We start from the raw sequence: 144,179 nt of genomic DNA, 5'->3' as shown, positions 1-144,179 counted from the left end.
CTTCAAAGAATTCCAATTCTTTGTTATCCATCACAATTTGCACTAGAGCTCTGAATTTAGTACACTCCTAAATCTCATGACCTCCTTTAGCGTGGAACTCACAGTAGCTCCTCACTCCTTTGGACATCTCTTTTGAATCTTGAATTATTAATCACACATCTATCAATTTTTGTCAAACCCATTTTAGTGGGGATTTCACCTCTACAACATTGGTTTTGGTCCTCTTACCTCTACCCTCGATTATCGTGATTACCCCTTGGTCAAAATGACTGGTTAACGGATTTCCTGCCATATTAAGTCCTGAGGGATCATTGAACCTTACAATCCCCATCTTGATAAACCTCTTGATCAACTTTTTGAATGCAGTGCGGTTCTCAATCGAGAACCTCGTTATTCCTACATGGTACTGGCATTGAGCATTCACATAATACCACTTTAAGAATGGAGGTTGAATGGGTTTCAAGTAAAACATGGATACTACATGTGCGTGTGAAAAAATTCTAATATAAATTTCCATATGTCATGGAGATAGGTGTGAATTTGAGTTTTTCCGTGTTTGGCTTTCAGTTAGGTTCTTGCCTCGAAGGGCAATGATGGCTAGTTCTCATGGTCCTTAGTTGGCCTACAGTGACCGGTTTTGAATAACTCTTATTGTAATAGCCCGATTTAGGCTTAGTCGGAACAGTGGTTTCGGGACCACAAATCCGACGAAAAAAAAAATGTAATGGCTTGAATTTTCAGAGGTGTCGGAACGGTGATTCGAGATCACTAAATTCGACAAATGGGTAGAAAATATTATTAATTTAGTAAGTATAAGTTAAATATGAAGTTAGGAAAATTTTTGAAATAGTGAATAGTGCACTAGAAATAAATATTAAAATAATTAGAATCGAAATGAGGTATCAAGACCTCGGGGATTTTAAACTGAGCCATAAATATTTTTATAAATATTTATGGAGTGTTAAAAAGTTAGTATTAAAGTTTCGTTAAGAAATTTTAAAGTTCCGATAATTAATTGAACTAAAAGGACTAAATTGTAACAAATGCAAAATTTTGGGAAATGATTAAATAGCTTAAATGATAAAAGGAAGAGGGCTTAAAAGGAAATAGACCCAAGGTCTATTTGGGCTGGACGGCAGAGGCATGAAATCAGCAAGAAAGTAAGGAGAATTAAGGGCAAAATTGGAAAATTGCAAAATTTGCTTAATAAAGTTAGGACCCAAGTGGAATTATCTAGATTTCTCTTCATTTTTCTGAATTCTCATCAGCTAAAACACCATGGAAGGGCTTCTTCAAGCTGGTTCTTCATATTTTTATTACAAGTAAGTTCAATTCTTGACTATCTCTTGAAATTTTTGTATTTTTATGACTTTTACAACTAGGCCCACTTGTTAAATCCATTAGTTTTTGATTTTATGAAAGAAGTTAAAAGTTGATATGAATATGTGCTGGAAGTATATGATGATTTAGCATGAAATTAGAGCTTTAAATTGTTCATATGCTGATTTTATTGAAAGAATTGAATAGAAAGTGAATGTTTGGGACCTAATAGTAAAAGAGTTTGAAGATAGAGTTATATGTGGAAATTCTGAATTTCAATAGTTGTGTAACAACTTATAATGTCTAGTAAAGTACTAATTGAGAAAATTAGATTAATTGAGGGGTTAATTGAGAAAGGACCGAATTGTATAAACTGTGAAATTTGGGGCAAAATGGAAATCAACATTTTGCACTAAAGCAGTTTTGGACAGCAGCAGTAGTGTAACTTTGAAAAATCACCAAAAATTGTATAGATTGAATTAGAGGATGAATAAAATATGAAACTAAAGCTTATTGAGTCTAGTTTCTTATAAAAGAAATGATGTGAGCAATGGAATTGTAAATCATGAGATATAATAGATTTTGTGAGACAAGGTCAGAATGAATTCGGGTTCCCCTGTTCTGACTTTGGAAAATCATTAAAAATTGTACAAAAATGATTATGAGTTATAGTTTATATGGTTAGAATCCTTAATGAGTCTATTTTTAGAAGAAACAAGCTAAAACATCATCCAAATTCTGTACAATGAGATAATTAATTTTTAGTGAAGAGTGGTCGGAACTGTCAGACAGCAAAACAGGGGAAACTTTAAAGAATAAACTGTACTATTTGGCTGAACCAAAAATTATGAAAATTTTATGGTATGAAGATATGTGAGTCTAGTTTCAGGGAAAATTAACGGATCTTAATTTGGAGCTCTGTAGCTCCGGATAAAAATAATTTAGTGACTCTGACTCGGATAAACAGCTTTGAATATACATGTTAGTGAATATTGAAATTATGGTTAATGTTGTTTAAGTGTGTTATACACATTAAGGATGTGGAATGGAGAGGAGGAGGAGGAAAATTGGGAAATATATGAATGATTCGTGTATAAATGGTCATATGTTTGATTATAACTCATAAACGATGAAATATGAATGATGCTTATTTTTGTGCATTATTGATCATGTTTTAAGCTCATGTGTGAAAATAAAGTTTCATAGTATGTGTGTATGGTATATTCAGTATATGATTTGGCATGAAATAATACCATGAATGGTTTATGAATTAACACATGTTGGTAAGCCTGATATATGAATAAATGATCAAATTGAGCGGAACGCCGGATTTGAGTACTTCTGATCAAGTGACAAAGTGATAAGTGGTAGCTTTAGCTACACTTATCTGATCAAGTGACAAGTGGAAAGTGATAAGTAATAGCTTTGGCTATACTTATCTGATCAAGTGACAAAGTGATAAGTGATAGCTTCGGCTACACTTATCTGATCAAGTGACAAGTGAAAAGTGATAAGTGATAGCTTCGGCTATACTTATCTGATCAAGAGACAAAGTGATAAGTGATAGCTTTAGCTACACTTATCTGATCAAGAGACAAAGTGATAAGTGGCTACACTTATCTGATCAAGAAACAAAGTGATAAGTGGCTACACTTATCTGATCAAGAAACAAAGTGATAGGTGGCTACACTTATCTGATCAGGGACAAGTGATAATTGATCATACGTAAGACCATAGTTATACTATGGCAAAGTGAAAGTGAAGTACTCAATTTTCCGTGACCGTTCCCTAATTTGATTAAGGATGGTAAGTGACAAATGGGCCCAAAAGAATTAAAGTAAATGGATAAGTGGTAGTGTATTTATATCAGGACGATGTTGTTATTCAAACTAAAGTGATATTTTCATTGCTAAATTGAGAATTTCATAAATGTGTTATTGAATGGTATAATCAATAAACATTGAGTTAAATGGTAAATACGTATTAGTTTTGAATTTGATGTCATTGAATTGTACGTGAATTAAATGGAAATTGCTAGTGATATGATTTAAATTATGAGCATGAGAAATTGCGAATTGAATGAAATGGAAATGAAGCATTAAATTGCATGAGTATGTATCGGGTCTCGCAGGCCCTAATTATTATGATTATAATATTTTGAGGATATATTGTGAAAAGTTATAGAAACATGTTAATTATTTTGAAAGTTTTAATTTTGATGAAATTTTATAACTCGGTTAAATACGTTTACAAGTGTATGTGTTTTGGTAATGCCTCGTACCCTATTCCGGTGTTGGATACGGGTAAGAGGTGTTACACTTATTATACACACTCGCAATGTTTACTTCATTTTCTTTCTTTCTTGGGGTAGACCTTTTAGCATTTTTCCTTGTCTCTATTTTTCCACTCTTTACTGCATTCTCAACTATTTATCCAAACATTACTATATCTGAGAAGCTCTTGGTAGCACTACCTAGCATATGGTTAATGAACGAGGCTTTCAAAGTGTTTATGAAAAGCATTGTCGTCTCCTTTTCCAGAAGAGGTAGCTGAACTTATGTTGCCGCCTCCCTCCATCTTTGAGCATATTGTCTAAAGCTTTCAATTTACTTCTTCTCCATGTTTTGCAGTGTAATTCTATTGAGTGTCATGTCGGTCACATAATTGTATTGTTTCATAAAAGTCTGTGCCAAGTCGTTCCATGAATTGATTTTGGCATGGTTAGCTGATTGTACCGTTTGGCAACCAACCCGATCAAACTATCCTGGGAGCAATGGATTAATAATTGGTTGTTATTGACATATCTCGTCATTCTTCGACAGAACATTGTGATATGGGCTTCAAGATAACTAGTCCCATTGTATTTTTTGAATTCTGGAGTTTTAAATTTTGGTGAGAGTACTAGATTCGAGACTAAACTCAATTTCTTGGCATCGTCCCCGAAAAGGTAGTCAGCACTCTCCATAGAATTTCTCCTCCAACCACTTGCACCGATCTTCTAGCTGTTTTGGAAAATCTATTTTTACTCTATCCATTTCCACCATGTCGTCCAAATCTGGAATAAAAGGGTCGGTCAGATTATCTTTAGGATTGGAATCTGAACCCGTTGGGTAATTCATCGATCCTGAGGTGCCGGCCTGGTATTGTTGTGGTCTTATAGTATCGGGTACTCTTTGTGGATATGTATTCGGTTGGGCTTGGGCATTCAATGGGGTAAAGCCTAGGGGGTATGTAAGGTCTTCATTATCATCCCTAGAGTTAATCACAATACTCTTCCATTTTTCAATCCCTCTGGCCAGTAACTAGGTCAACTGGCTTATTATACTTCGTTGGGACTCTTGTATTTGGACCTTAATATCTTCTTGTACCTTAGCTAATTGGTCTTGCAATTGCGCTTGCAACTGATCTTACATGTCTTTCTGAATTTATTCTAGTATCTCTAACCTTTGATCTATGGTTTTGGTTTTACAACGACTACCGTAACGATATTCGGTTGGTGGATTCTTGTTGGTTTCTAGAGTAACTGTCATAATTTTAATTAATTAGGGTCCTTTTATGGAATTTAATGCATGTGATGAAATGTAATGCTGAGATTGAAAAATGAATACAAAAAGAGGCATTGATTCTGATTCAATTCTATTAGAACAACTTTACTAGAAAATAAATTTCTTTACATAAAACGAGTACATTTTACATATACGGCATTACTCTAATACTCAAAGCCTTGTCTTTTCTAAGAAGCCAAGCTAATTCTCTGTCATGATCTGATTCTGATTCTTATCTCAAGCTTAGCATGTCAACTTGAACCGCTAAGGTTTACAAATGGTTGGCTACTTCTCGTACTTAAGTCAAAGCTTTGCCTATGATGTGATCTCTATCCCTGATTTGACCTTGAGACTGTTAAAGTTTCTCTTTCTAATATTCATTATTCATTTCAAGAAGCTCAACTCGAAGTTCACAATTTTATAATTCGGCCTCGAGCTTTTCTATCTTTCCCTTCAACTCTTCAATTGCTTTCAACTTAATCACAGAGTTGCGACTACGATGTTAATGCAGTGACCTTTTTAATTCCGCTACCCGAGCTCTCAATCCAACTTTTTCATTTTGGCTTTCTAACAAATCCCTTTTTAGAGCATCTTTTCAGACTCGAGCATCTTGGAATTTCTTTTCCCATCGATCAGCTCTAATATTTTCTTCTTAGATTTCTGGTCATTATTGTTCCGATGTTTTATCCAACCCGGCGGTCTTTATTGACAAATGCAGTTTCTTATAATCTATTTTTAATCTGTCGAAGCCTTCCTCAGCCTTGTTTTTCCTTTCCTCATTTTCTCGGCTTCTAACTTTTGGACGTTGACGTCTAATCCTAGCTGAATCTTTCCCTCTTCTAATTTTCCTATCCTTTTCTTTAGCTCCGAACTCTTCTTTTCTACATCTTGCTTTACGATCTCTAATTTAGATAGGATCATTTGCAAGTGTTCTTCTATCGGCCGAATACATCATTTGCAAGTGTTCTTCTATCGGCCGAATACTTTCTTGATTTGATGAATGGACATTGTCATTAATTCGTTTACGCCACCACCAATCATATTCGGGGTTCGACATGGGATTTGCGGTAAATCTTTTAATTTTGTGAGTTTGGTTTCAGGCGTTCGATATTTCACAAACTTCATTTTTGTAATTATCACCTTTGTATGCAAACTCACATTGAGCCAGCCCTTGCGTTACCAGTATAAATTGCCTCGACCTATACTGTCTTGATATAAGTAGAGGGGCATATCCAATAGCTCCATATATCCCGAGTAGAGGAACCTAGTCAAAGTCTCTACATCGATACAAAATTTTATTAGGGATCATCTAAGGGTCCCTTCATTCAACGTCATCGTCTTGGAGACTCTAGAGAATTGCCATCTACTTTTCTTCAGAAATGTTGTCTCATCTTAGGATAACCACGAATTTTTTCAACAGAGAGTAGTCCTCAGAGAACACTCGATAAGAGACTTTTTCTACCTTCCAAAAGTGGCTATGAAACCAGGCTAGCAAGAGTTGTGCACATCCGATAAATCTTTCTTCTCCCGCTCTCTGGCATACACTTAAAGATATGAAAGTTTCAACTAAAATTGCTGGGACGGGTATGGCCCTTTTGTCAAGCCAGTCAAATAGATATGAAACTGCATCATCAATGTGCCCTAGTGCTTTAGGGAAAATGATTAACCTAAAAATACTCAAGGAAAAAACGTCGACTCTTTTTTTCGCATCCGGATGTACCAAAATCAAATCCCATAAACTTTCAAGGGATGCATTTACTATCCCCTTTTTTCCTTAATTTGGGCCATGACCCATTGCTCACTTATCCCAATTATGTTCATTAATCTCTTTAAGAAAGTCGAGACGTTGGCGGCTCTAGAATAAGCTTTGTTGATTTAGATCCTTGGGCAACGGAGCAGAGTTGTGTACTTTTCTATGGTGGGCACCAAGTCTACCTTCCCAAAAGTGAAGCAGCTATAGGCAGGATTCCAATACTAGGAAAGAGCTCGAAATAGGTGTTTATCCACTTTGACATTGATTAAGTAAGGCAAATCACCATATTCACGGTAGAGTAATTGCTTGATTTTGTCATCCCATTGGTCTCATATTACTTTCAACTCTTGAAGATTATTCTAAGTCACACTAATGCGGGTGAAATCCATAATACCAACATGTACCCCTCCATCAGGCTGTCACCTTTCTATTGTTGTATTTTTTTGAACCATATTCGTACGGCCGCATTGTCTTCCACTTTATCAAGAAATCTCTTTTCCATGACGAACTCTCTATTTAGCAACTGAACGCGAATCAACACCCTTTTCTATGATGAAAATGAAATACAAACACATGCAAAACAAAACGAAACAAGTCATACATATCATTCAAAGCTAGAATACACAACAAGAAATAATAAATAGAATCGGGTGAGCATTAAATATTTGATATGGTTCTACCTAGGGTAGGTTCTTTAGGGCTCATTATATACTGCTCAATTCTAAAGTAAGGGTACCTGAACCAGCAGATTCCTTAATCCTCACCCATTATAGGCTCATACGGATTGAGTTTAGTTCAGGGGAATACATTTCCCTATGGCTGTACGGAGATGAAGACCTCACGAAGACATAGGTACGGATGTATTCCGAAAGCGATCCACTATCCTATACAGAGGTTAAGACCTCACGAAAGAATAGCTTCCCACTCTCACTTAAGGCTAAAATGGAACGATTATGCCATGCAATATATGTGAAAATATACTAAGAGAAACTCAAACCAATAAAACAGACATACTAAATCATTATGTAACCTGAGATAACAAAGACATTACTTACCATTAAAATAAAACATGAAGGATGAAATATAATGAAGGGATCGTCAATTTAAACCGAATTATCAATTTGCGACAAAAACACCAAAAAGTAATCAACTTGCGGCTTGACTCTCTTATTTGTCCCCAATAGAGTCGCCAAGCTGTCGAAACCCTTTTGGTGATTCGACTTTTTATTTTTTAAAAACGAAGATGGAGTCGCCACCAATCCTTTTTATTATGTGTGATCGGATCACCTCGTAATTTGATCATTTTAATAAAATGTTAGATTTACTAAAATGATGATTTTCGGTCTTCAAAATCTAGGAAATGAGTTCGGGAGTCGGTTACGCATGAGGAAAGATTAACACCCTCATAACGCCCAAAATAGGTACCTAGTTGATTACTTAATATCTTAGTGTCGAGAATTAAGAATTCAAATAAAATTTAAAGTGCGATCCCCTTTTTTGCATGATGTTATTTGATTAAAATATCGCTAACTAAATTAAATTTTATGAAAAGGCCTTCTTATTTCGAATTAATTTAGAAAAAAAATCATGTCCTGTAAGCTAAGGCACGATATCTCGAACCCCCAAAAATAAGAATACTCATCATTTGATTATTACCTAAATCCTACGTGTCTTGAATTTTAAATAGGATCTTTGGTTATTTCGGCTCTAAGAAGAGTCCATACTCCGTAAGTTAGGAGCATGACTCCTCGAATCCTGAAAATAACGAATATTCCGTAAGTTAGGAGCATGATTCCTCGAATCCTGAAAATAACGAATATTGCCTCGGTTTTAATTATTGTTCATGCGCTTGTGCTGAAAAACGGATGAGTGTATGTAGCAATATTTACAATGTACAACGATGGCAAAATTATTGTTTTAAAAAAATAACAACATAAGCAATGAAATAAAATGACAATACTATAATGAATACAATACTAAGAAATAATAATAACAATAACGAAAAATATTCAATTAATAATACTATATGATAATAATAGTGAAATAATATAAAATGTATGATAATATAATTATATCCAAAATAAAATATACTAATAGTATTAATAGTATTAATAGTATCAACATTTAAAAGTAAATGACCAAAATAAGATAAATAGGGAAATTTGAGGGAAAAATAGTAAATGACTACAATATAATAATAATATCCAATGACAAAAATAAAAATAAAATAAAAAATAACAACATGTAAATAAAATTGCATAATTTAGACAAGAGGAAAAATATAAATAACCATAAAATAAAAGTGCTCGAAATGATAAAATAAAATAATGAAATAAAAAAAATAATTAGGCAAAGGACTAAATTGAAATCCAAAAGAAATTCTAAGTATAAATTAAAAAAAGGCAAAAACAAAGGATTAAATCAAAACAAAATAAAAAGTACAGGGATCCAAGGTGTTATTTTCCCCAACCTAGCATACGTGTCATTCCTTTGGTAGGTCAACAGTGGGTTAAGGGACTAATTTGCAAAGAAATTAAAATTATGGGGTAAAAATTAAAACAATTAAAAAAGAAATAGGACGAAATTAAAAAGAAGCAAAAAACGGAAGACAAAAATGCCAATTAAACCCTTCCCTTGAAAACACGTGGAGCCTGGATGGATCCGGGTTGAGTCATCAGGCGGCTCCAAAATAACGCCATTTTGGGGTTTCTAAAGCCAGGCCAAATTGACGTCGCACCGAGGCCCTATATAAGTCAACAATTTTTTAAAAATTTCACTTCTCTTCTTTGTTTAAAAAAAATCCTCTTCTTTCCTTTTTTTCTCTGAACGCGTCTTTGAGTCTGGCCATAGGGCCGTCGTCGCCCCACCGTGGCCACTGATCATCCACGACAGTGATTGTCGCCTCCGGTGACCGAAGTTACAAAAAAAAATGCTTTTTAGCCCTATTTAACCCCTTAGGAGCCAGATCTGAAGGCTAATGCCTTCTAAAAATCAGAAAGAAATGAAGAAAAAAAAACTCTCATCCTTACGCGCTCATCAAACCCTCGGCAGAACCCTAGTGGGCTCTGAGGTATTTTGGGCCGGAGATGGTCCACGACGGCGACAGAAGGCGAAACGGCAGGTAAAAGGGTCTTATATTTTTTTATTTATTATGCTTTTTTTAAAAATAAGAAAAAATTAAACTACCTTTTGTTTTCTTTGTTCTCTGTTATTGCAAAATCTCGTTTTTTTTTGTATTTCTCTGTAAACGATTACATGCATTGTTATAGCTTTTATAGCCAATATTACAAAATATTTTATCTCTTTTCCCTTTTTTTTTTGGTTTTCTTTTTGTCCTCAGCTTTTTCTTTCTCCTTTGCAAGTATTCATGGCAAGGTCAATGGTGCTAGGGAGCCGCGCCTTGCCATTTTGGTGAAAGGAGTGAGAAAAGGCCTCGGGCGGTGCGTCGACTGACGTGGCGAGGGAGCGACGTTGAAGCTCTTAAGGTGACATTAGGGTTTCTGTTAGTTTTTTAGGGTTTTGGGCTTGGGTTGATGTAATATTGGGTTTTTAGGGTTTTGAGTTAGGTGATATACTTTGGGCTTGGTTTGGGCTTGTAAGATGGACTTGTTTATTTTTTTAATTTACCTGCTTTGTTTATTTTTCTTTGGGTCGGATAAATTGGCTTGTTACAAAATAAATTTATAAACTGCATGTTTAAAACTCATTAGTTATCTTAAATTCTAAATATTTTTAATTGAAAAGTTACAAGTGATCTATTAAATAATTATGTTTATTCAAGTAGACATCTATTAAATAATTATGTTTATTGTTAAAAGATATGACTATCTATTTAGATAGTTATGTCTCTTCATAGAGACATGAGATCTCTTATAAATATGAGTGAAATTTCATACTAAGAAATATGGAGACAAATCAAAAAACTCAAAACTAAAAGTGCCTCTATTCTCCTCCATCATCTAATATTTCTAGATTATTCTCTAAAAATTATTAATACAAAATTTTTTTACAGAATTTGATAATTTTGTTATACTCCACTCGATGCTCAGTACACTATTTTCATCAGTCCAAAACACCAGTAATCATTTAGTTTCATTGTATCCTTGAGATTTATTTGTCAATGACTCTTTTGCACACCAAAATATAGGTGATGACAAATGAACCTTAAAGAAAGTGGCATAGTTAGACACCTTGAAGCATTCGTTGATTTCTTATAAGTTTATTTTTGTCCCCATGCTCCAACAATTTTAAGGTTTTAATCTGTTTTCATGATAACTACTACAACACATGAAACTGGAACACTAATGAAGTTAACTTCCATCTTTGTCAAGCTTGATTGGTTTGATAGTGGCTTGATACACACCTTAGAGTTTTGTCCTATTGATTATTTTTTTGTTTGAGTAATTGTTCGTGTTCCATTTGTGTGTTCGAGACCTTTCTCAACAACATTTTAGAAATCCCGCACCAACAATTAGGAGAAAAATGAAGGCACACGTTTTATATCCAATGTGACAAATCATATGACAAATATTCAAGTTCTAGGTAAATATATTTCGATACTAAACCTAGTACATATCCATACTAGTGTGTATATATGTACTGTTTCAAATTTATTGGTATGTTTTAAATATTTTTCACGCATATATACATATAAATATAACTTATTTACATACATATAAATATATTTATATGAAAAAATTAATTATAAAATTATTAATTATGTTCAATAATTTGATTAAATGATTATATTTTATTTTTAAATGTAATTAAAAATAATATTAGTTAAGATAAAAAATTATTAAAAATTAGTTTAAAATAATATTCGATATGCAATGGTACTAATTAAAATGGACCAAAACCCATTGGTGCTATCGGAATTTACATCGGAATGAAAATTAGAATTTGTTATTCAGATCTACCATTGAAACACAATGTTCCAATTGGTATGGGCGGTATTGGTATGAAATTGACTTCCTTAGAATATACCCAAAAATAAAGTGATATAACTTTTGATATGTTTCATATTGGAGCATTAGAGTTATAAGAAATGATCAAATCTCTCTATTATAGAGATCGAATTAAATTGATCCCTCAAATATTAAATCAATTAATTCTTATATTATTAAAAAAAATCAAATTTATCCTTATGAAAGTTAACAAAAATGTTGTTTACATTTTTTTTCTAAACCATTAAAAGATTTATTAATAGAAATCATTATGCAAGCTATAAAGAAAAAAACTCTACAGACTTGGACAAGCCGACATGTCAAAGAACAAAGACAAATAAAACTTCAACCTGCACAGCCAACAGCAGAGCCTTTAATACATATCAAATAACCAAAGCAACTCTACATGGAAAAAACTAAAACAGTTAACCACCTCAAAATGAACATTGTTGATTACATATTCCATGTTGTTTGCCTCACTCCAGACATTAGCAAAAATCACTTCCGAAATCCCCCATACGCAAATTAAACTCAGAAACCAGACTTGCTACTTGAGCCATACATATCAAGCAATCACGTCGACAGTAGTTTAAGTGGCCTGCAACCCATCCATATTTGAGACACAATTTTTGGTACCGGCGCTAAATGCGTCTCATGACTAATATCTAGATTTCTAGCTTGGTACTGTGAATCTCATCCCATGATTCCTAAAGCCAAGTTGAAAACAGAGAATCCCTACAAACACCCGATTTTGCCAAAGAGTCTGCAAAACCATTAGCCTCCCTAAGCACATTCACAAACAAGAACTCTTTAATAACTTCAACTAAGCTATCAATCTCAATAAGAATGTCCCACATCCTCCATGTTCTAGAACCCTTTTTAGTAACCCACGAAATCGTAAAATGGAATTTGACTCAATAACAAGATACCAAGGAAGCTTAACAAACAACTGAAGATCTATTTTAATTGCCCATGACTCTGCATTATTTGAAAAAATGAACACCCAAAAACATACCTAAGATCAACCCTTCAAAATCTCGCAAGACACAACCACAGGCTGCAAACCTAGTTTGCCTTTAGATGACTCGTACACGTTAAATTTAAAAGAGTCCAAAATAGGGGAGTATGTTATCAAGCATGTTCTGCCTCTTAGGGGAGACATATTCTAGTTGGCTTGCTAGTTGATTTGTTTGGATTGTAGGTTAACCATTTGTTGCAAGTTTTATAAAAAAATGCCTAGGGGAGATTGTTGGAGTTTTTTTACCTGCTCATTCCATGTTTTGTTAGAACGAAAATAAATTTTCCTTAGGCAGTGGGCTATTGCATCCCCATGTGTGTGTGTGTGTTTGCCAATTAAGGAGCAACATTTTGACAAAATAACTATTGGTTTTTGGTTAGATCTCTTTAATTGGTCATATCGAGAGGTTTAAAGTGAAAATAATGTTTTATTCTTATCATTATCTTTATCTTTTTAGAGAGTTTTGGAGCAGTAGAAAAACCGATTTATGAATATTTTTATTTGATAAATAATCCTCTTGTATTAGCCTATAAATAGGTTGCTTGTGGCGTCACTTAAAGTGTTATTTTTTTAGTGTTTTTATCAACAACTTTGCTCTGTTCTTCTGGTTATTTTGTAACATTTTTTAGGTATTATTTGGAAAGGGGTATTATTTGAAAAGGTTTATTGATTATATTATGAGGTATGAGGGTAAGTAATTTGTGACAATTAGGGTTGGTACGAGAGCTGCAATTACTTCTTTGTTTAAGGTAGGTTGGATTTAAGCCAATAAGTGATCTGGACAATTGTTGAATAAAATCATTCACTAGACAAGGCTACTGTAACACCCTTAACCTATCTCTATTGCCGGATTAGGGCTACGAAGTATCACAGCAAATAATGAAACATTTAACAACTTAAAACTTCTCAAATATTAATTTAAATATAAACAATCAAATCATTTGTTAAACATAGCAAACATACACTTATAGACCTTAAATTGAGTTTAAAAGACCTTAAAAATAGTTTGAAAACAATTAGAAACTAATTTAGATTAAAACAGAAAAATGTGAAAGATATGTAAAATTTTGGAAACAGGGGTCACACGGCTGTATGACAAAGGCTAGCCCATGTGGCACCAAACATGGTCGTGTGGCTACTCTACATGCTCGTGCTCTCAGGGTCACACGGCCGTGTCGCTAGGCCATTTAACTCACTGTGCCCGTGTGAAACAAATCCAACACCTAAAAATTAACATCCACACGGCCGCATGAACAGACCGTGTGTGGCACACGACCGTGTGACAACCTATGTCCCAAACCTTGTGCAGCCTAAAACTTCATAAGCAAGCCAAATTTTCAACCCTTTCTTAAGTACCAAGTAAAATCAATATCAACTATTTTCATGCCTTCAAAACACATTCAAAACATGCTTGGAACATACCAAAACATCCAACCTAAGTGCCTAACCAATATATCTTCATTAGCACCACATTTCATACACCAAACTAATTCACATTCAAGGATCTCAAGTCCTTCCCTTATACACATGCCAAACAAACAATCATCCTCTCCATTCACATTCAATTTTACCACATTTCAAACACTTCCAAGAATCTTATACCAAACAACTAAAGACATACATATATGGACATATACAAGCCAAATCCAAAGATATATACACAATATGCTTAAACCAAGTTTAAATAACATCATTATAGTAAAAGAACTTAAATGCTCCTAGAACATGCCACTTATAACCTAAATCAAAATAATCACAATTTATACTGAATCGTTGAACGGATAATGTGATCTCCAAAAATAATCCAATCGATAGCTCAAATCCGACGATCTACAAAGAAGAAAAAACCAAAACGAGGTAAGCTTGCATAAAGCTTAGTAGGTTCGTATTGAACATAAAATTTAACTTACCAAAAAGGACTTAACCTAAATCTTTCATAACGAAAAATTATAATCAAGGTCATGAGTTCATTTAATTGCCTATACACATCACAAGTCTCACAAGGTTAGTAAATTCGCTAGTATAACCATATAATCTTATCAAAACATAACATTTATAAGTAAACACGCATATAACCTCAATTCATCCATCATATGTTCATTTAACATATCACATACCATTTCAATGATCCATCTAAAAACTTTTCCCATTTACATATTAAATTTCATATAACCACCTCATATATCCATTTATACTCAATAAACCACGATTAAGGGACGAGCAATTATGAAACAAATGACTTTATTATGGCATAAAATATTACAAGTAAACATATTTAAAACTCAATTCAACCTTCTATTTGCATAATAAACTTCAAACCATTAATATAATACTCATTTAATTTGTCTACCTTTCCGGATAATTCATTGTTTAGAGGATGTTGTGGTATCTTCCAACTACACTTGCACATTTCCGAAGTGATGTTATAATATCTTTCAACTATGGTCTTATTCATTACTGATGTATTGTCATAGAATCTTTCAACTATGGTCTTTCTTATTTCGGGTATAATGCCATGATATCTTTCAACTATGGTCTTTCTCATTTCTCAATCCAAAGAATTTGATGAACCAACCATATATAGATAAACATTAAATTACAAAACAACAATCAAATAATTACTTTTATTAACATACGAACATACCTAATCAAAAATGGCTATGAACGCAACACGATATTTACTTTGCTAACCCTTATTTTCCATGATTACTGCCCGATTGATTCGTTTCTTGATATAAATATAATAAATTTAATTAAATTAACTGTTTAAAACAATTAAACAATTCAACTTATGCATATAAGCCCTTTTATTATCATTTTACACAATTACCCCAATATTTTATATTTTTTTATAATTTAATCCCTAAACTCGAAACTCACAAATTAACCACAATTAAAGAAAGCTCATGCTAGTTGATTTTTACCTAGTCCCTACTCAACCCACTTTTATCAAAATTTCACTAAAATTTCATGTAGTTTTCCTATTTTAACGATGTAATCCTTAAACATTGAAATTACTAAAAATCACTTAACAAAATCTTTATATTTAGCTATTAACCTCAAGGATTTAACAACAAGGTTCACAAAACGTAAAAATCGTTCACGGTAAGTCCTTAAACTTTTAACAGTTTTACGAATTAATTCTCAAGTTAGCTAAATTAAGTTAAAATGAACTCAAAAACATAAAATTTACGAGGAACAGACTCAACACAAACTTACATGCAAAGGAACATCAATGGTCGAACCTCCCAACTTATTTATCCATGACTTTTCAATGAAGAAAATAAAAATGAAGAAGATGATGTTGTTTTGTGTTTCTTTTATTATTATTACTTTTTATTAATTTAACATATTTTATCACATATGCATAATTTAATGATAATTTACTTAAAAACCACCTATGTACCGTCCACCATAATTTAATTATGGTTAAATTATCATATAAAACCCTTTAAAACCATTTCTATGCTCATTTAACCAATTTTAATCAATAGCGATTAAATTTTATGATTTGTACAACTTAGTCCCTTTTAATTAATTAACCAATTAAACAATGAAATTTCTGAACCAAATCTTTAGATACCTAAACAGTAACTTACAAACTCGATTTACAGAAATGAAGTCCAGATACCTCATTTTTCGTAACCACTTGACTTTCAAGCCAACCACCTATACTTAACAATTTATTCAATTAGCTAAAATTCATCAAGTCAAAATTTAATATAAAATTATTGTTGAATCGTATAATTTAAATACTAATTATTATGGACTTACTCATCGGATTTGTGTCCCCGATACCATCATTTCCGACAGCACTGAAAAATAGGTTGTTACAGCTATGCAAACGTAGGACCGTTGTGTCCAAACTGCTCTATGTTAACAAATATCGTGTGTTAATTTTCTATTTACTTTACTCATTGTGTTACTTTGCATTTAACCTTTCCATTTGTTTCGGTTCAAATAGCAGATGGAGCAAAACTATTTTTTAAATACAAACCAAGGCACTACACATCAGAAAAGTGAACCTTAAAATGTTGCCAAATTTCCTTCTTAACTAGACTCAAAAATCCACTCCCCCTATATCATCAATCCATTAATTCAATTTCTTCGAGCTTAAAACTTTACTTTTGTATGAAAAAAAAACTTGTATTGCAACTCCATCCTTTAATAGTTCTAACTCTATATTTTTGCTTCCAAAGTATCTCATTGTACCTTCCTAACCTCCATTTTCTATGAATAGCTTCATTTCTTTTGGCCAATCCTACCTCAGTCATATCATAGATATCACCCAAATTTTCATACTCTCTAATAGTGTTCTCAACAAAAGTAATATTCTTATCAAGGTTATTAAATGATTCTTTATTCCATACCTTCAAAAAGTTCATCAATTTCATCAAACTATTTGTCCTCCCTTCCACATCAATATCTATTTACTTATCTGCAACCATCTTCAGAAATCATTTACTCTGCAACCAATAATCAAAAAACTTAAACGGCTTGGGAAACGCACTTTGAATCACTCAATTTTGAGTTCGGGAGCTCAAGTTATTACTGTTTTAGTGAAGATTGCAGGAGTAAAATTTCTGGATGGGAATATGACGAGAATTACGAGTTTTAGGCTTTTAATTCAAGTTTAAATCATATTGGATTCGGATTATAGGCTTAATTTTTATTATATATGAGCTCAATATTGTATTTATTAACTCTTATTATTTATTATTCTAATTTTTTTATAATTATTAAGTATTTTAAGTTATTTAGTTATTTTATGTCAATAAGAAAGTTTAGTTTAGAACTACTTATTTAAATTAATTAGAGTTTCAGTATACTTTAGAGTTTTATTTGAATGTACTTAGCTAGCCTATATAAAGGCTTCTTTATTGTTCATTAAGCAAACAATTGTTCTTATTAATAAAGTTTTCTATTCTGAGAGTTTGTTTATTGTGCAAGATTTTTTTCTTGTAATTTTTAGGAGTAGTTTTCTTCTCAATTTTATTCAAGAAGTCGTGGAAAATCATTCTTCACCCTTCAATTTGCCAAGGATTATTTATTAGAGGGTTAATTAGAGTGATTAATTGAGTTTGTTGGGATTTATATCTCAAAAGGTTCGATTGGACATTTATCTTTCTATCCATCATGTCCATCGATTTATCGTTCCATCTTCTATTTTACTTTAATATATATTTTCACTATTTAGTTATTATTTTGAATATTTATCCTTTATTTTTTTAAGTTTTCTTATTTTTCTTATTTCCTTTGTTATTTTCTAAATTTATTTGGTTTTTTCCTTTCAGGTTACATCCAAATCTTTCCTTCTTGAGTCAAACAACTTGAATTCAATCATTCTTTTGCTTCCTCTGCTCCAGTTCTTTATCAGTTTCCAACATAGGACATTTGCGTTTCGGTGCTCAAATCAAAGGCGCTCATAGAATGTTGTGTCGAGATCTCCATGTTTGAGTTACCAACTAACCTCAACTGTACGCCAAAGTTGCGATCGAATGTTGAAATCGAGGAATGCCTTCCAGTTGATGATACCGATATTCCCTGATACGAGCTTTGCAACAATACTGTGAAACCACTGCACAACCGTGTGGTTGGACCTTTTACTTCTTGATCTTGAAACAAATTAATTGGAACAGTTGTCGAACTCAAACCACTTTTCTCTACATTGACAAATTGGACATATAACTCTATTACATTGAGTAACGCCCCAAAACCCGACTTAGGAGTTTAGCCTGAATTTCGGAGGTCACATTGATCACCGAAGTGATCGTAGGAAAGAGAGAAAAAAATTTAGTTTAACCAGCTAGAAAATAATGGTATTTAAGTTGCTTTAAACTCTCAGTTGTAAAATTCCGATATTACAAAAATACAGTTGTTCAAACCAGATAACGTCTACTTGCATTAAGTACAAAATTTCATACCACAGTATTAAAAACAAAACTTTCAGTCCAAAACCGTTTACATAAAATTCAAACTTAAAAGAATACTTTATTAACCAATAAAAAAACGTGACGCTTCCGAGACTTCCAGTATGCCGAGTCCGAGCTATAGATAACGGAATTGTACCTGAAAGAGAAACACTAAGTGGGTGAGCTACACGAGCTCAGTGTGAGTCCGAAACAAGATTAAGAACGGAATTATGGAACTCAGTTCAATAACGAAACAAACTTACTTATTTACACAGAGTCAGAAAGTTACCTTGAGACCAACGTCCCAACCGAATGAAACAACTCATGCACACCAAGTCACACACAGACACTCAATCACAAGTGTTATTCAATCAAATAAGCTTACACTCAAAACACTCAAAAAAATGCGTATAAATGTAGTCAGATAATAAAAAAAATCATCCTTCCAGCCAAAACACCTCTCCATCCCCCGATCACAACCCAAAAGAGTTGTTTAAGCTCATCCAACAAAACACACCATATAGGACCTTGAAAGGCCCATCCAACCCTACACACCATGCATGTGGACTGAACCACTCAGATATTAATACGCAACAGAGCTGACGTACGTGTGGTGCAGTACGATAAATTGATGTACGAATAAGTTGCAGTAAAACTGCCAGATTAGATAATAATACGCAGCAAAACTGATGTATATACGATACAGTGTGGTAAACCGCTATACAAATAAGTTGCAGTTAAACTGCCAGATCAAATCAGAATTAGTCTTCCTTCTCTTCACAACCAACCCCAAAAGTTTTATGCAAATGTATGTATGCAGACAGACGTACTTAATCAAAATACCAAATTTCCAGACAGACATTCAGACACAGAATCTCACATCCAGTCAATCAATTACAGAATTCCCATGCAGTCACAGAATGCACAGAACATACAAACATTCACACATCAATCACTTTGAATCACCAATGCGTACAATCATTTACCTGAATTCAGAATCAATGACATAGTAGCCTCAAGTAACAATCAAACAATCTGTTTAAAATAGAGGTTTATCTATACAAAACACACTAGTCTAGGCAGAATCAAAGTCCCGATTACCATTGCTAAGACTTAGCTAGGAGTTGGAACACACAGAATCACAATCAAGCTTAAATGTGGCACAGAACAAAATTTAGTGATGTCAGGCCACATGGCCATGTGGGGGGTCAACAAGTCAATGTGGAGGGACACACGCCCGTGTGAAAAGGAGGCACACACCCGTGTGACCTAGGGACATGGCCGTGTGATCCGATCGTGTAACTCTCTGCCCATTTGTACTAAAATAGAGTGCAGGGCAGACACGACTTTGTGAGGGTCTCACAAGCCTGTGTGCCCACCAGACACGGCCGTGTGTCCAAAACACATGTCCGTGTGGGATCCCTAAATCTCCAAATTAGCCACACGGCCGTGTGGCACCAAATCACTAAATCACTAATTCCTAATCACACACGCCTATGTACTCAAAGGACACGACCGTGTGAAAATTAACTAAAATCCCCAAATCGGCCACACGGTTGTGTGGCACCAAATTTTGCTTGGAACCTTAATTCCTAACAGCACAAGTCCGTGTAGACCTTCCGTGTGGCCACCCGTGTGATAACGAAACCACCCACAAACAACTTGAAAATCGAGTTTTCTGGCCACTAAACCGACCCTTAATCGATGGGATTCAGAAACACACCAACTTATACAAATTTCCATGCCATTCAACAATATTACCGAACATCGACAACCAATTTCCAAAAAGGCACATAGATTGTCGCATTCTACCAAAATCAAACTTACAGTTCACAAATGTAATTGAAAAGTCTCGAAATCAACACCTGATTCGAGCAAAACCGTTATCCAAAAAGAGAAAAGGGAGAAAAACAAAAAGAAAACAAAAAAAAGGGGATAGGGAGAGGAGAACGTAAAAACAAGCAGTAACCCCAAAAATAAAATAAACTTAAAAACAATATTACTATTGAACAAAATAAAAATATTTCTCCAAAATGCACACACACAGAGGTTCAAACACGTGACCTAAAAATTCACTAACACACAACTAACCACCAGACTAGCAGGCCCATTCTGACACTTAAACGCTTAACTAAACACAATAGTGCAACTTTCTCACTGACCTTAACCACAAAACTCAAAACTTTTAACCCTAAAATTTGGGGTGTTACACATCGTTTCCAGTCTAGCAATGCACCTCAAGCATTAATTTGACATCCGCATCACTTTTGAGCTCAAATGTATCATATCTTATAGGGTTCATGGGCGTTAGGTTAGGTATCTATATTTCTAGCGTGAAATTCTCCTTTGGCTTGAAACCAATACTTTCTTTTTAATTTTTAGCAAAAGCTCATTTTTTTAATGATTCCGTTGAAACTCAAATATGTCGATTGGGCTTGTACAAAAATGATCCCCAATTTCGATGTCACAAATTTGACCTTCATAATAAATAATGACTCTAATTCTTTTACTCATCTTCGCCAAAAAAAACATGTTTAATAAGTTTAATAAAAATATAAAACGATAACATTATACAAAAAAACAAATACTCATTAACTAAATTTAAACAACCAATCCAAATTTATTTACTTGAACTAATTTAGTTTGTTTGATCGATTTTCTAACTTCAAATTTTTAACATCAACAATCTTCTCCTCAACATACAAATCTTCTACTCAAGATTTAATCGTGAAAACCTCTCCATATCAATCTTCATTTTATAAAAAAAACTCTACCACCAGATATGAAACATTTTTTCAAATTGTTGAAAAATATCAGACATGACTCACAAATCAGAAAAATGCTTCTAACAAAATACATTTTTTTGAAAAGTTTTTCTTTCCCAAGATTCCTGTGTATTCTTGTGACCTAAAAATTCTGCCATGGAAATGATGAGAAGAACTGCAAATTTTATCTTGGGATTCTCAGGTTTTAGAAAGTTATTAAACTTTTCTTAATTTTTTCAAATTTAATCCAATGGCTATTTTATTTAAAATTAGTATAATTTTTTTAATGTGTAGCATTTTCACTGATGTGGCAAAGCAGAAGCAAACTCGAAACGAAAGAGCAAAAAACAAATAGAAAAGTCAGAAAAATAACACACACCAATTGTTTGAGTAAATACTCTTAAAAGTATTCTATTACTTTGAAATTTTACAATTGAGTGAATAAAATAAAGGGGAAATGCCTCTATTTATAGTTGAGCTCCCCCAGATCCAACAATATAGATTGAGTTACATCGACGGTTACAATTTGTGCCTATCGACAAAATGAGAGTCCTAAGGGATTTAAACTCTATACATATTTGTCACTTAGTATTTACATTAATTACCTAAGTAATTTTAGTTTTACTGGAGTATTTTTTTGGGCCACCAAGATTTCATGTAGATGAGTTTATCCATATGTTCCACAAGTCGGGCAAATTCAAGTGGGTCAAATGAGCCCCATTTAATAAGTTGACCTCCATGAGACATTTTGTGCGTAATGGTCATAGCCTTTAATCTATGGCCTGTGACATTTGCTTATACATGTAGTCTTGCTTTTGCAAGTGATTTTAGGGATGACTTTGTCGATGTCCCCTCCAATTTGGTTAATGCTCGGTTCTTTTGCCGATTTTTTGCCCACCGCTTTGCATTATCCAAAGTTCATTTTCTTATCGTATTAAGTGTTTGCAATCACTCCACAAATGCCGTACTTGAGTTGTGATAGAGTCAATTGTCAACGTGCCATAATGTTCTATTAATACTAAGATTGAAACATATATTGTGTTGATGGAGTTTGTCCTTCACCACTTACGACAAATATTTATTGTCTCTTCCGAACTGTATGATCTTATTCCTGAAATAAATTAATATGACCTAAGAACTGCTTATCATTTTTGTTTTAAAAAATAAGCAATAAATTATGATCCATTGATTAGGCATGGCACACATGTGGGATCCGGTTTTTGAATGATTGTTGTGTAGAAAGTAGAAACAAGATACGCAGCCTAAATGTAGAAGAAAATAGACAAAGAAACATCTTAAACTACCCTTCAAACTTCCAGTGTTACTGGATCTATCATCTTAAACTCACTTCTTCCAAACCTCTCATCACAAGATCAACGGTCTGATTTAGCTCTCAATACCATCCTTATTATACATTCATCCGATTCAGATTAAACCCTCAATTTTCTTGCTCGATAAGAAAAAAAGGTCAACAAATTTAAAAATATCATCTCAATTCTCACCTAACACGACTCCACGTGTACGGATACGATCCACCAAGAATCCCGCTAATCTAATTCAACACTCTGAATAAAGAGTTCAGGTTGGGACTCTAGTTTTTCTGCTCAGTCTGTTCTTAAAAATTGAAATCATAAACAAAAACGTAAGAAATTTCTTTTCTTTTTTGTAAAAATTCTTGACCTTGGCTTATTATGTAATTTCTCTTTACTTTTCTCTATTATTTGTTCTTATATATGCTTTTGATTTCTTTTTGAGTGTTCTTTTTGTAGTGATTTTGCATTTCTTGGGCAGGAATATTGTGTGATATTTAGGTTTTAGAATCTTAGAAAACTGAAATTGCTTGAAAAAAAGGGTTATTGAGTGAATATCTAGTTTGATCGATAATAGTTTGGAGTTGACCGTGTAACATTCGTAGAAAACTGAAATTGCCTGAAAAAAAGGGTTATTGAGTGAATATCTAGTTTGATTGATAGTAGTTTGGAGTTGACCGTGTAACATTTGAAGTTCGGATTATCCGTTTAAGTTTCTAATAATTTTTTCAGTTTTTTTCCTGTTGGGTTGGTTAGATATTGAGGGATTTTCGGTGTTTATTACCTGAGAAAAGTGAAGGTTAACTAGTTAACTTCGATTGGCATCCGTTTTGATTTCCATTATTTTTAACTAATTTGGATGGAGTAAACATTTGAGCCTAATTAAGATTCCTCATAGCTCGAATCAAATTATTTTGACCTTAGTAGTATTTATAGATGTGTTTATGTATGTTTATTGTGTTTTCTCGGCACCAAAATTATGTGATGTGAAAATTTGATTATAAAAAAGAATGGAATGGCCATGATGTCACTAAAATTGAGCATCTGTTTACTCTTTGAGGACAGAACTTTACTTGGCAGTGAATAAATGTTCTAGACTTAGGTCAACGGTCAATGGTTTTTATCCCATGTAGTTGAAAAGTGGCTTGTTGCCTACCTGTTATGAGACAAGACTATATCTAGTTGTGTGTTGATATCTTGTTTTTTCAGCTTGCCATTTCTAGTTCTAACTGTATCTGGCAAAAATCTTTGAATCATTGCCTTTCAATTGCAGACTTGCAGTTTTCTGAATGGGGACGATAGTTCAAACTACCGTTGTCACTGTTTTTCTTTGTCTTCTTTTTCCTATTGTCTTTTCCACATCCAATGACGGATTGTTCAGAATTGGACTGAAGAAGAGAAAGTTTGATCGCAACAATCTGTTAGCTGCCCAACTTGATTCCAAGGAAGGAGAAGCGTTGAGAGGTTCTTTTAGAAAGTATCTTCATGGCAACTTACAGGAGTCAAAGGATATTGATATAGTGGCACTAAAGAACTACATGGATGCTCAGTACTTTGGTGAAATTGGTATTGGCACGCCTCCACAGAACTTCACTGTAATTTTTGACACTGGGAGTTCTAATTTGTGGGTGCCTTCATCTAAGTGTTATTTCTCAGTGAGCTTAATTCCTCAAATTTTTCTTGGTGTACTTAAGGGTTGGATTTGTGTAAATTTGGAATATTTTAAGGTTTTACTGGTGTCTGGGTGCAGATAGCTTGCTATTTCCATTCAAGATATAAATCAAGCCACTCAAGTACCTACAATGCTAATGGTTTGTTTCTGCTTCTTGGTTCATTCTAGGTTTCCTGAAATCCATGTCTTCTTGATTATGATTATGATTTTCTTTTTCCATTCATAAATTGGGTATTGTCTTTAGATCAATCTATAAGTACCGCTTAGAACAAATTCAGTAGTTTGATTTAGGTGTGATTATTCTTTTCCTTATGCATTCTTTTAACTGCTTTATATATATATATACGCCTCATCTCCTGCATTTGAAAAACTCATGTCTGCTGCTTGTTATTCATAATCAGTTCTATTGTGCTTTAGATTGGAGAAACTTGGATAAAGGTGACCGGAAGGATATTAAAACTAACTGTTGTTCATTTCAGTCAAAGTGAGTATAATAAAGTAGCTGCCTATATGTTTTCTTTTAAATGATTCCACTTGCAGGTAAACCTGCGGATATTAAATATGGTACTGGACAAATTTCTGGATTCTTTAGTGAGGACCACGTAACAGTTGGTGATCTTGTAGTTAAAAATCAGGTATCATCAATAATTTTTTTATTATATATGTTTGCAGTGTAATTCACCATCATGGCTGTTGGTGATGGTCCATGTTGCTCAGTAACTTTTCTTCTTTCATCTGTTTAGGAATTTATTGAGGCAACAAGTGAGCCCAGCTTAACATTCTTGCTTGCCAAATTCGATGGTATACTTGGTCTGGGATTTCAAGAGATTTCAGTAGGAAATGCTGTGCCTGTGTGGTATGTAAAAGCCTCTTTTTTGTTTCTTTGTGCTTTTTGTTTCAGTTTTATTGGCGTAAGATGTTTATATTGTGAGTATTAAGAATGCAACTGCTACTGGTTTAGGATTTTGATTCTGTAAGTGCTCCAGGTACAATATGGTCAACCAAGGTCTTGTTAAGGAACCGGTTTTTTCATTTTGGCTTAGCCGCAACTCCGAAGATAATCTTGGTGGGGAATTGGTATTTGGCGGGATGGATACTAAACATTTCAAGGGGAATCACACTTATGTTCCTGTAACACAGAAAGGATACTGGCAGGTTAGGATTTCAAACATTCCTTGTTTTATACAATATATTTGACTTCATGTATTCCTTTTATAATGCTACTGTTTCTTTGTCTCGCAGTTTGATATGGGTGATTTCCTGATTGGTAACGAAACAACAGGTGAGAAGTCCTCAAAGTTATCTTCTGGAAATAATTGTCGAGCCTGTTCCACAATATTCTGCTTAACTGGATTAATATAATTCATAAGGACATGCAAATATTTTGTAGTCTTTTATTTGTTTCCTTATATTCTTACTCCTTCACAGGATTTTGTGCCGGTGGCTGCAGTGCTATTGCTGATTCAGGGACTTCTTTGTTGGCTGGTCCTACGGTTTGTATTAATTTGTGTCTATTTATGTGTGTATGCATTCTTCTGTAGCCGTGCTTCTGTAGCAAGTTGCTGTCAAGTATCAACCATGTTTTGTCCATTCTATGATTGTTTCTCATGGAAACATTGGACGTATCATTCTGCCCATACTCAAATCTGTCCTTTGACTAACAACTCTAAGCATATAGTTGCACTCCTATCCTTACACTAAACAATTATCTGGATGTAATTGTACTGATGTTCATGACTGAAGTAACAATTTGCTCCTTCCTAATTCGGATATGGATATTGTTTGTTACTCATTCAAGTTTCACTGTGTAACCTCTATAAGGTTGTTTTCTATCTTATGAAATGCATATTCGAGCTTATCCCCCTAGTGTCATTGCTATAGTGAGAGCATATATTCAGGAGCTTTTGTACATGTTTACCTTGATATGTAGTAGGGCAATCTGATTATAGATGTCTATGATTATAAGTGATTGGCAAGTGCTAATAGAAGTCGTTTAATTGATCCTGTGCATGCATTGTCTATTTGCTGCCAAAAATGGACTGTTAGTCCTGGTCTTTTGTCAGTGATTGTTTTTCATACCATGTTTTCAGGGTATTATTACTCAAATCAATCATGCTATTGGAGCATCTGGGGTTGTAAGTCAAGAATGCAAGGCTGTAGTTTCTGAATACGGAGAGAAGATACTTGATATGCTATTAGCGAAGGTACATGATCTGTTTTAACTTGCTTTAATTGTAATGCAAATGGTATCTGGAGATGGTTAACTTTAGAGTATGATCTGGTAGTTTCTTGCTGGACTTCTTCGTTATTCTATTTATTATTCTGCATTGACAGGATGAACCAAAGAAAATCTGCTCACAAATTGGTCTATGCTTATTTGATGGAACTCAAGGTGTAAGGTTGTACACAAGTCTCTTCTGTTTTCCCCCTGATTTTTTCCCTAGAGTGAAGTTGCTTTAACTCAAATCATGGAGCTTAGAAATATTTGTAATTGTCTGAATGAATGTGTTCTCTTGCTTAATTGATTTTGTAAATTTATCTTGTTCAGTATGAGGATTGAAAGCATTGTGAATGAGAATGCTGGAAAAGCCTCTGGCAGTTTACGCGATGCTATGTGTTCTACCTGTGAGATGGCAGTTATATGGATGCAAAACCAGCTTAAGCAGAACCAGACACAGGACCATATAATTGACTATGTCAATGAGGTGAATAAGCATCCCCTTTGACAACCTCTGAGCATATTTTGGCAAGTTCTTTTTTGGACTCATGTTTTCCCAAATTGATAATTGCAGCTCTGTGATCGGCTGCCTAGTCCAATGGGAGAATCAAGTATTGACTGTAAAAGTCTATCTTCTATGCCCAGCGTCTCTTTCACAATTGCTGGAAAGTTATTTGAGCTCCGTCCTGAGCAGGTATGATATACAATGCTGAATTTGTGTTACGGTACTTTGGTCTCCTTTGATTTGATTCATGATAATCCTGGTTGTCATCATTTCACCCTCAAAAAAGAAAAAAAAAAATCATGGATATCAATATTTATATGTTTTGGGTGGGTCTAAGTAATAAACTATTAAGTATCTCGAGTTGGTTGCAATGTTAGTGTTCAGCAGGGGCGAAGCTAGGGGAAAGCAGAGGCCTTGGTCCCTCTTGGTTAAATGGAACAATAATAATTTTGGTCTTCCAAAAAATTAATAATTTAATTTAAGCTCATTGATGCAAAATTTTTACCGTTGGTACCCCCATAGATGTTATAATTTTGTTTTGGCCCCCAAGTTTAAAATTCTTGCCTTTGCCCTTGGTTTTTAGTGATTCTTTCTTTGTTCCTGACCTCTGTCCTTCTGGTGTTGGGAATCAGTATGTCATGAAAGTGGGCGAGGGAGATGGGGCTCAATGCATTAGTGGATTCACTGCTCTGGATGTACCACCTCCTCGCGGACCTCTCTGGTATTCTTTTTACTGGTTCATAGATATATATTGAAGGATAATTATGTTTTCTACAATTAACTTATATTCACACTAGACGTTTACTTTTAGGCTGGAAAACATTTGATGCTATGATAATCATGCTAGTATTCATTGATGAACAGGATCCTGGGTGATGTATTTATGGGCCAGTTCCATACAGTATTTGACTATGGGAACATGCAAATTGGATTTGCTGAGGCTGCATAAGCTAATCTTTTCTAAATCTGAACACCCGAGTGCCATGCTCTGTTCAAGTAGTACACTCCTAAACTTATGGGATTAAGTATCAAAGATGATTGTATGTAAATACTTGTGCAAAACATGATCTGTGATTTAATCCGGATTGTATCGTATTATGGCATTTTGACTAAGAAAGGATTTCGCGGCATCCGTTCCTCTCTTTACCTATAATAGCATAATGATGCAATTGGTTTAAATAGCATTTGTTAGAGAGCTAAAGATGATTTCGGGGGCTATGAAAACCAGGAATGCTGGACATTAATTTTTTTGAGGGGAGGGGTTAAATCTCAAAACGTGATATTGCTTGTTATTGCTTCTTGTTTTAAATGTATGTCGCGGGAGGTAAATCTCAAGTCTGTTTGATCATTGGGTCAAATGTTCCTTATAATTGTCTGCGGTCATAGGCGTTAGTTCAAAGTGAAATTTGATTTTAAAAAATGATGCATTTTTTTAGTTAATAAAATGTATTTTTTATACGATAGAGAACAAGGGTAACATAATTTGAATTTGTATAGTTACTGTATCATACAAGTCAAGATATGATATGGTCAATGCTTCTTTATTTTATTTTATGAAACTTGAGAACTTAAGTTCAATTTTTAACTTCATCCTTATGCCAGCATTGCATTTTCTTAATAAAAACTTGAAAAATAGATGCAAATGCAACATTCCACTGAACAACTAAGAAAGAATTACAATACTGCGATTGTTGCAAAATAACTTAAACAAAGTGTCCCTCCCCCGCCCCCAAAATCCTTGTTCTCAAGGATTAAATTGAGGAAATTGTTGTTACGTGGCGTCTTCAAGGAAGGAGTTTGTCCTTCGAACCAGCACCTAAGTGACAGCTCCATTAAATTTGAACCGGTACTTTTCTTACATGCTTCTTGAGCTATGGCTTTGTAAATTTATGACTAGGAACATACTTGGCCCCACACCAACACCATAAGCCTCTTGTCCTCCTATATTCAATCTCAGCTTGGGAAGGGAGTTTGTTGCCAAGTTTACTATCACTTAGTAACACAAACTGGTTAACAGATTTAGTTATTGCTTCAGGAGCGTTAGCAGTTCTAGGACCAAAAAAAAGAAAAAAAAGAAAAGTGAGGACTTATTAGAAGAAATCGAAAGAAAACTAGCATTTGATCTAGCAAACTGGGGTTAAGCAAAAGATTTCCTTTGACTCGGCTAAAGAATTACCTCCAATTGCTTAGCCATATGCAATGCCTCCAACAAATTCTTAGACTTAAAGGTACTGGGCAATATCTAGCCTCAAGTTACCGACAAATATGCTAAGAGCATGTTGAGAAGATAAAGAAATTTGGTTAAAGAGACTTACAAACTCCTTATGAAACTACTCAACTAACTTGCTCTTCTGCTTTAAAGATACCAGCTTGCCATTGAATCCTCGAAATCCATTAGGGCAAACCTCTCTTGCAAATTCCTCAAGTAATCTTTTCCAATTCAACTAATTTATACCACCATTGTTATTATCATTCAAATGATGCCACGGTAGGGCACATCCCTGCAAGACAGATACTGGCTCACCTTAAAAAAGTTGCCCCATTTTTGCCCACTATCAACGAAAATCAGTACCATCAAACTTAGGGCACTTCAAGTTATAGGCGTGATTATACTAGTCATTGGAGTCTGCACAACTTACTATAGCCAATTCCCCTATCATTGGTGACGCACCACTCTCTGTCCCTTCAGAAGTCTCTCTAACTACTTCCAATTCATTAGAACTCGGAGGAGGACCCAAAATGCCCTTCCCTTTAACAGTACTAATAGCCGCCGCTATGGTTTCATGTTTACCTAGAAAAGCTTCAAAAAAATGCCTTGTCCACACACCATCTCCTATAGTCATGGGCAAGTCGCAGCTCTAATACCAAAATTGATATGAGCGGCATTGTGAAAGAGAGTTATAGAATTGAGAAAGAACGTGAGAGAAACAAAAGAAAATCTAAATGATTTTCCTTTTTTAGCATTGATTCTTATTAAAGAACGTTGGTTAGGAAACAATTACAATTCTATTGCCAGCTATTGTGCAGTAACATCAATTATAACAACTAAACGCTACAACACTGTATCTAAAATCTCGTTCCACTAAACAAATACAATATTTTCGTTATTGCAAAATAACCCGTAACCAACTTTTTTTTTCTATATTGGAATTAGAAATTTAGTCTCTCCATCTTAATTTAGCATAATTTGCTTTCTTTTACTTTTACATTGGTCCAAATATATAATACTATTGTTTCCATTTAAGTGATAATATATTTTCTTTAAAACAAGTGTTAGCATTTGGTTGATATTTAATTTTATTATTGATTGAACGTGATTGGTTGAATTTTCACATGATTTAATTGTATGACCGATTAATAAAAAAAAAACCATATAATCACTTTAATGCAACAAACTTATAAGTTTAGATCTAATAATAATATTACAAACGCAAAAGATCAAATTATGTTGTCAATTAGACACTAACTTAGCTTTGGGACCTTGAGTTCTTAGGTCCAAGCCTCACTATGTATAAATATCATGTGTGAGTTTTGTTTGCATATATTTTACTTTTCAATTCATTGCGTCTAATTCTAAAATAATAAAGGGAAAATTCATGATTAGATTAACATGTAATTGGATTTCTTTTCAATTTTTGATTTGGTTTCGTATCTTGTATCCCATGTTCTCATCAAACAAACATGAAAGGGAAAACTAAAAAGCTTCTGAAGAAAAAGAAAAATGAACCAAACTAGACTTTTTCTACTGCAGGGTATTGACAAAAGTTGGAATTGATATAGTATGTCCAGGATGATTCAAGCTGGAATTGGAATTGGACTTGAAGTAGAACTTTCGAAATTGACTTATTCGTCAACGAATTAATTATAATAATTTGAATAAAAGAATTGGCCAAGGAAATTTGAGAAGAAGGTTTCTTCAGATTTTTAAAATTTGAAGTACGAACAACTCCTATTAACAATCTTTGAAACAACTTTTGAAAAATAACACAAACGAATCATTCAATTCTTTTAAAAAAAATTCAAAAAGTAGAAAGCAAACTCCTAACTCAACATAGAATTCTAAAAGTTGGCTGTTCAAGAATGTATCCTTCTTGAATTCAACATTCTTGATGAGCAAGAAACACTCTAAAACAACTTTAAAACCTCTTAAAATTTGAAATATAACCCTTACTAATGTAGTGTCGGACTTTTATATAAGTAAAGTTAAAGCTTTAAAAATTTAAAAGTGCATTCAAAGTCAAAAGTTTATGTTTTAAGCCCATCCAAAAAATGCTGCTATCTTGAGCTTCCGAATGTAAAGTGTATTTGGGTTTGAACTTTACTACTTCATTCGGTTCCAACATGGATCATCTTAGACATTCATATCACCTTTGATGGCCTCAAGACATCTCAACTCAAAAATACTTAGATCCCAATTAAAAATGTATAACAAGTTGGCTAATCTTCCAAACTTACAAATTGTCAACTTCAGTAAATTTAATTGAATGGCATATCTAATTTTACTATTAATTCTATACTTTACCATTGCAGGACATTAATGTCTAATTTAAGGCATGCATGATGGCATGAAAACAAGGGATTAATTGAAGTTATTGCAGTCAGGGATTTAACTGTTGGGATAATATTAGCCAGCTACGTATACTAAAATAGATAGCTGGCATGATGAAAAGGATGAGTGGATGTGCCATTTTGATTTTCACTTGTACTTGGGTCCAAAACAATCGAATTAAACTGAGTTTCCATTTTATAGGATAAAAGTTATCCAAACAGAGAAATATATAGATTCGATCGAAAACATTGATTGGAACAATGATTAGCAAAAAATATGTTAGATAAGGTTTAGGCTGTCATTATTTTTATTTGAGTCCTCAATGTCTAAATACAACTGTCATCATGTAAATGGGAATTTATACAGCCAGCCAATCTGGGAAAAAAAGGTAGCTCCCAATCAAAACACAAATAAATTGATTAGTCATAGCTGTTTTTGATTATTAAAACAACATTCATTGTCAGTAGTCTTTTAAATTTTGGGTTCCTTCGGTGTTAGTTTGTACAGCTAAGACTAAATTGGCAATGGACAATGTTCAATGTACAACCAATTTCCCTCATCATTAAGCAACTAAGTAAAACTTATAAGTATTTTTATTTTATGGATTGTTTTTACAAAAATAAATTAATCCTTATATATTAGATTAAAGAATAGATTAATCCTTTTGTTAAAAATTTCATCTATTTTTACTGTTAAAAATTAGTTTTTACGTATTAGCATGAGATACACATGGCATACTATTTGTCACTATTTGATTATCTGTTTGCTATACAGTTTTTTACATTATAAATGAATGAAATTTTTAATTAAGATGACCAATTTGCTCTTTAATCTAATATATAGAGACTAATTTATCTATTTTTTGGGTAGAGAAAGCAATATACAATGTGACTTCTAATACAAGGGCTTCCATGATACTTTTAAAGAAAAGTTTTGGTAATAAGAGGCTATCTTGATTTAGGATCAAGATATGCCATTAACTTTATAGAAAGTTGAAAGAGATACGAATAAATTACTCTTTAAATGAAACTGTCGATGAAACTCGAACTTCATTCCTCGTTTAAGTGCTAATAAATTGATTGCCAGATTAAAAAAGAGAAGAAGAGTGGAACTGGCATTGTTGGTATCTACCAAATTCAGATCAAAGTAAAAGAATGGATCATAAATTCATGTGTTCACCTAGCTGTAAAGGGTGAGCTTGAAAGGTCAGTAAACGATGTCAGCACCGACAAGATGCAATGAAAGAGCCCTACACTACTATTCTAAACCCAAAAGTGACAAAAGGTTTAAGTTTTGAGTTCAGATTAGAGATGGGATTTCATCATTTCATGAGAAAAGTTGACTTTCATATATAGTTCGGAATTGCTTGAACCTCACTCAAGTGTTCCATTAAAAACCCCTAAATTTTCTTTTCTTCCAAACACCTTATTCAACACAACTTTGCAGACTTTGGAAAATGAAAATAACAGTGTGTGCTCTTTTTTAACTTTAATTTAATTTTTTTTCTTGATGTTGGTTGCAACCTCTTTTGTTGGCCTTATTTACTTTTGCTTTGATTCCTCCAATCAATAGGCCAACTCTTGAATTTTGATTGCCACTGGAACAACAACATGCTTTTAAGCCTTTATGCCAAAAAAAAAGCTTTTGTTGTTTTCACATTGCAAAAAGAATATTGATATTTTCAAATTGTCCTTCTACCTACTTAAACCATTTTTATTTATCCAAATTTAAATCAATTTCTGAAATCAGATAATATTAAAAATTTGATATTAAATTGCTCGAAATAAAATTATAAAATTTCATAGGTCAAAAGATGAAAATTTTATTTTAAAAAGAATGAGATTTTATACTAATCAAACTAAAAACTTTATAAATTAAATATATTTTAGGACAATGATTAATAGCTACTCTTTTAGTATGATCTAGAATAGTTCCTTAAGTTACTAAACATATATGATTCATGCATGCTTTCACATCCACGCCTATCCAATTAAGCCCCCCAAGAAAAGCATAGTAAAATACAATGGGTTCCCTCTGTTTTATCCTTTGCCATCAACTATAAGCAATATATATACATATATGTGTGTGTGTGTTTACAGCTTGTAAGTTAAGCTACACACAAAAAAAAAAAACTAAAAAGTACTTAATTGTGTTCACATTGTTAAGATTGAAGATTAATCATCTTTGCGCCGCAAAAAATCACAATGTTAATGGATTAAAAAGATTAAAATTAGCCAATAATAGGATAATTGTAATTAACAACTCGCAATCTCGGCACGTGCTCATGTGTCTTCATGTGAATGGCTTTATTACAAGCATAAGGAAACCGCCATGGCGCCGTCCATAGGCGGTCAGCATTCACTAAATTCGCGCCACGTGTTACATTCTTGCTCTATGTACTCAAAAGAAAGCCATGACAGATTTTTGTCATTAAGAATCTTTCCTAAGTTGTTGCATATGCTTTGGTATTTGGATTAAGTCACCAAAACCAAGGGTTACCCCAAAGTTCATTTATTTATTCATATGTATATATATCCTTACATGTCATAGCATTAGTCACCAGTCCCATATTTTTGTTTTCTTTGTTTCTTGGTGGCTTCTTTTTTTGCTCTAATGGAGTGGATCAGAGGGCCTGCCATAGGCAGAGGATCCACCGCCACCGTGTCTCTAGCCACAGCAGTCCCTTCCGGCGAGCTTTTTGCCGTTAAGTCAACCGAGTTATGTCACTCTATGTTCTTGCAGAGAGAGAATTATGTCTTGTCAAAATTAAGCTGTCCTCACATTGTTAAGTACATAGGGTACGATGGTACGAATGAAACGAACAACAAGCCGACGTACAACCTTTGCATGGAGTACGTCACCGGCGGTACGCTTTCCGAGGAAATCAAAAGAGTTGGAGGAAGATTGGGTGAAGAGAGAGTTAGGTTGTATACGCAACAGATTTTACAAGGTTTGAGTTATCTTCACGTTAATGGGGTGGCACATTGTGATATCAAGAGCCAAAATATTTTGATCGGTAAAGAAGGTGCGAAGATTGCTGATCTGGGGTGTGCTAAATTAATGGGAAAAGATGGAGAAAATCAAGGTTTTGACACGTCAGCAATTTCCGGTACACCAGCTTTCATGGCACCGGAGGTGGCACGTGGGGAGGAGCAGGGTTTTGAGGCTGATATATGGGCGCTTGGATGTACGATTATAGAGATGAGCACTGGGAATTCGCCATGGCCGGAGCTGAATGATCCAGTGTCGGCTCTGTATAAGATTGGATTTTCAGGCGAGGTACCTGAGATTCCAAGTTGGTTTTCTGAGAAAGGAAAGGATTTTCTGGGAAAATGTTTGAAGAGGGATTTGAAAGAGAGATGGACAGCTAAAGAATTGCTTCAACATCCATTTTTGGAAGAATCAGATACCCTTTTGAAGGAAGTAAAAGAATCCACCATGGATTCTCCAAATACTGTGCTGGATCAAGGTTTCTGGGATTCATTTAATGTGGTGGAAAGTCCTAAGAATTTGATTCCTAAAGAGATTTCCATGAATTCCCCCACTGATAGGATCAAGAAATTGCTTCAATCAATTCTGTCACCACCTTCTTCCAATGCTTCCAATTGGACATTCAGTGAAGATTGGATGACAGTAAGAAGCGATAATATCACAGAAGACGACTTTTCATCTCCAACTGTGTCATTCATGGAGTCATTTGAAGAACAACTTGAAACTGAAACCCCAATCTTAGATGAGGATTTCTTCTCAGCCAATTCTGCAGAAAACACTATTTATTTCAGCAGTATTTTGGCATTTAACAGTGTAACAGATGATTATTTTGTATCAGACAATCTCAATTTCGAGACAGTTAATGAAATTTCTTGTTCTATTATTCCAATGATCCAACCCCATCTTTTTCATATTCGAATCAAATCCCCATTGTAGCTGTTAGTTTATCCAATTGTTTTCCTTGGTTTCAAAACGTCCGGCAGAGACGACCGGCCGGTAGCATGCCAACACCGCCGCCGGTGATGACTAACTTATCTATTGACTATTCATTGTGTGAGCAGAGGAGACTTAAAGGGTTAGGCAGATCCGATCAGAAAAAAGAAGTCAACTTTGGCTTCTCCTTACATTTATGGGTTTAGGTAATGATCATTAATTAATCTTAACATATTCTTCAATCCAATAGCCAATTGTGCATATGGCTAACTCAGTTCATTACTGCTCTACTTTGCAAGTTGAAGGCCAAATTACCTGCATAAACAAGGATTTAAGTACATTAAATAAATACGAGTTGAGAAACGAATACTTCAAAAAGAATGAAGGATCGAAGCAAACATAGAAAATAAAAAACCTTGCATTTATTCCCTTAGATATTTGATTAGTTGCATCAGTTCCTTCTAGTGACGGAGTGGGTGCTTGGGGGAGACTGCAAGGGGGGGTTGACTCCATTATTTTAATGTATGGGGCACTGACTTTTAACAAAGTCAAGCTATGAGAAAAGTCAACTAATCACAGTTTTTGGTTAAAGCTTTAGGCTTCCCATGTGAAACCAAAAAAGGAGGTGTTTAATCTTCAACAATGGAGTTTACCAATATGTTGCAGTTTACCAACTTTTGTTTCAAGTCAGTTGACCCAAGACTCGGTATTAGCCTTTTACAATGTCTTCATTTCTTTAAATTGTTAGCTCATTAGTTGTTAAGACCAAGTAAATCAAATTAGGTAGTTCAAATTTGAGCAAATGATCATTACACAATTACGTTCTTATTTCTTCTTATTTTTTGTCAACATATGACCTTGTCTTATGCATGATTACACCTTACATGAAGAGGAGGAATCTTCATATTTTTTTAAAAGTTCAAACATCAATTGTTCATTTTGAAGATGTTGCATTATTCTTTGGGGGTTCTAACATCAATTGTTTATTATCTTCAGCAGCCTCCAATGTCCTCGATCCTTCTAGCCCTTTGATACAGTAGTGCAATCCATATGTAGCCAACGCAAGGAATAAAGCAAACCCTGAAACATATACATAATATCTTAGGATCAAAACATATATATAGTTAAAACCTGAAGTTTCAGACATGTTAGGAAATTACACATGGATGCTTTCAAAACTTGTTTCGCCATTAGAATCTCATCGGCAGGATTAGGAACAGCGCCTTCCAACCAACATTTTTTGATCTCTATCACATCGTATAACATTGAGGTGAAAACAAGAAGCAAAGTTGCTGCAACAGTCTTTAAAATCAGATCGGCTTTCCCTACTGTTATTATGTCTAATATCCTCATCACCAGTTCCCTTAGAGGAGAACTGAAGATAAGCCCTAATACAAGGACCGTTTCAGCTAAAACAAGCATAGACAAGAGATACATGATCTCAATCAACTAGTATTAAACAAATTACTACAATGGTTTGTGAGAAAGAGAACATCAGTTTACATTTTATATGGTGAAGAAAATGGAATAAAAAATCAGGAAATCTTGGTGACTCAATTAAAGAATTGTGCTTTACCATTAGTGTAGGAAAGATTAAGAAGGAGAAACAGAATAACTTGCAGCCTCAGTTTTGAAGCAACATAAGTTGTGTTACTGCAACTCTTTGGCACATTCAAACATGAGTATAGCGCACATGGGACGGAAGTCAACTTGGGCTATTTAGAAATCCACCAAGCTCTATAGAACTAAGCTTGGGTTGGAATCAAAGAAACTAAAAAAAGTGAAGGGAACGAAAGAATGAGTGAAAAAGTGAAATTAGAGGGTACTTAATTTGAAAGAAAAGTGATGGAAAAGAAAATAGTAGGGGTGATCATTTTTCATCAATCATTAGAATGATGAGAGAGAGAAAATGAGATAAAAGTGTATTTCTTTTTACTTTTCAACTCCACCAATTAATGAAGGGGTATTTAATTTCTTTCTATTTTTTCATTTATACACACCTATGAAAAGAAAATTTATATTTTTCATCCTTCTAGTTTTCCATCATTCCAATTTTCCATCTTTTCAATTTTCTTTCCTCCACATCAAGCAAAGCCTTTGTGACTCCGTGAGTCCCATTGTAGGCTATATTTAAAATCACTTTTAATTAGGTTAAAGTACTTGGAGGTCCTTGTATATAGGGACAGGACCAAATTAATCCATTTATTATTAAATGGAATAATTTAGTCTCCTATACTATTAAAAAGAATAAAATAAATATAAATTCTAACATAATTAGCATTTACTGTATGAAAAATATCTTGAAATTTATTTTGTTCTATTACAATTCAATTCCAAATAAAATATTTAATTTACAAAATCATAAAAAAACTTAAAAAATAATAACTCTATGAACAAATAAATGACATTTTTTATATAGTAAATATTAACTTTATTTCAATTTTGCGTTATTTAATTCTTTTTAATAGTATAAAGATTAAATAATATATAAACAATTTTAGAGAAACTAATTTGATCACGTCTCTATAACCGAGGAACCTCTCAAATACATTCACTTTTTTAATGATATATAAGCAATTTTAATTAGATTAGGAGTTGAATAAGCAAGGGGTCGTCTGAAGAGTGAAAACCTCACTAAAATTTTAGGTATAATTTTGGAAAGAAAAGGTTAGGAAGTGGGAGGAGTTACCATTAAACTCAACCGCTTTGATTTAAATTATTACTTAATTATAGTAATTATCAAGTAAAAGTAATTATTTAATAGTAATTACTCAAAAGAAATAAAATTATTTAATTTATTATAAAATTAAGGACTATTAATGAGTAAAATATTTATTTAATAATAAATATTCCAGCATTCTCCCATTTAATCTAAATTTTATATTATTGTCCTCAATGATAGTTTTAAATACCATATGTTTAAGTAGCAAAGTAGAGTTACACAAGTCATGGCAGTAAGTTCTCATTTAATTGAGTATTCCCTTTTATGTATTACTATGCAATAAACTCATACATGTGGGAAATCACGTTATGAATAAACCTTCCATGTTTGCTCCAGGTCCTATCCTGATGGTTGTTTTTTCAACCAAATGTATAAAATTAGAATAAGAAAACAAACTAAAGAACAAAGTATTTTATAGTGACTTGTTTGAGAATAATCCATTTCAACCACATGATCCTTCAACGACTTTAGCGGCGTGCCTTCTATCTGAGGATCTATTATTATTAGCTTGTTATTTATGTGTTCAATGAGCAATTTCATGAACCTAATGTGATATTTGATTGCCAAGTACTTAATGTTGATTTGTTTGTTTTAACTTCCACTTTTTGTTATTCTTAGTAAAGAACACAAGTGTTGTATTGTCATAATATATCTGCAAGGGCCTATAGATGGAATCAATAAGTCTAAGCACGTAATTGAACTTCTCAATCAAATACCTTATTAAGTAGCTTCAAAACATTATACAAATTCAACTTCTATAGAATAAAGGCCCACCAATGTTTGTTTGACACTTCTCTAACATATGATTGCTCCAAGAAACATAAGATACACCTTGATATTGATTACAGAGAATCAACACAGCTAGCAAAAATTTGAGTTTGAAGATCTGATGACTTCTAGAATGTTAAGTCTTCCATATGTAAGCATGTGACTTTAGTTCCTTAAAGATATCATTATTTTATTTGCAACTTCCCAACTGTCTAATACAATATTGCTTTGTTATCTTCCCAACATTTCTGTGCTAATGCAATGTTAAGCCTAGTGTCACGAGCCACATATCAAAGCCCATGACGAATGTACATAGAGCAACCCATGGAGGTCAATTGATTAAATGAGGCTAATTTGTCCCACTTGAATTGACTCATTTGTGGAACATATAAAGAAACTCATCTACTTGAAGCCCTAGTAGCCCAATGGAACACTCCAGTAAAACTAAAGTTACTAGAGTAAAAATTTTGTAATCTTAAGGGATAAGATTGTATAGAGTTTAAATCCCTTAGGACTCTCATATTGTAGATAGGCATTAATCTCAATCATTAATGTAACTCAATCTGTACCATTGGATCTGGGGAAGCTCAACTATAAATAGAGTCCTCCCCCTTTATTTGTAATCATTCCATTCATAGTTATTGTCGGAGGATGTTCATTGTGGTAAGAACATTGACTTGGGAGATTGAAGTGTTAATGAGACCCCATTGGAAATGTTAGAGGTGCGACAAACTAATATGAAGCCTGTTGAGTTATCTGTGAGGCTACCACCTATGAGAGATGTAGGTTTTGCATCAAAATTTTTAGGAAAAGTGAGAATGCAAACTAGGCAGGCAAAACGAGTAAATGCAATGAGTCAGGTACATCTCAAATACTTTCCTAGTGTTCTACATTATGGCTTACCACTGGCTTGGAAAAGATATAAGGGCCATTTTAAAGTTCTGAAGTGAGTAAGTTGAGGGGCTTACAAACCAAAGTTGATGCCTATACTCAAGGTTAACCTAGTGTTCAATGTGAGAACACCTAAGCCTATTTGTGCAGATTTAGGGGATCCCAATCGAGTCAAGTCACGATAGGAGCAAGTAAGAGTAGTGGGGATCTTACGAACAAAATGTACAAAAGAGAGAAACGATCTGAGTTAGGCGATAGTGGAGACATAAGCTGAGGCAAATGTTTCGAGGGGTGGAACAACTTGACAAAGAGACTAATTGGGAATTGACTAAGGCATTGAGACAATTCCAAGACCATTCAAGCCAGTGTCATTCTAAGGACGTGACGAGGGTGTCACAAGAATGGGTGGAGGACAACGTCACGAGTATCGGATGAAAGCTCGTGAAGAATGCATACGGAGCGTCCCATAAAGGTCATTTGATTAAATAGGGCTCATTTGACACACTTGAGCTAGCTTGATTTGTAGATCCTATGGAGAAGTCCATTTATTTGAAGCCCTAGTGGCCCAATGCAACACTCCAGTAAAACTAATTCCTAGGTGTAACACCCCAAAACTCGGCCTAGTCATTATGGCTGAATTTGGAAAGCTTTATTGGCCACCGGAATGGTCCAGAGAAACTTTTCTTGATTTCAAACGTACTTTTTTTAAACCATTACGCAATTTGTTCAAAACTAGTAAAATCGAATGTTCAACTATATTTTCAATCTCATTTCAAAAACCATTTGTCCATGAAAATGGTCGAAATAAACTTTCAGAATTAACAAAATATTTTAAAACTATTGGCTTATCAATTCAAAACAAATGAAATAAATCGTTTATTTTAATTTCATAAAAACTGTGCAATTTTCAAGAATCAAAATAAATAATATATCAATTGTGAACATTCAATCATTTATTTAAAACTATTTCAGTTTTCAATTATACTTCTAATTCATTTGTCTTTTTATTCAAAATTGGAGAACTTGGTTATTCGTCATTATTTCGGAAATAAAAAATATATTAACTTCATAAATCAAATGTCTTTAGAAAACTCATTTGTAAACATTAATAATTTTGAAAGCTAAGTCTAATTTTATTAAAAACTCATTTTTCAGAAATGCAGCGAAAAAATATGTTATTGACAGATTCTATTTTAAAAACCGAGTTTCAAGCAAAATCTTATCAAATACTAATTTATGCATTTTTTTAAAACTTAATGTCATGCAAGCAATTTATGCAAATTAGAATGAAACATCCCCAAAATAAAGTCCCATGTCACAGTCCATACTCAAACTTATGACAAACCCAAAATATCAAAATATCAAAATAAAGTTTAATTACTTTAATTTTAAAAAAATTTCGAGAAACTCCTCCAAATGTCGTCATCGAAACCTAACCTTGGGGTTATCTGTAAAATCAAAAAACTAAAGGGGAGTGAGCTATAAAGCTTAATGTGAGATTAACATAAACACAACCATATATGTATAAACATATACATTATACAATCATAATCATCATATCAATTTCATATAACTCAATATTTCACACTTATACTATGCATGATCATGTCAATGCACATTTCATAAAATGATGCAAATTTTATAAAAACGGTCCTACCCATCTCCGTTACACACCAAAATTGAGTTCCCCAGAACTCGTCCATCCAACACACCAAATTGTTTCTTGTATCTCAACATGTAATATATAAGTTTGTTGTATTGTTGATTAATCCTTCAATATTTTGCATCATTTTCTATTTCTGTGTGATTAATATTTTTGATTTATATTAGTAAACTATTTGGTTTCTTTTTGTTCATTCTGATTAGCTTAGATACTTTTTTCAAATTATGTTGGAAGTAATTTTTGTATTTTAGTCATTTATTTATTTCAAATAAATGAATTAATGTTGGATTTCTCATTGCTTTAGAAGGAAACAAAGTTCATCATCTAATCCTTTCTATTTGTGTAGTGAACTTATCAACAACAATGAAATTAGCTGCATTAAACTTAGTTAATGCCACTTTAAATTGGAACACTTTTGCTTTGGATGCCCTCCTGCACAAGTTGTGGTGTTTGGAGTTCACATAGGCGGTACACTCTTTTACTCCTGTTTACACCATGCTATATTTTTCTATGTTGGATTCCAGTGTGAGTATTAGAACAGATGAGTGTCGGACACGAGAATGTTAACTGTTCCTAGAGTTCTATGTATTTGGAGGATCCTTGAGAATCATTTCCCAATACTCATGTCTAGATACATGTCAGACATGGATGCTTCAAGAAAAAAAGTCGAAGCAACATAAATCTTTTCTCTCATTCATACTTGACATGTATACATTATCTTTTATTTTATTTTTATATTACAGGGCATTTATTTGTGGAAGTTCTTCTTTTGGTGGTCATTATTTGTCTGCTTTCCAGAAAAGTTACAAGCCTCCTAAGCGGCCATTAACAAAAAAGGTTTGGTTGCAATTCTACTTCAAATTAATGTTTCTTTGGATAGATATTGCTTCAAGTTTATGTAGGCTCAGGTCATAATTCTCGGAATTTATGACTACTATATTTCTATTATAACACCCCTAACCCGTGTCCGTCGCCAGAATAGGGTTACGAGGTATTACCGATCGAAACACAACATTCAACATTCATTTCTCAATCAAATAATCCAACATTAATCAATATCATTCAATCATACACATATTGTCCCTTTTAGAGGTCTACGAGACCTTAAACATACATTAAAGAAGGTTCGGGACTAAACTGATCACATATAAAAAATTTTGAAACTTGTAAAAATTTTCTAAGTAATAGAGGTAACACGGTCGAGTCACGCGTCCGTGTGCTCAGACCATGTGGCATGAAAATAGACTTGGTTTAAGCCACATTTCTCACCTTTCACATGCATACCTAAACCACATCATTTTGGCATCAATTTCACATTTAATAAGCAACCAAAAATGACCATTTCATGTACATTTCATACCATTGTATATCCATTTCTTTACTACTCATCAAATGTCCATAAACTAGCTCAAAGCATTCCAACTCCACATGATTCATCATTCACCACTTACTATCAATTGCATTTATCACATGCCTTAAATTCAAACTAAATATCCAACCAAATTATTCAATCTAAAACCAAACCAAGGCATACCAAAGTATCATTTCTAATTCATATTTAAACATACCATTTCTTTAGCCACATTGCCACCACATTTGCATTCATGGTCAAGCCACAAATAACCAAACATATACATGTGACTTACCAAATGTTTATTGAGCTATTTGAACCATAATCAAACATACCAAGATATACCATTTCACAAGGAAATTTACATACCAAACTAATATGAACATAGCTTATACACATTAAACTTTACATCATTATTAAGCCAAATCTCATGGCTAAATACATATCAAACACATATGCATAAATAGCTAAAGGTCACTTATACACTTCATAAACCAATTAGCCTATACATGCCACATAACCAAAATCACAAAGCTTTTGAAATACCAAAATGATAGCTGAATAGTGTGATGAAATCTCCGACGACTTCCAACCCGAGCAAGTCACCGAAACACTATAAACATAGGAAAGAAAACAAAGTAAGCTATACAGCTTAGTAAGCTCGTATGATAATATACTCAACTTATCAAATAACACATATTAAGTATTTACAAATTACAATGTTATTCATTTGCTTTCACCGTTATACCATGAATCCATACCATAGCTAACCAAGGGTCTCACAAGCTTATTCATTTCCATGTTCATATAGATCTAATATATTCTCACCAATTCATTCACATTTACATATGCATAAGCAATTTAAGATATCCCACATTCAATTCAATATTTATAATCAATATAACCATATGGATTTCTCATAATTATCCACTTACTCATCATGTGAAATTCAATACCCTCAATAAGCATTTATATAAATCAAACACTTACATAAGCTCAAACCTTCCCATGTAATATACACGAGCTCACATCTATTTATCAATCTTCTTTCATTCAATATACGTATAAGTCTCATAAGTACCTGTACCACTTATTTCGTTTACACTTTTATTCTCGTCTTGACTTTGCCCGTTGAACCATTCAGAATCTCTAAGGATACTCAAAAATCTCGTATAACTCGCACAATGCCATATTCCAGATTTGGTCTTACATGCTATCATATATCGATGCCAATAGCCAGCTATGGTCTTACACGAATCTCATATCGATGGCAAAGTCTTAGACATGGTCTTACACGAATCTCATATCGATGCCAATATCCCAGACATGGTTTTACATGAATCACATAACGATGCCAATGTCCCAGACATGGTCTTACACGTAATCACATCTCAGTATCCTAAGCTATTCCTAATGTTCGTATGGGACTTTCGGACGTCGTAACTTTGTCAATTCATGATCGTACTCATCCAATCAACATTCAATTCAATTCAATGATAAATGAACATTTAGAACATGATTTAAGAACATTATTTAACATACGAACTTACCTCGTTCGTTGAAACAACGAATTAGGTCAACTAATCTAATACGTAGTTTTTCTCTTATTTTTAGGTCCAAATCTTGTTTTTCTTAATCTATATAATAACAAAATTTACTTATTTAATCACTAATTCACTCAATTTAACACAATTTACACATTATGGAAATTTTACACTTTTGCCCCTATACTTTCACATTTTTGCAATTTAGTCCTTATCACATAAAATCACAATTTCATGAAATTAAACACAAAACCAAGCTACCCGAATTTTTATTATTTCCATATCAGCCCACATGTTTCATTTATTCACACTTTTACCACACGATTTATCATTTTTCTCAATTTAGTCTAAAATTGACATTTTTACTCAAAATCACTTTACCAAACATGTAAAACTATCATCAAAATTTCATTTTTCATCATCTAACATCAACTAACACATGTATTCAACAATGGAAACTATCAAAATCTTTAATAGTTTCGAAATCGGAGGTACGGGCTAGCTAGATTACGAAGCAACGATCTCAAAAACGTAAAAATTATTAAAAACCGAGCAAAAACGACTCACCAAATAAAGCACAAAACTTGGCCGAATATTAAAGCTTCCATGGATGTTCATCTTTCTCGTTTTTGGTGGAAGATAATGAATAGAAAGATGAAATTTGGTTTTATTTTATTTATTATCATTATTTACCTTTTTACTAAATTAACCTTTAAAATTAATCAAATTTACACAAATGCCAAACCAAATATCATCCACTAACTCAAAATTGGATTAATTATCACATAAGGACCTTTACTTTAATGTTCTATAGCTATTTGACACAAGTTTTACGCTTTACACGATTTAATCTTTTTTATCAAATTAACCACTCAAACAGTAAAATTTCTTTACGAAATTTTCACACTAACATTCTATCATATTGTAAACATTAATAAAATAATAAAATAATTATTTTGACCTCAGATTGTGGTTCCAAAACCACTATTCTGACTAACTCTAAAATCAGGTTGTTACATCTGTTAAGTATTTTGTACCTAGGATTTGGGCCAATATGCCTGTTAGAACTGTTAGCCACCTTTTCTAACCAAAATCATTTCTCGACCACATTTGATTAAAAGCTATATCTCGAAAGTTCAACAATAAAAAACTATTATTTACTACTTTAACATAGGGATCTAAATGAGACACTTGTACTTGCAAGTTGCTCGGTATGGTTTGTAAACTACTAAAATTTGACTTGGACATTGTTGAGTAAAGATCAAGCTTAAGTTATTGAGCTAATTGAATTCGAGTATCCTAATGCTTGACTCGAATAACTAACGAGCCTAATCAATTTTTTCTATTTTAATTGGCACTGACAAATCTCTATTTTATCTCGAGCTTGAGCATATATAATTGAGTTTGAAGCCGATCTTGGGAATCACACTTATTTTTTTACTAGATAAACAAGCTTAATCAAGCCTACTTAAGTGAGTTTGAGCAGTTTGATTTTTATCTTGAAACAAGCTTGAGTTTTAGAAGTAAAACTAAATCAATTTTAAACCAAAATCCCATCCTTGAATTTCGAGTTGTGCTTGGCTCGATAACACCCCTACTTTAACATGTATATAGATACATTGCAATGTTTAATCCTTTCTACTTGTTCAAATTGTCTTTTCAGTCTTCCATAAATTTTATTTTATTAAATAAATAATTTCAAGTTTGAATACACATGTCATCAAGGATTGTCACAAGGGTAGCCATATACACTTTGAGCTTTATGTTTGAGCTTGAAACTTTCTTCTTTAGTGTTTGATGACTTATGTTGGATCAAGTCCTTCTTGTGTTTTAAGTTTTAACAATTGATATGTTTTTTTTTTACTTTTACGTTAAGTTAGATATGGTGCATTTGTGTCAGATGTTAACTTTGTGTTGTTCTACTATTGGTATGCTTTCTTCATCCTTGTAGTGTTTTACTGTTTACATATTATTCATTTTATGTAGATAATGTTGCATTAGCCTAACATTCGAAAAGGTCTCCTTATTGTTTGTAGGAAATAGATGAGCTCTGTGATGAATGGGTCCTAGAATCCCTTAATCCTCCTATCACACAAAATATGTTGAGTGAACACCCAGTGTTAGAAAGGTGAGTATAACTGTCAGTTTTGCAAGAAATTTATTGGACTTTTGAAAAAAATATATGGTTCGACTTAATATGCTTAGCTCTGCTTTGAAGATTTGGGAGATACACATTTCAACCAAATATATTTATTTTATTTTTTCTTCCAAAAAAATGTGTAACATTTCCTTTTTCAGCCTTTTATACTCTCTTCTCAAATTTCCTTTTCATTAGGAATCATAATTATTAGTTATTCTTTAGGTTATGTTTACCGATGTATGCTTTTACAATAGATTTTATAGAATTTTGGCAAATACTCATGATTTGTTATAGTAGTTTAAATACTCAAGGCAGATTCTTTTTCGAAATGGCATAGTTTATTAGTTCATCTTTATGCAGGGCTATAGGGCCCCGTACTATAATCAATGGGAAAGAAGTTGTGAACTTTGCTTCTGCAAATTATCTCAAATTTATGGGGCATGATAAGTTACTTGTAAGGATTTCATTGCAATTATTAATTTATTCTACCGTTTGGTCGACAGGAAGAGAGAATAAATAAACCATATACCAAGATAGCATGATTATAATCCTTTCTAAGTATTCCTCGAAACATACACTTTTATTCCATTTACCTTATCAAAAAGATGTTTATGTAGGCTGTTAAGTGATATTAAAAGGTAGTTTCGCAAAGGAGAAACATATGTTTTCAAAATTTCGGGTAAGTTATAATGACTAGTTCTTAAGGTTTTGTTTCTTTTGGCTATGAAATAAAATGTGTTTACCAGGAATCATGTAATTTTGTGTTGGAGAAATATGGTGTTGGTTCTTGTGGTCCTCGTGGATTCTATGGCACAATTGGTAAGTATCAATACCTATACAATTTTGAATGGTGTGTTTTGGACTCTCTTTCTAAATCTTCTATAAGAACAAGATTCAGATTGTGACAACCTTCTCTTATTCAGATGTCCACCTTGATTGTGAGTTCAGAATAACAAAGTTTTTAGGAACACATGATTCTATCCTCTATTCTTATGGGCTTTCCAGCTTGTTCAGTACAATCTCATGTTTTTGTAAAAAGGACGACATAATTGTTGTGTAAGTGAAAAATGTCATTACCTTAAATGGATACATATATATGGCTATTATCTTGGATTTGACATTGTAAGCTATGGTATAGATAACTTATGAATTTTTTTTTGTTTTTACCTTGTCTTTTGTTCTTATTTTTTTATTGCATGATGCACTTGAAATTCCCAAGAATGGAAATTAGATTCCCCCTACTTTTTTTTTATTTTGTGGAGCTTTTTCTTTTACCGAATTAACAGTTAGATCATCTTACTAGTAGATGTTATTCACAGGCCAGATTGTAATATATTCTGCAATGGGCCTCCTGATACGTGAGGCCCCACCTCTACAATATTTTAAAAACTAAACTTATTAATGTGATGCATGGTTTAGAATTGTTAGATCATCTTACTAGTAGATGTTATTCACAGGTTGTAATGGGCCTTCTGATACGTGAGGCCCCACCTCTACAATATTTTAAAAGCTAAACTAATTAATGTGATATGGTTTAGAATTGTTAAGCAAATTCATAAAATTATTTACCGTAGGTAGAATGCATTCTTGTAGGCTTGGAGGAAACCATATGAAGATTGGGTTTATTGTCCTTTGTGTGCATTTTGACAGAATAGAGCTGCTGAATTTTGAAGGGTGTTTAGGGGCCCAAATTGCTTTTTGAGTTGTCTTGTTTTATTGCACCTTCCTTAGCATAAATGTGTACCTCTTCTTTTAATATTACAATTTTAGAAAATTTAAGGCGTAGATTTGTATCTTGTTTATTAGTTACATGTTTTTTATTTTTATTTTTTTGTTTTTGGTTATCCAGGGATGAGGGAGTCCATTGGGGAATACAAAATGGCCTCTACCTTTCTAGAAGCACCATTGTTTATTTCAAGCACAATGATATGGAATCTCTAGAAAGAACTCTTGAGAAAATTACAGCACAGAATAAGCGGGTTAAGAAATTACGGCGCTACGTTGTGGTTGAATTTGTGTATCAGGTATGTTCTGTCAAGTTCTCACAACCTTCAACGATTGTATCCTTAAGCGTGCCCATGTTGTACATAAATAGCCGTGTTTGTAGGATTTGGCTAATAAATACAGTTGTTGCCTTGAATTACTGCTCATGAGCCATAACTGTCTTGTTCACTGTCTTTGACATTGATAAAACGGAGCAAATTCTCCATTATTTGTCAAGTAGAGCCTTTACAGCCGCCTTCAAAAAGCTATGCATGAAGGTGGTGAGTGGCAGTTAAGCCATAAGCATTACTAGGTTTCTTGTTAGGTTGACCAAGAAAGTTGTCGAAAAGAATGCGGAGCAATAGACTATCTATAAATTTGTCTGACAAGAACTTGTTTGGTGTCAGAAATAGACTATTTATAAATGGTCTTTCTATGGTGTCTGCAATAGACTACTTATAAAATTTGTATGACAAGAAATTGTTTGGAGCAAGTTTCTAAAATCAACCCGCTTGTGGCATTGCATGTCAATGCAGTGGACTTTGTACATTCATTTCAGACATATTCTTCCTTGCATAATTATGATCTATTACGACATTCTCATTTAAACCATGCTCATCTTTTGTTAATACATCAAATTCAGAACAAAATAGGATGAGTGAGTGCTATAATAAATCAGTAGTGATGCGAATAGAATATTTTTTTTTTCTTAATGAAATTGCCTAGAATTACATACTTACCAAAAAGAAAATATCATTCTTTGGTCTTAGGGAATCATTCTTAATGGAAATTTGTTAATTGTTTACTATTTGTTTTACCCGGCTGCGTGTTTGTAAAATAGTGGTACATATGAGGAAACTTGGAAAAAATGTAGGAGAGTCCTTTTGAGTAAAAATCTGTGAGGTCCAATGGTTCAAAGTTGATGATACCTTGTATTGGTTGGTTCTTACTGATTTTCCTAATTGTAGTTTCACCATATCTAACATTTTGTTGGTTAAATATGTAGAATTCGGGTCAAATAGCTCCTTTGGACAAGATCATCAAGTCGAAAGAGAAGTATCGCTTCCGTGTCTTATTGGATGAGACCAACTCATTTGGTGTACTTGGTCGTACTGGAAGGGGTCTCACTGGATACTGCGGGGTTCCGGTGTGTTTATAATTTGTTTAAGTTACTATTTTATAGTTGCTTTGGTTTTGTCGGTCACTAACAGTTGAACGTACTGCAGATAGAGAAGATAGACATTGTTACTGCTGCCATGGGACATGCATTGGCAACAGAAGGAGGATTCTGCACTGGAAATGCTCGAGTCATAGATCATCAAGTTTGTAGTCTATGGACCTTTTAGTGTTGAATATTGGAAGCTCTACCTAGTTTTACTCGTCATAAACATTATTTATAATAGATAGACTCAAAATAGTGAAGACTATACCAGTGGATTTACCTTTTCTGTTCTGGTATTGGTACGTGTATATCGCTGTGTTTAGGCATACCATCTTTTATACGAGTATTTTTCAAATGTTCTTCATATATATATATTTATTTGTTTATGTTTGTATGGTACCAACCACCCTGGATAGACTCCTAATACACTTGTAAAATGCTAATGGTAATTCTATGATTGGTGGCAGCGGTTGAGCAGTTCTGGCTACGTCTTCTCCGCATCTTTACCACCATATTTGGCTAGTGCTGCAATTACGGCTATTGACATCCTAGAGCAAAATCCTGACCTGACATCAAAGCTGAAGGAAAACATTGCCATTTTATGCAAAAGGTTGGTTTCGAGCTTAATATTTTCTTTCTTGTATGGTTTTAAGGATTTCCTTTGTTTCTGTGATGATGCTCTTGTCCTCTGGCTTCAACTTGTCTGTTACATTGGTCAGTAGTCCATAGTAGATAAAAGACAATGTTTATGATTGACAAAACCTTTTCTGGTTCTAAATAGAAGTCGATATGTCATTAACCTCTGTAACATGCTAACATCTTGTAACAAAGCACATCGGTGTATCTTTTAGTGCAAGCCCTTGTTTTTTAGTAGATAAAAATGCAGATAATTTTTTGATGATCATTGTATACTTGACCAAACCATTTCCGGTTCTGAACTCGTGATAGGAATTTATATTTTTTCTGATTAATCTCTGCAATATTCTAACATCGGATCAAAAAGCACGTTGTTGTACTTTGTAGTGCGATCCTTTGTTAGGTGGTTATCGTGTAATTGATCTAATCACTTCCGGTTCTGAACTTGTTGTGAAAACACAGGACTCTCCGATATCCGGGGGCTTTAAATAGCAAGCAATCCAGAATCACCAATTGTTTTCCTTGTGCTTGAAAAATCAACTGGTTCGGTGAAAAGTGACCTCCAGCTCCTTGAAGACATTGCTGATCGTGTAAGTACACCATTCTCATGTTTCCTTCTTATTAGTAGTGCCGAGTTATATTATTCTGAATCTTTATTTTTCTTGAAATATTTGATATTCGTACATGAGTCTGCAGATATGATTTTTTAAATATATATACAACTTAAAAATCATTGTTGCTTTAACTCTTCATTTTTTTAAAATACCTTTATCTGACACATTTCTAGATATGTAGATGACTTGACTTTCCAAAGACCTAAGCACATAGGAAAAATTCAACATCCAAGTAATACAAGTCTATGCTACTCTGACTCGATTGTGAGTTGCGGATATGGGTATGTTTCCAACGTGGATATGTTCAACTTTTTTTTATACATTTGGAAGATCTATGGAGGGTCATATTTCCATATTCCTACTCAAATGTCTCAGTTATAGATATTTCAAGAAAAATAAGAAAGGTGAGGCAATATATAATTCAGACATATATCAAAATGTGACTGACATTCTCGAGTCCAGGTAACATGGAAAAGTGGGTATGGATAATTGAAAACATTTACATTTTACAGGCCTTGAAACAAGAACCCATTTTTGTAGTGGCTTCAAAAAGATCAACCCTCGATAAATGCCCCCTTCATGTCGGAATTCAGAGTCTGACCTGCTTAAGCCTTAAGGCATGTGAATCACTCAAGCGAGTCGCAGCAGCGATGCTTAGGTGAGTGATACCCATTATATATGTGCGTATGTATGTATGGATTAGTATCTACAGTCAGTATAGTTTTTTAACTTGAAAATCCAACATGTTTTTATATTATATTTGAAAAAATAAAAAAAAATACATGACAGCTTTTTGTAGAGCTAAAAAGACTTTATTAGCAGTTCAAGATTTTGTTTTTCAGGTCACTTTTCTTAAATTTTCTCTAGCAAGAAAACAAAAGGTAACTACAATTTAAACGTTATACTTTATTGTTTATAATTTAAATAAATGTTTGTCATCTTTTCAAGCTATTTATTTACTTTACGTAGCTTTGTAATTTCATATGTTGAAAGTGTATTTTCATGTGTAGGAATTAACAAGTTGGTATTGTATGTTTAAAATTTTCTTGAAAGGCCAAGATATTGTCCCGAGGACAAATGCATTTTCATTTTTATTGCATTTTATATGTTTTATAAATTGAAATCAAACCATTTTTTATTTTATTTTTATTTTATAAAATGCCTATTTTCATTTATAATTTTTAAAATTTTAAATTAGAGGAAAAACATGATTAAATAAAAGATTTTTTATTCATTTTTACAGTTAAAAATTAATTTTATAATTAATATAAAATAAAAATAGATGAAATTTTTAATAAAAAATATCAATATATTTTTTGATTTGATATTAATTTATTTTTTATAATATAATTGAACTTTTAGTATAAGAATACAAAAAAAAACATGATGGCTTGGGTTGTTGTTACAATAATAATGCTGCAAATTGAGTTTAATTTAGTAATAAAAAAATATCTAATTATAAAAATACTTTTTTAAGAAAAGAGAAAAATGAAGGAGAAAAAAAAAAAAAAGAGAGAGGGTAGATTTGGGTTAATGCAGAGAGATGAGTGCTTTTCTTTCTTATTTCTGATCAAATTCTCTCTCCATGCTTACTGTGTTTTCCTTTGGGTTTCGTGCTCTCTCTTCTGTATTTTTTATTTTTATTTTTTCACGTTTCCTAAATTCCTTCTTTTTATTTCCAGTCCACCAATTCTATTTTTTAAACCATGAACATTTTGGGAATTCAAAGTTTTTATTTAATAGGTGGAAATTTAATTATGAAAAATTGAAATTAAATAGACCAAGGGCTGAATCAGAATGAAATGATGTTAAAAGTATAAATTATGATAAAATAAGTAAATAATGACTAAAATGAAAAGTGTGAAATTACACAGGGACTAAATGTGAAATTACCCCAACTCTCAGGACATGCGTCCTTTCTCTAGAAGATCAACGAACCGAGGACTTAATTGAAAACGGGATAAAATTGAATGGCCAAAATTTCTAAAAAGAAAGAATAATGAAATTGAGACCAAATTAAAACAACCCAAAAGGTTGAAGAACCAGGAGCGCAAATATCCCCTTCACTTTAAAAACAATCGGATCCTAGGATCCGGACTGGGTCATTGGGTTGGCCTGAAACGACGCTGTTTTAGGCGTCTGAGGTCACTCCCAAAACGACACCATTTTGAGAGTCTATATAAACCAAAAAAATTCAGAAAAATTTCATTTCCTTCATGCCTTTAAAAAAAGTCTTCTCTTCTCTGGTTTCTCTCTGAAGCAAACCTAGAATCCAGCCATTGTTCTAACGAGCCTCCACGATGGCCATCGGTCGCCTGCGATGGCTCCACCGTCCACAGTGGCAAAAAAAAAACCAAAACACCCCTCTCACTCACCTTATAGCGTAGGACTCCGATTTGGAGTAAAAATCACCAAAACCGAAACCGATCTTCTAGAAAGAGGAAAAAACCTTTTAGTTTTCGACGTTCTCCGCCGTGCGACACCGGTAAGTTTCTTACCTTTCCTTTTTTATTTTATATTTTTATAAAAATAAAAAATAAAAAAATAGATATAAAAGATAAAAAAAATGTCAATTTCTTCTGTATTCTGTATTTTATTTTTTTTCTGTTTTTTTATTGATTTCTATTTTAAAAAAAAACCAGCCTTACAATCGATTTTTCTAGGCTTTTTATAGCCGATTTTACACTATTATTATTCTATTTTTCTACTGTTCTTGCCATTATTTTCTTTGCGTGTTTGTTCTTGTTTTTGCAAGTAGTGGTTGGCTGTGGCAGAGGCCCGATATAATAAATATATTTATTTTTTTAATTTTAAAATATTTTTTACATACTTTTTTTAATTTTTTTAATTTTAAAATATTTTTAAAATACTTTTTTAAATTTTTAAAAATTTTTAAAATAAAAATGGGCCGGGCCGGGCCGGGCTTATGATTTTTTTCCTGGACCGGGCCTGGGCAAAATCTTAGGCCCATATTTTGGGCCGGGCCGGGCCCGGGCCTAGGATCCGGGCCAAAATTTTTTTATGGGCCCAGCCCGGCCCATGAGCACCTCTACTTGGAAGGCTTCTAAGCAATTTTTTTTGATATTATAAAATAATGGTTAAATTTCAAATTTCACATCTTTATTTTTTCTTTAAAATTATATAACAATGGTCAAATTTTTTATTTAGTTTAAAATTTAATCTTTATATTTTAATTTTTGACATAATTTAGTACTTTAACTTTTACAATTTCATTAGTCGGTTTAAATATTTTATTCTAATTAACATGTCTACGTGATTTTAAGAACTGTTAGCATCGTTAAATTTGGGCCTATTACACTGTTATTTTTTATCACATGGCTATCAAGTAAGTATTTTTTTTTTAATTTCAAAGTATACCCCCACAATTTAGTAGAAGAATTTCAATGGTGATGATTATTAAACTTGAGTTTTTAAATTTAAAAAGTAAAGAGATTAAATTCTTGAAAATAAAAATATGGAGATTAAAATCGAAAATATTAAACGTATAAGAAAGTTAGGCATATTTTAACCAGTAGTTTATAATTTACTCAATAAAAATTAACCTAATGCAAAAGGTATGAAAACCATATTAGTTATTAAGAACACTGCTACGAAAGAACATAACAATAAATCATGCGCAAATGATCATTAGACCACACTGAAACGATGATAGTAATAATAACTTAAGCTTATCGGATGATGTTCTAATTTTACTTTGCAAGGCAAAAAGAGAGATACTGAAATCTAAAATGCAGATTTATTTTATTAGAACATATGACATTGTCTTATTGTGGATGTTTGTACTCTACATTTCATTTATTTGGAAGTAAACAAGGTATAAAAGATTAGGCCATGAAGAGGAATCTTCCTACTTTCATGTCCTAACATTTCAGTTATTGCAATATTTGGGTGTACGAAGCTTTATATAGATTTCTTCTCTTCAGCTGCCTCCCATGGTCTGGATCCTTTGATATATTTGTGGAATCCATATGTAATCAGTGCAAGGTATAAAGCAAACCCTGAAACATATAGATAATATTTTAGTATCAAATCCTAAGCTTGATATCTGTCTATCTCTCTCTCTATATATATGTATAATTAAAAACTGAAGTTTCAGGAACTTATAAACTAAGTTGAGGAATGTAAATTACCCATTAGGGTTGCTTTTAGAACTAGATTCACCATTAGAACCTCATCGGCAGCATTAAGAACAACATCTTCTGTCCATATCCCTTTCGCATCGTATACCATGGAGATGAAAACAACAGTCAAAGTTGCCAGAACAGGCAATGAAATCGCACCACCTTTCCCTTCTACTATTTTGTCTAACATCATCGTTATCAGTTCCCTTAGCTTAGAAGAACTGAAGACAAGCGCAAAAAGAAGAGTCATTTCAGATAAAAGAAGCAGAGACAAGAAGAGATGCATGTTCTCAGTCAACGGGTATTCAACAGATTAATACAATGGTTGGTTGGTTCCTGAGAAAAAATCATATCCATTTTATAGGGGGAAAAAACGTTTAACATGTTTACGTATTGGCATCTGCTTCAAAACTTCACCTTCTGCCTCAATTAAAGAATTATACTTTCCATTAGTAGAATCAGAATAACTTGCAGACTCAGTATGAAGCACATTGGTACGGATAGTAAACTTGGGCTCTTTAAAAATCCACTAAGCTCTATACAATATTAAAGCTGGGGACGGCTTGGTCCAGCAAGGGAACTCAAATGGAAGAATTTAAACATAGAAATTATCTCCATTGATGGCAAGTATAATTTGAGTTGAAGAATAAAAAAACCAACCACTCGTTACTTGACCTGGTTCCTACCACTGAGAGTTTAAATAAAAATATTAAATCCGAAAAATTAGTTTAGATAAAAAATTAGGCTCGTTAAAAATATAAATCAGATTCGGACTAAAACATTCAAGACTTGAACTCAACCTGATCTGTATTTTTAATTTGTCATGTTTTATATTAAGTTATTTTTATATATTATGTAATTTCTAACACATAAAAATTAAATCTATAATATGACCATAATTAAACATTAAAAAAATGTTAAGATGACTACATAAAATTTCAATAAATAAAAAATATTAAATTAAAAAATAATATAAATATAATTTTCAAAAAAAATAAAAAAAATAATATGGGCAGTCTTAAAATGAACTTGGGTTAACTATTTAAAAATATAAGTAGGTTTGAGCAAAATTTTAAGCTCATATTTCGGGTTGGGCTGGGCTTGGACAAACATAAATTGTGTTAATATCATGTCTAGGTCTAGCCCAAATTTGATCTGTCCGGCCCATATTCACCTCTACTCATCATCTTATTGGCTAGAGTTTTTTCAAGGGTTAATTTCACTAGACCTTCTCAAGCTATCGCCCTTATTCTAACTTGGTCCTTAAACTTCAAAACATTCTAATTGCACCTCCAAACTATCGATTTATATCAATCAAGCCCTTTCATTATTAAAATCCTTAATTTAACCGTCAAATGACATGTTAAATATTATGTGACGTAATTTTAAATGAAAATTTTAAAGAAAAGTAAAGCATTGTCGTATAATTTTTAAAAGTAGAAAAATAAAAACAAAGTAAAACAAAAAAAAGGAGTGAATGATAAAACTTCTGTAAAAGCTTCAAAAACTTTGAAACAGAATTATTTTTTCAAATAACTATAAAATCAAATAATTATTTCAAATATCATTATATTTCACCTACATCGTGAGTATGATAAATTCTAATATGTATAATCAATTATTTTTTAAATATAATTATTTTTAGTAAATATAATTTTTATATGTGAAATATTTGTTTTATCCTGCCTACATTTTGGGTATGGTATATTCTAATATCATAAAATCAAATAATTATTTCAAATATCATTATTATTTTTATATGTAAAAATATTTCAAATATCATTATTTTTATATGTAAAATATTTTAAATAATTACTTCAAATATTATTATATTTTCACCTACGTTGTGGGTATGATAATTTCTAATATTATAAAAATGATTATTTCTAATATCATTAATTTTTTTGAACAATCTCATTATAGGTTCTAATCATATCTGTTCTTTTTGACACAATACCTAGAACTACCCATAGCCCCCACCCAACCCATAAATAGGAGGATTGTAACTAGGGTTGAGTGTTTAACCGAATCAAATCGAATTGAATGAAAAAATTTTGAGTCAATCGAGTTGACGAATCCTATTTTATCATCCTAACTCGATTTGAAATTTTCTCGAATTGAGTCGAGTGAGATAGAATTCAGATCGAATCGAATCGAATATATTTGTTCGAGTTAAATTAAAAAATGATTTTGAGTCCTTATAATCACTGTCACCCACCATAATCAAATTTGCCCACTGTAATCAAATTTGTTATTAACTTTCATCCCCTCATAATTTATTTATTAATATTTTATATACGGGTTTAGCTTCTTTGCTTCATCAATTATCTTCTGATTCTTGTCTCTATATATTTTGAAATTAAAAAATATATTAAATCTAAAAAATGTAATTTTTTTAATAAAAGTTATCTTAAAGATAAAATGTAAAATTGATACCAACATAAAATTTTAACACGGATATTTTATGACATCATCAATAATTCAATTTTAACAAAAATATATAAAAATTCAATATGATTAAACAATTCAATAATATAAATAGTACAAAATGTGAAATTTAATTTAATAATATAAATAGTAGATATAAATAAAATTATTGCTATTTAGGTTTAGGGATTTTTTGGGATAATTTTTAGTTTTGATTTAGGGGTAAAAGGTGAGAAGTAAAATGTAACAACCCGATTTTCAGTGGTGACGGAATAGTGGTTTCAAGACCATAAATTTCCATCGTGTTGACTTGTAAATATTATCTAGAGAATATTTATAGTCATTAGGGTCGTATTAAAATTTGGTTAAGAAATTTTAATGTTTAAATAATTAATTAAAGAAAAAGGACTAAATTGAAAAAGGTACAAAATTTAGTAAATCTTAAATTTTATTGATTTGATAGCTTAATTATTAAATGAATAGGGACTTAAGCAATAATTAGTCCATAAGGTTATTGATGGACAATAATAGGTTGTTGATTTATAAGGTTATAATTAAGGATAAATTTGTATTTTAGTAAATTAATTAAAGATTAATAAAACAAAAAGAAAATTGCTATCATCTTTTTCATGTTCCACCTAAAAATCAAAGAGAACTCACCATTTTTGGAGCTTCAAATTCGGCAACACATTAAGTTGAGTGATTTCTTTACCCGTTTATTGTAATTTTTATATTTTTGAGATCGTTGCAACTAGGTTCAGCTAGCCCGTACTTTCGTTTTAAAATCTATTAAAAATTTTAGAAGTTGTAATTTATGAATCTTGAATGTTTTTTATGATAACAATGTATTTGAAGCTTTGATTGTGTTATTTGGTGATTTTGTGAAGTGATTTTTGTTAGATTTTGATTTAGGGATTAAGTTGTGAAAATGTCAAAATTATAGGGTTTGATAGTGAATTTGATGTCTAGTAGGGACTATTTAAGGGCCTAGTATATGCAGCTATCATGTTGACTTGAGAAAAATGGTTAATTTGATGATTCTCGGGTTAATGGACTAAATTGCAAAAATTATAAAAGTTATGGGTAATTATGTAAATTTAAAAAAAGTATAAAATGTAAGCTAATAATTGATAAATTTTACATTTTATATCAAGACCCAATTAATACTTGTGGAAAAGGAAAAATTGCATAATAGTCCCTGAACTTTTGTAACTACTACAATTCAGTCCAGGTAAGTTCGTACAGTTTATTATTTAACATCTATATGAAATGTTTGATGGTATACTGTGATATAATAGATATATTTTATTATAAATGATGTAAAGATATTTAAGAAGTTGTTGAAATTCAATACTTGGATCGAATCGAATGTGGGATAGAGTACAATCGAGATATGGTGTGTTATGGGGATTGGAGAGGATATTGTTGTGGAGTATTGTATATATTTGTTTCCTGAGTAGACCGAGGTTCAGATTTGTTGCAAACTCTCGTGTTATACTCCCTATTCTGGTGTGTTTCGGTTGGATTAGCTCTTCGGAGCCACTAGTGTGTCATCGGGTAGATTAGCTCTTATGAGCATCTGGTGTGCATTGGATGGAATATTGATGTACTCATATCCGTAAGTCGTTCATCAGATTGTAAATCTCGGTAAGGTAACTTGTTTATTGATTTTGATGATTTTGTCATGCATTTGAATTTGAATTGAATTTTACAACTCATCGGTTGAGATTGTGGATGACAGGGAAAACATATGGTTGTATTATTATTAATTGACTTATTGTACTTACTTCGGTAAGATTTACCGTTTTAGTACGTCGAACTTACTAAGCTTCATTGAGCTTACTTGTGTTATTTTCTGTTCTTGTAGATATTTTGAAGGTTGGACGATCGGATCGGCACTCAAGTCACACTATTCACCCATTTTTTTTGTAGTTTTTGGAATTTTGATTTCAGATTATATGCATATAATAGGCTTATATGTCACTATTATTGTTTTGATATGTAAAACGTTAAAATATGATTTTTAAGTGCAAGTAGTTAACTTAAAATGACATGTGAACTAAGGAAGATGTTTAGTGCAATTATATGGTATGTGTTAATTGATTGTTGTGATTGATGTGTCTATGTTTGGCATATTGATTGAATTTTAGATGGTGTGATTCAACATACTTTGAATGATAGTTCATTTTGTGGTAAAATTGTATATACTTGTGGTATCGATGATGATACATTGGTTAGACACTTAGGATGGTTGATTTAACATGTTTTTAGCTTGTTTAGTGTTACTTTGAATAAGTCTTTTGGCTGGTAAATGAATTACTTAGAGTCCAAGTAAGCTTGAAATGGTAAACTTATTGTTTAAGGTTCATTTTGGGTCCACACAGCCTGAGACACGGGCGTGTGACTCAGCCGTGTGAGACATATGGCCTGGGGTCATAGCCATGTGTCATCTGATGAGTTCTTTAGGGTACAAGTTAGTGAGTTACACGGCCTGGTACACGAGCGTGTGACATGGCCGTGTGACTCTACTCAGAAAGTTACACGAGTGAGGACATGGGCTGGGACACGGTCGTGTGTCTCTAGTTCGATTGTTACACGGCTTGAGACACAGGTGACTCTGGAGCTCGGTTTCCACTTTATTTGTTTAGTATGTTTTGGACTTTTATGGACTTTTCGGACTTTTGGACATTTAGTTCCGTTTGGGACTTTAAAATTTTATTTTGGTATTTGTTTCATAAAAATCTTAATTTTTAAACAGTGTTTTAATCAAGACAACATGATTAACAACAAACTAAGGTTTTATAAGATCGAATTGCTATAATATTTTTTTGCTGCAAAGTTCTAGACTAAATTGTTATGACATTTTATCACTCAAACAATTTAAGAAAAAGGGATTGAAAAACGCGATTTCCATCAAAGTATTCTTGGGTGTTTCGAAATAAGTATGTTTTCAATGCGTTAATCAATTCTATTTTCCTTTATGTTAAAATGAGCTAATCACCAAAGTTAAGTATTATTGTTTTCTCGTATGATGTAATCCTCAAAATTTGACCGTAACGTCTAGGCCAGTTTTGGGGTGTTACAAGGATAATGCACTTCAGCACACTCGAACTCACGTCCTCCTGTATTAGCAACTATTAATGTCCATACTAATTGAGCTAAAACTTAATCCAAATATCATTATTTTTATACGTGAAATATTTTAACTAGTCATTTCAAGTAGGGGTGAGTATTCAATCGAGTCAAGTCAAATCGAGTCAAAAAATTTCGAGTTAGTTTAGTTGACGAATCATATTTTAGCAACTAAACTCAATTTGAATTTTTTTTCAAATCGAGTCGAATCGAGTCAAAAAATTTCGAGTCGAGTTGAGTTGAATTAATGAATCTTAATATTTATACTCAATGTTTCGTTTACATGAACCGATTACTTTACTAGTAGATGAAGTACAAGCTTTTAGATTAATTTTGAGTATAGGAAAAAAGGAGAGTAGGGCGATTCGGGAAGAAAAGTAAGACTAATGGGTAAACATTTATCACAACAACGTAGTTTTGCCTTTTAACTTGATAATTTTGACTTTTAACTTTAGAAAAGGTAAACATTTATCAGAACGACGTAGTTTTACTTTTTTTATTTAGATTTTCGGATAACTCGAATTAGGGGTGAGCGTTCGATTGAATCGAGTGAAACCGTTTGAGTTAAATTAGAAAAATTAATAATGTTAAATTAAAATCTTGTAAAATATAACTCTTTCCATGTTAGAACACAAAAATTTTAAACAATACATATTTGAAAACTTTTTTAAAGCAAAATAATAAAAAATAAGATATTTTAGTATGATAAACTTGAATAATTAATCACTTATTTAAATTCCAAAATTATTATTTTATTAAATTTTTATATATTTTTTAGATTTTTTTAAAAATTTATAATTTTTTAAAAATATAAAGTTTAGAATTTCTATAAATATTTTGAATTTTAAAAATTATTTTCAAAATTTGAAGATTACTTTTATTTTTTTGTAATTTTTGTTAAGAGAGAGATCGATTTGCTTATTTTCAAAATTGACAGGGACCAAAACGGTATTTATACTAATCTGTTATTCAAATTATTCGAATTGTAAAAATTCAACTCGACTCAAACTCGAAATCTAAAATTTATTATTCGAGTTGACTCGAATAATTTGAATAACTCGAATAACTCGATTCGATTAACTCGAAATTTGAATATTTTTTTGATTTTTTCGAATCGAATTTTGCTCAGCTCTAATTTGAAGTGCACATATAAAAATATATAATACTAAAATTTTTCATCCATATATAAAATCAATTATCTATTACGTATATAATTATTTTTAGTAAATAAATAAAAAAATGGTTGATGTTTTTAAGATAATAATATATATAATATTTTCAAATATGTTGCTTGAAATAACATGCAGCAAAAGTGAAGTCAAATATAGATCGTACAAGCATTTAACATATGGAAAATATTTGAGATGATCAAATATAAAAGGAAATGGAGAGAAGTTAATGGCAGTCCTATGATGAAATTTGAGAGCAAGCATAGGGTTTATGCTTTTATTTCCTTCTTTAACAAATTGGAACAAATAACAGAAAACATAAAATTAAGGCTCGCTGTTCAAGCCACACTTATCAAATTACATTTCATTATTCATTTATGTAGACGTTCTATTTTGGGAATGACTTCTATTCATGGCAGTCCTCCTCCAAGCCCACCACCTGCACCAGCTCCACCGCCAAACCCACCTCCTCCACCGAAGCCACCTCCACCTCCAGCTCCACCTCCAAACCCACCACCAGCACCACCACCTACTCCACCGCCACCACCTCCTCCGAACCCTCCACCACCACCTCCTCCAAGCCCACCACCTCCACCAACGCCACCACCAGCACCAGCGCCCCCACCAAATCCAGCTCCACCACCTAGCCCTCCTCCACCTCCACCACCAAACCCTCCACCACCTCCTCCTCCTAATCCACCCCCAAACCTCGGCCGACGATGGAAGAGGTTTTTCTCTTCCTCAAATCCACCCGTAAGCTTCCTAGCACTAGTGGCGCAAACAAGTGCACCAAGAAACAAAACAAGAAGAACCTTAAAAGAAAAAGAAGCTGTCATCTTTGGTAAGTCTAGGTAACACTTAAACAAGATGACTTTGATGAGAACTGGGGGCAGGAAGAAGGATTTATATAGTAAAAAGAAAATAATTGAAGCCATGAAGAGTACAGTTGAGGTCTTAAATTTTGCTCATCTTCTCATCTAAAAGCCGTGTTGGAAGATTTAATGCATCCAACTGTCACTTTTGACGAAAGAAAAACTCTAAACCATGATCCATGACCCACCCCTTATTTTAAAGAAGAATGGATCTCTTTAGTTCTTCACCTTGAAAGCCATTGCTTTTATGATTCAGAACCCAATTTGCATGGACTTTACACTCATGTTCTCGCAAGTTGCATGGATTTTGGTGTTGCATGCATCTCTGTCATTAGGGTTTTTTTTTTATAAAGTCTTCTCTCCATATCCATGCATTTCTTTGACTTTTTTAAACGTACCCCACAGGTTTGCTATTAGTTGTGGGTTGTATATATCCAAATCAATGAAAAAAAGAAAAAGGAATGAGTTAGATAACAGAATCCAATCAAGTGATTATGGTTTACAAGGATCTCATAATTTGATCAAGTTGATATTGGTAAAGATAAAATCATTGGTCTACTTTTATTGCTGTCAACATACGAAACCAGCAAAAGTACTGTGCTTGAATGATCACCAATGTTAAAAGGAAATTGAGTTGGCTGGAGTCTATTTGAATTAAAATAATTTTTTTAATTATATTGAAGGTATAAAGGTATAAGGGTTTAGTTAAAAATCAGGATAACACAATGTTGACACTATTTTTTTTTTTTGAAAAACAGGGTCTACTTGGATTTTGAAAACTTAAATGAAAAAATGGGAGTCGCTACCAATCTTTTTTTGATGAGGTGTGATCGGGTCACTTCGTAAAAATGGTTGTTTTTAACAATTTAATTTTATTAAATCAGCGAGTTTGGTCCACGAAATTCAAAAAAACGAGTTCGGGAGTCGGTTACGTTCGAGAAAGGGTTAGCACCCTCGTAACGCCCAAAATTAGTACCTAGTTGATTAATTAATGTCTTAATGTCGAAAATTGAAACTTGAATACGATCCTTAAAAACTTGAATAACATGGATTAAGATGTAAGAGGATATTTAGCCATTCGGTCCAACGAGAAATTGAAACCCAGCACATTAGGGCACATTTTCTCGAATTTCCAAACGCAAAACATTGCCTTATTTTAAAATTTTAAAAGGATATTTGGCTATTTGGTTGAACGAGAAAATCGAAACCCAGCACATTAGAGCACGTTTTTTCGAATTTTCAAATGCAAAACATTGCCTTATTTTAAAATTTTAAAATTTTAAAAGGATATTTGGCTATTTGGTCGAACGAGAAAATCGAAACCCAGCACATTAGGGCACGTTTCCTCGAATTTCCAAACGCAAAACATTGCCTTAAAAAATTAAAAAGGATATTAATATGCGTAATAAAATGTTAATGAATGCAATAATGCGAGCATAGATAATGCAAACAATAGCAACAAAGTAAAAAAAAAAAGGACAAATAAATAGCATACATGAAACGATAAATGAATAAACAAATAGGACTACAATGCCGTTCAAGATAATAATGAACACATAGATAAATAAACATCAAATAAGACAACAACAACAATAATGAGAATAAATAAATAAAAATAATAAAATAATAATAATAATAAAATGTAAAAAAATAAAATAGAAAAAAAAATAATAGAAAACATAAAATAATAAAATCTATGTATATGTATAACAAAATTTGAAAATAGTAAAATATATATATAAATAATTAAGTAAATAATGATAATGCATATATATGTTTGTGAATATATATTTTTTAAGATATACGTATACGTATATACAAGTTATAGAGTTTCAAAAAGTAAAAATAAATAAGAAATATCAATTCATAAAAAATAGAATATATATAGATATATGGACATGTATGTAAATTACAAAGTATAAGAAATATATATATATAAATGCGTATGTATATTTAAGTTATAAAATATGTATATGTACATATATATTATGAAAATGTACTTATGTATATATTAATAATAAAGACATTGAAAGGTAATTAGTTTAATAACCAAAACATAGCAAAAAATGGGACTAATTTGAAACTAGGACAAAGATTCGGGGCCAAAATTCAAATAAAATGAAAGAGAAAGACCATTCTAAAAACGCGCGTAACGTAAAGGGACCGAAAGAGTAAATTTCCCTTTTACCAAAGCGACGTCGTTCAGACGAGGGCCCAGATGAAAACGCGACAAATCTTAGGGCCAAATTAAAAAATAAGAAGAGCTTAATTAATAAAACATAAAAACAACGGAAGGGCTAAACTTGCAATTAGCCCTTCCAACAAAAACACACGGATCCTCCTTGCGGGTTGGGTCGGTTCTCGGGTCGGTTCTCGGGTCGGCTATAAAACGACGCCGTTTTGTGCCTGAGGGGCTTGCCCCAAAACGACGTCGTTTTGGGGGCCTATAAAAACTAAGTTTTTTAGAAAAAAAAACATTTGGTCTTGTTGTTTCAAAAAAAAAAGTTTACAATTCTCTCCCCCTCCCCTCTTTCATCCCAAACTCTGGCCTAAGGTCTGGCCAATCGCCGCCATGCCGGTCGCCGCTCACCGGCGCCGGCACTGTCGTAGGTAGCGGTCAAAAGGGGAAAAGTTAGGTTTTTAAACCCCGTTTCAAAGGCCGTTCGAAGATCGGGCTTTCACGACCCTAAAGCCGAGGTACGAAACCCCAAAGGCCCCCTTCCTCGTCCGTTCTCAGTGACTCGAAGGACTCCGGGGACGCCACGACCGCGACGACTCAGGTACGTTTTCTTATATTACTATTTATTTCATATGTAAAGGAAAGAAAAAAAAGAAATAACAGAAATGAACCGAAGAAAAGAAAAAAATTGAAAAACGTCACATTTAAAACTATTTTTCCTTTTTTATTTTTCCAGTATTCGTCAAGGAAAATCGGAACCCCTTTTACAATGATCTATTCTTGGCTTTATAGCCGATTTACATGAGTTTTTTAATCTATTTCCTATGCTTGTCATGTCTGCCTTGATTTGTTTGCAGGGATCGGCGCAAGTGGATGGAGATGACAGTGGCAGTTAGCGGTGGTTGCTGACAGAGCAGGTGAGCAGAAGACCGAGGGTTAGAAGACCCTAGGTGCGGCGCCTAGGGTTCTTCCGTTTTCTGCTAGGGTTTTTCTTGTTTTGGGTTTTGGGCTGAGGTTAGGCTATTGGGCCTGTTTAGGTGGGTTTAGTTTGGGTATTTTGGTAATGGACTTTGGGTATTGGGCCGTTTGGGCCCGGGCAAAATCAGGTTGTATAGCTGCCCCTCTTTGCTCATTGTCGTGCAACGAGAATAGAGCAAAGACTAAGAAAGACTAATTTTGCCCGGCCTCGTCAAGCCTTCACCTTTTTGATGCTTTTCTTTTCAAGTAGCTTCATTCCAATCCACTGTGTCTTAAGAGGGGTACGACTTGTAGCTTCAATCCACTCTGCTGTAACTTCAGGGGGAGAGGTTTGTGGTTTAAATTTACTTCCCTACTACTTTGAGAAGATAAGATTCACCCTCTTTGATCTGCTTCACTACTGCTTAGGGAGACAAAATTTGCAATCTTCAACCTACTCCACTGCTGCTCAGGGAGATAGGACTAATGGCTTAAATCTGCTTCTCCACTATCTTGGGAAGATAAGATTCACCATCTTTGATCTGCTCCACTACTGCTTAGGGAGACAGAATTTGCAATGTTCAACCTATTCCGCTACTCCTTAGGGAGATAGGACTAATTGCTTAAATCTGCTTCTCCACTATATTGGGAATATAATATTCACCATCTTCAATCTGCTCCACTACTGCTTAGGGAGATAAGATTTGCTATCTTTAATATGTTTTGCTGTAAACTATGGTGTCTTTGATCTGCTTCGCAGTCAGTACAGGAAGGCAAAATCTGCTATCTTCAGTCTGCTCCGCTGTCAGTACAGGAAGGTAAGGCTTGTGTCTTCGATCTGCTTCGCCATCAGTATAGGAAGGCAATATCTGCTATCTTCAGTCTGCTCTACTGTCAGTACAGAAAGGCAAGGCTGGTGTCTTTGATCTGCTTCGCCATCAGTACACGAAGGCAAGATCTGCTATCTTCAGTCGAATTAACTGCAATGTCGGGGAAGTAAGATTCACTGTTGTAGCTTCAATCTATTCCACTACACTGCCTGAGAGGTAAGGTTTGTCGTTGTGGCCTCAATCTTTTAATTACAATGTCGAGGGAGCAAGATTCGACGTCGTAGCTTCAATCTGTTCTGCTGCACCGCCTGGGAAGTAAGATTCACCGTTGTGGCCTCAATCTTTTTAATTGCAATGTCGGGGAAGCAAGATTCGCCATTGTAGCTTCAATCTATTCCGCTGCACCGCCTGGGAAGTAAGATTCGCCGTTGTGGCCTCAATCTTTTTAATTGCAATGTCGGGGAAGTAAGATTCGCTGTTGTAGTTTCAATCTGTTCCGTTGCACCGCCTAGGAAGTAAGATTCGCCGTTGTAGCCTCAATCTTTTTAATTGCAATGTCGGGGAAGTAAGATTCGCTATTGTAGCTTCAATCTGTTCCACTACACCGCCTGGGAAGTAAGATTCACCATTGTGGCCTCAATCTTTTTAATTGCAATGTTGGGGAAGTAATTTTCACTGTTGTAGCTTTAACTGTTCCACTGCACCGCCTGGGAAGTAAGATTCACCATTGCGGCCTCAATCTTTTTAATTGTAATGTCGGGGAAGCAAGATTCGCCATTGTAGCTTCAATCTGTTCCACTGCACCGCCCTGGAAGTAAGATTCGCCATGGTGGCCTCAATCTTTTAATTGCAAACTATGGTTTTTTCAATCTGCTTCACTGTCAGTTCAGAAAGGCAAGATCTGCTATCTTTATTGATCTGTTCTTTGGGGAACATGACCTGTATAATCTATTTTATGAACCTATTTTTGCCTAGTGATTATGATCAAAATATCCTGGTTAAATGTGTATGGATGAATGCAAAATGAAAATGGTCCCTCAATGTTTGAGTTGTTATTGCCCATTGCTCAATAAGGCTTTATTGCCAACACGTCAGAATGCTATCTTGTCTGGTTGGTGATGCTTATCTTTTACTTGATCGGATTGCCCCTACCGTAATCTTCAAGGTTCAATCCGTTGTGATTTTCAAGGTTGAGCTCGCTGTAATTTTGGGACATAAAATTTAAAACCATCTTCCTCCTACCGTAATTTAGGAGTATAAGATCTGGCTCTTTCCAAATCCTCTCCCATTGCAATTCAGGGATACAGGATCTGAATCTCCTTGGTCACCAACACCACTCCCAACGTATCACACCAAAAGTTTATGCACAATTGCAAAATTTTCTCTTTCGAGAAACCTCTTCTTATCACTCGGTGATCATTGCTTGTTTGTTCAATGAAGCTTTGTCACAAACATGACATTTTGTCGTTTTGGTTCAATCCAAGTTTGGACAACAAAATCTGAAAGGATAATCCTGACTTAGACCTTTCCTCTTTAGACATTTCAACATTTAAACTTGGTGTGTTCTAAACAATAGTTCTGTTTCAGATTCCTATACTATTTAGAAATTTCTAGAGTAATATGCAAAACTCCTTTTGCTTGAACATTCAGTCCATTAATTGTTATTTCAATGTTTGAAAAAGATTATCACAATGGACAAACAAAATGTTATTAAGAACAAATCTCAAAATGAATAAGTTAATCAAGATAGCAAATTGGGCTAAGATAATATGAAAAAAGACAATGGACAAGATGGAATTTTATTGAGAGCAAAGCTTGAAATTGAATACATTAATCAAGACAGCAAATTTTGCCAAGATTCAAAATAAATAAGATGACGACAGGTGCTCCAAATATCGCAGTACGAGCTTCCCTGCATAAGCTTTCTAAAGACCATTCTGAATTTGATATGTGTTTAGGAAATCTACAGTACTTTGTCGATGCCCCAAGATGTCGCCTACCATTTCCTTATTGATTCAGGTATAGCGAGACCACCACATGCCCCAGATCTTGATCAAAATTTGAGCTGCTCCAATCACCTCATGTCCCATCAAAATTTAAGCCGCCTTTTTCAGGTTTTCAACTCAAATCCCCTTTAGTCTTCAAAGCGCCCTTTACGAGTTTTCACCTTGGCCTCTCCCTTTTTTTTAAGACTTAAAGTGCCCTTTAAGGGTTTTCACTTCGGTCCTCTTCCTTCAAGTGAAGTATTTCTTGACCGAATCTGAGTTTACAGAATTTGGCAGGCTTTTACCATCCATCTCGCTCAAGATTAAAGCTCATCCAGAGAAGGTCTTCTTTACCACATAAGGACCTTCCCAATTTGGCATCTATTTTCCTCTAAAATCTTTTTGTAGAGAAAGAATCTTTTTCAATACCAGGTCCCCCTCGTGAAATTCTCTGGGATGAACTTTTTTGTTATAGGCTTGCATCATTCGTTTCTGATACATCTAACTGTGACGAATAGCTTTTAGTTGTTTTTCTTCTATTAAGTTCAGCTGATTATATCGAGATTGAATCCATTCGGCTTCATCTAACTTTAGTTCAGTTAATACTCGGAGAGAAGGGATTTCAACTTCTATAGGTAACACTGCCTCTATCCCATAGATTAAAGAAAACGGTGTTGCTCCGGTAGAGGTCCTAACAGAGGTACGATATGCCAGGAGAGTGAAAGGTAATTTCTCGTTCCAGTCCCTGTAGGTTTTAGTCATTTTTCCTACAATTTTCTTGATATTTTTGTTACTTTCTTCCACGGCACCATTCATTTTTGGGCGGTACGGTGATGAATTATGGTGTCTGATCTTGAACTGACTACAAACTTCCGCTATTAAGTTGTTGTTCAAGTTCAGCGCAATGTCAGATATAATCCTTTCAAGTATCTCGTATCGACATATGATCTCTTTTTTCAGAAACTTGCTAATTGCTGACTTCGTGACATTAGCATATGAAGTAGCCTCCACCCATTTAGTGAAATAATCAATAACCACAAAGATAAAACGATGCCCATTAGAAGCCTTTGGAGATATTGGCTCGATGACATCCATTCCCCACATAGAGAAAGGTCATGGAGAAGTCATAACGTGAAGCGGTGAATGAGGTGCATGCATTTTGTCACCATAAATTGACATTTATGGCACTTTTTGGCATAATTAATGCAATCCCCTTCCATGGTGGACTAATAGTACCCGGATCTCATAATCTGTTTAGCCATAGTAAAGCCATTAGCATGCATTCCACAGATACCTTCATGGACTTCTTCCAAAATTTTCTTAGCCTCCTCAGCATCCACGCATCTTTACAATACTTTATCTTTTCCCCTTTTTGTACAAAATCTCCACATCTAGGACATAATCAATAGCCAGTCTCCTCAGTGTCCTTTTGTCATTTTCTATCACATGGTCGGGGTATTCACAGTTCTTTACATATCGTAGTATGTCTTGGTACCATGGATGGTCATCATTTTCCTCTTCTTCAATACTGTAACAAGAAGCTGGGGTCTCATGAATGCTGATCTGAATAGGCTTCATATCTTCTGATTTGTTCACTTTGATCATAGAGGCTAGGGTAGCCAAAGCACCAGCCATCTAGTTTTCATCCCGTGAGAGATAACAAAAGGTGACGCTGTTAAACTCATCGATCAATTCCAAAACCAATTTTCGACAGCAGACTAACTTTGGGTCTCTCGTTTCCCATTCCCCTTTAAGCTGGTATATTACTAATGCAGAGTCTCCGTATACCTCTAGTATATTAATTTTTCGCTCTATGGCTGCCCGGATGCCCATGATGCAAGCTTCATATTCAGCCATGTTATTGGTGCAATCAAAATCCAATTTACTAGTAAAAGGATAATGATCTCCATCGGGGGACACCAAGACTGCCACAATTCCATTGCCTACAGCATTCAAAGCTCTATCAAAATTTAACTTCCAAGGATGATTTTCGTGGGAATCCTCTTCAATAGTTGCCACATACATCAAGTCTTCATTCGGGAAATCAAAACTCAGAGGTTCATAATCTTCTAAAGCTCTGCTAGCCAAAAATTCTGCTATCGCGCTCCCTTTGACAGCCTTCTGATTTACATAGATCATATCAAATTCAGAGAGTAGGATCTGCCATCTAGCCATCCTTCCGTTCAACGTCGTTGACTCCATCATATACTTTAAAGGGTCTAACTTTGAAATTAGCCAAGTTGTATGATTGAGCATGTATTGCCTCAATCTTCGTGTCGTCCAGATCAGAGCACAACATAATTTTTCAATAGGCGAATACCTCATTTCACAGTCAGTAAATTTCTTACTAAGGTAATAGATCGCATTCTCCTTCTTTCCCGTCTCATTATGTTGACCTAGCACACATCCCATGGAGTTGTCAAACACTGTTAAATACATGATCAATAGTTTATCTGGCCTAGGTGGCGACAACACTGGAGTATTAGACAAGTACTGTTTTATCTTGTCAAAAGCCTCTTGGCATTCTTCATTCCACACATCTGGATTGTGTTTCTTCAAAAGACGGAATATAGGGTTACATTTCTTGGTCAATTGCGAAATGAACCAAGCAATGTAATTCAATCTTCCTAAGAACCCTCGAATTTCTTTCTGAGTACGTGGTGGAGGTAAATCTCGAATTGCCTTGACTTTGTCTGGGTCAATTTCAATCCCTTTTTCACTGACTACAAACCCCAGAACTTTTCCTGACCTAGCTCCAAAGATACATTTGGTTGGATTAAGTTTGAGTTGGAACATCCTTAATCTTAAGAACAACTTTCTTAAGACTTGCAAATGTTCTCTTTCCGTCTGGGATTTTGCGATCATGTCGTCAACATATACTTCAATCTTCTCATACATCATATCGTGGAAAAGGGTCACCATGTCCCTCTGGTATGTAGCTCCCGCATTTTTCAAACCAAACGACATCACTTTATAACAGAAAGTTCCCCATAGAAATGTAGTTTTCTTCATATCCCGAGAAACCATCCATAAAAGAAAATAGTGAGTGCCCCGCCGTGTTATTTACCAAAGTGTTGATGTGAGGTAAGGGAAAATTATCTTTCGGGCTAGTTTTATTCAAATCTCTGTAATCTACACACATTCGTACTTTCCCATCTTTCTTAGGGACAGGTACAATGTTGGCTACCTATTCAGAGTATTTGACCACTTGTAGGAATCCAGCATCGAATTGCTTTTGAACCTCCTCTTTTATTTTTAATACAACATCAGGCCTCATTCTTTGGAGTTTTTGCTGAACTGGCTTGCAATCCTTCTTTATAGGAAGACGGTGAACTACAATATCGATATTTAAGCCAAGCATATCCTGGTATGACCATGCGAAAACGTCTTTGAACTCTCAAAGCAACTCAATAAAGTCTTGTTTTGCTTCTTCAGCTATGCATGTTCCGATCTTCACCACCTTTCCCTCTTCCAGGATCACAGTCTCCACCGTCTCCTTATGAGGTAGGATTTGTTTCTCTTCCTACTCTACCATCCTCAACAAGTCTGGAGATAGGTTGCGATCTATGTTATCTTCAAAATCATGAGATTCCCCTAAACATATATCCCGTTCAAAAGGATTTTTCAAGTCCATAGTAGAGTCGCTCATTTCATTGATCTCTTGGGACCTGTTATAGGTACCAAAGAATATACAATGAATGTATGAATTTAAGAATACTTATTTATAGTATGGTCATGAATTAATAAAAGAATGGTTTGGAATAAAAGAATCCAAAATGACTATTCGTACGAAAGAATGAAAGAATCTTAAAAGAATATATGCTCAAAAAGAAATTGTGAAGATATATTTCATTGAAGTCACAATGTTCAAACATATGCCCATTTCACAAAAAGTTTTCATTGTCTTGGCTTAAAACAATTAGTATGTTTTGAATATTACTCTGGAAAAGCTCTAAAAACTTCAGGTATTTCTTCTGCAGTCCAATTATTTAGAACACTCCCAGGTTTATAGAGACGGATGCCTGATATACTTTCTTCTTCAGATTCTTCTTCGAATATGGCATTGATGTCCAGGTTTCCTAACATTTCCATCGTGGTCTCCTTTCTTGGTGTCCTAAGTCCAGAATACATGGTTCCCCCTGGTACGAAGGTCCTGGATATATGGGGGAAAGTCATAGGTTCCCAATCAACTTCTTCTCCACTGAAACGCACCTTCCTCATCTCTTTTCTTTTCTTTAACTCTTTCCTTCTTTGCCTAGCATTTGGCTTAAATCCTAAACCAAAGCGGTCTTTTTTATCTTTCACCATTGGTGCCTCTATCCTTCCTTGAAGGCATCTTCCAAGTCCTCTCCCAGGCACAGCTCCTTTCCCAACTGTCATTTGCAGTCTCATCCTCATGGCTCTAGATATGCTGGGCATCAGGATCTTCTTTCCTTCACCAACAAAGGTCATATTTACGAATTCTAAGGATCAAAAGGAACATTCGATCACTTTATCATCCGTTCCCAAATATGGTACATCACTGGTTACCGATGCAATGATGTCTTCTTCAACGCTTATTGTAATTAATCGGCCTTCTGTTACCAATTTCAACTTCTGGTGCAATGATGAAGGCACCGCTTCTGCTGAGTGAATCCAAAGTCTTCCCAACAAGCAATTATACGAAGACTTGATATCCATCACTAGGAAATCCACCTCGTATGTATTCGGGCCAATCAAGAGGGGTATTTTTATTCTCCCCATCACCCTCTTTTCGGTACCATCGAATGCTCTCACTATATTCTGGCATGATTTCATGTGAGAGCTATCCACCGGTAACCTGTTTAAGGTGGATAAGGGTAAGACATTCAAGGCCGATCCATTATCAATTAGCACACCTGGCAACGTATATTCCCCGCAACAAGTGGTGATATGTAGAGCTTCGGTGGCTCCTCTTCCCCCCGGCGATATTTCATTATCATTAAAGAAAATGAAATTGTCGACACTTGTATTGTTAATCAAACAGTCCAACTTGATCACCGAGATATCGTTAGTGACATAAGTTTCATTCAGTACCTTTATCAATGCATTACGATGTATCTCTGAACTTAAAAGCAATTCAAGTACCAAGATATGAGCCGATTGCTTATGTAGTTATTCCACCACGCTGTACTCGCTATGCTTTAAGAATTTTCAAAATTCCCTAGCCTCATTTTCAGTTACCGGCTGATTAACATGTGATTCAATTCTGTCCATTTTTGTTTTCCCCTGCTCAACTGCTGAGGCTTTTCCTTTTGCAGATTCCACTCTTGCATTTTCCGGATCATAACGTTTTCCACTTCGTGTATAGAATCCTACATCCTCTTCTGAAGCATTTATTAAGCTCTCTTCTCCTAGGATCGTCATGTTGCAGTCGTAATTCTAAGGAACCTTTTTGCTATCCTTGTAGGGAAAAGATACAGGTTTTTAGATTATGACCCTTGGTGCTAATTGTATTCCAGATTCTGTGCTCATTGGCTTTGAAATAATCACCACTGGGTGATTAACCCTTTGGGCTTTCCCCGCAGATCCTTCCTCTGAGGCATAAACTTCTTCCTCTTCCAGTCCTTTGATCTTTTCATAAAACTCCAACTATTTGTTATCCATTAAGTTTTGCACCATGGTTCTGAACTCGATGCATTTTTGGATGTCGTGGCCTTCTTCCGCATAGAACTCACAAAACTTCATTGTTCCTTCAAACCTCTTCGTTGAATCTTACTTGATGAGACATCTTTCTATCATTCGTTTCCAAACCCATCCAAGTGGGTCTTTATCTCTGCTACGTTAGCTTTGACCCTCCTTCCTCCATTCTCAATTATCGCGTTTACCCCTTTATCATTATTATTGGGTAACAGATTTCCTGTTACATTTGGTCCTGATGGGTCGCCAAATTTTACGATCCCCATATTGATAAAATTTTCAACTAACTTCTTGAATGCAATGCAGTTTTCAATCGAGTGCCCCTTAGTCCCGGCGTGATACTTGCATTGGGCGTTCGCATCGTACCATTTAGGGTATGGAGGTTGCATGGGTTTTAAGTAGTATGAAGATACCACATGTGCATCGAATAAGTTCTGGTACAGCTCCCTATACGTCATTGGGATAGGTGTGAATTGAGGTCTCTTTGTATTTGGCCTTAGATTGGATTCCTACTTTGAAGAACCTTGGTGATTAGCGGTTACTGCTCTTGCTTGTCCTACTGTGATTAGTTTAGAATAGTCCTTGTTAAACATACTTGCATTGTTTATCTCGTGCTATTTCTTTCTTGGCGCTGACCTTTTAGTACTTTCTCCCGCTTCTATATTGCCGCATCTTATGGCGTTCTCTATCATTTCTCCAGACATCACTATGTATGAAAAAATTTTAGTTACACTGCCCAACATGTGATTGAGAAATGGAGCCTTCAAGTATTAATAAAAAGCATGGTTGTCTCTTTCTCTAGAAGTGGTGGTTAAACTTGCATTGCCACTTCTCTCCATCTCTGGGCGTACTGTTTGAAGCTCTCACTAGGCTTATTTTCCATGTTTTGCAACACAATTCGATCAGGTGCTATATCCATCACGTGTTTGTACTGCTTCATAAAGGCCTGCATCAAATCCTTCCATGAGTGCATGTTGGTCCGGCTCAATTGGTTGTACCATCTAGCCGCTGACCCGATCAAACTGTCTTAGAAGCAGTGAATCAACAGTTGATAATTGTTGATGTATCCCGTCATTCTTCGGTAGAACATAGTGATATGAGCTTCGAGACAACTTGTCCCGTTATACTTCTCAAACTCCCGCATTTTAAATTTAGGAGGGATGACCTGTAACACCTCTAACTCGTCTCCGTCGCCGAATTAGGGTTACGAGGCATTGCCGAACAAATACAACTTTTTTTTTGTATTTTTGAAATGATAAATATTTATAAATAATAAATAATTTACAATCAAAATGTAATTAACATCGTACTCAAACCTATACATGCCGTAAGATTAAGTTCAAATATTTAACAAAATACCAAAAGAAGTCGATAGTGTGATGGACTATGTTGATGATCCCCGAGCTCGTAACGCGTCTCCAAAATCTATAAAATCAAATGGACGAAAACAAACAAAGTAAGCTTTTATAGCTTAGTAAGTCTATAGCATAACAATAGAAATATATATATTAACAATTACTTATAGACAAATGCATACATAATTATCAACAATTAAAACCGAATGTATATACACTTTATTACTTGCACACTTTTGAATTCACATATGTACTTATCATGTGCATAAAATTGATCATACTCATATATATACCAATCACCTATTATATTCGTTTGTATATATATAGACTCATTTGAATTTATACCTGAATACATAGCTAATACATACATTCGAATATATATATACATATTCGAATACATAGCTAATACATACATTCGAATATATATACATATTCATCATATACATTTAAATGAGTACATTTATATATATATCCCAATTGCATACATAAATAATTATCAAACACATAGGCTCGACTTATATGTATTTAACAACCGCATATACCTAATGTACATATGCCTTTATTATTTGTATACACCAAATGCATACAATTATCTTTAACCAAAGCAAAACTGGAATGTAGATGTATACTCACCAAGCATATAAAAACCTAATGTTTATGTATTCATCGATTTCATATAACCAAAATCATAGATATAACAATTGCATATTTTCACATAATTTAAATAGATTCACCGGCACTTAGCCTGCTAGGTTTTAAAACCTGATTCAGTACACCGGCTTTTAGCCTGCTAGACCTATAGTCCGAAATGTATCACCGGCATTAAGCCTACTAGACGTAAAGTCTAAATTATTTCATCGGCATCAAGCCTGCTAGACGTAAAGTCTGTATTACATTCGATCACTTTATAATGATCCAAATTAATAAATTCATATCTTCACTTCCATTTAAGAACTTTTACATGAACATACATACATAATCGAAACTTTCACATACATTTATAAATTTCATACTTAAATTCATTACAATAACATATACACATACTCTTGTATAATCAAACTTCATATAAGCTTATATAAATGTCCTACCTAAATTCAATAAAAGGACATATATATATATGTAAACATGCTCATTCGAGTACAGCATATACAAATAAATTATAACTCACATATATATATGTATATACCTATTCGAAACTATACATATACAATTATAAGTTACATATTTTTAATCCAATCCAAGAGTTTATACTTGTATATACGTATATATATATTCGAGTATTATACATAATATATATATACATATCTTTGTCTAAATTCAAGACTTAATCGTGTATTCACATATATAAATTTGATCTATCTTATGTATATATATAACTTTCTTACCTAATTTCAAGAAAAGAAGTTTATATATATATTCATGCTTATTCGAACATCACCTATTCTTGATTACATTTCATATCTTCATTTCAAACCATGAATTTATACAAGATCATACTTGTATATTCGAATATTATATATATATATAAAATCTACACTTCAAAATTTATTCAACTAATATACTTTCAATTATAACTTAACATAAAATACAATTAGTATGCATGTATAAATATTAACTTAATAATTTTTAGTTGCTAATAGACTTACCTCGGATATCAGCAGGCACGATCGACTATTCGATTACTTTCGTTTTTCCCCGATCCAAATTCGTTTTCTTCGTTTCTTGATCTAAACATAATCAAATTTAACCTTTTTATTCATAAAAACATTCAATTAAGTCCAAAAATACATAAATGGGAAATTACCATTTTGCCCCTAACATTTTGCACTTTTTGCAATTTAGCCCTTTTTGCACAAAACACAAAATACACAAAATTTGCCCATAATACACAAGGGCCGAATATTCATGGTTCTCATACAAGTCCACACATTGCATTTATTTCACATTTTAGTCCCTCAAAAATTTATTTTCACAATTTAGCCCTAAATACTCAAATTCATCAAAAATCCCAAGACAAAACATGTTAATCTAAGACATATCTTCCATTATTCATCATCAAAAATCACAAAACACAAATATTCATCAATGGCATAACTCAAAATATTCATTAAAATCATAAATTCAAGCATGGGTCGGGTAGTATTCAAAGCAACGATATCAAAAACGTAAAAATCATCAAAAACCGAAGTAAAAACATACCTTAATTAGACCTAAAGATAGCCGAACTTTGTTGTTCTATTTTCCTTTCTTTTTCTTTTCTATATTCGGCCAAGATGAAGAACATGGCCCTTTTAATTTGTTATATTAAACATATATTAGCTTTATTTTTAATTTACTATATTAACCTTTACATATATATATAACATATATAATAAGGTTACTTTAGTCCTTTGCCACCCACTAACTTACATAGTGGACTATTTGCATAATAAAACCTCTAAGTTATAAAGACAACAACAATTAAGTGCTTTTATAATTAACCACTAAATTTTCATTTTACGCGATTAAGCCCTTTTATTAAATCGGACACTTAAACGACGAAATTAAAACACGAAAATTTCACACAATCAAATGCACACAAAATAAACACGCAAAATAATATTAATAATATTTTTCTAATTCAGATTTGTGGTCCCGAAACCACTATTCTGATTAGGGTCAAAACCGGGTTGTTACATGACCAAATCGGGTACCAAGCTCAAATCTTTAGCGTCCATTCCTCGATGGTAATCAACATTTTCCATTGCTTTAAACTTCTCCTCTAGCTATTTACACCGGTCTTCTAGTTGTTTTCGCAGATCCACTCTTGCTTTTTCCATTTCTGCTACGTCGTCGAGATCAGAAACCACGAGATTGGTAGGATTATCCCTAGGATTAGAACCCGAGCCTGTTTGAAAGTTTATCGACACTGGGGCACCGACTTGGTATTGGGATCTAATGGTGACAGGTACCCTTTGTGGATGTATCCCTTGTTGCACCTGGATATTAGTTGGGGCGAAACCCGGAGGATAAACAGGGTCTTCGTGATCATCTCCAGAATTTACCACAGGAATCTTCCCCTTATCATGCCCCCCAGTCATTAATTACTTTAAATGACTCAATAAATGTCTTTGGGATTCTTCTATGTCTTGCTGCATTTTTGCTAGTTTTTCTTACATCTGATCTTGCATCTCTTTTTGCAACTGTTCCAATCTCTCTAATCTCTGATCCATTGCTTTTGTTTTGTGATGGGTACCATAGAGATATCTAATTGGCAGATCTTTGTTGGTTTCCAGGGTAACTGTCATAATTTTTAATTAATTAGGTCTCTTTTTTTTTTGAAACTTTAATACATATGATAAAACGAAATGCAGATGAATGGATGCAAAAAGAGGCATTGATTCTAATTCAATTTCATTAGAAAAACTCGACTAGAAAACAAATTTCTTTTACATAAAGTGGATTACATATACAGCTTTACCTTTATGCTCAAAGCCTTAACTCTCCTAAGGAGCCAAGCTAACTCTCAACCCCGATTTGATTCTGATTCATATTTCAAACTCAATACATCAACCTGAATCGCTAAGGTTTGCAAATGATCAGCCACTTCCCACACTTGAGTCACAGCTTCGCCCATAATGTAATCTCTATCTCTAATTTGACTTTGAAAATGATGGAGCTGCTCTTGGCACAGTTTTAAATGTTTTGCGTTTGGAAATTCGAGGAACCATGCCCTAATGTGCTAGGTTTCGATTTTCTCGTTCGACCAAATAGCCAAATATCCTTTTAAAATTTTAAAATTTTAAAATAAGGCAATGTTTTGCATTTGGAAATTCGAGAAAACGTGCCCTAATGTGCTGGGTTTCGATTTTCTTGTTCGACCAAATAGCCAAATATCCTTTTAAAATTTTAAAATAAGGCAATGTTTTGCGTTTGGAAATTCGAGAAAACGTGCCCTAATGTACTGGGTTTCGATTTCTCGTTGGACCGAATGGATAAATATCCTCTTACATCTTAATCCATGTTATTCAAGTTTTTAAGGATCGTATTTTTTTAAAAAAATTTCTTTAAAGTTTTCAATTTTCGACATTAAGACATTAATTAATCAACTAGATACCAATTTTGGGCGTTACGAGGGTGCTAACCCTTCCTCGAATGTAACCGACTCCCAAACTCGTTTTTTTGAATTTCGTGGACCAAACTCGTTGTTTTAATAAAATTAAATTGTTAAAAACAACTATTTTTACGAGGTGACCCGATCACACCTCATCAAAAAAAGATTGGTGGCGACTCCTATTTTTTCGTTTGAGTTTTCAAAATCCAAGTCAACCCCGTTTTTCAAAAAAAAAATGGTGTCAACACACAATATACATGGAAACTTGAGAACCCATTTAAAAAAGATGTTTAGTTATCGATTTTACCAAAAAGACTAGTTTCGTTTGGGCTATGACGTCTAATCCGACCCTTTAAAATTAGCCTCTATAAATCCTTTAATCATTGTAAAAAAATCACCCAGTATGTATAGTTGAATTACCCTATTGCGAAGTTTGAACAGCCTGAAGTTAAACTTGGTATTAATGGTAATACCTACTCTTATTTTGTCTGCTTGGTAGCATATGTTTTTCTTTAGTTTTTTTTTAATTTAGGGTTTTATTTTGATGGAAAACGACATTGCAAATCTCAATATTGCTAATGGTGAGGAGGAAGCGTGGCAAGTACATGTGGAGGAGGATGTGGCGAAAGGAGAGCTTCAGTTCTATTTGGTCGGTAGTTTCTTGACGGCAAGCGTGATTCATTTTTAGCCCATGCCGGCGGTGTTGGTGAATGTTTGGCACCCATTAGGAGGAGTCTCTACTCTCTATCTCATATTTGAGGGAGAAACGATTGATCGGGTTGTCGATGGTGATAACAGTTGAGGAGTACAAAATGTAAATAATAGTTGTGATATTACAATAGTGATAATTTAATTTATAATTATTAATCACAAAAAAAAATTTACATAAAATTATGATAAATTTATAAGTATAGTAGCTCAATTCGAATAGAATTCTATGCATAATGTTAAAAGAAAAAGATTTCATCTATTAATTATCACTTAATTAATATTAGTGTTATATATCAATTAAAATTTAAATTTATCTTTATTAACATCCATTAGTTAGACATATTCAATCGAGTAGCATCTAAAAAAATTGTTGGTAAAAAATAGAGATTATTAGTATTAATAAGTTAGAAGTATTTAAAAACGAATGGAGAATTAAAGTAATGGAGTATCAAATCATACTTAAATAATAATAGCACCAAAAAAATATGAAAAATTATTTTAATTGACGATGATGTAAAAAAATATTATACCTATTTTTTTATTATTTCAATTTAGCATTATAGTTTTTTATTTTAGTTCTAAGTTTCTATATTATTTTAATGTTTAATTTATTTTTTAGTTAAACATTGACTATTTCAAAGGAATTAAAATTCATACAGTGCTGTTGCAACAAAATTCAATGATAATTTTCAGAAGAAAAAAAACTTATATTATTACAAATGATTTAGTAAAAAAGTTCTTATGATAAATTTATTAATCATCACAATAAATATGAATTTTCATTAACTTCTTATACCATTGTAAAAGAAGAACTCCAATTCACAAAAGTGCTCTATTTGATGATTTGGTTAAGTACAGGGGTGAAGTCGGAACAACTTTTTAGAGGGTCGAATGAAATTTTAGTTTTTTATAGTCTATATCTTTATAATTTTTAAAAGATTAAATTAAATTTTTATAATTTTAGGGGGGTCAAAGTACAATTTTACATTTATTAATTTAAAATTTTAAAAAGCTTTAAAGAGCCTAATTAGTAATTTTCCATTTTAAGGAGGGCCGGTGCCCCTACCACCCCCTAGATTCGCCTCTGGAGAAGTAAATATATATTATTTATTTCATTATATTTCGTTTTAAAACAATAAACATGTATATTCACATGCAATGCAGGTTAATATAGAGTGAAAAAAGAGAAACAACAATAAAATTTTTTTAAGTATAATTATGGTTAATTTCATTCGCTTGATGAATTTAGAAGTATAAGTGAGGTCTGAAATTTTGAAGTCAAAATTTATTATCCATAAATTTAATATTTACTTTAAAACTATCTAGGCATATTCTGATTTATTAGTTTAATTGTTTGTTTGTCATTTGCATATTAATATTGGTGTTTTTCTAATTATACTGGAGTCCCAATGTATATTTATATTACAAGAGAAAGACCTCAAAGCAAGTCAAAATCAGATGCTGCCCTCATTATGAAGCAACTTTAGGGGCTTTTCTCTGCCGAAACTATATTCCACAATCACTGCTTATTAGATTGTATGCGTCCTTTTTACGTAGGAACAAATTATGCGTTGGGCGAGATGCGATGGTATGAAACCCAAATCACAAGCTGACCCAAACCCAGCAAATTGTTTGTTTCTACGCGTTGGGACAAATTATCCCACTTTATTATCCTCTTCTTCCCCAAATCTAGCCCATCGTTTTTCCGCTCAAGACTGTAAGTCTAAATTTTCAATTCTGAGTATCGCGATGAGCTGCCTCCATTGTTATTCTCCATTTCTTCCCTTGAATTCTCAGCTTAAACACAAACAGAAACTGAAAGCCAAACGATATCTTCGGCTTTTCAGCACTGAATCAGCTCCGAACCAGGTTTTGCAGACCCGAAACGTGAATTCGAGGACAAATGCTACCTCCAATCCCCTTTTTATTGCTGCTAAAGTTCCTCCATCTCAATCTGGTGATATTACTGTCTTTCTCGAAACAAGGTCTAAGTTTTTCTTTCTTTCTTTTTCTTTTTTGCAAAATTTGCTAGAAATTAAGAATGGTTTTGTTTTCCTGGAAATGCAGTGCATTACTTCTGGTTGTTTACTTCTTAGCGAATTTTGTGGCACCTTATTTCATCTCCAAGTATTTTGAATTCGACAAGATTGGGGAAGACCAGAAGGGAAGTGAAAATAATGATAACAAAGGAAGATGAGGATGAAGAAGATAACAGAAAATCAAGGCAAGGTTTCCCTTGTTATGTTGTGGTCATTTTCACAATATTGTTGAAGCAATGCACATTTATTACCAGGAAAAAAAAATTGGTAATTTTTATCTACTTTGAAATTACTTCTGATAGCAACCATCAAAGCTCATTTCACAATAATTTACAATTACCTGCAAAACTATACTCTGGTTAAGCCTATCGAAAACACAAAAAGGGCGAAAAATGATGCAATCAAACCAATGTCCAATCACTTTCTTCTAGGGATCGAAGTTTTTCAATCACTGAGAGATTCTCGGATTTAGGGGACAACTTTGAAAATAAAGATGACTTGCTATCGAAAAAGCTAGCAAATGATCGAGAAGAACTCTCATCTGAATTATTCTGGTCTTTTGGAGGAGAATTTCTCTGCTGTTGTTTATCCTTGCCACCAAAGTTGAGACTGAGCTTCTTAAACCGACGTTTTAGCTCACCAGCAGCATTTCCATTCTCCATTGTTGGTGTCTCCTCTGCTTGCTTCATCGTCTTCATGACTTCTTCAGGAGTCGCTACCATCTTTTCCACTGTTTCATACACCTATTGATAGAATTGAAAATGAGCACCATCAGATCACAGAAAAACTAAAGCTTATGAACTGACACCATCAAACATATGAAGAAACCGAATTTTCCTTCCCCTCACTGGGAAACTTTGAATGTGCCTGGACAAAGGCACTCCATCTTCGTTTCACTTAGCATTCAATTTACCATAAGCATTTGATATCAGTCCCATGTGTTTAGAGATACTTGTTGCCATTGGTGGAAACATTGAAGCAGCTGTTTAAAATAGAAATTACCTGACAAAGATCATCCATTTTATCATCCCACAAACTTCTCTGGCAAGTTGAAACAACATAGTCTTTGCACTCATAGAACAGCTTTGACAAGTTTTCATCAGCAGAGACCTTTTCCTCGGCTAGCGCAAATCCTAAAGAAAGCTGAAAAGTACAGAGATGAGATGTTAGCATTATAAAGAATGACTGGTTTAGTACCAAAGTACGATCTAAAATTAGGAACAGAACAGCCAATTAATGATATTCCTCTCAAATCATGTATTGGAAACAAAGTATAAAAGTGCACTCATTTTTGCATTTATTTACTCTTTATACTTAAACTGTACCGCAGATTGGAAATACGTGACATAAATAAAGAAATGGTCGTCCATAATCAGATCAAAAACACTTACTAGAGAAACAAAGAGTTGCTGAAAAAGCTCAGAAGTGGGAATGTCCTCTAAGAAATTCAGAATTCCTTCCCTAAAAGAATCATAACCAAAGCTATTATTGTAAGAAAAATGCTCCTGTGATGGAAATTTTGAATGTCCTAATATCAAACGTTATGCATCCAACTTACACTGCCAAATCCTCATCAAAGAGTGGTGTTTGTTTAATTGCCGGTACTGGCTTGGCTGTATCCCATAATTCACGCCACAAATTACCTAAATTGTACATAATTCACATATCAGATCCAACTCTAGCAAAAGTCCCGGTTAAGAATGTCAAATGAATACATCAAGAAGTAAAAACCCTCCACTCAACTAAGTTTTTTCTGGCAAAAAAAAAATAGCATTCAGAATTTATTCTCCGAATACGAGTCAGAACATGATACAAGTTCTTTCAAACATATAACATTGTGTATTAAAATGAACTAATGTTCACAACTCAAAAGTAAATCCTGACCAAGAAGAAACTAATTACAGCAAACTTGACTAAGGGAACTGGGATAAAGAAAAGAACCTTCTTTTTGCATTCTGCTACTTAGTTGACCTCTTGAAACTGAAGAGTTAACCTCATCGTTTCGCTCAGTGTCAGTCCAATCAGGTGGAGAGTGCCATCTAACAAAATCTTCTAAAATGCAGCCAGGATTCGCAGCCTAAAACAATTTAGATAGGCAATGAATAGACACTTGAAACAATATTCTGCATTCATATGTATCTACAACAGTAATAAGATGGAGGTAATTTCTTTGTGCTAAAATTATACCTTGAAAGCCTGCATGTCAGAGAGGAGTTGAGAACACCCAGCACCAACACTGACCATCAAAAGATAAGGCAATGAGTAAAAGAATAACAAGAATAATGTAAATTACCAACAGAGTAATCTGACAGCAGAGGAAATTTTCACTCAAAAACTTTGATGCGTACGTCAGAATATGGAAAAGATTAGAAAATAATCAGAAAAATTCAACATATATAACAGCATTAGATATGTCTGTCCTGAAAGATAATATCATTGTTTTAAATCAAACAGGAGAACCTTAATAATTTTAAGATTCATAAACAAATCTTATTCAGTAAACAGAGTAATTGGACGAAGATAGTAAGAATTCTATAGTGTGAATTTCACATAAAAGTAGCAAGGTTAAGGAGTGTTTGGTCAATATACTGACCTCCCTGTACGAAGCACCAACTCTTCTGTTTCTTTGATAAGGTCTTCTGTAAGCAAAGGTCCTTCCTACAGTAGTATGCATAAACACAGTGAACCATGGGAATAGGGTCAAAAGGTAAACAATCAGTTAATAGAATCCATTAACCATACCTGGGTAATAGGTGAGTATATAGGTTCACCAGTTTCTAACATTGTCAAATTTTCAGCCAGTTGATTAGCTCCCTGTCGAAGAACGAGTTCTCCACTACTAACTCGTGCATACAATGCAGAGCTGGGAGCCAGTGTGCCTATAGCAACATCTGATTCTTCAACATTTGACCTAGCTTCCTCCATTTCAGAATCAAATGATTCAGTTGCAATACTACGTCGTCTTTTTCTTGATAGACAACAATTAATAACTTGTAATTGTTGATATAAAAGACAAGAATTTAGATCAGGAGTCTCATCCACAGGAATGCCTGGCAGATATCTCTCTTCAGACCAAAATCTTCTCAACTGCATGATTAAAGGATTCCAAGCACTTCTCATTAGGTGAAGATCAACGAAAACTGTGTTTAATGCAAACAGACTTTACAGACATCAAAATGTGACAATGAAGGAGTTTAGTTTCATTTCTACATCGACCATTCATGTCAGTACAGATTCTTCATAACCCACTTACTTCAATAACAACCCTGCACCAAAAGAGAGCCATTTTGCGAAGGGTCCTAAAGCTTCCAATGACTTCAGAAAGCTTAACAACGAAGCTCGGTGGAGGAGCACCATGAATGTCTCTAGGCAAAGATATCGTTGTTGTAGATGTGTTTGAATCAGAAATAAGATTCCTTTGGAGGAAGTTCCCATCTGCAAATATCTTGCAGATATTACAACGAAGAAAAAGACCATGACATGAAATTGTGAAGGTTTAAATAGAAACATATCTTCTTACAAGAGTAAATGTCCTATCAGTCGCATATATGAACCTACCTGCATCAAACAGTGAATGGATCAAAGCAAGGACTCTTGCATCATCATCAAAGCCAGATGCAAGTTTATCCTCTTTGTCTCGAAGAACTAACGACTTCACAGCAGAGAAGCTCAGACCTGTCCTTTCCCTCAAGGGTGAAGAATTTCCAGAAGATGCCAATAGATCTTTCAAAGACTTAAAAGTCCTCCCAGCTCTGGAAAAGAAAGGCAAGAACAAAAAGATAAGAACACCATACACAAGTTGATATATGATAAATCAATAGATCACACAGTTGACCACTCACATGAGCTCAGAAGCAAGAAATATTTCGCATCAAAAGATTAAGTTGTAGCTACCAGTAAGGCATAGCAGTATCAATGGGCAGGAAAGTAAATTCCAGTAATGGTAACAAATCATAAATCAGCATGTTTCACGTGGCACCAAATGAATTTCAACATCAGCAACATCAGAGAACCAACAACTGAAGTCAAGAATTGAAAGCATGTTAGTGGCAAAAACTTACTCGGCAGCTATAGCTAATTGCTTGATAACAGATGTTGGAGGAATGTTATTGGTGTTGATGCTATTTAAAATGTCTACAGAGGGAACTGCTTCTGAAGCCTGTAGGACAACAATCTCATTCAGAAATCCCTTCATATGAATTTTATGAGGGCACAAAAAAAGCATTTTAATTGCAATTACAGCAACCTTCACCTACGGATGAGCAAAATAAAGAGAATCATAAATGTACCTTTGCTTCCACATCATTCTTTACTTTGAGCAAGTATAAGTTTTCATCATAGCATGCAACAGCCATTGTTGAATTTTCAACTTTCTCTGAATCTTCAACTCCTTTTTTACCTAGTCGTATATTCTTAAATCTTTCTTGCCATTCTTGCTTTGTCCCTAAATTTGCAGGCATCCACTTAGAATGCTTTACCTCATGAATGCTCTGCTTCATGCCAAACAAATTTCAAAACTAATATAAATGAATATGTATTGGAAAATAATTATGATGTTACATGAATTATCAGGAAAAAAAAAAGTGCAAATGTAACAACAAAATTCATCATAGTAACTACTCAGCAGAATTTTGAAGCCTTTTTTGGTTGCTGGGAAATTGCAGGAAACTAAATAGCATACAAATTGCAAAGCCTCCAATTCGATTCCAAGCAAACCAAGCTAAAGCCTTCGAATTCAATACTTGATAAGTCAAACATAAAGAAATTCAAAAACAAAGAATGCTACACTGTACTTCGTTTTCCCAGCAGCCAAACAAGGTTCCAATTTACCTTTTAAAAGACACTTTTTTTTTAAATCAATAATAATGAAACTAAAACAGCTTAATCCTACATTTCTCTTAAAAGAAAGCCAAATATCAGTTTCAAAATTCAAAGAAAATTTACCTTAGACTCGGCTTCTCTCGTCGGAGATTCGTTTTTGAATTCTTTCGGTGATAATCTATCAGAATCTTCAGGAAATGAATAGGAAAAGAAAAAAAACGAAACTCCATTATAATATCTATCAAGAATCTCTTAAAAACCGGAAATTGATAAAAAGAATCCAAAAATAGCAAAGCGAGAAAAAAAAATAAGCGATAGATTTTGAACAGCCAAAAATATAGAGGTTTCTAATTTTAATTACCTAGATCGGATTTCAAATCAGTGAGGACTCGCTCGGCTTTGGCAGCTGCGGAATGGAAAGCAATTCTTGCTCTGGACACAAATGAAGGAGGCTCCATATTGTGCGCCCCGCCGATTTGGACCGTAAGAAGAAGAAGAAGAGAGCGAAAATAGTTGTTAAAATCGAAGAGATCAAAATGGCACCTATTTTTTTTTATATGTATTTATTTATTTTCAGATAGAGCGGGGATATTCCTTTTGGTGAAGAAGAAAGCCGAGTGGAAAATGGAGGATTTAAACATTTTAAAGAAAAAAAAACTGAAAAAACTATTTAACAAATACTATTAAATATTGTTTTCTTAATTTGTTTTATAGTAATCGGAGCTGCTAATTTTCTTGTTAAAAAAAATATGAGATATATAAAATTAAAATCTTTAAAAGAAACATTCACCAAATATTTGAGTGTTAATATCTAGACTTAGCAATTTTAGGTGACAAAAACAAATGCAGGAACTAATTAATTGTCGTAAGCTGAATCAATCATTCGCACTTCTCATTATTAATTGTTTAAATCACCATCTTAACTTAGAAGCCTTACCCAAATTGATTTATTTAAAATAATAATATTTCTTGTAATTATAGGATTTTGTCTGCCTTTTTATGGTCAACACGTTTTGGATGTCATGTACCACCTTAACCCATTTTAAGTTTACATGATAATGTGTTAAACTCTCTTCACATTTTTTTACAAATAAAAATACTAATTCAAAACTTCTTTTTTATATTTAATTCATTTTACTAAGTATAAATCGTAATTTATTAATTGAATTTTAGCTTTGTTGACATTAATATTTTTATTTATACAGAATTATATGAATTTTTTTGTGAAAAATTAAAATTACAAAGTAATTAAACCGAGGCTTCTAATGCGAATTGACTTAGCCAAACTATCTGTAATTGAGTTCCCTTCTCTAGGCAAATGTTGAATCTTGCACTGCTTAAACATATTCAAGACTTGAAGTATTCTCTTGACTAAGGTCGAATTAGAGCTTCCGAAAGAGTCATCTTGAATAATGTTATTAATGGCCTCAATACTGTCAGTTTGGATTGAGACACTATCGGATCATCTTTCCAAAAAAAGGTTTAACCCATCTAAGATCTCCCAAAGCTCAGCCTCCATCACTATGCAATTAGCCAGAATCGGCAAAACCTAATGATCTACCCAACATGATGATCACATATTTAACCTCCAGCTGTTGCAAAACCTTCGTCAAGCCTAATCGAACCATCTATTCTCAAGTAAACCCAACTGCTAACTAGAGGTAAAAAGTGAAGATAACTATGAAGCTTACAAATTTAAACACATTGAAATCGTAAATTATTTTTTAATAATATTTTTATAAAAATAATATCAACTTAATATTTCCTCAAATTATAAATGGAAGAAAAAACCCAAGTGAAAAATTAGATTTAATTAAATCATGCTTCCAAGATTGACTTTTCTTGCTTAATATTAATATTTCAAGTTAAAATTGAGTTGAGTACGCCCTTCTAAAGACCAAGGCAACTTTGGATCATGAAATAATGAATCAACGGAATGTACTCATTCTTTGATCTCGATTTTCCCATGTAAGTTATTGACTAATTAAGTACATGAAGTCTCTTTAAACCTTAATCTAAAAAATGACTAAGTACATAAAAGTACTAAGTTCTGCTCATTTTGAATTATTGCTAGATTGATTTAAATAAATTTTAAATTTATATTTCAAATCAGGTTAAACTTGAACAAATATAAAATGTGTTAATATCATATTTATATCAAAATTTTATTTAATTGAAATAATTTTTTTAAATGCCAACACATGAACAGAGGCGAATCTAGGGGCGCCCCGCCCCCTTAAAATAGAAAATTGTTATTTAAACTTTTTAAAAATTTAAAAATTTTAAGTTAATAAAAGTAAAATTACACTTTAACTCCCCAAAATTATAAAAATTTTATTTAATCTTTTAAAAAATAAAATTTGATTTCTACCCTAACAAAATTTTTGGCTTGACTTTTAATATTTTCATCTAATTTTCTCTTTTTCTCTATTGTTATTTATCTAACATAAATGAATGACTTGTTTTCAAACTCGAGATAGACTTTGACCTTTCATGACTAAACCGAACACACACATAGGGTCAATTCAAGAGACCCCCCGATACGACATGAACGTGTTTGGTTGTCGTTACCTTCCTCCCTAACCCAAATATCTTTTTCATTGTTACAGTTAGTACTGCTCTCTTTGACACTGAGCTTTTTCCTGGTTTATTTATTAAAAATAATTAAAAAAAGAAAAAGGAAATTAAGAACCAGTGCTTTGGTTTCATCTCTCATCAACTCCTTTCCTTTTGGGTTTCTTTCTTTCTCATGGCGTAGGTTTTAATTAAGTACAATAAGCAATTGATGTTTCGCTAAGTTGAAGTAGAAAGTAGTTGCCTAACATTCATTGGGATACAATATTGCGAAGTACCGTATCCACAAAAACCCTAGCTGTCGCCTTGGTTGGATGATATAAATCCCAAAAAACATGATCCTTCCTATTGGAGCAAACAAGGGACTTGAGCTTGTAGATCCCCAAGCCTACAACAGCCACTTTTTATCTCATTCAACCCTGCAAACATAAATTAAATAACTCGTTAACAAAACTTAACGACAAGTTATACATATACCGTAAGAAGATGGCTTTTGGATCACATGTTGGTATCAAAATAGAGAGTAGTTTATGCCTCGAAGTTCTGATTTTAACCCTTCCAACATTGCCTTCAACTTTCCATTGCATTTAACAGGCCAAAAACTGTATTCTTCATTGCATTCATGGGTTTTGTTTTTAACTCTGTCCGCTGGAATGCACGATAGCAGTGAGAATGAATTTACGTACGCATCAAATTCGTATATCGAAAAAATGGTGAAATTTTAGGATCAAGTTTCACTATTTGTTATAAAGTAGAGTAACAATTCTACCTCGACTAACTTCTTCTTCGCCATAATAACTCCTCTACTACCTTCCATTACTTTTTCAGTAGTGTTTTTTATTTTATATTATTAAAGCAAAGCAATATATATATATATATATATGAAAGTTTTCTCAGCATTTCTTGTTTAATTATTAAAAAGAGAAAATAATTTCTTGTCTATTGAGGCGGAGCCTCTAAGGAGCCCAAGATTTTTTTATTATATACTAAATACATATGTATTCATATGTTAAATCAAATTAAATTCGCTCTCTCAAAATAAATTTATATTTTTGTTTATAACTTAATTTCATGTGTTAAGGGTAAAAAAAATTAAATTTTTATTTGTTATTTTTTTATTACATAAACTACACCAATATCCATTCAATTATGCATGAATTTTTGTTTTAATCACTTAAATAAATAGTCACCAACGTTTTGAGATAATAGAACAATGTTATAACACTTTTTAATTGGTTTAATAATTAATTTAGTCCTCAATTTTTATATTTATTATCTGTTTTACCTTTTTTTTACTCAGTCAAAATCTATTTTATTCATAATAAAACAAACCATATTGGATTTCCTTGCATTTTGCCTTTGTATAAAAATTATATTTTTTTCTTTCTATATGATAAAATAAAGTATTTATTTTGGTGTTGAATCATTACATGATTGCCATGTTGGAATCCATGTAAGCATTGAATTTCCTTGAACTTAAAAAAAATTACTTATTAACATTTTAATAAAAAAATTAACTATTTGTATCAATTGCATTATAAAAATGGAAAAATCAAATCTCAAACTTTAGTAAAGAAGGGAGACCAAAACCATATTTTGACTTAAACTATGGATGCAATTTAGATGTATTATGTATTTTATTGACTAATTGAAATTTCATTAAACTTAAGACTAAGTTTGGGAGTTTGGGTAAATAATTATGAAGTAAAGGAAAGGCTGATGAAAGGAAATGATATATCTATTGTTTGAATAGTTAAAATTATTAAAGGAAAGGAGAGTGAAGAAATTTCATGAAATATTTGATTGGAGGATGTATAAGGAGTTGTTTGATTGTCACAATATATTACAAAACTTAATAAGAACTTAATGAAATCTTGAATTAAAGCCTAACTTTTGAGATACATAGCTTGTTTATTTATACAAGAAACTATAACTAATTCATAGTTGGTTGAGGTTAACTAATAGTAATTATTTAGTTGCTTCTGTTAATTGTTATTGTTAGCATATGTTGATATTTCCTCTGTAGAAGCGCGAAAAATAGCAAGTGAAACCACATTGAGTTTGTCGCGACATTGAGCAAAATTCCCTATGGTCAGCGACTTGGTAAGTATATCTACTACTTGATCTCGACCAGGAACATAGTTCACTTGTAGGTTGCCACTCAACACCTTGTCTCGAACGAAATGCAAGTCAAGATCCATATGTTTCACTCAAGCATGTAACACTGGGTTGGCAGCCAAAGATACTATGCTGGAATTGTCACACCAGACAAATGGAGGTTTTAGAGGTTTTATCCCAATTTCATCAAGTAAATAATGAAACCAGGTTACTTCAAAAGCTGCATTTTCCAAGCTTCTGTATTATGCTTCTGTAATGGATCGTGACACTACACTTTGTTTCTTAGATGTCCAACCAATGAGATTATCTCCAAGATATACACAATAACCTGATGTGGACTTACGATCTTCAAGACAACTTGCCCAATTAGCATTAGAAAATCTAGTCAATGTGACCCTTGAAAGCTGATAAACTATTCCATGGTCAAGCGTCCCTCGAACATACCGTAAAATATGTTTAATAGCACTCTAGTGAATGTCATGATGCTGATGCATGTACTGGCTCACCTTATTAACAACAAAGGCAATATACGGTCGGGTGAGACACAAGTATTGCAATCCTCCAACAATATGCTTGTACGTTGTACCATCATTAAATGGAGTGCCAATCAAAGAAGTCAATGTAGGTGAACTCACCATAGGGGTGTAAATAGACTTAGCATTTGCCATACTTGCTTGATCCAATAACTCTCGAGTATATTTGTACTGGGAAACATGCATACAATCACATTTGCGAACGATTTCAAGTCTAAGAAAATAACTGAGATCCCCTAAGTCATTTAAAGAAAATTGTTCATCAAGACATTGTACTACTTGATCAATTTCCAAGTTTGAATCACGTGTGGCGATTACATCATCTACATACACAAGTAAAAAAATACATCCAACTGTAGTTTTCTTGAAGAACAATGATGAATCTCTACGAGAAAACTAAAATTGTTGCTTTTGAACCGGAAACTCTTTCAACTTTTCAAACCAAGCTCTCGGAGCTTGTTTAAGACCATATAGAACCTTATTTAGTTTGCTGGCCAAAAGAGTTCTATTTGCGTCACAAACTTCAAATCCAGGAGGCTGTTTCATGAACACCTCTTCAGCTAGATCATCATTTAGGAATGCATTAATTGTTAACATCAACCTGTCGTAGTCTCCATTGTTGTGACGTTGCCAATGCCAGAATTGTTCGAACTATGTTTGCTTTAACCACAGGGCTAAAGGTCTCATGGTAATCTAGTCCAGTAGCTTGAGAGAACCTATGTGCCATAAGAAGTCCCTTGTTGCGACTACACTACCATCTGGATTCTTTTTAACTTTGAAAATCCACTTGCATCCAACAAGAACTCGATTAAAAAGTGGTACTACCAAGGTCCATGTATTGTTTTTTGGATAAGGCCTGAAGCTCATCATGCACAGCAAGCTGTCAGGATGGATTGACCAAAGCTTCATATATATTAGTTGGTGTTGAAGTAATGGTCAGCATGCAGCAACCAAGACTATCGAAGGCACTACATGCAGAAGCTGCTGGTTCTTCTAGTCAGCAAGCTGTTTATGTTTCATTTTGTATTTTTAAGTTAGAGTAATGTAACTTAGTTGCTTTATAACTATGTTAGGTTTATGTTTGATGTAATTTTGATGTTGATTGAGCTGATAAATCATCTTTGCTTATTTGTTCAAGCTAATTAGCACAAGTTACTATGTGTATTAGTGGTAGTAGGTGAAGTTTAGGTCAACCTACTGTTTTGTCAAGATTGTAAACTTGTTTTATGTATTGGCTTTGAGCCATATTCAGTTTAAGGAATGAATTCAACAAGTTTTCATCCATATGCTCTCCGTTTTTAGTTTTGCTTCAAAATCTATTTGAGTTTTCTGCATTGTTTCTGCTGCAAGTCACGAGACTTGCTCAACAAGCATTCTGTTGAAGCTTGCTACTGTTGCACTTAGATCCAACAATTGGTATCTAGAGCCATATTCTTAGAGGACCTGTTGTAGTTCAGTATCAAAACGATGGCATCATCAGGTTTTTCACCAGCTTCACCACCTGTCTTCAATGGAGAGGGCTTCAACATTTGGGCAGTTAAGATGAGGACTTAGCTGTAGGCATTCGACCTATGGGAAGTTGTTAACTCAGATGCTGAGCCAGCACCTCTTCGAGCTAATCCAACAGTTGCTCAAATAAGGCAACACACTGATGAAAGAACAAAAAGGCATAAGGCCATGTCATGCATACAAAATTGTGTAACAGATGTGATCTTTATGAGGATCATGGCCTGTGAAACACCAAAGGAGGCTTGGGACAAGCTGAAAGAAGAATTTCAGGGGACTGAGAAAACAAGGCAACAACAGCTGCTCAACTTGAGAATAGATTTCAAAAATCTCAAAATGAAAGAGAAAGAAACAGTTAAGCAGTACTCAGATCGGATTATGGCTTTTGTAAACAGCATAAGGCTCCTAGGAGAGCAATTCAGTGAAGCTAGAATGGTTGAGAAAGTCATGTCCACTCTACCAGAGAGGTATAAAGCTAAAATTTCATCTCTCGAGGACTCAAGGGACTTGACAACTATCTCCTTAACTGAGCTAATCAATGCCTTGTATGCACAAGAGCAAAGAAGAGCCAGCAGACAAGAGGAGCACCAGGAAGGGGCTTTTCAAGCCAAAGAAGCCTCGAGTATCAAAACTCACAAAGGCAAAAAGTTTTGGAAAAACAGGTCTAAGCCTGATGCTGCTAGGAGCAGTGACCAACTCTGCAGACATTGTAAAAGAGCTGGTCATCCAGAAGATAGATGTTGGTTTAGACCAGATGCAGTATGCCAACACTGCAAGAAGAAAGGCCATGTTGAAAAAGTTTGCAAGAATAGAAGCAAACCAAGACAGAATCAATGTCAGCAACAAAAGGTAGAAGCTCGAGTAGCTGAAGAAAGCAGTGATCAAGAAGAACATGTTTTTGCTGTGTCATGTGCAGCAAATCAGAAGAAGGGTTCAAAGGGCTGGCTTCTAGACAGTGGGTGCACAAACCACATGTCACCAGATGCAACTATCTTCAAAACCCTGGACAGAACCTGTAAAACCAAAGTAAAAATTGGAAATGGTCAGTTGATTAATGCTGAATTAAGAGGAGATGTGTTGATTTATACCTCTACAGGTGGCAAAATCATTTCAAATGTACTTTTGGTACCTGAAATCGATAGGAACCTTCTCAGTATAACTCAACTACTTGAGAAAGGTTACTCAGTTGTTTTCAAGGAGAAAGAATGTCAAATTTTTGATCCAAGTGGATCAAACCTCATAACAGTCACCATGACTGATAAATGTTTTGAAGTAGACTGGCCAAATGACTTACATTCAGCCTGCATAGCCTCCACTGATGACTCAAGACTCTGGCATCAGAGGCCTGGACATACAAACTACAAATCCATAGCCCGCATGGTCAATGAAGGTCTGGCAGAAAATTTCATCGATTCAGTGAAGAATGATGAACTTTGTGAGATATGTCAGCAAGGAAAATTGGCAAGATTGCCATTTCCAACAAGCACAACATGGAGAGCATCAGAGAAGCTCCAGCTTGTGCATACAGATGTGTGTGGACCAATGAAGACTGAGTCTCTCAAAGGAAGCAGGTACTTTATTCTATTTATTGATGACTTTACAAGATACTGCTGGATTTATTTTCTAAAACAGAAATCAGAAGTTCCATCTGTGTTCCTGAAGTATAAAGCTGCTGTTGAAACTGAGTCTGGTTGCAAACTTAAAGCATTGAGGTCAGATAATGGAACTGAGTACACCTCAGCTCAGTTCCAAGTCTACTGTGAAGAAGCAGGTATCAAACACCAGTTGACTAATGTGTATACACCCCAACAGAATGGGGTCAGTGAAAGGAAAAATAGAAGCTTGATGAACATGGCAAGATGTCTTCTGTTTGAGAAGAATTTGCCCAAAACTTTGTGGGCTGAAGCTGTTAACACAGCAGTTTATCTCTAAAACAGGCTCCCAACCAAGGCTCTGGCTGAGAAGACTCCATTTGAAGCCTGGTTTGGGTTTAAGCCATCACTGGCTCATCTCAGAACCTTTGGTTGTCTGTGCTACACTCAAGTTCCAGCTGAGAAGAGAAGCAAGCTAGATAAAAGAGCTCAAGCAGGGATCCTGATCGGCTATAGCTTGGTTAAAAAGGGCTACAGAATCTTAGAACCTACTACAAACAAAATATTGGTTAGCAGGGATATTGTTTTCAATGAAAAAGAACACTGGAATTGGGAGAAGGCTGAACCAGAGGGAGTGGCTGAAGATCTGGCATTGGACCAAGTTGAAAATGATGAAAACACACCTGAAATGGATGTAGATGATGTTCCAATCAGAGGCACTCGATCAATAGCTGATGTTTATGAAAGAGCACAAGTGGCTACTGTTGAACCAAGTTGCTTTGAAGAAGCAGAAAGCCAGGAGGACTGGAAGCAAGCTATGATTGAAGAAATCAGGATGATTGAAAAGAATCAGACCTGGAGTCTGGTTGATAGACCAACAAACAGGAAGATTATTGGTGTCAAATGGGTTTATCGAGTAAAGAACAATGCTGATGGTAGCCTAAACAAGTTAAAGGCTAGATTGGTTGTGAAAGGGTTCAGTCAAAGGTATGGATCAGACTACCTGGAAACCTTTGCACCAGTGGCCAGGCTAGACACTATTAGACTGCTAGTTGCCTTAGCAGTACAAAAACAGTGGCTGATACACCAACTTGATGTAAAATCAGCATTTCTGAATGGATTCCTTGAAGAGGAGATTTATGTGGAGCAACCTCAAGGTTTCAAGGTGTCTGGCAAGGAAGAAATGGTGTACAAGCTCAACAAAGCCTTGTATGGCTTGAAACAGGCTCCAAGGGCCTGGTATAGCAGAATAGATGGCTATCTGACCAGTCAAGGATTTGAAAGAAGTCTTAGCGAGCCAACTCTGTATGTTAAATCAACTTGTGCTGAAACTCAGCTCATTGTCTCAATATATGTCGATGACCTACTGGTGACAGGAGGAGATCATGAGATGCTAAGCAGCTTTAAAGCCAAAATACAACAGCACTTTGAAATGTCTGACTTGGGATTGATGTCTTACTTCTTAGGTATGGAAGTGACTCAAGCTAAGAATGGGATTTGGCTAAGTCAAAAGACCTTTGCTATGAAGGTTCTCAACAAATTCTCAATGGAGAATTGCAAAGCAACCAGCACACCAGTTGCTGTTGGAGAAAAACTCTCGAGCCAAGACAAGCATGAAAAGGTTTGTGAAACAACCTATCAAAGTCTAGTTGGATGTTTGTTGTATTTGACTGCTACTAGACCTGACATAATGTATGTTGTGAGTCTACTCTCGAGGTTTATGCATTGTTCAAATGAAAGTCATTTTAGAGCTGCAAAAAGGGTTCTAAGATACATCAAAGGAACCTTGTCCTATGGAATGCAGTTTACCAAGGCTGAGAACTTGAAGCTAGTTGGATATTGTGACAGTGATTGGGCTGGTTCCTTGGATGACATAAAGAGCACTACAGGTTATGCATTCAACATAGGCTCTGCTATGATTTGCTGGAGCTCAAAGAAGCAGGGAGTAGTGGCTCAGTCGATTGCAGAAGCAGAATATGTAGCTGCTGCTGCAGCAGTCAATCAAGCCATATGGCTTAGAAAAATTTTGAAAGATATCAATCATGAACAAAAGGAAGCAACTGAGATAATGTGTGACAACCAATCAGCAGTTGCTATTGCAAGGAATCCTGTTTTTCATGGAAGGACCAAGCACTTCAACATCAAACTTCATGCAGTTCGAGAAATGGAGCAAGCTCATGTTGTTAAGCTGATACATTGCAGTTCTGAAGAGCAAACTGCTGATATTTTAACAAAAGCACTAAGTGTTTCCAAGTTTCAACACTTGAGAGCTAATATGGGAGTTTGCAACATGCTAACCAAAGAGGAGTGTTGAAGTAATGGTCAGCATGCAGCAACCAAGACTATGAAGGCACTACATGCAGAAGCTGCTGGTTCTTCTAGTCAGCAAGCTGTTTATGTTTCATTTTGTATTTTTAATTTAGAGTAATGTAACTTAGTTGCTTTATAACTATGTAGGTTTATGTTTGATGTAATTTTGATGTTGATTGAGCTGATAAATCAGCTTTGCTTATTTGTTCAAGTTAATTAGCACAAGTTACTATGTGTATTAGTGGTAGTAGGTGAAGTTTAGGTCAACCTACTGTTTTGTCAAGATTGTAAACTTGTTTTATGTATTGGCTTTGAGCCATATTCAGTTTAAGGAATGAATTCAACAAGTTTTCATCCATATGCTCTCCGTTTTTAGTTTTGCTTCAAAATCTATTTGAGTTTTCTGCATTGTTTCTGCTGCAAGTCACAAGACTTGCTCAATAAGCATTCTGTTGAAGCTTGCTGCTGTTGCACTTAGATCCAACAGTTGGCTCAACTAAGGTTACTGCAGCAGTGGTAAACCTTTGGCTTATAGATGCCAGCTTTGCTCCTAGTGATCATTGGATGTGTGTTATCAAGAACAAACCTATGTTGTTGTTTAGTAAATGGACGAGAAGATACAGCAGTAGAAATCGTAATAGTAACTTTAGGAGATACAGCTATAATAAAATCAACAGATGGTGTAAGAGAGATTCGAACTAGAGATGAACAAAATTAGTAGCAGAAATAGGTGTGAGGGAATAAAAAATAGTAGCGGTAGGTGACAAAACATGTTAAACTGGTTACGAAGTTAGAGAAGGAGAAAATACAAGCACTGGTAATGTTGTGACTGGTCTAGCAGTAACAAATTTGATTGAAGCAACATTTTAGAATGAATCTTTGGAAAATGGAAACACATTCTCGTCAAATCGAACATGCCAAGAAATATAAACATGACCAGCACGATCAACACACTTATACCCTTTGTGACTAGAAGCAAAACCCAAAAATACACATGGAGAAGATCGATACTGCAACTTATACCTATTATAGGGTCGAAGCAATGGATAACACAAACACCCAAAAACCTTGAGTAGCTTGTAATTGGGTGGAATACCAAATAACCTTTCAATTGGAGATTCAAGACCTTTGTAGGCAAAAGATTTATTAGATGCATTGTAGAATGAAAAGCATCAGCCCAATAAGAAAACGACAAAGATGCTTGAGTAAGCAAAATCATACCAACTTCCACAACTTGTCGATGACGTCGTTCGACCAATCCATTATACTCAGATGTATGAGGACAAAAAAGTCTATGAGTAACACCATTTTGCTTGAGATAAGGAGTAAAGCATTTGAATTCACCTCCATTGTCTGTTTGTAACTGCTTAAGCTTGACACCTAATTATAACTCAACAAAAGTCTTGAATGACAAGAAAGTCTAAAAAGCATCTGATTTGTTTTTGAGAAAATAAATCCATGTATGTCGAGAGAAGGCATCCCCAAATGATATGTAATATTGAAAACTTGAAAAATAACAAGAGGCTGGCCCCCACAAATCAACAATAATAAGCTCTAAAGGAGCAGAATACATTGTTGTAAAAGAACAAAATGGTAGCTTATGGGTTTTTCCTATTTCACAAGAATGATATGAACTCGTATTCATGGATGAATTTGAGTCGTTTGTTGCGTGATCATAAAATTTAAGTAATTATTTTTGGTTTAACAAAATGGGCATTTTAAAGGTTAATAGTTTTAAAACAAAGAAAATGGTTTAAAAAATAAGTTGATGGTTGATGGAATGTGAACTTAACAGCGGAATAAAGAACCTCTATTAAAGAATAGAGACCCGAATCTTATAAGGCTATCAAGGTGATAGATGGATAGTTGGTAAAGGACCATGACCTATTATCTAGGAAGATAGGAACCAATCGGTATCAATAGGGTTGAACGCCACACTCAAAAAGTGATAAGTTCGGTAAAGGAAACAGATTGACGCCACTAGCAAGCTAGATAAGTCAATTTGAATCACCAAAAACAACGAGAATTAAACAACTCACGAGTATGATATATTTCATAAAAGGATCAAATTTTTTCCAAATGTTTACAAAACAACTATTTAGAGAAAAAAATAAAAGAAAGATGAATGGCCAACATTCAGCCATTAATGTAGTTCATGCATACAATGAACCAAATGTTTATGAACTCCCTTAAATGCATATAAATGGTTGTTCACTCCCCTTTGTTGGTTCATGGATGTTCATCCCTTGTGTTGGCATCTATTTAGACGTTCATGCACCTCATTGAATGATATTCATGCATGAAATTTAACTTGAAGAGTCAGATTCTTCCTCCCTTTGTTGTGCATGAGTTCTTAGCATAGAAGAAAGCTTCAAGTGCCTTGTATGACCGCCGAAAGTCTCATTCATCTCCTTGGATCGTTCATGCACTTGCATGGAGCATGCATTCTCATAAATAGGTTCTTTAATGGCATGTAGGTTCATCCTCCATGATGTTCAGCCTTTAATTCCCCTTTAATCCCCCTTAGTCGAATGATAGATGCATGGGACATGCATCTCCTTTAATTAAAGCTTTAATGCGTCTTGAACACATGAATGGGCAGTTTGTATTTAGCTGATTCATCCCCTACTTTCGATGCATGTATGTGCTGGTACATTGGCTGAATTAATGAGCTGCTTGTTCATGACCTTGAAGCATGTATATTGTGGATTCAATGTGTGACATATAAATCGTACAAGCCCCTTTTGGAGTGCATGAATATTCTAGCCGACTATTTGAATAATCCTGCAAGACAAATTAAACTCGATTAAGACAAACTAAAAACACTAATTTAATGTGTAATAAGCTAAGACACAATTAAGATGTCTGACTTAAAACATGCATTGATGTTGTCCGAATTAGAAGATACTTAATAGACATAAATCAAATTAAGATACTAAGACAGATATAAATGTTGATCAAACAATGACACAATTAATAGACGTAAACAACAAAAACAATCGGACATGTAATAATGCTGTATGGAATTAAAACATAATTAATACAACTGAAATAACTAAGAATGTTTTAGTCTTTATTCAGTAGCTAAATTAGCTAGCTAAATTACAAATCGGTTTGAAGTAAAGTGCATGGGGCACTTGACGAGCACTCCCAAGCTCGATTGGTTGAAGCCTCTCCCCAAATTTGTTCCACCAAAGTCGAAATTGCTTCTTAAGTATGTTGGATCGAGCTTGAGTAATTGGACCAGTTGGTAGCTCGATTGGATCATGAACGGATTTGGTTAATCCCTTGGACGAGTTCGTATTACCTGACACAATGAAAAAGATTTATTTCTGCGAACTCTAATATTACAAGATTTTAGTATCTGATCAACAACAGCAGATGAGGGGTGACTGAGTCATTGATGCCAACGAGTAAACTGAAAATCTGAATCAGACTTCTGAATAGACTCAACGGCATCAGCGGCTTCATGTGTAGTGTTGAAAGCATGTATAGGTGCTGCTGGAAGAAACTTGTATAGCCCACTTGAATCAGTGCCTTGGAGTAGAATCTTGTGAGTTTTCAGATCCTTTACATAGAAGTAATGAGGATATAATTCAAAATAAACTTTGTTATCCTTAGCAAATTTCGAAACAAACAACAAATTTTTGTGTATATCAGGAACAAACAATAGATCATGCAGCAATAATTCACTAGAACCAGCGGACAAAAATGATGAACCAGTATGAGAAATAGCAACACGATGACCATTACCTACAGTAATTGTACTTCACCCAGTATAAAAACTACATTTAGCGAACTTGGTAGGATCATTGGTAATGTGTGTCGTCGCTCCAATGTCCGGATACCATGCTTGATTAGCCACATTGGAGGAAGTGATCAGAACTAATGCAAAATTTGCTTGTAGCACATTCGAAGCATTAACAAAGCTAAAAGACCCCGTATAATTGAAGGTATCAACATAAGATGTGCCAAATGAGGGAGAATGTGACCCAGATCGAAAGTGATTAACTAGACTTTGGTCAACATAGCACATGTATGCACCATGCTAATAAGATGAAGATCCAGATGACCCAACTGACATCAGATACATATGGTGTTGCCCAAAGTTAGAATTTTCAATGGTAGAATTAGTATAAGAAGAATCATATCTGTAATAACATCGGCGTACTAGATGCCCTAATTTACCACAGATATGATATTGTAGTTGAACACCACTAGAAAATCGACCACGCCTTCATCCACAAAAAAAACCATATGCGCAACTTGATTGATACGGCTGCGGTGGTGGTTGACCAACATATGTAGGAAAAGGCATAAACACAGTCTTGTTGGTTGAAGCAAGATTCACAGGAAACGTGATTTGAGAGATATGTGCCTGTTATCGAGCTTTAGTGTCCAGCAACACTGTAGTGATGTCCTATAAATTAAATCTCACCTTAGTTGTTGTGATGATAGAAACTACATGATCAAACTCAGATGGGAGTCCTTTGATAATTGTTGATTGTTGCTTTTCCACAGACACTTGTTGCCCACAACTGGACAATAAATCATAGAAATGTTTGATCCCTGCTAGATACTCAGACATGGAAAGTTCATTTTTCTTAAAATTGTAAAGAAGAGAGCGATACCTCATAGCTTTGGTGGTGGACTGTGTGCCAAGAATCCTTGTCAAAGCTTCCCAAAGAACAAAAGAAGAGGAAGAACTATTGGTTCATTGATTGTGCAGTGAATGACTCACAATATAAAGAAGCCAGACAACCAAAGCTGAATCTTACTGCTCATATTGTATATATACTGGATTTTCGATAGAACTTCCATCAACATCAACAAGAATTCATGGAGGCACCATAAAAGTTCCACTAATGAACGAATGTAGGCATTGTGTCTTTAGCACCAGCAAGACATGTTGCTTCCATGATAGAAAATTGCTCTCGTCAATAAGCACAGTTACCTTTTAAGAGGTGTGTGCAAGAGGATTGAAATGCCTGCGAACAGACTCTGCCGACTCTACGGAATCCATGGAAAAAAAACCACTCTAATACCATATTAGAAAACTTAATAAGAATTGAATGAAATCTTGAATTAAAGCCTGACTTTTGAGATACATAGCTTGTTTATTTATACAAGAAACTATAACTAATTCATAGTTGGTTGAGGCTAACTAATAGTAGTTATTTAGTTGCTTTTGTTAACTGCTATTGCTAGCATCTGCTGATACACCACAACTTTGCCAACAATGTAGTTTCTAAACTGACTTCACTCAATTGTTGATACACACATATTGTGTCATAGCTCTGTACTTTAATTTTGCACTAAACTAAGAGTACATTTTGTTTCTTATTGAATCCACTTCCTATTTCTCCCATTAATGACTGTATCCATCACCGCTTGCCCTTCGTTGCTCGGTTGGCCACTCCCTTTACAAAGGCAAAACTAGAAAAATTTTTTAGGGGGAAAAATTAAATTGTAATTTTTACGATAGCAAAAATACAATTTCATCGTTTTAATAGCCTATATCTTTATAATTTTTAAAGGATTAAATCAAATTTTTATATTTTTAGGGGGTCAAAGTGTAATTTTATCTTTACTAGTTTAAATTTTAAAAATTTTAAAGGGCCTAAATGGAAAATTGTCCATTTTAGGGGGGTCGAGGCCCCTGCCAACCCCCTAGTTTCTCCCCTATCCCTTTGGCTTCATGTCTGTTCTTCATTTGACTACTCCATCCACTCCCTCAATGATCGTTGCTCGCTTGCCTACTCACCATCCCTTCCCTTCTTTGACTACTCTGTCGCCCATTCCTCCCCTGTAGCATCATCGTTTACAGCCCCTCCCATGGCTAGGGTAAGTTGTTTTCCTTTTCTTTTAATTTTCCAGATAAACTACGAGTTTAGGATATATTAAACTTTTAAAAAATCAAAGTAAAAATTTCATCATCATAAACATACTAATCAATCATATATCAATTTCACATTTAATCATTATCATGTATCAATTCATATTAGTCATTTATTTCATGTTTACGATTTAGTCCCTTTGATACTAAAAGACATTATTTGCCTAACAATTCAAACTAAAAAGTAAAACAATATAATACATACATAACATGATTTAATAAAGTAAGTCCTGTATGAACTTACCTGACAAAAACAACAACAAATGAAATATCTAAGACTAATCCGCAAATTTATCTTTTCTTCAATTATCTTTTAGTTTATTCAAATCCTGATCTATAATAATTCATTACAATTTATCAATTTTAAACATCTTTTAACAGTCTATTATATCCATAAGTCAGTTCAATTTCACTTTTTGAAAGTTTCCTAAAGTTTTTTTTATTTTATTCAATTTAGTCCTTAAAACTGAAATAGCTATATCTTTCATATTTAAGCTTTGTTTTTCAATACGAATTCAATTTCATCCTTCTATAAACCTATATTATCTATAATTATAGAAATTTTGTACCAAATCTGAAATATTTACACTTTAGTCTCTAAGTTCAAAACTATCAATTCTTACTTTTAGTCCTTTTTCACTTTTAAACTTACAAACTAACAATTTAAAATTAAAATTTCAAGCATTCATCAATGGTATCATTTATAAATGTTAACAATTTCGAAAATTGACACACAAGTTAGCTAAATCGAGCTATAACAATCACAAAATATAAAATTTACAAAAAAAGAGGTTCGATTTACCTTATCATGCAAAGGCGGATTGTTTAGAAGCATTCAACAATGGCTTCTTGATTGTTTTCTTTTGAGCTTCGGTGTAAGAAAGCTAAAATGGATTTGGATGGCTTTTCTTTTCTTTAATTTTATGACATAACATACACTTTATTAGTTATAATTAATTATAATTATAACATAATTTAATAAATTTTATGCGGACGAATGCCACCAACTGTCCACTATCAACTAAAGTGGGGATATTTCCACTTCAAACCTTGGTTTAATTACTATTTTAGTCCTTTAATAATTAAAAATCTCTAGCGATTAAACTTTACTATTATAATTTTGTTCTTGTACTCTAATTAACTAACTAAATGGAAAAATTAATAAACTAAATTTTAATTAAACTTTATATTAATCTTGAAAATATTAAATAATAATATTTACGGGCTCGCTCGTCAGAAATGGGGTTCCGAGACCACCGTCTTCGATACCATTGACTTTCGGGTCAAAATACTTGTATCTTAACTAACTATCTAATTAACAAAATTGTCAAACCAAAATTTAATATAATACTAAAATTAACTCGTAAATATTAATTAATAATATTTACAGATTTGATCATCAGAAAACGGGGTTCCGAAACTATTATTTTCAACACCACTGAAAACGGACTATTACATATTCGTATGCCATGTTTTATTATATCTTGAATGACGCTGATTGAAATTTGGAAGAGTAGAAAGAGGGATTGACAATCTCATCTCAAGCATTATCCTTATCCTTATCATTTAAGCTATTTATTTGGTGATTAAGCTATTGGTTTATCTTAGATGATAAAGTTTTATTTTGGATAATTTTTGAAGATATTTTAAGAGATATATTCAGCCTTTTACTAAGTTTTATGTCTATCAAAACTTTGCTAAAGGGATTTTTATGCTAGTGTGTTAGACACTACTTGTTTAGATATTTTTATGGAGAGAGATATGTAATGTGAGGTATTTGGGGAGAGAGTTGTAACAATTCAAGTTCAATTTTGGGGTTGCAGTTATCCCATGGAAGGGGGTAGGTTAGGCTTAAACCAAGAGTTGTATTGGCTGAATTGTTGAATGAAATCATTCTCTAAGCAAGGCTCTGTAGAATAGGATTGGGAAACTCAAACTGTGTTAACAAATATCATCTGTCGATTCTCTCTTTACTTATCTCTTTGACTCGTGTTTTGGATTTGTGCTTATTTTTCTCATTGTTTTGCTTCTTGTGTTGATGTGCATAAACGGATCTGCACAAACCTTTGTTCAAACATCTGTTTGAACATCAAATTGAACATAGAACAAATCGAAGGTTCTAATAAATTTTATATCGAGATTGAGAGGGCAACTAAATTTATTACTTGGTTTATTAAAGAGAAAAGCTTAGAGCTGAATAATCTATATCTTTTAATATAAAAGTGTGGTTCCTATATTGAATTGCGATAGAACTTAATAACTAAACAGCTTAACATGCATTAATTGGATTTGAGATTCTTATATTTTTTTGTGACGTTAATGTTCTGTTTAGTATTTCATGTATTTGACATAAATTTTGATATGCTAATAAATGACGTCATATAAATCTTGAAATATTTGTATATTTATATTGTACTCGTGTAACTATTTTATGTTATATCGTTTTTAAAATTGTGATGTTACATAAAAATTATGTTGTCGCAACCAAACTATCTACTTCTCTTAGTACTGTAAGCGATTGATAGTTGAGTATAAGTTCAAGCAGAAACTAGTTGCCTAACATTCATTGGGATACAGTATTGTGAAGGGCCATCAAAAAGAGTATCCACAAAAATCCTAGCCGTCGCCTCAGTTGGATGATACAGATCCCAAAAAACATGATCCTTCCTATTGGAGCAATATTTCGAAATGGGCACACAAGGGACTTTAGCTTTCAGATCCCCAAGCCCACAACAGGCACTTTCTATCTCATTGAACCCTGCAACCATAAATTGAAAAATCTCAAACCTTTTAACAAAACCTAAAACAATTAAATGACCCCCCAAAAAACTGCATAAATTAATTAAACCACAAGTTATATGTATAATACCATAAGAAGATGGTTTTTGGATGACATTTTGCATGATACTATAAGTATCAAAGTAAGAGTAGTTTATGCCTTGACGCTCTGATTTTAACCCTTTCAACATTGCCTTCAGCTCTTCATTGTACTTGACAGACCAAAAATTGCATTCTTCATTGCATTTATGGGTTTTGTTTTTAACCCTTTCTGCAGGAATACACCCTATCACTCCGATACCAGTTAAAACGAATTTACGTGCACCGGTTTCGTATAGTCTCTGCCAAAAGAATAGTGAAATTTTAGGATCAAGTTTCACTATTTTTTTCCAACGCAATATCACTTAATTAGTTACCTTGAGTTGTCCTTTTAGGGTGTTGGCCATCAAGTCCACAAATTGTTGTGGGGCGCTCTTCTTTCTAAGATCAGACGATCCAAAATAATCTAACATGTCATTGCTACCGATAACAATGGTGAAAAGGGCTTTTGAAAGGTGCTTTTCTGCACCAGATGGTCCCATTTGTTGCACCAAACTTTTATATACTACAATGTAGTTGTCCACTTGTTTTAACAAAGGAATGGATTGACCCTAGAAATTTGGCAAACCATGTGAAACTACAAACCCTAATATAGCTACATTTGAGAAACAATTGATTCGTACACATGACATTTATTAGAGACTTACGTAAGTTTGATCCGTGCCATTGAAGATTCCGGCACCACCTGAGGCGAAGCTAACGCCGTTTATATATGATGATTCATCTGTCTTCTTTAACAAAGAAAGATAGGGTGGTGAACTTGGTAACCCTAATTTTTCGGCTGCCCAAATAACAATATTATATAAATGGAACAATGTGAATACAATAAATCTAATACTAAAGGTGAAGTAATTCTTAGATGTTTTTTCTTATTTCATGTGTGTCTTAAATGAAAGTAGGTTGCTTTCAAGTTGGGAGATAATAAATCAAATATTTTCCGAGTTGAAATGACTTTTGAGATTCACAAATATTTCAAACATTATCTGTAAACTAAACAGATCAATTATTTTAATAAAATAATTACAATTTTCAACCAAGGATAAAGCTGATGAGCATCTGAATGATATAGCTTTGTTTTAATATTACTATTTATGAATCTTATTCAACTTTTTATACGTTCAATCCACCCACATGAGCATCAATACTCTTTTAACTTTTTAAGTGATTCAGCCTTTTTCTTCTTCTTTTTTTAATTCATAATTGTTATTAAAGCATACATTATGAATATTTTAAAGCAATAAACTATTGTATTTTGACCCAAATCTTCAACGATACTTACGATGATCAAGTTAAAATTCAATTGATAAATATTTAATCGAGAAAAGGGTAGTTTATAATGTTGCATGGCTACTTATCAGTAAATTCGTAGTGCTTTACATTGAAACTTAATTCAATTATCATCCAAAAACTCATCCCACTTGTGAAGATTACTTACCAAGCAAATCAGCTGCATTCTTGCCATTACTAAACCTCCCCGTTGGTTTCTTGGTTGGAAAATCGATTCCGTTGTGAGGAAAATCTGCTTTTGCAATGGAAACCGGAAGGTAATTGTTGTTCCCTACATCAACCAACGAATCCCCGAAAACAAACACCGCCGGCACCATTTGAGCTCTCGAAAACTCCATTCTCAAACTCAATAAACAAAAGAATAACAAAAACAACATCAAGTTCTTCACCCTAAAACCTCTACCATCATCCATTCCTTTATTGAAGAAAAAACTTTGGTTTAAAGTGGGGAGATGAAGATGTGAGAGTTTCATATTCTTTTATAGGCAGTGTGGGGTTGAGGACGGAAGAGAGTGGGGCTCTATTCTTTTGAATAAAAAATTATATTAAATAAAAAAAATATTTAATATAAAAATTTGATGATTATTGATAGAGAGTGGATGAAACATGTTAATTATTAATAGAGAGTGAATGAAAAATGTTAAGAAGTTATGTAATAAAATAAAAAGGAATGAATGGGATGCTTTAAGAATATAAAGCTGTAGGCGTGTGTAAGTTGAGTTGGATGGTGTGTGAACCCACCAAATTGATTCACACAGAACCCAATGAGTGGTAAGACAGAGAACAAACTCATTCAGTTCAGGTGTGGATCCCATTTTCCATTTTCCTACCATTTGATTCATGGTCACGTTCCATGTCTCAACTTTTATTTTATTTTAAAGCTGGAAATAGAGATCATAATAAGCAATCGAATGGCACCGTCCCATACTCGAACTACTTTCCACTTTTTAATTAGTTTCTTAGGATTATTACCCATACTAATTAATAATCAACCATTTTAAATTAGATTTAGTTCACACAATTAATTTGGCCATAGATTGATGCCCAAACTCCGAAGCTATTCAATGATTTGTGTGGGTTCTTTGTTAGCTACTATAATGAATTCTAGCTATAAAAAAACAGAACAAATAAATCATATATATTAACCCAAAAATTAATTTTAAGGCCGGCAAAGCATAAGATATTAAATACTGCTATTATAATGTTTGATCTTATTTGACTCCAACTCTAATTTATATAGTTTTATGCATGGACAGTGAATCAAAAAATGGCACATCATTGAAAATGAAGGTATATTTATTTCTAAAAATTTTAAATGATGTGTCATAATCTAGTTCATAGAATTATATAATATATTATCAGGGTTGGGAGTCAGCTGAATGAAGAACATGAATGAATAAATAAAGAAGCAAGAAATTTGACCAAATAACTGTTATAATTGAAGAAAACCATTGTTCTTTTATGGACAAAATGAAATTGGAAAGCTGGCACAACCCCCCACTATAACCATTGATCCACAAGGGCAAGTTGGTTGGTGGAAGGCTAGCCAGTGGAGACACTTTGACGCAGCTCAATGAACAATAGATGGGACCATGGTTTTTATCTATTGATGGTCTGATGTACCACCACAAATGAGTGCTTTCAAAGGATAAGAGGCGTGGAGCTCTTTGCAACATAAAGATGCCAAATGGATCACCACTGACTCAACCTATATCTCACTTGCGTTCACGCTTTGTTTCAAGCCCTCTTGATTGTCTTCTTCCTACATATCTGGAGAACTCGACAAAATCTTTGCGTCTATGCTATTTGTCTTGTTTTGGTGCAGGGCCAATACAATTAATTTTTCTTGTTTCAAAGGGAATTTTTTTATGCAGAAGAATAGAACCATAAGGGCAGCACTATATTTACAATCATGAAAAAAAAAAAGCATTCAAATTCATGATATTTCTAACCCTACTTGATTAATTTCCAACATGCAATGAACATATTTGGTATGTGCTAATACTAAATATACTTTTAACCAAATCCAAAATCAATGCAAAATAAAATAAAAAGGTAGTAACTAACATAATTTTCATAAATCCTAAAGTACAAAATTCATTGTTTCATACACATGATAAAGTTGGAGACGATGATTTCAATACAGTAACCCTTTAAAAAAATGGTTCCGAGTAATTTCAAAATTTACTCTTTAACAAAGTCAAAAATTTGAACCTAAATTGCCTAAATCAAGGCCTTCATGGGCAAATAGCAAATCTTGGCCGACTTACAGGTGACTGTGTCTAGGATAGAAGGCCCAAAAACAGTCCAAATCAGTCCATCTGAATTTTGACTATGAATAATAGTTCAGTTCGGTTCGGTTCAGTTTAGTTTAGTTTAGTTTTTAAAAAAAAATTCGGTTAATAAGCAATATTTTAGTTTTTTAAAAGCTCAAAACCGAAATCAAATAGGTATTCATATAATTGGACCAAATATACTAAAACCAAAACCGAAACACTATGGTTCAAAACTCTTTGAATGTGTCATTCGTTCAATGTTCATTCAAGCAACTTCAGCCACAGCATGCAAAGCATAAGCAATTACTATGGTATCTAAAAGCTGAATGTAATCTGCACCTGATACGCATTTACACTTCCAGTAGCTCCTTCAATAACGACTTGAAGCTATCCTCATTGCAGCCGTTACAAGGTATAATCTGCATTTCAGAACAGAGTACCAGAACTTTGAAAGGATACAAATGTTTCAGAATCTCAGGGTCTCGATCATAGTCCTGGTATAATAGAGTTTAACATGATTAAAGGATTCGTATCAAGAGAAACCTTCTGTATGCATCAAAGCCAGCTTTCTCGGTTACTCACTTTTTCTGTAACTATAACAATTGGCTTATAACCAAACTTGTCCTCGAGTTGTCTAAGCCGCCCTCTCATCATATGAATATCCTAGGTTTCATCGACATCACGAAACCAGAACATGATTGCATGGAAAACAGATCTAGGATATAAAGAATGAAAAACGGCAGACTAAAATGATCAGTTAGGAGTCTAATAAGGTTTGTGTCTTTTATCCATTGTTCTTGCAAAGAGATTAAAGTTGTCTCCAGACAAGTTTAAATAAAGGAGGAGCACTGTACCTTAAGTTGAAATGAGTAATGGTCACTGAAGTCAAATCGATCGACAAATAATGGTCCTATCTGCAGCAAGTTATTGAACACAGTAAAATTCCTTTATAGAGATGAATATGAGAAGAAATAAGTGATGGAGAAGAGACTCTCCATTATGCATCACATGTTAACTAAACCGGAAAATAAATAACATTAATAGTAATACCTTTTCCATCGCCCGCACAAAAGCATAGGGAGAACCGATTGCAGAAACACATAAGACAACTGCATTGAGCACAGCTCCCAAATGCATCTTTTTGCTTATATTTCTCAGTTCAAAGAAATATGAGGGAGTCATTCTGGTGTAAAAAATAGGAAGTGACTCCTTGATTTCTTGAACCACTAACTTGATATCTTTGAGCTTTTGTTCCAACACCTGCATGATTTTAAGCATGAGCTTTTAGTCAACTCCTTAACATAGTCCACCTACAAAAACATAAGCCAAAATATGCAGAAATTTTATTGAAGAATGAGAAATTATCGTTTAGAAAAGTACAACTTGAAAGATCAGTTCATCATACCAGGTCAGCATGATGGACTACAGCAATATTGGCACGTTTGATTGCTATTAAAGGTTCTCTTAAGGGTCCAAGAGGAAGTAGTTTGCAGTTTCCCCAAGGCATTAGTCCGTTAATCATTACAATCTCTAGGTCACGACATAAGCTCCAATGCTGCCTTCCATACACATGAGATGATTACTTATCAGCATATAAATGTTTTTTTGCTTAAAAATTACACAGATAAAGGGAAATGCAGAAACTAAATATAAAAGCATATCAAATCCTAAAACAAGAACTGCTGGCATAAAAATGAATTCATCAGCTTAGCAAGAAATAGGGAACTACCAAGAGAAGTTATTTGGCCATATAATTTCTTGTTAATATACAAAAACTAGCTAAGAGATAATTACTACGTAATAAGACATGCAATAGAACAATGCGTACGAAAGAAACTGTCATACTCATACCTGCATACCATCATCTAAAACTGCTGCACCAATTTTTTGTGAACCAACATGACTTCCCATTTTTGGGTCAAGATAGGTTCTCTCAAAGAATTTGCTACCACGGTAATCTACATATCCATATTTTTCAAAGAACAAATTGGCAGTGGCCACCCGATTTGCACCTACACCAACTTTTACAGGTCCCCCAAGTAGATGCCTTTTTAGCATTTTAGCTTCATCTCCACCGGCATAGCCCTTCAGGAGAACCAAATTTTATAATGGAATTGCAAATTGAAAGTGACAATAACCGAGATAAAAGTTAGCTCTATTCTTGGCTGCTAAACATCGAAATTCAAAACTCAAAACAATTAGAATCCACTCAAACTTACTTAAACCCAATGGCCAATCTTCCACATCAAGAAACCGATATAAATATTACAGCTACAAAGCACCAACTATCTCAATGGCTGAAAAGCAAGCAAACCAATCCCTTAAGGTTGCCAAAACCTGGGTCAACCTTACCCAGTTAGGACCTATACCGATACCGAAACCCAAAATTATCCGCACCCAAATCAACATAAAGCCTAAAAACCCCCCGGGAACAAGACTTCAAACCCAACCTGATCAGTACATAAATCGGCAATAAAAAGGTTACCAACCCGACCCGATTTTATTTGAAAAGGTTGATGATGCAATTCCAAATAGACTCATATTCAAACCCATTCAGACCCCCTAACCTACCATATGAAGAATCAAGTACAACAATGAATAGTGCAAAAAAAAAGTACAAAAATGAAAATAATTGAGGAAAAAACAGAATACCCTCGTCAAAATGAGAGGTGAAATTCCATAATCAGCTAAGCGTTTAGCTATGAACTCAGCCATTGGGGTCTTTCCATTTCCTCCCCACGTCAAATTCCCAACACTGATTACCGGCACTGGCAACCTTCAAAAACAAAAACCCAATAAATTAAACAAAACAAACGAATCATTAACTTGAAGATAATGTCCTCCAAACTAAGCTTTAATATATAATTAATGAGGGGGAGTGTGTCATATGGACCTGTTCTTAGAGAAGAAACCAGAGCGGTAAAGAGACTGACGAATATAGAGAAGGGCGCCGTAGAGAGACGAAGCTAAGGAGAGGAAAGGAATAAGCGAGAGATGAAGCTTGGAAAACTTAGCTTGGTGTCGGTAGTAGGCGATCTCTTTCACTGCTTGCTTCAGTTTCTCCATTATTAGCAACCAAAGGAATGAACACTAAACAACACTGGAAGAAGAGGGAAACCGTGGAGGGAATAGTGGAATAGAGGGTAGTTTTGTCAATGACGTACAAAAGGTTTAAATTTGCCCACAGTCCCTGTACTTTAACGAAATTTAAAATTTAATTTTCGTAATTTAGACATTGAATCTCCAACGATAATTCTGTTCAATTTCGTGTGTATATGTGACAATTATTAATAAATAAATAAATAAATAATTTTTTAGCATTCAAGGATCATACTTTTTGTTAATTTAGTATTTATTTTTTAAAACCATAAAATCTAAAATCTAAAAAATAAAATATTTCAATATTTTTAATAAAAAAATAAGAAGTAATTAAATTAAGGTATATTTTTTTAGATAAATTAGTGTCACTAATATAATAATTAATTAATTTAAATAAACATAAGTGATATAATTTTTATTTTTAGTAAAAGTAGAATAAATTTTTATCGTTAATAAAAAATGAAAAAAGGTCCTAAATTTATGTATAGTTTAAATTTAAACTTTAAAATCTTTGTTTTTAACTTTCCCATTTAAAACTAATTTTCTAATTTTCTCTCATTTTTCAAAAAATAATTTTTAGTTTTTCTACTAAACACATTTTGTTTAGGCAATTACGTCCTAAGTTGACTAAGGAGAATCAAAGATTGAGGGCTACATACATCATAATAAAATAAGAACAAAAATACTGAGCTTTATCAATATTTGCATGACTGGTAACTCTTACACGTCAGCATTTGTTTATAGCAATTTGTATAATTTTGACCATAAATGTTTTATTTTTGTATAATATTCATTCCTATCTTTCTTTCTTTCTATATATATATATATATATATATATAGTTAAGGTTAAATGGCTATATGATAAGAACTCTAATCATCTGTCCATTCAAATTAAAATCAAAATTTGTTTATGTCAAATCTTTAAATCAATTTAGGTTTACCTACCTAAATTAAAATTAAAAGTTTATAACCCAACCCAATTTAAAAAAATTATAAAACCCACATAACCTAAAAACATTTCTTTCTTTTGTTAGTGTTCTTAAGGATAGAAGGAGATAAACAACTCTGGTTGACATCCATTTTCGATTACACCGATCAAGACGAAATCACCTCTAAAGCAGTGATTCTTCCACGGCACAATGATTGCTTTATTTATTTACACTTAGTTTAGTTTCCTCTCAATCCTAACACTTTTATTTACAGTACTATATTTCCAACACATAAAAATATTTACAATCACGGTTGTTGCCCCACTAAATCTTAAAATAAATGTTCCGTATTTATGTAATTACAAGAATTTAAAGAAAATATTAATAACCATTTCATTTTAAATCAAGAAAATCCACATTCCATTCACAAAATAATCTATAATAATTACATATTGTCGAAACTTTTTTTTTGAAATCGACTTATATTTTGAAAACAAAAATGGGAGTCGCCACCAATCTTTTTTTATCGAGTGTGATCGGATCACCTCGTAATTTGATCATTTTAATAAAAGTTTAAATTTACTAAAACGATAATTTTTTGTCTACAAAATCCAAGAAATGGGTTCGGGAGTCGGTTGCGCACGATGAAGGATTAACACCCTCGTAACGCCCAAAAATAATAGCTAGTTGATTAATTGATGTCTTAGTGTCGAGAATTGAAAATTTGAAAAGAGTTTAAAACGTGATCCCTTTTTGTATTAAGGCATTACCTAACTAAAGTAATTTTCACGAAAATGGCTTATTTCAAGTTAATCGAGAAGAAAGAATCATGTCCCATAAGTTAGGACACAATGCCTTAAATCCTCGAAAACGAGAACAAACGCCAAAATCTTATTTTTTTTATTTATTTTAAAATAGATATTCGACTATCTCGGTTTTAGAAAGAAACCATATTTCGTAAGTTAAGAACACGACTTTTCTAATTCCAAAATAATGAACATTACCTTAATTTAAAATTTTGTTCTTTTTTTATGCATTGTGCAAAGAAAAATGCAATATTTAAAGTAATGTGTATTTAGCTTACTTGGGCATAGCATAAAAACGGATAAGTACATTTAAACACAACTCGTGACATTGTTATAACAAGATAAAATAAAAAGAGAAGCATATAAAAATGAAACGATGATGTATGAAAAATATAAAATGTCATACTAACAAATGACAATGATGTAACTATGATAGTGTTTAAAACACCAATTTGTAATGACGGTGGCAAAGATCATATTACAATTATTATTCTAATACTAATAATAAATAATCGAGGAAAGGTAAATAATAATAATGATAATAATAACAATAATAACGAGAACAACAAATATGCAAATAAATAAAATAAATAAAAATGTAAGCAATTTAATTTTTAAGTATGTATACAAAATAAAGAAGTAATAAATAGATAAATAGATAATAAAATAGTAATAATAATAAAGGCACAAAGAAGAAAAAAGAAAACCAGAAATAAATACTTGATAAAAGAAAATAAAGAAAAAATTAAATATAAAAAATGAAGGAATAAAAAAATAAAGGAATAAAGGAATTAAAATAAAAAGTAAATAAATGAATAATATATAAATAAATAAGTAAATAAGCAAGTAAATGAATAAAATAAAAGGAATAATAAATAAATAAAAGGAAATAGTTTACAAAAGGGTGAAAAATAAATGACTAAATTGTAATTTAAATGAAATTAAAAGGATAAATCAGAATAAAATAAATAATAAAGGACTAACTTGTAACGCGTGAAAAAGAGGAGGGACCAACTGGAAATTATTCCTAGACACTCAAATGCACCGTTCCATAAGGGACTAAAATGAAACAAAGTCAAAATCACAAGGTAAAAATAAAAAAAAAAGAAATTGGACCAGATTGAAAACCACCTAAAAAGCGGAAGGACAAAGAGTGCAAATATCTCCCCAAGAAAAGCACGCTGATCCTAGGGCTGGTTCGGGTCGGATCTTGGGTCGGCCCCAAAACAACATCATTTAGGGGAATTTTAGGCCTGGATGAAACGACGCCGTTTCACCAAACCTATTTAAGTTAAAATTTAAAAAAAAATCATTTCACTACTGTTTTTAAAAACAATGCTTTCTTCTATTTTTTCTCTCCAGGCTCTCCATGTCCGGCCATGGGAGCCACCGCCAATCCGCTGTGGCCACCAGTTGTCAGTGACGGTGACCGCCGTTCCCGGTTGCTAGATTTCATGAAAAATGCCTATTTTAGCTATTTTGTCTCCCCCAGCCCCGATCTGAGGCTAAAATCTCCAAAAGCCCACTGAAATACTAAAAAGAGACCAAAAACCCTTCGATTTTCCTGGGTTTCGAGAGGCGTCCATCACCTTCCTACCTGATGAGGTCCTCAAGCAAATCGAAACTGATTCGGAGGCCATGTGCCGAAAAGAGCCGTCCTTCATCGGAGACAACGTCCTCACCCACCCTGACAGTGGAATACGAAGCAGTGTTCAAGTAAAAAAACTTCTATTTATTTTATGTTTCCTTAAACAAAAAATAACAGATAAAAAAACAAGTCACCTTTGAAGTTTGTATTCTATTTTTTTTTGTTGATTGTTCTTTTTGTATTCGATATCTGTTTTTTTTTCAAAAAAGAAAACCCTCATTGTACAATTTGTTTTCAGACTTTTTATAGCCGAATTTCAATATTATTTTTCTATTCTTTTCTATTGTTTCGTACTGTTTCTTGCATGTTATTGCGCTTCTTCTCTCCTTTTGTTTCTTTTTTTGCAGGTGGTGATTGACGATGACGATGGCAGAGACGAAAAGCCTCGGGCGGCGTGCTTGCGAAGGGATAGGAGGCGGCGCGAGAGAAGTGGCGCCAAAAACCTAGGGTTTCTGGCTATTTTGAAATAGTTTGGGCCACTAGGCCTTTAGGTTTTTAAATTTGGGCCTGATTTTTTTTTTTGTAAATGGACTGCTGCAATGGACTTTTGATTTTTTGGCTAAAATTTTTGCTTTATTTTTTTGTAATCTGGGCCTTAGCGAAATTGGGCCATTACAGCTGCCCCTCTTTATTTATTGTCGTGTAATGAGAATGGAGTAAAGACTTTTAATAATGACAAATTTTGTCTGATCTCACTGAATCTTGAACTTTTTGGTGCTCCTATTTTTCAAGTAACTTCATTTTAACCCACTACAACTTCATAGATATAGGATTTGTTGCTTCAATCTGCTCCACTTCAACTTCAGGGAGATAAGACTTGTAGCTTCAATCTACTCCACTGCAACTTCAGGGAGATAAGATTTGTAACTTGTAGCTTTAATCTGTTCCACTGCAACCTCAAGAAAATAAGATTTGTAGTTTCAATCTGCTTCACTGCAACTTGAGGGAGATAAGATTTAAAACTTGTAGCTTTAATCTGTTCCACTGCAACTTCAGGGAAATAAGATTTGAAACTTCAATATGCTCCATTGCAACATCAGGAAAATAAAATTTGTAACTTGTAGTTTTAATTTGTTCCACTGCAACTTTAGGGAAATAAAATTTGAAGCTTCAATCTGCTCCACTGCGACTTCAGGGAGATAAGATTTGTAACTTGTAGTTTTAATCTGTTCCATTGCAACTTTAGGGAAATAAGATTTGAAGCTCCAATCTGCTCCACTATAACACTAGGGAGATAAGATTTGTGGCTTTAATCTACTTTACTACAACTGCAGGGAGATAAGATTCGCCACGATGACTTCAAACCATCCCACTATAATTTCAGGGATATAGGATTTGTGGTTCCACTGATCTGTTACACCATTCTCCAGGGAACATGACCTGTAGAATCCATTTCATAGGCCTATATTTATGTCAAGCGATTAGGATGTTATGATCAGAATGAATCAAATGCTCCTAACTAGATGTATATGAATAATATTTGCATGCATGTAGACTGTCATTTTTTTTAGAGTGATTCCCTTTTTAATGCTTAGGTTGTCATTACTCATTGTTTGTTAAGGTTCCATCACTGATGTATTATCATGCCTTCTTGTTCAGATCTGGTATCTTTGACAGGAAATTCAAAGAAGTAATCATAATTTAACCATTTGTTCTTCGATATTTCTAACCCTTAGATTTGGTCAGTTCTAACTAGTAGTCCTGTTTCAGGTCCTTGTACCTTTTAGAAACCTTTCAGAGCAATATGCAAAAACTCTTTTTCTTGAATATGATTAGTCCATTAATCATTATTTCAATGAAAAAAATGCTTGAAAAAGATTGTAACAATGGAAAATATTGAAATTTATTGGGAGCAAAACTCGAAATAAATAGATTAATCAAAATAGCAAGCGCTGCTAAAATACAAAATGAGTAAGATGAAAACAGGTGCCCCAAATATCGTAGCATGAGCTTCTCTGCACAAACTTCTTGAGGACCATTTTGAGCTTGATATGTGTTTGGGAGATTTAAAGTATTTTGTTGATACCCCAAGATGTAACATTTCTCCTTCAGAGAAGACCCAAGCACCACATTTTCAATCTTCGATCTAAATTTGAGCTGCCTTTTTTCGGGTTTTCAACTCAAATCATTTTGGTCTCAATGCGCCATATGCGAGTTTTCGCCTTGGCCTCTCCTCATTTTTTTCTTAGGTGAAGTATTTCTTAACTGAATCTAAATTTACAGGATTAGGCAGGTTTTTTCCATCCATCTCAATCAAAATCAGTGCTTCTCTAGAAAAGGTCTTTTTTACCACATAAGGTCCTTCCCAGTTTGGCATTCACTTTCGTCTAAAGTCTTTTTGTATGAGAATAATCTTTTTCAATACCAGGTCCCCCTCATGGAATTCTCAAGGGCGAACCTTGTTGTCATAAGCTCGCATCATTCATTTTTGGTACATCTGACCATAATGGATAGCTTTCAACCTCTTCTCTTTAATTAAGTTCAGTTGATCATATCGAGATTGGATCTATTCTGCTTCATCTAACTTCAACTCTGACAAAAATCAGAGAGAAAGAATCTAGACTTCAATGGGCAAAACCGCCTCCATTCTATAGACTAATGAAAAAAGCATTGCCCTGGTGGAGGTCCTAACAGACGTTCGATAAGCATAGAGGGCAAATGGTAACTTCTCATGTCAATCTTTATAAGTCTTAGTCATTTTTCCCACGATCTTCTTAATGTTCTTATTGGCTGCCTCCACCGCACCATTCATTTTTGGGCGATATGGTGACAAGTTGTGGTGTTTGATCTTGAATTGACTACAGACCCCCGCTAACATGTTGTTGTTCAAATTCAATGCATTGTCAGATATAATCTTTTTTGGCATCTCATACCGATATATGATCTCTTTCTTCAAGAATTTGCTGATTGCCTACTTTATGACATTGGCGTAAAAAGTGGCCTCTGCCCACTTAGTGAAGTAATCAATGACTACGAAGATGAATCGATGTCCATTGGAAGTTTTTGGCGAGATCGGCCCAATGACATTCATGCCCTATATAGAGAAAAGCCATGGAGAAGTCATAACATGAAGAGGTGAAGAAGGCACATGAATTTTGTCTCCATAAATTTGACACTTATGACATCTCTTGGCATAACTGATACAATCTCATTCTATGATGGATCAATAATATCCAAATTTCATGATTTGTCTGGCCATTGTAAAACCATTAGCATATGTTCCGCAGATACCCTCATGGACTTTTTCTAAGATTTTCTTAACTTCAACAGTGTCCACATATCTTAGTAGCACATGATCCTTTCTTTTTTTGTATAGGATCTCCCCATCTAAGACATAGTCATTGGCCAGCTTTCATAACATCCTTTTATCATTCTCAATTGCTTGATCAGGGTATTCACGATTCCTCACATATAGCAGTATATTGTGGTACCAAGAGCGATCATCCTCTTCTTCTTCCTCGATATTGTAACAATGAGCTGGAGCCTCATAAATACTAATCTAGATACGTTTTACATCCTCTTGTTCGTTTTCTTTGACCATGGAAGTTAAGGTAGCCAGAGCGTCAGCTATTTGATTTTCATCTTGCGGGAGGTAGTAGAAGGTGATGTGATCAAACTCTTTAATTAACTCTAGGACCAGCCTTCTATACTCAATCAACTTGGGATCTCTTATCTCCCATTCACCTTTAAGTTGATAGACCACTAGTGTAGAATCCCCATATACCTCCAGTACTTTGATCTTGCATTCTATGGCTGCAAGGATACCCATGATGCATGTTTTGTATTTCGTCATATTGTTCGTGCAATCAAAATCCAATTTACTAGTAAACGGCACCGTTTAGGCCTATTGAAGTTAAATTTTTAAAAAAAAAATCATTTCACCGTGGGAGCCACTGTCGATCCGCCGTGGCCACCAATCATCAGCAACTGTGACCGCCGTTCCCGGTTGTTAGATTTCACGAAAAAGCCTATTTTAGCCGTTTTATCTCCCCTAGCCCCGATCTGAGCTAAAATCCCCAAAAGCCCACCGAAATACTAAAAAAAGACCAAAAAACCCTTCTGTTTTCTTGGGTTTCGAGAGGCGTCCAGCACCTTCCTTCCCGACGAGGTCCTTAGGTGAATTGAAGCCGATTTGGAGGTCATGCGCTGAAAGGAGCCGTCCTTCATCGAAGATGGCGTCCTCACCCACCCTGATGGTGGAATACGAAGCAGTGTTCAGGTAAAAACCTTCTATTTATTTTATGTTTTCTTAAACAAAAAATAGCAGATAAAAAAAAGAGTCACCTTTGAGGTTTGCATTCTATGTTTTTCAAAAAAACCTCCTTTTACAATCTGTTTTCAAGCTCTTTATAGCTGCATCACAATATTATTTTTCTATTTTTTTCTATTGTTTCATATTGTTTCTTGTGTGTTATTGTGTTTCTTCTTCTGTCCTTTTTTTTTCTTTTTTTGCAGGTGGTGGTTGATGATGATGGTGGCAAAGATGAAAGGCCTCGGGTGGCGTGGTTGTGAAGGGATAGGAGGCGGCGCGAGAGAAGTGGTGCCAAAAACCCTATTCTGAAATAGTTTGGGCCACTGGGCATTTAGGTTTTTATATTTGGACCTGATATTTTTTTTGTAAATGGACTGTTGCAATGGACTTTTGATTTTTTTGTTAAAATTTTTGTTTTATTTGTTTGTAATCTGGGCCCAAGGAATTTCCGAAACAAAAGAAGTGGGGGAAAATAAGGAAGAAAGAAACATAGAAATAGAAACTATTTTTGAAGGGGGAGGGGCTAACCAGAAACAGGGGACCGAAGAAAATACTTCTTCCCTTTTTTCAGAGGAAGAGGTGGATCCGAGCAAAATCAACGAAACAGAAAAGCTACGAGTGACTGGAAAAAAAAAGGCGAACTCCACTTTCGTTTTAAAGAGACATACTATAAAAATAGACCAGTTTATGAAACTTCTTATCTGGATGGGAATCAAGAAAGTTCGAAGTTAAAAATATTAAAAAAAATATTTATTATGGATTGGAAAATCTCTTGTGACACTTCTTTTTTATTCTAAATGATGCGATCGACCTTTGCGATATATAAAAAATGACCGGGTTGAAAATGCTATAAAAAATGAAATGTCACAATAATTTTTTTATACATGTTAAAGTGATGGAAAATAAAAAATATCTTTTAGGGCGAAATTGTTCCATTACACATATATTAAATTTTTTACATCCGGGCAGCGCGGAACAATGCATTAACGAGCGAGTACTTTTACAGTATTTCTTTTATTACGTCGAAATAAAAGTAATCTTAAATTATCAAAATCAAAGATCAAGAATATTGAAGCACACTTTTCTAACAAATGAATCTGGAAACAAACGGTTCAGAACTCAGAAACATCTAATGTTGTTCCCAGAAGTCTGGCGGCCTGTTAGCTATCAAAATAAACAACCCAGACATAAAACAACAATAACCCATTATCAAACAATCTACAAGTTATCCCTCTACAGTGTGTACATATATATGTATATGAACGATATAGGTAACCACAGTTAGGTAGTTGAAGCTCTTCTAACGGAAAGAATGGCGAGGAAATTCCGATTGCTTTGCTTTGGTTTGTTGTTGGTGGAGGTCGACATCATATTCTTCTTCCCAGGTTTCTTCTGATTCCGAAGAACACAAACATCGCCATGGCAAATATATTTGGATTCGGAAGATTCTGTAAAGCAGCCGAAGATGTTTTGCAGCAAAGCCATGGAAGCTAGAAGTTTATGCTTCGACGAAGAAGAAGAAGATGTATTATCATTCACCATTCATCATTCATCATTCATGGTTTTTGCCGACAGATTTATAAAGGGTCGATGGCATGGCATCTTAAATTATGGTTGGGGCAATGGTCAATGTTGGTTGGCAGAAATTACTATACTTTGTATTTTCAGCTTAACATAGGCACACGTTTATATTGTGTAAACCATATATATAATATTGGAAGGACCATATATATATTTATTTTGAAGTGTCAAACCAACCAAAACGTGTACGACCAAGGGATTCCAGAGTTTTGATTTCTTTTTCCTTTAAAGTAACGTAGTTTGGTTTCGATGGTTGATCTTATTAGACTTTTGGTAAATTTGAGGATTTATTAGACTTTAGTAAGTCTATTTTCCTTTTTCAATGTACGAACTGGTCATATTCTAACTAAAGTAAGGGTAATTATATAAATGAACATTCAATTATGCTTGCATTTTTGGTCACTCAACTTTAAAATTATTGAATTATTTAGAACTAGGATCAAATTAATAGAATATGTAAGTATTGAGGATTAAATGTGTTATTATACTAGTTAGAAAAAAGGCTTTACGTTATAAATTTAACGATGGTGACCAAAACAGAAACAATTTCAAACGATAATTCCTAAATTGAAAGTTTTTAAAGTTAGGTAACTATTTGTATAGTTAACCCCTAAAGTAATTAGTGCGTAATATATTTTAGGGTAAATTACTTTAGTAGTCATCCAACTATTAGTAATTTTTTTATCATCTAACTATGAAAAGTTACAAAATGGTCACTTAAGCATTAGTAAATTTCTTTTTGGTCACCCAACTATTCACTTTTTTCTTTTTTGGTCACCAACGGGCTAATGGTGACAACTTTTAAAATTGGTATAATAGTAACTTTGACCCCTCAACAATTATACATTATGTCAATTTAGTCTTGATTCTAAATGTAACCCTCAACATTTACACATTGTGTAATTTGATCTTTTTTTCTGCAATTTTGCTTTTCTTTGCGACCCTTTCACCTAAAAAGCTAAAAAAATAAATTTATCAGCTAAACTTGATTAAAAATATACAAAACATAGAAACACTCAAAAATCCAAGATAATAATTTTCATCTTTTCTCATTCTTTTAAAATTAACCCTCAATGTCATAAGGAAAAGCAAAATTACAAAAAGAAAAGTAAATTACAAAACATGTAAATGTTGAGGGTTAATTTTGTTTAGAATCAAGACTAAATTAACATAATTTATAACTGTTGAGGATTAAAGTTGCTATTATGTCAATTTTAAAAGTTGCCACTGTTAGCCAACTAGTGACAAAAAAGACAAAATTGAATAGTTGGATGACTATTTTGAAATTTTTCATAGTTGGGTGAACAAAAAAGAAATTTATTAATAACTGAGTGACTACTAGAGTAGTTTACCCTATATTTTATAATTTATATTAACTACCGTGATATTTTAAAAGAAAAAAACTGATATTTACTTATCTGAATTGCTGCCACGAATCAATCACATATCAATTCAATTGAGAAATTACTAAAAACTGATTATTTTTATAAAATAAAAAATATTCATATAAGGGTATTTTTATCTTTTTATCTTTTAAATAAAATATTACTATCTTTATAATTGAATTTAAGAAACCATGATCTTTAAAATTTTAATTTAATTAATCATTTCAACCAAAACATCATTTGACTTTTGTATGAAATTTTTAATAATTAAATATATCTTGCACAAAATTCCTTTTTTCACTTACATCGTGAGTGTTGCATAATATTATATATATAAGCGAAGCGATAATAAGACATGAACAAAACTAGAAATATTGTAAAAAGGAGTGAAGCATACATTTTTTGATACAATATGTAACAACCCGTTTTTTAGTGGTGTCCGAAATAGTGATTCGAGACCACCAAATCCGGTGAGTAAGCTCGTAAATCTTATTGTTTAATATTTACGAGTCAAATATGATTTTAAAAATATTTTTGAATTAATAATTTATATCTTATAATGAATTATTAGATTCGAATGATAAAACCTTAGTTCAAGTGGTTTTGAAAAAGGAGGTATCGGGACCTTGTTTCTATAAATCGAGCCGTAAATATTTTTATAAATATTTAAGGAGTGTTAATAAGATGGTATTAAAGTTTCGTTGAAAAATTTTAAAGTTTAGATAGTTAATTAATTAAAAAGAACTACATTGAAAAAGATGTAAAATTTTCTAATTATAATATTTAAGAGATTAAATGGCTTGATTAATAAAAGAGGAAGGACTTAAGAAGCAAATATACCTAAGCTAAAATGATGAGGCGGCATAAGCATGGAAAATAATAAAATAAAAGGATTTAATGGTAAAATGGTAAATTGTTTGAAATTAAAACAAACAAATTGAATTTTAATGTTTCTATGCAATTCATCTTCTACCTTCTGCTTAAACCGACATGGAGGGAGAGCTTTAAGCTGGTTTTCATATTTTTGCTGCAGGTAAGTTCAATTTATCCTCGTTTTCAATAATTTTTATGTTTTTATATTGTTACAACTAGGTCTAGCTAAACCGTACTTTCGATTTTGAAACTGTTAAAGATTTTGAATGTTGCCATTGATGAATATATATGATTTTAGATGTTAAATGATGAATTTGAGATATTAGTTGATATTTAAAGGTATTTTGCTAAGTAATTTTGATGAATTTTTTAATTAGAGACTAAATTGTTAAAATAGTAAAAACACAAGGGTTTGTTGTGAAATTATTGCAAAAATGGACTGTATTAAATTCCATGGACATTCTTCTAGCTTGTATTTGTATTAAAAATGGCTAATTTGTATGTTTTGAGTTTAGGGACTAAATTGAATAAAAGTTAAACTTTAGAGGTAATTTTGTAAAAATGTCAAAATGACTAAATTGCATGAAATGAATGGTTTTATCTTATAAATTAATATATTGAATGAAGTTATTAATTTAGATCGAGATCAGGTGGAAAATCGAGAAAAATAGAAAATTATCAAAATGCCCCTGAACTTTAGTATTGTTGCAATTTATCCAGGTAAGTTCATGTAATTAAATTATATATTTATATGTTTGAATTGAATTTGCTGCATGTGAATTGTGTAATGGTCATGTATGAAAGTCATTCACATATCCGATAATGTCCGACAAATATTAAGTCCCATATGAATAAATGAAATTTGATGGATACAAGTTCCCGAATTGGTTGTAGTCCTGTATGTGTTGCGGACACACCACAGCTCGAAAGGGCATCCCGTTATTAGCTCTCATGATCTTCCTAATATTTGGCTCTCTCGAGCTACCCATTAAATGGTTCTTGCGAGCTCCCTAATTAATGGCTCTCTTTTGAGTTTCCTGTTTATTCCTCTTCGAAGAGGTTCCCGTTAATGGCTCTCTGGAGCTTCTCGATATTGGCTCGCTTGAACTTCCCGTTAAAGGCTTTTCGGAGCTTCCCATTACATGGTTCACATGAGTTTCCCGTTATACGGCTCGAAAGAGCTTCCCGATTACATGCTCGTATGACATACCTATATATGAATTGACAGTTTACAAAATTGTATACTTCGTGTGTACTACCCGTGTATCTATCAAATAATGAACGATTCAACGAGCAAAGTTCTAGTATGAGATAATCTAATTTCAAGACGAATTTTTACGAAAATAAATTTGAAATATATGGATATGATTTGAACATGTTATATGGACACGAAATGTGGAAAGTATATGTATATGTAAATTTTATTATTATTGAGTTCATACATGTTTCTTGATATTTATATGAAATAAATTTTATTATTATTGAGTTCATACATGTTTCTTGATATTTATATGAAATACATGGAAATGATGGTATATGATATATTGATATAATGAAATGAATGATATATGTTTATGAAGAAACGATAAGAGAATGATATGTATCATGACATGTACATATATGAATATTTTTGATATGACGATACAAGGAAATTATGTAAGTTGAGACTAGTAATAAATTCAAGTGTGACATATCGAGAAAATAAATTTATCAATGTTGAATTTATATGAAATATGTGCAAGTACGCTAACCAGTGTTGTTGTTGATGCTTAGGCAAGTGCCAAACTATTGGTTGAATGGTAATATGTTATTTATATGATGCACTGAAATGGTAAGAACTCAAGAGAAAATATGCTAGTGCTCATGAAAGAGGGGTAAGGTTTAAGTTTTGCAATTTCTTATTAAATGACTTATAATGTGATTAATTCGAAAAAGGCTATGTTTAAATGTACTAGTTTGTGACTATGGTTGAATGATATGTTTATGACTGGTGTGTTATGCATATGAAATGAGTGTGGAAAGTAAAGAAATGCAAATGAAAATAAAGAAATTTGGAAGAGTTAAAGTTGTTTAAAATCCTACTATTCTAGGAATAATATGTATAAATGATGTTGTGGATTTATTCACCTTGTGAGTTATTGAATATAACTTCACGAGTATTGCGGTGCCAATAGTGGATTATTCTTAATATGTATAAATTTCATATTTGAAATGAATTGATATGATTAAAATTTATATGAGCTTACTAAGCATTCATTGCTTATGTAGTTGTTTTCCTTTACTTTCCAGATTTTCGGAAACTCGATCGAGTTGGAAGTTTGTCAAAGATATATCACACTATCCATCGGTTCTATCAGTATTTTTGGAAGTTTTGATTTTGGTTATAATGGCATGTATAGGTATTCTGGTTAATGTTGGTCTATATGTGTTTTGTTAAAATTAGTCACTTATTTGGCTTATGTTTAGGCACATTTTGGTTTGGTGCATATTTGCCTTATATGATTGATGTGTGATTTGGTTTATGATTGTATGGTAGAAGATCAAATGTTAGCTAAAAGTGCATTTATTTACAAGTATTTTAGGATGTGATGAATTGATCAGGAATCGGTATCTTAATATATAAGGTATAAATATATTTAAATATATTAGTATTTAAAATACATTTTGGCACCAGATGGTATGTTTTGGTAGATAAGTGACTTGGTTTGAAATCATACAAATTATCTTGGTAAACCTTGAGTACAATTATGCATATACGTTAGTTGTACATATGAATATATTGAATACATGAACACACATTTCATAATCTGTCATCTGAGGTGCCCAAAGGAATATTGGTTGTATGTTAAGATATTATATATTTAAGGCTTGTTTTTTACTTGTTTTGGATGCCATAATATGACTTGTTTGTATGTATGATGATAATTATAGGTACATGCCTTGTTGGGTGAGAAAAATGACTTATAAAATAGCTTATTTCCGTCCACATGGGTAGAGACACAGGCGTGTGTCTCAGCCATGTGTGACACACGGCCAAGTGACACGGCCGTGTGTCCCCTATGTCTTTTAAAGAGTACAAGTCAGTATATTTACACGGCCTGGCACACGGACGTGTGGTTTGGCCATGTGACCCAAGTCAAAGAGCTCATAATTTTGGACACGGGCTGAGACATGACCGTGTGTCCCTATTTTGAATGCCCACACGACCTGAGACATGGGCGTGTCTCTTGACTGTGTGAGACACACGGCCTAGCCACACGGGCTTGTGTCCCTTGCACCTTTAAAAAAAAAGAAAATTTTAATATTTTTTGAAAAAATCTTTGAGTTTTCGATATAGTCCCGATTTGTTTCTAATGCCTAATTTGGGTCTCGAGGGCTCGTGTAAGGGACAATATGTATGATTTTTATTGGTTTTTGACATGAATTCTATATGATATGAAATGTTTGAAATTTCTATCTATTTGTTCTATAAACTCTGGGAATGCTCCATAACCCTGTTCCGGCAATAGATTCGGGTTAGGGGTGTTACACAATATTGGGGGTAGGGGATGGGATCATATGATTTGGACCCGTGTCAAATGGGTGTTTGACGAGAGCTACAAGTCAAGATGAGTGACGTACGCATGTTTAAAGTAAAAAAAATTTACAAAACATTTATGTTAAATTTTACTATTGGTTCTTATATTATGTGTAAGTTGTAGATTTAATCCTTGTATGTGATGGTTAGTTTATCTACCAAATGTGTTTTTGGGTATATGTTTGATAACATGGTAAAGTTACATATTTTATATATGAACTCACTAACCTTGTGAGACTTGTGATGTGTATAGGTAATTAATGAACTCATGACCAGCATATTGAATTATCTTCTAAAATGTTTAAATTACATCCTTTATGGTAAGTTAAAGTTTAAGTATATTACAAACTTACTAAGTTTTATGCAAGCTTACCTCGTTTTGGGTTTTCTTCTTTGTAGATCATCGGATTCGAGCTGTCAATTGGATTATTTTTGGAGATCACACTATCTGTTCAACAATTCAGTATAAATTCTGATTATTTTTATTTAGGTTATAAGTGGCATGTACTAGGAGTGTTAAAGTTTAATTGTTCATAATTTTGTTGTTTTATGTTTTGGTTATGAAATATTGTGAAAGTGTTTCTTATTTAGTACTTATAGCTTACTATTAGTTCTCAATTTCTAATCTCTTCAAAAACAAGTTGGAAAATACTTTAAAACAATTATTTAATTCAGAAATCCAAGTTTCACCATTAACGATTTCAATTTTAACTAAAACATGAAGTTTGTTTTAGTGAGTTTAAAACATGTTTTCAAAATGCTAGAGCTCGATAGGTCATTAATTAAACCTGCCTTGAGCCCTACCCTTAATTTAAAAAAGATGATTCGATAGGTCGAAGCTTATTAAGTTAAATCTTTTTTTGACCTCCCTAAGTGTGACATTATATGTTCTCCCCCATTAGTTGGATTTATTATATCCAACATTGTTGAAGCAATGAGAGGGAAACCATGCATAGGGGTGTGCTTAAAGACCATTTGGTTAGTGTTGTGGCTTTGTTTTTGGAGTCACTAGGTATTTTGTTTCCAAGCTTTTTGTGCTAAATATCCCTCACAATCTTTCTTCAAACCAACATTAAAAGTGATGTTTTTCAATACGTTGCAAGAGGTAAATGGGATGGCCAATGCTATGATGGAAGCTAAACTTATCATCTTAGTGTATTTTGGGACTAGTGGTGAATTATGATGATTGTGATTCATGTTCATTGTGGCTTTATGTGTACTGTTATGCAATGTTCATTTTGCAAGAAATTTTATTGTTTGTTTTTGGTTATTATTATGTAGTTTGTTTTGTAATACCATTGTCTTTTTTTTTAATAAAATTCTAATACTGGCTAAAAAAAGAAAAGAAAGTAATAAATATTATTATAGCGATATTTTATGTTTTCATATTTTCATATACAATTTTTATATAAATCAACTAAAAACCACAACTTAAAATAAGTCAAATGTCTAAGAATCGACCTTAATGTTGATGAATGTTAAAATCATTTACCACTCCATTAGGATTTATTGTTTGTTATAACCTTCCCCATTAAAGGCACATGGCAGAAAAATGAGTGACCTAGTAAAAGCCTAAATAGGTACCCACGAATGGCCCCTGATCAAATACCTTTTATGGTGACCCTCTTGTTGGACCATGCATGAGCAGCCACCCCTTTTGGGCCTTCAAATGGGACCACCAGGGCATAATAACCTTATGCAACCTCAATAAGGAGAATGTCAAAGCAAAACCACATTACTATGCATGGCAATGATTGACATGTAACGGACCTACCACCTAGCCAACCACATGAGCAAACTACCATCAATATTGTAAGTGTGTGTCAACACTACATGACAAGGGGACCTCTCTTAGATATACCCCAACACATGTGGAAGCAAGGATCTTCCCTTTTTTTCCCCAAGTATTCCGTCTGTTACTTAGCATCCCCTCTTTCTTAGCTTCCACCTCTGACGGTTCACTTGTCATAAGTGAACTGACCTCCTTGTAATCACCACCTTCTCCTCTTTATCTCTTCCTTATTGATCTCGTGTATCAACATTGTTGAATAAATCTTTTATAGATATATTTTTTGTTGTTTCACTCACGGTGTGATTAGCCTAGTATTATAAACATGTAATTGAGGTAATTTTTTAATTATACATTTATTTATTTTAAGATAGAATGTCAAGGAAAGAATTTCATTTTTCATAAAAAAAATTGATTCTATGCAAATAAAAGTTTTTATTTTTCTTTATGAAGTTGAATGAAACAAACAAATGTGAAAAGAGAAGTAATTGCATATTAACTAAATTGACAACAAAATTGAAGATAATGATGAGTATGAGCAGTGGAAGGAGGGGATTGAGAATATTTAAAATAGTTTTATAATATCATTATTTATTTATTTTTTATTTTTAAATTAAATTAAATTAAATTAAATTTTATTTCTTGTTAGGAATTTAGTTTTTTTAAATATTATATTATTGTAATTTTTTAGGAAGTTGGATTTTTTTTAGTTTTTCTTTAATTTATTATTTATTATTATTTTTATAATACAATTAAATAATATTCTCAAATTTTGGTTAAGTTTAACCGATTACTACTTAAATTGTCATTTTTAAATTTTAAAATAATAATAATAATAATAATAATAATATAACTAATTTATTTCCATCAAATTTGTAAAGATTAAAAGAAGAAAAGCATGTCGTACACATGCAAAGTTTTTAATGCTGTATGATTTCAAATTATTAAAATATTTTACAAATTTTAATTACACAAACTTAAAAATAATATTAAATAACCAAAATAAGTAAACACAAATATTAATAAATTGATATTAGAATAAAATTGAATTTTGTTATTACATTATTAATATTTAATAAACTGAAAATAACACATAAAATCAATTTCAAGTTGAATTTAATAATGAAGGGTTTCATTGTAAAAAAGAAAATGTAACTAAAAAGACCCTTAAAAGGGTTATTGTTTAATCTCAGTCCAATAATATAAGCTAAAATAAGATATTAAATCAACATTGTATCATGATTAATGAGGGTCAAAACCTTTTACTGTCCCTTTGATTTTGACCAGAGATAAATATTTCCCGAATGCAAAAAATCCACCTCAAAGTTAGAATACCCATAATGACAAGCCATTTCTAGACTGTCAAAAAACATTGGGAAAAACCAGAGGGGAAAAGCTGTAAACCTTCTTTGTAATGAAAACGAAAGCCGCCTATTTGTGGGTCTAACCCTCCTTTTAGGGTATAGCTTAGGCCCTCCCTTTTTTCTTCACCCAAACCCTCTTTCTATTTGCCTCTGACATGAGCTTTGTCTTCAAAGAACAAAACCCAGACTTATGATCTCGAGTTTCTTCATTTCTACTTTTCATTTCTTTGTCCCTTTTCTCTTCATTTTTCTTATAACAAAACAACCTACCTTTAAGAAAACATCACGTAGTTTTCTTCTTGCTTCTTCTTCTTCTTCTTCTTCATTTTTGCTTTTCCCTTCTCCTCTTCCTTTTTTAAACGAATGAGAAGGTGAAAAGAATTGAAAACAGCTCCCAAAACCCTCCATCAAACACCACCAAAGGTCCAAAAATAACTAGATATAGCTCTCTTTTTCACGTGTATATATATATATATTAAATTATTAATTAGTATATAACGTGGGAAGATGATGATGATGGGAGGAAACAACCAGATCACTACACAAAACGAGGGTGGTGGTTCCAACAACGGTGGCGGAGAAGGTGGTATAATGTTGAAAAAGGGGCCGTGGACGGCTGCGGAAGATGCAGTGTTGGCGGATTACGTGAGGACTCATGGTGAAGGGAACTGGAATGCAGTACAAAAGAATACAGGATTGGCACGTTGTGGGAAGAGTTGTAGGCTAAGATGGGCTAACCATTTAAGACCTAACTTGAAAAAAGGTGCCTTTTCACCTGAAGAAGAAAGGATTATTGTTGAGTTGCATGCTAAAATGGGTAACAAATGGGCTCGCATGGCAACTCAGGTATAATTTGTTTAATAACTCTTTTTTCTTTCTTTTTTTAATTTTCTTCCATGGAGTTTCAAACTGTTTGTCATTCTGATCTTACATGGTCTTTGTTGGTAAATTCAAATTCTACATTCTAAAACAGTTTATATTTATGGTTTTGTTAATTAGTTTCTTGATTTTAAAAGTTATCATTTTGATTATATCAGTTTGAATCTGCATTTTGTTCGTAATCTGGGTAACTTTTAAGAATTTTAATCACTTAAACCCTGCTATTTTTTTCTTCTTGTTCATATTTTTTTAGAATATTGACAACATATAATTAGCTATATATATTTATATATATATTTAGGAACACGTCTAGCTGTTTAATTTACTTCCTATAGTGATGTTGTTGTTGTTTCAGTTTTGAACTGATTATCTATAAAAAAAACCCACAATTTTCTAATAATAGTCTCATCATCAAAGATCAAATCCTTTTTTTCTTCATCAAATTTTACCAATCTTCAGACTTTTGGTTATCATTTATCTGTTATTAATTATTGCTTTTGTTTGCTTATGATGTAGCTTCCGGGAAGAACAGATAATGAAATCAAGAACTATTGGAACACAAGAGTGAAGAGAAGGCAACGCCAAGGCCTCCCACTTTACCCTCCTGAAATCCAACCTCTCTATTCCCAACACCAACGAAACCAACACCGATCACTGCCGTCGACACCTCTCCCGTCCCCAACAGCCACGCCAACGTCTTCCTTCTCCTTCCAAACACCGCCAAACCCGTCGTCCTCGACGACTCTCCACGCCTCGATCTTAACACCAGCACACCCTCTCCGTATCCCACGTTCAGCATCATCCCACGTTCTGTACAACCCACAAACCCCACCACCTCTTCATAGTGCAAGTGCAGTTTCAACACCATGTCCATCTCCACTTCCAAGTTCTTCCCCTTCAACACCAACCCCTGTGTCTCCACTTCAATCTCCCCATAAGCCTGCATTTTCAACTCTCCCTCTCTTTGATTCTTCAACATCAAACACTTGTAATAATAACATCAACACTAATAATGCTATTCTTCAATCTCCTTCTGATTTCTTTTTCCCTAGAGCAACCCCTCCTCTTCAGACACCAATGCGTTATAAGCGCTTTAGACCTGATGTAAGTGAAAGTATCAACAATGAAAGACATAATAACAGTATTTCTGTCAATGGCGGCTGTAGCAGTACCAGTTCCAGCTTTATGTCACAGTATCCTCCGTTTCAGAAAACATCTTTTTTCAATTCCCATGCTGCACCAAATGTTACTACTAGTACGCCATTGACATCCCCACACTACTCCCCTTCATATACCTTGGATCCAGTCACACTTGATCTTGCTTCATCTTCAAGGATCCTCGCTGATCATCAGAATTTCGATAACGGTCAGTTTATATCGACTCCGGGATTCGATTACACGTCGAAAACCGACGAGCTCCCTTCGAACCAATTCTTGTCCTTAGATGGGACTTCAGAAGTTACATTTGATACTAAAGGGAATTGTAACTATATCAGTAATGATCAAAACAACCACCACCATTTGAGTATCCATTTTGGTGGGGGTGGCTTGTTGGATGATATGCTGGAAGAGGCTCAACTGTTGGCCGGCGACAACGACATTCTGCGGCGGGAGAGTTGTTTGGACGGATTCAATACAAGCTCTGATGGTTTAACTTCAGGTCAGTCCATGAAATATGCATTTGGCATGTTTTTCAATATGTAGGCACCACTAAATGTTGATCATGCTTAGCCTTATTTGGATGCAAGATAGGGATTATTAATTGAAGTCAAATAAGGTAAATAATATGCATATAATTGTCCAAGATTAGCAAAGTGAGGGAACCATTTAGAGAAAAGACTAACATTTGAACCTTATAAATGTCACCATCTCTTTTTTTATTCTGATTTTTTTTCTTTTCTATTGATTGGGTATTCAAAGGAAAAGAAGAAACAGTGACAGATCAAGAGATCAACGCTACACAAGAAGAATACTCTCGGCTACTCAATGCAATTCCTTCATCGATGCCCATGCCCGATTGGTACAACAATTGTGGGAAATGAGACCACATATTGTTCATAAAACACTATATATATACATGTAATAAGCTCGAGGTATACATTATATGAATATTCGGTGAATAAAATCTGCAAAGTAATCGACATTTATTCTGTAAAAATTTTTTTTCGACCGAGCACCAATTTTTCTTACCATGGTTTTGTCTTTGTAACTGAGGTTTTGAACTTGTTTTTTGAACTCATTACCTCACATATTTTATATGGTATTCTTGCAATGTCATTAATTGTCAATTAATAGTAATATACTTGTCTTTATTCCTTTCATTGGAGAGCCAAGCTTTCTCCAAGTATATTATAATAATGTAAGTGCATTTATAAGTTCAACCCCATATATGGCTATAAATTATCATTAGCTAAATATAGATGCCCAATGTTTCCTCAAAAGGAGATTTAATTAAATAATTATGATAATATATCAATAATTATAAATTAAGAGCAATAGTGATGTATTAATAAGCAATAAAGAATATACGTATATCAGTCAAGTTAGTGAGGCAATTTAGGGTCTTATTTTGTGATGTATTAATAAGCAAATGTGATTTGTGCACGTTCTCCACCTTTTCCTTAAAAGCTGAAATCGAAATCGTGTTTGGTGAAACATTTTCTCAATCTCAAACGCATAAGGTTATTTATTATGATTATTATAACGAGGAATAAGAGTTTATCTTGGACTGTAAGAATCAAATAGGCAGTCATGTTAAACCTGTAAATAGGCAACCAATACGCATGGGAGATGCATTGTTCTAAGCAAGTGCTGTGCTGATTTGATTAATTTATTTTTATTATTTTCCCTTGTATTTTCCCACCCTATGAGTGGTTATAATAAGTTAGGACTAACTATTAGAGTTGTAATTATTTGTTTGCTTAAGGATATAAGCAACTTTAGTCAGTCAAGTTGAATTTATAATAAACTGACGTAAACAACTTATTTAGATATTCAAATTTGTATCTCTTATATTCACATAATAAATATCTGAAACATTTATTTGCACCTACTCTGAAAATTTATAATTTTAGATAATAATTTTAAATTTTAAATTTAAATATAAATATTATTCGAATTTCCAAAAATAAAATAGATAAAAAAAATAGTGGATATCCGAATTTGCATTATGAATTGTGATCCCTACGCCTACATCTCGAATCCCAAGCTTATAATATTTGCACTAGGGACAGAGGTTGATCGAGGCAATGACTCGTAATTTTTTATAAGACCCTTGAAATCCTATTGACTCTAATGACAAAAGAGGTTGGTCAAATCCCAAGTTTATAATGTTTTTCAGTAAACATATAAAATTCAAGACAACATGAGTCTAAACTGGTTCATGAAATTATTTATTGTTCCGAAATACTCTCAAAATTAGGGGGTTCAAACGGTCAATTCGGATATTAACCGAACCGAATTACCATTCATCAAATTAACCAAAACCATAAAAGTCTTAATCATTAACCGAACCAATTTTTTTTCAAAATCTTTTAAAAGATTGAAATAATTTTGGCTAATTTTGGCAGATAACCGAATTAACTGAAAATTTTACATTTTTTTTGTTTTGTTCAAATAAGTTTGAAACATGAAAAAACATCATTGTAATGTTATTTTTCTTTACTTTTAATTAAAAAAAACAAATAAAACTAATTTAATATCATCGTAACAAACACTGCATTAAAAATAAGAAAGTTTGAGACTTAAATGATGAAATGAAAAAAAATCGAAGAAATCAATGAGAATAGAAGATGGTTTGGAGTCAAGTGGCACCCACCCAGACTTTGTTTTTGAGTTTGAGGATGGGAAGAAAAAAATTTAGGGCTTCTTTATTTTATTATTTATTATTTAGTTTAAAAATATATAAATCTATTATGATTTTGAGCCATTATAATAATCAGTACAAATCCAATTAGTTTTAAGCCCATTCTTTAATTTTTTATATTTTGGGCTTACATAATATATTGGACTTGTCACACTCGGTTTTCAATAGAGGTTTGAAATTTAGAGAAAGAATAGGGTGTTAATTGAAAGAAACCGTAGGTTTGGTGACCTCTACTGTAAAATCTAAAATTTTTAGTGGCTGAATGGCAAATAGTTGGGTTTTAATTCTAGTTCAATTACGATGGAACTGATTGGTTCCTAAGTGGGAAACATAATGATGTCAACCGTTGGTTTTTATGGGTTTTTAGGTGACTGTGCATGTAATATTATATATAGTTGAGAAGTGTTATTCCGGAGGGAAAATTCCTGTCAATTCTGTTCCAATTTCTTCACTTCTTCATCTTTTTATTTAATTGTCTCAAAGAGGAGAAAGCTCAAGGAATGCTTTGCATGGAGCGATGAACATGCGGATTGAGTCTGAAAAGATGAGAATCTGATGAACTGGTAAGTTTCTTAATCTTTCTGTACTTGTGGATTTGAGGAAAAGAGAAGTTTGGGGTTTCTGTAAGTTTTTGGATTATGGATTTTAAAGCGTGAATACCTTTGATTTAACTAGTGTATTTGGTTGTCATGCTTAACTAACTAGAATGGAGGAGACTCTGGTTGTTGGAAAAGCTAAGCTGGCAGGGAGAAAAGACAGCAGGTGAGTTTCTTTACTCCACTTTTGGATGTTTGCTGGTTGTTGTGTTATTTGCATATTTTGTACTGAGTTTGGTTTGGGTCTACGGCTATGTATGAGTGTTGTTGTCTAGGATTGTATGGAGACTATATGCATGCATAGGTTTGTACAAGTATGAGAATTGCAAGAATGTTTTTGTTAAATGAGTATAGTTTCATATTGATTGAAATGTGGCGTAATCCATGACATATAGTATATGAATAATTCGTGTTGATTGAAATGATGGGCATGATATGCTTGTTTATAAAATATGGAGTACAGAGAGAATTATTGGCAGGTTAGCTGAAGATAGGAAAATTGTCATCATGGAGGAATAGGCGGATTGAAAGGGAATTGGAGTCACTAAGATATGATAATGGCCCAGCCTTACGGGTGAACACGTAGGTGTTCGAACTAACAAGAAAGATTTGAGGAGATTAGATTGGATAAATGGTCTATTGGCTCTATAGAGTGACATTATGGAAATCGTTTATTGTCTCCACGGAGCGACACCATGAAAATGGTCTACTAACTCATCAGAGTCGAAAGTCCACGACTAGCCATGGTATGATACAACGGAGGATAGGTTTGCTCTTATGGCAAAATGAAATCTACAAGACAATAAGCAGGGAAGCACGTCAGGGCATATATGAAAAATCCACTATATGACTCGCATGATGAAAAGTCCATCATAACAGTTGTGGTATGTATGGGAACCCTAGCAAGCGTACTGATAAGAGGTTCAGCCAAGACGCGAATGCAAGGAGAATATGTGAAAGCATTTTGTATGTGGATATACGTGGAAAAAGGGGTTTTTCCTTTAGAATGATTACAAATGTGTATCTGTCATTAAGAGTCAGCCAGAGGTAACGAACAAGCCAACTTTAGTTATGAGAAAGTGAGACAGATCTCTAGACTCTATTTTTAAATGTTTCTAGGCAAAAGGGTCGCTAAAAAAAGAAAGTCCACCAAGGACTATCTTATGTGGGAAGTTTGCCAAGGACTGACTTATGCAGAAGGTCCGCTAAAGACTATCTTGAATACAGGAATGTTCATAAGGACTATTTGTTCTGTAAATACTGTCATGGACTAACAAATGAAGAGGATGTCCATTAGGACTATCTAGTGTTGGGAAGTCCGCTAATGTCTATCTTCCAAGTATAATTCCACAAGAAAAGAGTAGTGTTTAAACTATACATGGAATCTTATATTCGAGGATCACCTACGAATACGTCCAAATCCGCCCCCGCTATATCCGCCAACGATCCGTTCAAGAAGAACATATAGGCGTCGACCACACTAGCCGAATTGCGAGAGCTTATATAAAACTCTAGGAGTTTATTTACATGCATTCACTCTTATTTCTCATGATATCAAGAGTTATTATTTAATAATTGGTGTATTAAAACTCACTAAATTCATTTGAACTTATGAGTGGTTTGCCTTGATTGCAGGATCAAAGACTAACATGGATATTGTGGGAATGGACCAAGTTAGACCTCGTGAATTCTAAGTGGACATTTTGGTGCAGTTTCATACATATAGAGGGGCACCCTTAGAGGCTACGCCTCAGGGTTAGATTAAGCGTAGTTAGTTGAATTCAAATTTGGGATGTATATGTTATATATATTCGATAAACCAAACGATTGTAAGAACTATAATCAACTTATTTTGTTACTCATATGATAAGAATTTTTATTGGATATCATTTCATAGAACGTGTTTGATAGCTAAGAAATTGGAATAAAGTTATATGGTGTACATATTTTAAATTTGGTGTGGTCTAAGTATTTAAATAAGTCAAGTCAGAAATTTTGTTAAGTAATACGATTTAATTGTGACATCCGGTATCCAAACCCAAAGTTCAGGTTGGATATAGGGTGTTACAGGACCTATCTAATATATTGAGCCTATGATTTTTATTATTAAAAATTTTGGTTAATAGGTTAATTATTCGGTTTCAAATCGATTTAACCGTTAACTGAAATTTCAAAAAAACCATTAATCGAACCCCGACCAAATTAGATTCAATGGTTGCCAAATTAACTGAAATAACTCGGTTCGGTCGAATAATTTGGTTAAAACCGAATTATGCACACCCCTACTCAAAATAGATTCAGATTAATAAGCTGACGAAAAGTTACCCACTTTTCGCGAGAAATTGCTCGTGGCTGGTGGAGTTTCAACAACAACAGACACCGGCATATGTTGATCACAACTTGTGAAGACACCAAAGATACCCACAGTATATTTACAAACTGAAAAGAGAGAAGGTATATTGTGTCAATGAGGAAGATTAGCAGGAGGAAAAAAAAGATAGGTAGTAACCAACCCACAAACTAGCACAGCCATTAAGCAAAACAAGATAAAAAAAATTATTGTTAGACAAATCAAGTTAGAAAAAAAAAATATTTAATAATGAAATATTATATTATTATTTACTAAATCAACAACACATCAAACATTATTCCATGAAAAGTTATTTTAACTTATAATAATTTCTTCTAATATTGGTTCATGAATGATTAGGGGTTTTTGTTTAGGAGAGAATCCCTATTTAATGGATCAGCCACTTCTTTTGCTGGCAGATTTTATTGGAACTTGTATGCTTGTTTATTTTATTCCATTTTTTAATTACAATTGATGCATCTATATTATTATAATTAAAATGATCAATTGAATGCATCAACAAAATTATAATTAATCAACTTAATTAAAAGTGAAATATGTGTTAAAAGAAAGTAAATGATATTAATTAGAATTTTTAAAAATTGAAATGAGATATTCTTTTAAGGTCTAAAAAAATGTTTTTAAATATCATTTTAATATCATTTAAATTCTTACAATATATTAGAATTGTGTGACTCGAATCTTTGTTAAAGAAAATATAGTGGTAAAATAAGGGGATCTGTGTAGGCCCCTACGATACGGACCATGCTACACAAGTAGAATCCGTATATAATTACACATTGTCTATTTGATATTTATTAGAATAAAGTTTTTCAGCATTTAAATAGATGTAGTCGAAACTCCTTTTATATCATTCAATTTTTTACATTAATAAATTTCTTTTCCTCTGCCCGTGACTTTTTCTTGAGAGGATTTCTACATAAAATCTATATTTTTTATTTTATTTATTTATTTATTTTTCTATTTTTCTATTACTTTGCGATCATTTTATATTGTCATTATTGACCCTTAATTTTAATACAATAAATATATTTGTATAACTACAATCAAAAGTAACCATTATAATACATAAATAAATAAATTGATAGCACCTATACAAAATAAAAATATTATATTATACATTAAATTGGCAATGACTGGATATACCTTTCGTATATATATTCAAAGAAAGAATATAAGAACTCCAAAAGTCAAATTTTCTGTATTTTGATACATACACGAAAATAGAAGCAATGTTATATATGCCAATGATTCGTAAACTACTGATGGTCAAACGATAGAGTCGACAGAATTGTTTGTAACTACAGATGATTGGTCGTCATTGACCTGATCATCTTTATTGGCCTCGCGACGCAGTAACTTAATTGAAGATGCGTATCGAGCTACTTTGTGGACCATCTCGACAAGTGCTAGTTTAGCGAAGAAACCGCACCATAGGACCAATAAGGACCACCCAAGGTAAGGGAAAATGATGGTTACGAGTAATATGGATGCTAATGGTGCAAATAAGAGGCTGATACTGATGATGATGTTGGGGCAATCTTTGTCGTCAATTCGGAGCTTGATATTAGTCACCATGGCTGCAACATATGTTAATGTAACGATGAAAAAGGCGAATATCAAGGTGCTATTGTCATCAAATGGAGAAGCATCGTGTTTGTTGTAGTATTTAAGTTGCAAAAAGGGAACGAAGGCCAGTACTAGGAAGGTTAAAATTGCATGCATTGCTCCCATGTCACCTGCGCTGAAAATTTCAAACATTGAGGATAAGAAAATGTTTTATGGTTTTTTTTTTTTGGCTGAAATTTCATTTGTACTTTTGGGCTGGGAAATTGTAGGGTGTTTTTATGTTATAATCAATCTTTGAAATTATTCTATTCGAATATAAATTTTTCATAATTTTGTCACTTAGCATATGCTACTTTACACGTAAAATCTCATTCGTAAAGAAATGAAATCTATATAATTGATACCAATTGTTTAAAATGTTAAAACTGACCCATCAAGTCGTGATACACAATTCGAAATCATTCTATTTTATTACTCACAAATCTTGTCACCTACAAGTGCCTTTGATATATTTGAACTTAGAATCTCTTAAAAAAGTATGCTTTGCAAAGTAAATACCAATTGATCTATCTATATAGAATGTAGTATGAGGTTTTGGGTTTGAATCTATCAACGAGTACTTATGGGTGATAAAACCTTAATCTCTTAAATCTATCAACAAGTACATATGAGCGATAAAACCTTAAAAGATTAATGAATATCAAAAAGGACAATTCCAGTTTGCTTATGGTAACAATCTAACAAATTTGCCAACTAATGAATAAAGTTAGATAAATTTATCAAATTATGAAACACGAGTAACGTATAAAAAAAATGCATTGCTGACACCTAATTTCATTCGGATGCAAATCAAACCCTTTGTAATTTAATAAAGTATCAACTTTGGGTGTCGCAAGGGTGCTAAAACCCTCCTCACATGTAATTTACTCTCAAACTTTTTTTTTAATTTTAACTTCGACCTTTTTAAAGTACTGATTTTTTAAAACTACTATGGAGAAGAATAAAGAGGGAAAAGAAAGAGCAATTCATTTCTAAATTACCTGGCAGCCATTTTCTTGCAACTCTTCTTCTCAACCTCTAAACTCTGAACACTTTGCATAAGGATTGGTTCTTTTTCTATTATTTTTTCGCTCAATAAAGGTAGCAACACACCAGATGCTGGGAATGATGGATTGATACGTAAGTGAGGTTTGTATTAATATTTATTTCTTAAATCATCTCAAAATTTTCTATCTAGAAAGTTCACTATCTTAGTGTTGGCCATCAATTCTAGAAACTCGCCATCTTCATGTGTCATTTTCATAATTAAGCTTACATGTCGAATCATTTGTTTGAAGATTTAATGACTATATAGTTTGACCGTTATTAAGTACTAAAAGGAAAATCAGATCTTATGAGCCAAAGCAGTGCAAATAACATCTATATCCAAATATCAAGTGATTCATGTTTCTATTACCTTTTAAACAACTTTTTTGTTATATCATCAATTTGTTGGCTATAATTTAAAGGATTTATATGTAAAATTGTTATACATAGTCACCAATCTGAAATCCAGATAAGATCTGGACTGTTTATCGGTGAGACACGCAGTGAGAGGATAGTCAAGGGAGTTCACGCTATCAGTTCACATAAGTGAGAGGAGCTCATAGTCCCAGCTCGCATATGCCCAAGGATTTCTTATATAGGGGACCGCGAGATCTAGCATGCGAACTAAAACAGTACACGTGCTCAACATGCCTAATGTCTGCTCAGAATCTCAATCCTATGAATAGTGAGGTCAAGTCATGAATAATAGAGTCAAATCATGAACTGTATAAATGTTTCTTTTAATGAAAGATAGAAAAAATTACTCAACAACAACATTAGTGAATTATATGATGCTTGTAAAAAATTTATTAATTATTACAACTGAAATTAATTCATAGCTTTAAAGTCAACAAACCAATTGACTTTGGGCAACAGCCTAAAGAGTCAAAATAACAAAATATTTGTTTTAATCTTGCTTTGCGCCTCCTCACTTTTCGTTTTTCACCGGAAGTCCATCCTCAGTTTGCGGCGCCATGGATAACAAAAGCTTTTAAAACCCAACCTGTCAAATCCATCAATTCTTAGGTTTTTAATTCGAGTCGTTGAATCCCATTCATTATTTTAAAATTTATAAATTTTAAAATTTGAAAAAAATAATATAATTAGTTTTTTAATTTAATTTAATCAATTTCAAATAATTCGTTCAAAAATTAATTTAAAATTGTTTCAACACTCACTTTGTCCGGATTGTTACATCAACCAATTTCCAGTTTCAACAACCATTATAGGTTGTCAAAAAAATTTACTTTAGACGGTCTACAAAAAATATTATTTATTAATTCATATAATCTTCATTTTGATAACTAAATCTTTTTCTTCTATGTTGGTACTTAAATTATCACTCTGTTATAGCTTTTTGTATAAAAAGTTAATGGTGTTAAAAGAAAGCAAGTGGCACAAGTAACCAATGAGAACATGTTATTTTAACATGGCATCCATTAAAAATTCAGTTTAAAGATATATATTAAGAGATACATAAGAAAAACTATAAGAAGCAAAAAGGTGTACTCACACTAGCTTAGATTTACGTGGATGACATCATTTTTGGCTCAACTTCTTCATAAGCCAAAGAAACATTTGTGCAGAAGATGTAATCTGAATTCAAGATGAGTATAATGGGAGAGTTGTCATGTTTTCTTGGCTTCTAGATTAAACAACTTGAGAATGAGATTTTCTTTATCTTAAGAGAAGTTTGCACATAATTTAGTGAAGAAACTTGGGTTAGAAGGATCGAAGCCAATTAGAACTCCAATAGGAATATCAAACAAACTGAACGCTCAAATGCAAAGGGAGTTATAACTAGCTCAAGTAGCTATTCCGGCATAATTGGCAGCCTACTTTACCTTACTACAAGCAGATCAAACCTATGCTTTGGGATGGGAGTTTGTGCAAGATACCCGTCAAATCCTAAGGAGTCAAACTTAAAAGCTGTGAAAAAGATCATTCGGTATGTTAATGGCACTTTGAAATTTGGAATTTAGATTTTGGAATTTGGAGTTTAGCTCTCAGAAGACACAAATATGAATTTGGTTGGATTCGGTGATACAGATTGGGCAGACAATACGGATGACTAGAAGAGCACGTTAGGGGATGTTTTTATCTTGGTATGAACTTAGTATCATGGTACAATAAGTAGTTGAGTATATAGCTACTGAAAGTTGTACTCGGTTATTTGGATGAGACAAATGGTAGAAGACTTTGAAGTTTATCTATTGTGACAGTTCTAGTGCAATCAAGATCTCTATGAACCAAGTGCTTC

General features: G+C 33.5%; 10 protein-coding genes and 1 pseudogene across 15 annotated transcripts; 5 read left to right on the top strand and 6 right to left on the bottom strand.

The window, feature by feature from the left end:
- The first annotated feature begins 22,532 nt into the window (after positions 1–22,532).
- Positions 22,533–28,094, top strand: LOC107922162 (aspartic proteinase). Of its 3 annotated transcripts, none has more exons than XM_016852048.2 (14): positions 22,533–22,841; positions 23,843–24,224; positions 24,320–24,380; positions 24,782–24,876; positions 24,985–25,097; positions 25,228–25,396; positions 25,484–25,523; positions 25,670–25,734; positions 26,332–26,445; positions 26,576–26,640; positions 26,790–26,946; positions 27,034–27,153; positions 27,597–27,685; positions 27,829–28,094. In XM_016852048.2, the coding sequence occupies exons 2-14, from the start codon at positions 23,859–23,861 to the stop codon at positions 27,911–27,913; spliced, it is 1,539 nt and encodes a 512-aa protein (XP_016707537.1). In that variant the 5' UTR covers positions 22,533–22,841; positions 23,843–23,858; the 3' UTR covers positions 27,914–28,094. The 3 variants fall into 3 exon arrangements, with proteins under 3 accessions (XP_016707537.1, XP_016707534.1, XP_016707536.1); XM_016852045.2 differs by having other exon boundaries at positions 22,745–22,901; XM_016852047.2 differs by lacking the exon at positions 22,533–22,841 and adding an exon at positions 22,851–22,952.
- A 5,942-nt stretch (positions 28,095–34,036) lies between these two features.
- LOC107921731 (mitogen-activated protein kinase kinase kinase 18) lies at positions 34,037–35,440 on the top strand. Its single transcript, XM_016851552.2, has one exon. The coding sequence runs from the start codon at positions 34,127–34,129 to the stop codon at positions 35,438–35,440; it is 1,314 nt and encodes a 437-aa protein (XP_016707041.1). The 5' UTR covers positions 34,037–34,126.
- An 806-nt stretch (positions 35,441–36,246) lies between these two features.
- Positions 36,247–37,211, bottom strand: LOC107921862 (uncharacterized). The gene is made up of 2 exons (XM_016851696.2): positions 36,598–37,211; positions 36,247–36,517 (listed from the first exon to the last, which is right to left on the bottom strand). Exons 1-2 carry the CDS (start codon positions 36,872–36,874, stop codon positions 36,372–36,374), a joined length of 423 nt encoding a protein of 140 aa, XP_016707185.1. The 5' UTR covers positions 36,875–37,211; the 3' UTR covers positions 36,247–36,371.
- A 4,633-nt stretch (positions 37,212–41,844) lies between these two features.
- On the top strand, positions 41,845–51,573 carry LOC107921732 (long chain base biosynthesis protein 1-like; annotated as a pseudogene).
- Positions 51,574–54,649: 3,076 nt separating this feature from the next.
- LOC107921797 (uncharacterized) lies at positions 54,650–55,399 on the bottom strand. The gene is made up of 2 exons (XM_016851643.2): positions 55,063–55,399; positions 54,650–54,930 (listed from the first exon to the last, which is right to left on the bottom strand). The coding sequence occupies exons 1-2, from the start codon at positions 55,337–55,339 to the stop codon at positions 54,833–54,835; spliced, it is 375 nt and encodes a 124-aa protein (XP_016707132.1). The 5' UTR covers positions 55,340–55,399; the 3' UTR covers positions 54,650–54,832.
- A 6,631-nt stretch (positions 55,400–62,030) lies between these two features.
- On the bottom strand, positions 62,031–62,743 carry LOC107921275 (glycine-rich protein 23). Its single transcript, XM_016851148.2, has one exon. It carries the CDS (start codon positions 62,714–62,716, stop codon positions 62,192–62,194), a length of 525 nt encoding a protein of 174 aa, XP_016706637.2. The 5' UTR covers positions 62,717–62,743; the 3' UTR covers positions 62,031–62,191.
- Positions 62,744–81,826: 19,083 nt separating this feature from the next.
- Positions 81,827–82,741, top strand: LOC107922640 (uncharacterized). 2 transcript variants are annotated; one of them, XM_016852767.2, is made up of 2 exons: positions 81,827–82,406; positions 82,489–82,741. In XM_016852767.2, exons 1-2 carry the CDS (start codon positions 81,988–81,990, stop codon positions 82,616–82,618), a joined length of 549 nt encoding a protein of 182 aa, XP_016708256.1. In that variant the 5' UTR covers positions 81,827–81,987; the 3' UTR covers positions 82,619–82,741. The 2 variants fall into 2 exon arrangements, with proteins under 2 accessions (XP_016708256.1, XP_040942946.1); XM_041087012.1 differs by having other exon boundaries at positions 81,882–82,378.
- LOC107922641 (uncharacterized) lies at positions 82,708–87,931 on the bottom strand. Its single transcript, XM_016852768.2, has 14 exons — positions 87,643–87,931; positions 87,405–87,469; positions 86,750–86,950; positions 86,522–86,619; positions 86,019–86,212; positions 85,714–85,895; positions 85,203–85,547; positions 85,054–85,118; positions 84,648–84,696; positions 84,402–84,537; positions 84,019–84,103; positions 83,852–83,921; positions 83,463–83,603; positions 82,708–83,203 (listed from the first exon to the last, which is right to left on the bottom strand). The coding sequence occupies exons 1-14, from the start codon at positions 87,737–87,739 to the stop codon at positions 82,862–82,864; spliced, it is 2,070 nt and encodes a 689-aa protein (XP_016708257.1). The 5' UTR covers positions 87,740–87,931; the 3' UTR covers positions 82,708–82,861.
- Positions 87,932–106,192: 18,261 nt separating this feature from the next.
- Positions 106,193–108,488, bottom strand: LOC107922402 (GDSL esterase/lipase At5g55050). The gene is made up of 5 exons (XM_016852422.2): positions 108,123–108,488; positions 107,335–107,468; positions 107,005–107,238; positions 106,680–106,929; positions 106,193–106,568 (listed from the first exon to the last, which is right to left on the bottom strand). Exons 1-5 carry the CDS (start codon positions 108,445–108,447, stop codon positions 106,348–106,350), a joined length of 1,164 nt encoding a protein of 387 aa, XP_016707911.1. The 5' UTR covers positions 108,448–108,488; the 3' UTR covers positions 106,193–106,347.
- Positions 108,489–109,354: 866 nt separating this feature from the next.
- On the bottom strand, positions 109,355–113,390 carry LOC107922400 (probable tetraacyldisaccharide 4'-kinase, mitochondrial). 3 transcript variants are annotated; one of them, XM_041087011.1, is made up of 9 exons: positions 113,144–113,390; positions 112,903–113,026; positions 112,102–112,335; positions 111,656–111,805; positions 111,301–111,510; positions 111,105–111,164; positions 110,833–110,913; positions 110,590–110,744; positions 109,355–109,819 (listed from the first exon to the last, which is right to left on the bottom strand). In XM_041087011.1, the coding sequence occupies exons 1-8, from the start codon at positions 113,314–113,316 to the stop codon at positions 110,601–110,603; spliced, it is 1,176 nt and encodes a 391-aa protein (XP_040942945.1). In that variant the 5' UTR covers positions 113,317–113,390; the 3' UTR covers positions 109,355–109,819; positions 110,590–110,600. The 3 variants fall into 3 exon arrangements, 2 of the variants coding, with proteins under 2 accessions (XP_040942945.1, XP_016707909.1); XM_016852420.2 differs by lacking the exon at positions 109,355–109,819 and having other exon boundaries at positions 110,449–110,744; XR_001691257.2 differs by lacking the exon at positions 109,355–109,819 and having other exon boundaries at positions 110,649–110,744; positions 110,833–110,965.
- An 18,156-nt stretch (positions 113,391–131,546) lies between these two features.
- On the top strand, positions 131,547–134,621 carry LOC107921966 (transcription factor MYB97). Its single transcript, XM_016851761.2, has 3 exons — positions 131,547–132,399; positions 132,949–134,092; positions 134,353–134,621. Exons 1-3 carry the CDS (start codon positions 132,061–132,063, stop codon positions 134,472–134,474), a joined length of 1,605 nt encoding a protein of 534 aa, XP_016707250.1. The 5' UTR covers positions 131,547–132,060; the 3' UTR covers positions 134,475–134,621.
- Positions 134,622–144,179: the final 9,558 nt, after the last annotated feature.

The sequence above is a fragment of the Gossypium hirsutum genome, chromosome D01 (assembly GCF_007990345.1).
Source record: "Gossypium hirsutum isolate 1008001.06 chromosome D01, Gossypium_hirsutum_v2.1, whole genome shotgun sequence".
NCBI classification, from domain to species: domain Eukaryota; kingdom Viridiplantae; phylum Streptophyta; class Magnoliopsida; order Malvales; family Malvaceae; genus Gossypium; species Gossypium hirsutum.
Note: the sequence above shows the minus strand (reverse complement) of the source record. Positions and strands in the feature narration are given on the sequence as shown.

What these genes read in the sequence shown, in the direction of transcription:
- LOC107922162 (XM_016852048.2), top strand. Translation starts at nt 23,859, where the DNA reads ATGGGGACGATAGTTCAAACTACCGTTGTCACTGTTTTTCTTTGTCTT. An exon ending in CACAGAAAGGATACTGGCAG is followed by an intron (nt 25,397 to 25,483) that starts GTTAGGATTTCA and finishes TTTGTCTCGCAG; the next exon opens with TTTGATATGGGTGATTTCCT. An exon ending in GATGGAACTCAAGGTGTAAG is followed by an intron (nt 26,641 to 26,789) that starts GTTGTACACAAG and finishes TATCTTGTTCAG; the next exon opens with TATGAGGATTGAAAGCATTG.
- LOC107921731 (XM_016851552.2), top strand. Translation starts at nt 34,127, where the DNA reads ATGGAGTGGATCAGAGGGCCTGCCATAGGCAGAGGATCCACCGCCACC.
- LOC107921862 (XM_016851696.2), bottom strand. Translation starts at nt 36,874, where the DNA reads ATGTATCTCTTGTCTATGCTTGTTTTAGCTGAAACGGTCCTTGTATTA. An exon ending in AGTTTTGAAAGCATCCATGT is followed by an intron (nt 36,518 to 36,597) that starts GTAATTTCCTAA and finishes TATATGTTTCAG; the next exon opens with GGTTTGCTTTATTCCTTGCG.
- LOC107921797 (XM_016851643.2), bottom strand. Translation starts at nt 55,339, where the DNA reads ATGCATCTCTTCTTGTCTCTGCTTCTTTTATCTGAAATGACTCTTCTT. An exon ending in TCTAAAAGCAACCCTAATGG is followed by an intron (nt 54,931 to 55,062) that starts GTAATTTACATT and finishes TATATGTTTCAG; the next exon opens with GGTTTGCTTTATACCTTGCA.
- LOC107921275 (XM_016851148.2), bottom strand. Translation starts at nt 62,716, where the DNA reads ATGGCTTCAATTATTTTCTTTTTACTATATAAATCCTTCTTCCTGCCC.
- LOC107922640 (XM_016852767.2), top strand. Translation starts at nt 81,988, where the DNA reads ATGCGTTGGGCGAGATGCGATGGTATGAAACCCAAATCACAAGCTGAC. An exon ending in ACTGTCTTTCTCGAAACAAG is followed by an intron (nt 82,407 to 82,488) that starts GTCTAAGTTTTT and finishes CTGGAAATGCAG; the next exon opens with TGCATTACTTCTGGTTGTTT.
- LOC107922641 (XM_016852768.2), bottom strand. Translation starts at nt 87,739, where the DNA reads ATGGAGCCTCCTTCATTTGTGTCCAGAGCAAGAATTGCTTTCCATTCC. An exon ending in CCATTCACTGTTTGATGCAG is followed by an intron (nt 85,896 to 86,018) that starts GTAGGTTCATAT and finishes AGATATTTGCAG; the next exon opens with ATGGGAACTTCCTCCAAAGG. An exon ending in TTTGATGAGGATTTGGCAGT is followed by an intron (nt 83,922 to 84,018) that starts GTAAGTTGGATG and finishes TGATTCTTTTAG; the next exon opens with GGAAGGAATTCTGAATTTCT.
- LOC107922402 (XM_016852422.2), bottom strand. Translation starts at nt 108,447, where the DNA reads ATGAAACTCTCACATCTTCATCTCCCCACTTTAAACCAAAGTTTTTTC. An exon ending in GAATGCAGCTGATTTGCTTG is followed by an intron (nt 107,469 to 108,122) that starts GTAAGTAATCTT and finishes TTATTTGGGCAG; the next exon opens with CCGAAAAATTAGGGTTACCA. An exon ending in ATGGCACGGATCAAACTTAC is followed by an intron (nt 107,239 to 107,334) that starts GTAAGTCTCTAA and finishes CCAAATTTCTAG; the next exon opens with GGTCAATCCATTCCTTTGTT.
- LOC107922400 (XM_041087011.1), bottom strand. Translation starts at nt 113,316, where the DNA reads ATGGAGAAACTGAAGCAAGCAGTGAAAGAGATCGCCTACTACCGACAC. An exon ending in TAGTCCATCATGCTGACCTG is followed by an intron (nt 111,511 to 111,655) that starts GTATGATGAACT and finishes AAAATCATGCAG; the next exon opens with GTGTTGGAACAAAAGCTCAA. An exon ending in TTGTTATAGTTACAGAAAAA is followed by an intron (nt 110,745 to 110,832) that starts GTGAGTAACCGA and finishes CTATTATACCAG; the next exon opens with GACTATGATCGAGACCCTGA.
- LOC107921966 (XM_016851761.2), top strand. Translation starts at nt 132,061, where the DNA reads ATGATGATGATGGGAGGAAACAACCAGATCACTACACAAAACGAGGGT. An exon ending in GGGCTCGCATGGCAACTCAG is followed by an intron (nt 132,400 to 132,948) that starts GTATAATTTGTT and finishes CTTATGATGTAG; the next exon opens with CTTCCGGGAAGAACAGATAA. An exon ending in CTCTGATGGTTTAACTTCAG is followed by an intron (nt 134,093 to 134,352) that starts GTCAGTCCATGA and finishes GGGTATTCAAAG; the next exon opens with GAAAAGAAGAAACAGTGACA.